Genomic DNA, 121,896 nt, shown 5'->3' with positions numbered 1-121,896 from the left:
TAGCTCCCGGTTTGTCAGGTCAAAACGGGCTTGGATGTTAATAGAAATTTTCAAGGTATAAACCCGTTGTTTGTTTGTTTTTTTGTTTTTGTTTTGTTTAGCGAACGCTAAGAGTTGTTCAGAGCTGTTTGTTACGTACATGGAAGATTTTCCTGAAGCACACGCCAACTGAATGATAGGTCTTTTTTCCTCTCGTGGATATGGAGTGATCTGTAACTTTTTGGGGGAATCTTGGCGCTCGTAAAGCTGTCAGTGGAAGGTGGATGATTTTTCGCTTAGCTCCACTTTGAAGCTCATTTTGAAGTCGCCCTTTAGTGAAAACGCGTTTTTTTTTAAGCCGGTCGTGTCCTCATCTCTTTGTAGAATGGCTCGGTTCGGAGACGAGTCCGCTCCCACCACGGTGGACTCCGGGGATGGGGACTTGGAGGGCGGCGGCGACGCTCAGGACACCGCTTCGGCGCAACTGACGGCTTCCTTGAAACAAGCCAAGGCGCAGCGGGCCCGGACCATGGCTATGTACAACCCCGTGCCCCACCGGCAGAACTGCCTCACCGTCAACAGGTCGCTCTTCATATTTGCAGAGGACAACATCATCAGGAAATACGCAAGGCGAATAATTGAATGGCCATATCCTTACATAAAAGCAGCACAATTAAATGTTTAAAGTTGTCTTAGCTTTCCTGATAGTTTGTTAAAGCTTTGTTAGGCTCTTAGTTCAGCACCATGGACAGCAACAGCTAGCATGTGAGCAGCTGCAACTAATAGATGCAACTCCCTTTTACTGCTGAGTGTTGCACCATGTCTAAAAAAAGTGCAATCTAGCGTGCCTAGTCTTGTCTATGTCTTTTGATTGGTTTCCTCTTTGTTCAGTCTCTTTGCTTATCTGCATAACCACCTCCATCTTTTCCAGCTGTCAGTTAAATGATCGGATTGAAAATTACCTTTTTTAATGAATTCCTCTGCATAGATGAATTTACCTACTTCGTAATCCTGCTGAGTAACATATATGTATTCATCTGTGGGCTCCATTTGCTCCAGTGCTGGCAGAAGACAGAAAGTTTAGCATGTGGTGATCATTAGAAGCAGCTCTGCTAACTGTGGGGGTGGCATGTAGGCACATCTCTGATGCCTTAGTGCTCATTGGAATATGAACCTGGCCATGAGTAGGTGTCAGTTCAAATCCATGCAGGCAGCATTTCTTTGCTTCCTGCTGTAGCGTTGGCCAACAGTTTCTTTCTCGTGAACTTCTGCAGGTCTAACAGAGCTCATCAGGGAAATGATTTCTCCTGTAACCTTAAAGCACAATCACGTTTAGTCATGGCAAGATGACTACGATGCTTGTTCAGTATTTATTCTTATTTATCTTGTTCATGTTGGAGTTGTTTTCCTGATCAGTTGTGTTCACGTTCAGATGTTTTGATAGAATAATCAGTTCAGCAGCATCTCTCAGCTGCCATATCTACCCACTGCTCCTCCTGTCTTACACCCCCTCCGGTGCAGCGTGCCAGTCTCCCACTGTTACCTAACCGCAGGCTCTGTGGGTGTGTGGGAGTGAGGCTAGTGGTCAAGACTAGCTGGCCACTGGCAGCACGGTACTGTGACTGTCGGTATCACAGAGGCAGAGTTACACTATGTGGGAGAGAGCTGGCCAGTAGTACTGCGGTGGATCGTGGGCTGTGAAAGCAGCACATGTCAGAGTGTTGACTGGGTGAGACCTGTAACGTCCAAGCTTTGAGATTGTTGGAGCGAAACAGATTCATGTGAATTTACAGGAAACGGTGGCACTGGTGCCTCTTTTGATTGTATGTTACTGCAGACATAGATCACGTTTCACACAAGATTAGTCGTTACTGGGACCTTTATTGCCCAAATTAGGCACCTTTTTTTCTTTTTAAGAAATTGCACCGTCACAGCGATCCTTATACTTACACTGACAAATTCTATGGCTATAGATTAGTCGGTAATTGTTTTGAATCATTAAAATAAAAGCTGAAATTCTCTGCTCGCAGCTTTGGTAATATGAGGATTTGCTGCTTTTTTCTGTTTTATAATGTAATAAACTGACTATATTTGGTTTTGGTGTATAAACAAAAGACTGCAGACCATTTTGAAAAGTATGCTGTGGAGTTTTAGATTATTAATGTATTTTTTTCTACCCTTCCACATCTACATTAGTCTCCATTCATATGCATATAACATTAACACCCACAAGCAGAATCCTAAAGCTCTATTTTGTTACGTAATCCATCACACTCCATTAATTACTGTCAAGCGTAACATTCTTAATGTGCCTTTCAGAAAAGAAACTGTAAATGAACTGCAATGCACTGCACATGTATGGATTTGAGGACATATTAAACGTACAGATGTTTAGAAAATCAATAACTTGATAGGGAAGAAGTTGATCTGCAAAAATTTTGAGAATCAGTTGATCGTTTGAGTCAAGCAACGGTGGCAACAGTTCTTTTGTGATTGTAAGCTGAACATATTTGGGTGGTGGACTTTTGGTCGTATAAAACACGTTATTTAAAGGTGTTACCTTGGACTTTATACAATAACGATTAAGGCATTTTTCCACAGTTATCAAGATTTTACAGACTTGGGGCAGAGTCGTCAGTATTGAAAATGGATGTTAGTTGCAGCCCTTTATTGATTAAGTTGTGGCTCAGTTTTAGATTATATTAAACCCAACCATACGTTATGAATGTGTCCACTGACATTCAATCAGTGATTGAAAAACATAACAAAATGAGAAGGAAATGCACAACAGAGCCTAGATAAATCAAGAGTCAACTGGTTTCATTTGATAAATCAAACGTAAGACAGTGGCTACTTGGAAGGTCAGAAAATATTTTTAATAAATCAAAAACAGCATAATGTATGTAACATAGCAGCAGTGAATGTGATTTGGTCTAAAAGGGCTAAAACTTGCGTAATGACTGGTATGCATGGTAACAGGTAATGGTTAGTAACAGAGTGGGCGAGATTATTAAGTATTTCCCACTTTAGCTATTTTCAACCACTTTCAATGGCAACAATGTGGACTTGTCAATGTGAGTCAGTGTGAGTCCCAGAGGCCCCCATCTCAACACTCCTCTGTGAGTCAGTGACCCCATTTCACTCAAGGCAGGAAAATTAATAATGAGCAGCGACGATCTCTTGGGAACACCGCGGGACTGAAAGTCACAAGTGTTGGGGCACATAGTCTCACCGTGCGTGCAGCTCTACACATGTACACAGGCTGTACCCGCACGGCCCAGGCATGTACACACATATACACACGTTTCGATTGCTAGAAAATCTATGATGGCCTATTTAGGTTTTCACTGACAGGAAAACATGAAGGCACAAAAGAAATGACAGAATTATCACACCTTGACGACTGCAAAAAGCATCACACAAGAAATTAAGCAAGAATTAATTTTCAACATTGAACACGACTAATCAGCAGCTTTAAGAGTTTGAGATCACTGATTTGTGATTGTCTTGAACGAAACAGAACTGTGTAAATATTTGAATGCTACATAAGGATTATTTTCATTGTCTATTCATTGATTAATCATTCGCTCCATAAAATTCAGAAAACATAAAAAAATTCCATTCCCAATTTCCCAAAGGCCTAAAGTGATGTCATCAAAATTCCTGTTTTGTCTGACCAAGACTCTAAAATCCAAACATATTAACTGTCACATAAGACAAAGAAAAGCAGCAAATCATCACAACTGAGAAACTGAAACTAACAATTTGCATTTTGGCTTGAAAAATTTCTGAAATGATTTATTAATTAGCAAATGAACTAGTGTTTACATTTTTTGTTAATCTACAAATTGACGAATTTCAGTTTAAAAATGTTTTATCGAAAGACGTCAGCTTTTGTTACATGTGTTTATTATTTATTTGCACATTCATCATGTTCTATTGAAATTTAAAATTCAGAGTAGCAGAGAATTAATGAAATTGAACTTACAAAATTCCATCACAGAGTCCAAGATGATATCTTTAAATATGATGTTTTGTCCTGAACTGATTTAGAATGAAATAAGCAACTGCACGTAAAATTTGAGAAGCACGAAGCAGAGAGTGGGTGACACATTTTCTTGAAAAATGACCTAAATGATTAATCGATTATGAAACTTGATGTTGAGTCACTTTCTGGTGACTAATTGTGTCAGCATTACATCATATATACATTCATAGAAACGCCTACCGTGTCTTGATTTTTTTTTTCTTCATGTTTGAACTGCAGTTGATTGTTGAACTGCTTCACAAATCTGTCATTTATGAAACATGAAACATTTATGAACCAACTAGTGAATTAACTCAAAATTGAACAGTTTTAGCTCTAACCTTGGCTGCTTCCCTTTCGTGAGAAGGACACGACATTTACTGATACAAGTTAGTCACGTAAAGACTCTGAGATGGATGTACACTGCAGGTTATACAGTCTGCTGTGGTGCAAGCTGCTGGCTTGCAAAGGGGCCATGAGAACTGCTTGCTGTAGTGAGTGCGGTTAGACCACTCGGGCCAAGGTGACTTCCCAGCGCTCTCCTTCCCTCCCTAACCTGCTCTCTTTCTCTCCATTAAAAGCACTTTTAAAAGCAGGTTTCCATGGATACTGCATTCTCTCTAACAGATTGCTTCCAATACCAGAGAATGTGAACCATGCCATAATTCATCTGTCACTTAATCATCCATCCATGTATTTTATTTTTTTTTACTTTCCACTCGACCACTTTGAAATATTTGTGGAGATTTTCCAAAAACTATGACAAAAAAACTGTTATTGCTGTCAGTGTTTTGGACATTTGAAGCTATAGACATGAGGAAATGTGTGACTGAGAATATTCTCAGCATTAAAACATAGGACTTATTTGTGTCATGTTATCGTGTATAGTATCTTGTTGTGCCTTCAAAAACAGAACAAATATGAAATACAGTCATGTCTGGTAATCTCCATCGGATGTTTTTCTGTTTTCTATTTGTCTGTTTTTATGTGCCAGTTTTGTCCTTGTATTGTGATGAAAGAACTTTTCCTTAACTTGACGGCCTTTACACCCTTTGAGTACATGATCCTGGCCACCATCACCGCTAACTGTGTTGTCCTGGCCTTGGAGCAGCACCTCCCTGGAGAGGATAAGACCCCCATGGCAAAGAGACTGGTGAGCACAAAAATCTGTTTTCTTATCCTCGACACAGATTTGTTTTTTAGACATGGACACGTGAGGGGGTAGAAAACAAACCTGAATGTGGGGTAAGTTGACAAGTTGTTTTTGTGTTCAGTCTACAGGTTTTGCAAAGTCCCCAAAAGATGTTTACTAGATTCAGTTTTAGGATATAGCATGTATATTTCACGAGTGGGTGTCTGAATTTGAGCTTTTTCAGTGTCCAGTCTTCTTTGTTTTTGAGATATTTCAAATGAGGATCCATTGAAGATCCTGTGTGTTAGCTTCTGGATATTGTCTTTAACAAATACTAACGTATCACCACCATAGTGTCTTATTTTTTTGCATTTATTTCAGTGTAGAGTGAAGTGGAAGTCAGAGCACGTTTTTTTTTTTTTGTAATGCGATGTAGGTATTTCTTGGTGAAGCAGAATGGGTGGATTTTGTTTGAAGAATGATTTAAATCCAATCTATTACATATAATTCAGAAAGTGGCTGCGGCTTCATTGTGCAACATTGAGCTGTAGAGCTGCTCATCTTGATCTACACCTCCCTCACTCAGATTGTTACATCAGGAAGAGGAGGAGGAGGAGGGAGAAATTAATAAATTTGACTTCAAATAATTTTTTGGAAATGTAAAAAAAATGTTTTACAGAATACACTATGATATTTCAGGGCTTTCTGAGGATTTTTTTTTTTGTGTTTGTGGGTTAGCTGGTCACATTCTTTTCAAGATGGGTCATTTTTGGTTTATAGGAAGAGAAAGAAGAGACATTTTGTCATAAAGATATTAAAAAAAATGATGTATATGGGACATAATTAGCAACACCAAGAGATAAATGTGCAATTAACATAGGGATGCAGGATTTGACCACTCATTGACACAGTGAAAACGTCCAAATATAAGCTCATTATATTGTGGCAATATGTGTTTTCTACCCCCCTGCTGTGCGTGCATCCATTGGTTGTAAACGGGAAAGCTGGCCGTGTAGATGAATGTATGCAATCAATATTTCAGACTTGCAGTCAGTATATATTCTTCAACCCCTACAGGTCATAGTTCAGACCTTGTTCAGCAGCTCACACCCTGCTGACCTCTATGTTTACATTGTTCCTACAGGAGAAAACAGAGCCATACTTTATTGGGATATTCTGCTTTGAGGCGGGGATCAAGCTGGTGGCGCTTGGTTTTGTTTTCCATAAAGGCTCCTATCTGAGGAACGGCTGGAACGTCATGGACTTCATAGTCGTGCTCAGTGGGTGAGTGACATCAGTTGGTCTCCTTGACGACCTGAATTTTCAACAGAGTGGGAAATTTTTGTTTGAAACATTGTCAAGTTATTACTTGCCAAACATACTGGTGAAATCTGTTTTCGGAGGAGGAACAGCTATCACCTCCCAACATCGCTGCATATTCTGACTGAGACAATCAAGTCTGAGCAAAGCAATGAAGTTGAGAAGCAGAAGTCTGTTTCTGTGTTCCCATTTCAGTTCGTTCTTTCTTTCAACAATGTTCAACACAGAAACACTGGACTCTCCTGGAGGATGTCAAAATCCCATAGGTTTATGTCATGGCCAATAGTTTTGATGATTTTAGATTTATTTCAGAGCAATCATTCCTTTCACTTTGGCATCCAAAGTTGAGGGGTAATCAAAAAGTTCTGAGTCTGCTCCTGTTGTGCATGAATGCAGCAGAGCACAGTGACATGCACGGAGCAGAGGGATGCTATACCCTTTGTGAAAAAGTATTCCAATTTAAGTTGCTTAATCAACACCAGCAGCTGAGTTATAAAATTTGTTGTGACCACTGGTAAGTACCATTTGGGATTTGACCATGGACGTGAGCGGAAAACGCACATAAAAATTTGGGGAACAGAAAGAAGTAGCAGGGAGCCATATCCGCCGAGCAGGGCTGGCTGGGTGCTACGATTGTGTTGTTGAAAGGGTGAAACTTGCAATGTGCTGTTAGCAGGTGCGTTGTGTTCGTGCCACAGCTGAGGGTGTTTGCGCAGAATGCTTTTCACTCAGACACCTCAGAACATCACATTAGAACCCAGCGTTGACGGTCTGATCCCGTGTTGACAAATTCGCGGCGCACCACCCCAACAATGTGAAAGAAAATCAAGCTGGTTGTGCTCCTGACCTGATGTGCCTTCTTCAATCCTGGACAGCGACGTTCTGCACCTCTTGAAACACGAACGCCACTTGAAACGCCTCGCCCAACTCAACGCTTCATTGCTGTCGGCTTTTTGAAGCATTTCAAGAGTCTCCGTTGCAGATTTCCTGAGTTTGACACTGAATGTGATGTGCGCTCTCTCCTAATGTCCATGGTGACGTCGCTGAGGCACCTGGACCACTGCTCACAAATGGTGTGTAACTCGGGTGCTGATGTTGATCAACTTGGAATACCTACCCATAAATGTTATAGCTTCCCCCTGCTTTGTGCACTTCACGCACAAAAGCAGCAGTCACAGTCTTGGAGTAGCAACTTCATTTATTTTTAGTTGAGAACAAACCATGAAACTATATCTGCTTTTCTGGACACAAAATTGACCTACAATTTAAACATTTAATAATTTAAGCTGCAGATTGTTCTTTAGTTTTATTCGCAGTGTCCCTCAACTTTAGCTTTCACCTGGTAGCTCACAAAATTTTAAGGTTACTGACCAGATGTTTCTTGATGAAATGCCACTTTGTAGTGTAGCTCATGTCTACCTCAGTTTTTGACATACACAGGCTTCTACTTTTTTTTTTTTTTTATAAAAGACCCAGATGTTTCAAGGTGTTAATCTCTTGTACCCATGATTTACCAGGTGCACTTTCAGTAAAAGCGTTCCAACTGTGAGTCACATAACACTGTCAATAGGAAAAATGGGACTTTCCACCCTGGAAACAGGGCTGCCTGAAATAATAGGTATTGCGCTTCCTGGAAAAACACATTAAAAGTGAAACATGAGTGGCGAATAAGTGCCACTAAAGCATTCAGTCCTTTCAAACCGCCCAGACTCTGACCTCCATTCAGCGTCTCTGTCTGTCAGCAGCAGAGATGCTAAAAGGACAGCAGCCACACTGGCTGTCTTCACCGGACTGACTGACACTTTAAATTTACTGGATAAAAATAGTTTCCATGTCTGCTCAATAGGAATAAATCTGCAGTGTTTTTGTGTATGCAGTCATTGATTTTCTATTGAAAGCAGAAAGGTCGCAGTGACACTGTCCTGATTCATCATTACATGAAAAAGTTGATAAGGTATAAATAGGAGGATATTTGTATATTTAAACGCCTGTTGTTCATTACACCTGGGCTTTTTTTTTTACTATTGCATGTGGAAATGTCTGCTGTGAAAAAGGATTTATGTTAAATTGGGACTAAAGTGTCCCTGAAATGTTCTTGTTGGAGGTGTTTTACAGCGCTGCTCTTTCTACATGATAGCTCCCGCTGTACTGGCTTCAGTAATGGACTTCCTCACAGAGAATGTCTTTTTTTTTTAGTAGTATTAGCACTGAGCGACAAAACCTTTTAAAACGAAAGCAAACTGTCGCACATAAGCGGAGCGGGAATTTTCTGCCCAAAAGTAAATGACTACAGTAATTTAATGCCGTGTAGGTATACGACCATTATTTCACAGTATTATATTGTCAAATGTTTGTGGATAAATGTCCGATGTCAGGTAGTGAATGCTCAGCTGTGCTAACACAATTGTAGAATTCCTGTTCCTCTCTGCACAAAGACCGACCACCATTCGTTTTTTGCATAGTCCTGAATATCTTACTCATTCTAACTATATATCATCAAAGTCATTTTTATATGCTTCAGGATGTGATGCCTCGTTAGCTGTAACTGCTAGTGAGCTCATGTCAACAAGGCGGAGGGACGTTTTCTCAGTTAGTTTGTTCTGTTGAAGGCAAGACGACTGAGATCGAGGTAAAATAGGTGTTACGTCACGTGGTAAAATACCTTTTATATAATGAGAGACAAATTAACAAGATGAATACATTTAGCCAAAAATGATAGTGGCCTAATCGTAACCATAATCATTTGTAATCTCCTACAAACTGAAATGATCGGTTTGTTAAAAAGAAAATCGCATGAATAAACATTTGTTAAATAAAATGTTTGTGGGACTCATGACAAATTAATGCTGTGCTAGACTTTTCCTAATGACAAGTTTCTGATTTGTAGATAGCATTCACATTAACTTCCAAGTAATAATTACAATTAACTGTTTTAAAAGCTCCAATCCAAACATAATAATATGGAAGAATATGAGAACCAAGCCAATGTGAAAGCCCTTTGTTCACTGTACTTAAACCTGAATTTAATATATTGCAAATTTGTCTGGGGAAAGTATTTTAATTTCCACACATGCAGCTCTCAGTTGAGTTAAAAATAGGGATTTTCACCATTTCGACCCTCTATCCCATATAATGTGAATCAGCCCTTAAAACATTGGTTTCTGAAGTCCCTAAATTGGTCACAAGTATGGAGTTTAGATTTTAAAGACAGTCTCAGTTTGTTCCAAAAACAGATGGACGTGATGTACACCACAGCGACCATGTTCATGATAATAAGGGAAGATGTCACCCAGTATAATGTTGTGGCTCACTAATGGGTTTTAGTTGCTTTGAATAATTTTGACTTTGGCTTCACAGACATGTCTTGTTATTTGGAGCAATTCTCTGTAGATTTTTGTGGCTTTCTATGAGATTTATTGACAATAAGAAAAATACATATGTAGGTTATTGCAGGCCTCCTCTTTTAATTCACCGAGATTCAAGATCACAGTTGGAAAAGCACGGTTTTAATAATAAAATGTAGACGGAACGAGTTTGTGTGTGTTTGGAGGTATGGCTCCAACCGCTCTCTTTTCATTTTGAATAACTCCATGGTGAATTAAAAGTTTTAAATTAATACTCAGCAACTGATTCTGCAATTAATGTTGACAGAATTCATTTTTAGTTTACCAGTCTGTGGCTGGTGAACCAAAAGATTAATTTCAAACGCTGATTGTCGAGTTATGTCGGTGCATTCATGCATGTGTCGCTGCGTGTGTCAACGTTTATCAATATTTTTCATATGCTTGCTTGTACTGCTGCTCAAAGGCTTCTAATTCCAACATACTGTACCTCGTGTCTGACATATGGTTAGCAATGCTCGGCCCTATGGGCTGGTCATGATTCTTGTAGATGTACTTGTTCTCTGTATGCGTATACATTTACTCACCTTATACATCCACAGGAAAACACAACACGTAAATGCAGGGAAATGTGTGTTTCCATGGCACAGTCAGGCTCTGCAGTCAGCGATAGGTGGGTGGATAAGTGGATTGGCAGTTGTGTCTAAAACCTGCTTTGGTTCGCCCCCAGGACCTCTGTGAATTAAATGTGAATGCAGCGCTGGAGATGTTATGCAAAAACGTAGAACGAGTGGATGGATGGAGAAGAAAGGAAGAGGGAAAACAAGGGGTAGAAAAAAGAAGATGGAAAGACAGACCCAAGGAAAAAAAACATGCTAAGAGACTTAATTTGTTCCCTATGAGACTGGCTTCAGTAAATAATCATGCAGTAGTTTAACCATCGTTACCACTGGACGGATGTTTATTGCTAAGTGTACAGGATCTAGCATTCAGGGAAGATTGCTACTGGCATGTTGACATCTCATTTCAATCTGACACCCACATCTTTCTTTTTCTCAGTATATCTTATTTCTCTTTCTGTCTCTCGTTCTCGCTCTCTGCCTCTTACATAAAAGGGACATCAGCATCACGTTTACAGACCAGTTAGTGCCGGCCTAAATGCTCAACAGCTGCGTCGTTGACAGATTTCAAGGTTAAGGTGATCAGTCGGTTTTAATAATCCTTTCTGAACAATACTGATTGCTTCAGTGGGACACTTTGAAAGTCTCTCATTAGGCAACCGTCAAAGTTTGCAACAAATCATTTTGCTTTTATTTTCTCATTAAATGGCTCACCAGCCAAAAGAAACAAAGCGCTATTTAATACAAAGGCTTGTTTGTGTCGAGCTCATTATTCAGACGCCTTCAACTTGTTGAGCTTTTTCATATGAAAACACAACGGGGCTAGAACGGCATGGCTGGGGCAACATAAGATCATCTTTTTAAAGAATTCATAGATATTCAGAAAAGCTTGAACCGTACAGTACCAGACTCCTCTGCTGACCTGACCGTTCAAGGGCAACAACGTAAAAAGATGTAATAATCTAATGTGAATTGTCAGCCAAGCTTTTTAATTGGTAGTACACTCTTTTTTTTTCTTTTTTAACAGAAAAAGCTAAAGTAGATTTCAAGTTTTTGTGACGCAAAATCTACTAAACATGGTCTTTTACAGAAACAGACTGTGCCTGCAGTATAATCCACTTCTGTCGACTCTCCATTATGTTCCAAATATAGTTTCAACAGAGCAAGACTTAATATGGTGCTTGTGTGTTTTAAAACTTTAATTCTGCTATGAAAACCTGTTAAAATGTGTTAATGTTCTCGAGCTGCAGCTCATAACTGGTTTTCTGCTAAATATCTTTACTGGCTTGCTCATAGCTGGAAACAAACTTTTACTGCCTGGACCAACTCTGTAGTAATGACGAGTGGTAGAGACACACGATCATAACTTTTATTTTCTCTTGGTCAGCAAACACAGTACAAAATGTTTTGTTAACTTCCATCCAGGAACTTGCATCTTTTTCTTCAATTAATGGCTAACAACAGTAGTTTCATTCCCTCTGTCGACATGCACTTCACTCAATGGCTGCTGCTACAACGTGCTGGTAAAGTTATTTCTGCCACCTGACTGTGTGAGAGCTGCCCATTTCCCACAAGGGCCCACCTCACACACAGGTTATAAAGGCCAGCTTGCATAACATAGAAGGCTCAGCTGGTAACGTGTTTGCATGTGTTGGAAACAACCACATAACAAACAATAGGACTGCAGTTTTACAAGGAAGAAAACTATTTACTGGCCAATCATGCCGACAGAAAGTAACTGTGTAATTGATAACACCTATTTTATCTCAAACGTCACTTGAAGGCTGGGAGTGCAAGTTGTGCAACAGCCAGATGGAGTTCAGGGAGTTTGTCACTAGCAGACCTAATTCCAGTCCTCTACTTTACAATATAATTCAAAACTATATTCGTTGGAACTCGAAAAGTTGGCTCTTAAACAGGGTTTCAACCAACAATTATTGATTCATTTTTAAGTTATTTTCTCAATTAAATTATTAACTTTGGTTTCAAAAACTGTGAAAAATACATACTTTTTTAAACGACCAATAGTTTATTTTCTTTTACTACTGTGATTCAATGACTATAGATCAGTCATTCAGATTGCCTTACTTTAGCTACACACCCAGCTCCCTAAACAATTGAATTTCAAAATTCCTACCAATTAATATTTGCTATATTAATTGACTAATCGTTTCAGTTCTAGCTCATAAAAGTGTCTGCAGTTGACAAGCGGTGCATGAATTTACGCAGAGAAAAACAATTTCATGTCACATGCAGCAAAAAATGCACAAAGCCGTCAGTGTACTCGGCATCTCAAATCTTCTTCTATGTTACCAGTTCCAGCTGTGGCCGTGGCTGGAATTGGTAACCGCCGACCTGATTTCCTGCCACCTATCTGACACATTTTCTAGTAGTACATATGCTGCTCCTTTCTTCTCACTCACTCAAACGCACACACTCGAACACACATGCTCCGACATTTTCACTCTGGTGGCACAGCACAAGTAAGTCAGACTTAAAAGAAAACACACATGTGTCATAGAGGCCGGCTGGGAATAAAATCGAGGCCACTGGGCCAGCGCTGGCGGCATTCATTCCATTTCATATTAATGAATTGCTAGAAGCTAATCTGCTGGGACGCTGAGCTCAATTAAAATCCTTAATCTGAGTGAAGAGTGTGTAGCAAAAAGGACTACAGCTAGAACAACTTACCCACAATCCAATTTAAATCACTGGGATTCCTAAAATGGTCAATTATACCCTGCGGCAAACAAGAGTAGCACAGGTGGACCTGATGCTTTGATTAGTAGTGAAATGTCTCCCAAATGATGTGTGTTTGTGTTTGTGTGTGTGTGTGTGTGTGTGTGTGTGTGTGTGTGTGTGTGTGTGTGTGTGTGAGAGAGAGAGAGAGAGAGAGTGCGCGTGTGCATGTATGCTTGTTACTCCATTTCTGAGGTTGCAGGTACCGATTGTTGCCAGTGAACCTGTTGCCTTCCTGTTGGTCGATTAGTTCTGATAACTCCCTCATCAGACCTGATGATACTGATCCCAGCTGTGCTTGCATGAGTCTATCTGTGTGTGTGTGTGTGTGTGTCAGCTTCCCACCATGTTTTATGAAGGATATCAGGTTTCCCTTGTTGGGCCGCTCTGCTGTCCCTCTCGCAGTGTGGCACTTTGCTAAAATTGTTGCTCTTTACACAGGATGAATAATACAACTGGGTGGGAGTTGGGAGTGATTCATTAGCCATCTGGCAGAAAGAGACATTCAGTCATACATGCATGGCTGGATTAACCAATTAGGGAACAAAAATGTAATGTCCTCACCCAAACGACCATCTTTTGTACATTGTGCATTTACCCAAGTCCTCATAAAGCACAGTGGGAACAGCAATATATCAAAATTTTATTTGATTTGAGACCCAAAAAACAACCGGTGTTTGATAACTGAGGCATGTTGAACGTGTTGTGTTCAGTTGTTGTAATTTAATTAATAGGACTTAATGTACAGACGTGCGACATAAGCAAATTATAAACAAAAATAAAACTGCAAGCAGTGATATGCGGGCCCTCGCAGCTTCACGTCGGGGATCCAGCGGGTCGGGGCCGCCGGCTCTCCGACGTGCAGCACGCGAGAGTCGGCATATTCCTGCTTGCAGTTTTATTTATTTTCTTGATCTTGTTCCTTATTCTTCTTTAAAAAAAAAAAAAAAAAAAAGGCTTTTTTTTTTTTTTGGCGGCTTTAACATCTTCAAAAACTCATGAAAGTTGATGCCTGACGCAAGTTTGATGATGTTTGGAGCATTGTTTGACCTTAAACATCAACTTCCTGGTTCACGGCGAAACATCAAACTTAGCTGTATCGCCCTGGCTATACTATATACTATATACTAAATTAATTTTGGGTCACTTTTTGGATGATGGTATGACTTTTCTTTGAATATTTTGGACAACATACTTTGGATATTTTGGATGACTTTTCATGACTTTTTGGAGTATGACCTTTTTCTGAAATGACATGCATGCCTCAAGTTACTTCTCACAACTGCTTTAACACCACTATATCATGTCAGAAATATGAAAAAAAAAGAATTCACTTTTGGACTTTTTTTTTTGTATTGTTGTTGACCTTTGGTTTCAGTATGACTGCACGTACAAACCTGTGTGGCTTACCCTTAGAGGGACTCGCTTTAGGAGGTGTCGCCCTCGGTGAATCACATGGCTTACCCTTACAGGGATTTGCTCTCCTGAACCGTGAGGCTTATTAAGGGGACTCTGCCCTCAGTAAACTGTGAATCTTGTGTGTTACCTCGGCGGGTAAACCGTGAACCATGTGTGTTACCTTGTGGGGGCTCGAACCCGTGTCTTCATGAGGTCGTTTCCAGCTCTGAGTCGGCGTTGTAGACCGCTGGACTATCTTCGGTGCCGGAGGAAGAGCTGCGGCAGGAGAAAAAGTTTCACAGAGTTCACTCAGAGCTTCCAGTGACTCAACCGACAGTCTGGTTAACTCAACAGGTAAAATATTCTACTTCACCAAGGTCGCTATTAATGGTTCAGATTCCACCTTGGCCTGTTGATGGTGATTCAACTTTTAGTGAAGTTGAAATGTTTGGAGAAATTGAAAAAGTTTTGCATACACTAGTTTTTTTTAAATCATACTATAGCATGTCATCCAAATTATGAAAAAAAAAGTCATACTACAGCAAAAAGTGACCTAAAAGTCACTTTTGGGTCACTTTTTGGCCGCCACGCCACGGGCACACCGATCGACGAAAACAAATTCTTATGATAACTTTTAATTCCAAACATGTAAAGAGGGCACAGACTCAATTTCAAGTCGGTCCGCCAAAATCTGAAGGAGGAGTTTGTTAAAGTAAAATGTGCGACTAAATTTAAAATGGCGGACTTCCTGTTGCGTTGACGTAATGGTGCAACGTAACTTTTTTGTTCATCTCGGTGTGATACACATGTCCACCGAATTTCATGCATGTAGCTAAATGGAGCCGCTGGGGCATCTGTTTAGGGGGCGCTAGCGAGCCATTTGGCCACGCCCACTCGCGACTCCACTAAAATACAAAAATTTTGCCGGGAGAGACGGGTGTACCAACTTTCATGAGTTTTTGAATATGATAAGGCCTCCAAAAATGCAGTTCTTTACAGAGAATCATAACAATCGCTTGGATAACAATAGGGCTTTCACACCATCGGTGCTCGGGCCCTAATAATATTTTTTTTTAAAATGGCTTTTGACACGAGGCACACAAATTTGCAAATCAGTCCAAAACCAGATAACCCTCAGTGGACGAGTGCCTTTTTCTTCCCCCAATAGCCAGCTGCACCAGCTGTTCATAAGTCCAAACATAGCCTACTTATGAAGCTATAAAGTGTTTACAAAATGGAGATTTACGCAGAACTCTGCCAAAATACCTCTTCTGCAGAGGTGAGTTGTTACTAAATGTTTACATTCACTAACTGCCAGGTACAACTGAATTAATTGGCACTGACCTGTTTACAGTGAACAGTACAATAAGTTATTGGATGCAGTCCACTCATCTAATGTGACCTGATCAAAATGCTGTTTAATAATAAAGTGGGAAGGGTTTAACCTACATTACCAATATATATTTACAATTTACCTTAATATTACATATTTACTAATTTACTTAGGTTGCCATAAAAAGATTTCCTGCTTATTCTAAACTGCATCAATACTAATAACTCTGAAACACATATTTCGCCTCCATATGAATAAAACAAAGTCATCGCCAATTAAGTTGAATATATTGTTTGTCTCCCTATATTTTGTATTTTGGGGAATTCACATTACAGCCTGTGATTTATGTTGACTGGATGGCGCTACAAATGTTTCCTAGCAACCAACTGACATAATACTGAATCATGTCATTACTGATGGTGGTTTGATGGTGCAATTGGATTTAGTAAATCAACTGTTTGGGGCAGAGCAGTGGTGCAGTGGTTAGCATTGTTGCCTCAGGTTCTGGGTTCAAATCCAGGCCTGGGCCTTTCTGTGCAGTGTTTACATGCTCTCCCTGTGCCTGAGTGGGTCCTCTCCCGGTACTCTGGCTTCTTCCCACCATACAAAAACATGCGTCTCTTGGTGATTCTACAAATTTCCCTTAGTTGTGAATGAAAGCCCTCTATGGTCTTTGTTTCTGTCTGTTGGAATATGTTGTCCCTGTGATGGACTGGCGACCTGTCCAGGGTGTACCCTGCCTTCGCCCTAAGTGAGCTGGGATGGGCTCCAGCCCCTCTGTGACCCTGTTCAGGATAAAGCAGGTATAGATCATGGATGGAAATCAACTGTTTGAAACCAGAAGACTTTCAACTTATAAATAGTAAAGTTACCAACATTACCCCAATCCTGGAGGTCTATTGGCCTGGTTGGTAATCCAAACTGTGTGTGTTTGTTTTAGTGAATTATTTCTGCAGGTTCATTAGAATATAAATCTAAACTGCCTGTATGTGGCACATGAATGGAGATGCATATAAACACACGAGTCCCATTTCATATCTTCACCCTCCAAATTTGCCTAAAGTGTTTCCAACCACTGCGATGATACCTAAAACTAATTCCCGAAATTGAAAAGCTCAATCAGCATCATGTGCCTTGTGGCATTTGGTTTAAAAGGACGCCTGCAGTGGTCTCCGCTCTAATTTTTGCTGTCATAATTAAGCTGAATAAACAAGAGCTCACAGTCCCAGGTGGGTTTTCTTTGGGAAAACATATGCCCAACCATTTATTCTATGACTAATAGAGAATAAATGCCTCTTTTTATGTAATCCCAGTTCAACAGAAGAATATTAATGTTTCCATTAGACGCATGGTTTATGTTTTAGCAGATTTAATTCAAAGCCATTAATTTGCTGATGCATTATGTTAATGTTGATTCAGCTGTGCATTACCATCTGCAGAGCTGTGCTGAAATGGTGAGCAACGTGATGCTGCTGATTACTGTAGTTTTTGGTGGTGTTCTGCGTGTAGGTGGAGGTGTGTGGGAGAGGCTGCATTCTGTGCATGTAATGAATTCAGCCTCTCCAGAGCCAGTTTGGCACAATACAGTGCAACAGTGCTTCACTTCAAGAGCCTATGAGGAAGAGATTAGCCTCTCGGTATGAACATGAACCCACTGATGGATTGTTAACAAAAGGGAATCTTTAGAGGAACATGTGTGGAGCTATCTGATGTGTTTTATTGTCTCACTATCTTACTGATAGCTTTGCCATGTGTGTTTGTACTATCAGATTTTACAATTTGTTCTTCTTTTAATTAGATCAAAATACTGACTTGTTTTTCTGTTTTCCACATTGATTGATTGATATCTCAATGAAGGGATGACATTCAGACCAATAGAGTCTGGTTTTGATTGACACAGATCTGTGATTAGCAGTGATCTTTAACTTTTCTCTGAGGGTACCAAAATCAATTACTCAATTTTGACGTTATTAATTTGGATACAGTTCTGGGACATCCTGTCATTAATCAGCTCAGTGCACTGAACCAGGACAAAATTTATCAGAATAAAGTAGTAAAATAGAGCGGCCTCTATGATTAGACATATTTACTACTTTGAATAATATGAACAAGGGGAAGAGATTCAATATCAAAGGACCTACAATTGAACCCGTGAAACCCCATCTGGAGTATTGAAACCACTTTGTGTGCATCTTGACGTAATACTCTATAAATATATGTATGATACTGAATACTAAAAAATCTTGCGTTGCATCAATACCGATTGTTTTAGTGATTTGTGGTTCTGCAAGAAAACGGTTTCTAAAATAAACATAAGAAAATGACCTCTGTGTATGTGCGGGGATGATTCACGAGCTACCACAAACAGAACGAATGTTTGCTTTAATTTTGAGTGAGCCTCCGCTGCATTGTTGTGCTCAAAGTGCAGCTTTGAAGAAGCTGTGCTGCTGCCTGCCTTTGTTTAGCGTGTTTGGTTTGAAGGCCATTTCCACACACTTCCACTCCAGTGCAGCCTCTCTGTCTCTCGCTGTGTCATCTCTTTGTCTGACACACTCACTCAGTACCGCAGAATAAGAGAAAGGAAATGGAAAGATTTCACTAATGTCTATTATTTGTCATGTTGATTAATTTAGTTCAATTTGGTGTTAAACGCTACCATTGACGGCTGCCCTGTTATTTCTGTGGTTGTATCAATGGCAGTACAGCTTTGTCTGTAGAAACCACACTTCTGACACATGCACACATGAATATAGACACTATGTCAGGCTATAGTGGATACTGTAGTCTGATACACATATAATTATGCGCTTATAGAGCCTTTAAAGATGACTGATGAAAGTGTTAATCTAAAAATGCTAATACAAAATTTTGTTTGCTACTTTTTGGTAAACCACCAAACACACACACACAAACACACAAACACACACACATGGGAATTTTTCCTGAATTATTGAACAATTTAGCTTATCTGTTCGTTTTACGTTGTTTTGATTTTACACATCAAGATCAGCTTTCTTGTCATAAGTAGTTGTGATGTTGTGCAAGGTATTCTGTGCATCTGGTGATTTCAGCATACTGGCATGTTAAAGCAGCTGTAATGTTTGCCACGCTAGTTTTAGCTCGTTACATGCTATCAATTGCTAATTAGCACGAAACACAAAGTGCTGCTGAGGCTGATGGGAATGTAGATTTGATTTATTTTGTAGGTAGGAGCTCAGAAATCAATATTGTGGATATTTTTTATATTTGTTAAACACTTAGTTAATCACTTTGCTGTAAAGACATGGGCTGTCAGCCAGAGGGGAGGACCTAACAGAAGATGATATCAAGTTGCATTATTGGAAATACACTGGTTTTGTTGGCTGACTTATTATACTCAGCTTCACCTGTTTTGAGTTTTATTTTTTGATGATTCACAAGTCCCCCAGCTTTGCAAGGGATCAGTGCTAAACTCCTGGTGTACCCCTGTAATACTGCCTGTTGCTGTTACTATATATTTGCAGTTCAGTGTACATTTTTAGTGATTAGTAACTTGGCAACTCCCCAGAGAAGCCAGCTTCGATTTTCTGTCTCCTTAAACTGTTTGTTGCTTTTAAAGGGGAAGAAGGAATTTTATGTGACTCGTCATTTATGAGCCCAACTTGACTGCATTGTTCCGTCGTTTAATATAACGATCCAGCTTCAGGCTCTTTTTCGGATTGAATCCAGGATTTGCTTGAGCTCTGGTCCCCAAAATTGTAAAAATAGCCCCATCCATGTGAACTTAAGCCTACACTCGAACATGCAGGTCACAATTAGTACATTTCAAATAATATAATACATTCAAAACACAATACTTTTTCACCATTTTCTTGTTTTTGTTCATGCTCAGTGGGCCTTTTTGTCTACATCAGGACTTGAATCACAACGATCATGAAATGTGTTCCAGTTTGTATAACGTAGATTGATTGTAATAGCAGCGGATAAATGCTGCTTTAGTCGTCCCGCGCAGCATACAGTACTGTTTGTTAACTTTGAGAAAAGGTTCTGAACATGAACAACAATTTGGACAGTGAGCTTTCAGCTCTTTGAAAAGTGTTTTCAGATTTATCTGCATTAGTGTGAACATGGCCTCACTCATTCACTCACTCACTTGGCCTCTCCCTCCCACTGCTTTCAGGAGAGAGTCTGCGTGGGTTTACACTTGAGTTTCTGCCATGTGCTTTCTACCCCCTGCTCTCACACACACACACACACACGCGCGCACACACATGTATACCCTCCCCCACACTTCCCAACACTGTCCAAAGATTTTATAAGTTTGTATATTTGTATCTGTGTATGAATGTGAGATAGAGAAAGATGGTCAAATTTGAAAAATAATTCTGATTTCTAGGATGATTTTCACAACTCTATCTTGCAAATCAGCAGGAAATATTCACCCTCTCATTAGTGAAAGCATCAATGTTTGAGCAAAGGTAAAATAATGTAGCTTCGATGAGAATTTTCAGGTTTTATGGCTTAATTATTGCAGCATTTTGTAGTTTTGGCTATAACATTATGCTTTCTTAAATGAAAATAACAAAAAATCTGCTATTGCTCTTCCAACAAGAAACATCCAGATGTGATTTCTGGTCTATGTTGGTAAGAAATTGCCTGGTGGTTGTTGTGATGCTGTTTTTCAGTGTTTGTGTGTAGGTGGAGGAACATCAATGTGTGCGTGGGCAGATGTGAGTAGAGATGCCTGCCAGGTGTATGTGGCTGTGCATTCTTTGTCTCTCACCATGCAAGTCTGGTACACTAAATAGATATACTGTACCACTCACTGGCTGTACAGTTGTCTGCGTGACATCAAATCAGTTTATTATCTGACTTTTTCCTTTAAAATGAAAGCCTCATTTCCAAAACTGTCCCTCAGTCCCATCCATTTGTTGCCTTTTATCATTAATCTCAACAAAGGAAAGAGGTTATGTACCAAATTTACTACTAAGCTACTAATGGATGTTTTTTTTTATATGTCCCTGTTGCATCATCTATATTTTAACCCAAATGTCTTTCTGCTTTTTAGGCCATCACAAATAATGATAGCTATTATTCTTTGAAAAAAAAAAACCTCTCAAAAAGGAATAAAAGAAAAAACGCAATGCGCTGTCAATCTACCATTTTTACCATAAAGATATCTTTTAAATGACATAAAATGTGTGTGTCCATCAGGATCCTGGCCACTGCCGGTGCTCACATGAACATCCCCGTCGACCTTCGGACCCTGAGGGCTGTGCGAGTGCTGAGACCTCTCAAACTCGTCTCTGGCATCCCCAGTGAGTCAGTTACTGACCTCTAACCCCCACACTGTAAGGTCAAACAAAGTGGTACACATCATGATCACAAGGGCTGTTGTTTCAGAACATGTGTGTCAGTAAAATGTAAGTTTCATGGAAGAGTTTCAAGAAAGATCCATTCAGATGAACACAAGCATTTTCTGTACATAACTGACATTTAGGATCTCTGCACGCTCTTTTCAATCGCTTATTTTTGAAGCCCTCTGAACTTGAAAATTAAAATGTAAACATAAATTTTGATTTCTTTAACATAATATTTGCCATGTTTAGATTTTCCTGCGTCTCACACTTCATAAGCACTATTCATAACAGTGTAGATATATGGTACATTTTCATCTTTATCTAATGTTGAAAGGCTTGTTTATTAATATTTTGTCCATTACTAACATCTAATTACTCAGTTTATGGGACCAGGACTGGATTCTGTTTAGAATATCTTGATACTTTTTGGATTATTGCAAAATTAGACTTTATTGAATATGAACTTGTTGATCTCATACTGTGTTTTGGTTGAATGGCAATACCTTTTATCTCTGCAACTGCCATCTTTGGGATGATTAAAAACCAAAATATAATTAATGTGCTATTTAAAATAATGCTTTTTTATATTCAAGCTACCAATAAGTCTTTGTGAGCTGAAATAACTGGGACGAAGGACAACCCGTGCAACATAGTCTTCATCATAGTTTGACTATTATGTTATTTTTGTGTCATGTTATTCTTTATCTACACTTTCAGGCCTGCAGATTGTGCTGAAGTCCATTATGAAGGCCATGATCCCGCTGCTCCAGATCGGCCTTCTCTTGTTCTTCGCCATCCTCATGTTTGCCATCATCGGTCTGGAGTTCTACAGCGGGAAGCTCCACCAAACATGCCTGCCATCGGACGACGTTTTCGGTAAGACCCATACAGACCAGCAACAGCTTCTCAACAGTGTGAAAGCTTTGGATTCAGTCAGAGTTTGTTTGAGTGTTTTATAAACAGAACATGTCTTAAAGCACCTATTAAAATGCTCTTTCACTGATGTCCTTGCTTTTCTGGATCCTTGCAGTCGTTCTGGTTAATAACTGATTCAAAGTAGATAACATAAAATCAAAAGATGTTCCAAGTTTGAAGGTGAAGGGAGACAAATGTTGTGATGCAACAGTGTCAACGGCCTGTTTTAGTATTAGTTTGATCTCGACCATCTCACCATAGATGGGGACCTGATATTGTGAAATGCACCAACCCTGTTAGATTCCACATACCACTGAGTGTGGAAGAATATTTTCAGGGTTTGTTTAAGGATTATTAAACTGTGACTTAATCACCAGCAGGTATACCAAATGTGTGGTTTAATCATTGTTCTCAAACATAGGGTGTGAACATTTTCGTCTGAGAAACTGAGACCTTCATAGATTACAGTTGCGGCTAGCTCAGAGCTGTTATTAGAGTTGTTGGTGGCTGATTTAGCTGCTGCTTAATTAGTCAACAACTACTCTGTAATCACACGCCACACCATAGCATTTACTGTCATCGCCCAACACAACTCGGGGATGGATTGAGGTTTAAAACTTGAGTAAGTTTACAGTATTCAGAGTAGGAAAAATAAACCCTTCCACCCCTTTCTTCTTGAGCAGTCTCTCAAGATTCAAAGTTTAAATCAGGTTCACACATGTTTTAAGATGTAAAAATCCTCCATTTGTTCACAAAAAATCTCTTAACTTTACATTTACTCTTTCTCTGCTAGAAAATTCTGACAAAAATTTAAATGCACATATATTATATTCTAAATGTTTAACCATTAGACACAATAGGGCTGTGTTCCAAATGACGTACCTCCCTTAGTACACTCACATGAAGTACTCTTACTTTTGTAGTACTTGAATTTTGTTTCAAATCGCACACTGCCGCACTCCACTTTACTGTAAATTACTGTAATATTTGAATGCCTCACCTGCTGGCTTTAAATATTTTATCCAGAAATGAACATTTTCATCCCTTCTGTTCAACGCATACAATAAACACACTGATGGCTTCTGTCCAACAGCAGTATTGTGCTACTTAATGAAAAATAAACACTTTTGTGCAGTGTTCTGCAACAGCTGCAGCATCCTCAGAGGCCGCAGTTTGAAACTACTTGAAGGTCGGTGGTCCCTCCCTTCAGCTGCATTGTCATTATGGCAACTGTTTAAGGAGAAAAGTGACCATTGTTTCATTCTCAATTTGTGGACAGTTTTGAGTACATAATCCGGGTACTTTTTGTGCACTGCATGTTTGCATACTTGACAGTGAGAACACACTTATGCACTTACAATAGTGAGTGCTAGTACATAAGTATGTGATTTGGGACATAGCATACATCTCCATAACTGCAAAGTCCATTGTCAGTGTGTGCTATTGAGGTTTAAAGTTTCCATGTTACACTTGTGAAAGTTTTAGTTGTTGTTTTTGTGGGCGGCTGTGGCTCATGTGGCTGTGGCTCACTAATTCTCAATCCCCGGCTCCTCCTGTCAACACGTCAAAGTGTCCTTGGACAAGACACTCAATCTTAAATTGCTCCAGATTGCAGGTGAGTTTAGCAGCTCTGTCACCATTAGTGTGTGAATGGGGGAATTTGAGGCAAAAATAGGAACTATATAAATGTAGTCCATTTACCATTTTAGTTGAAAATTAGATTGTCCTGTAATTTAATTAAATCCTGTTTTTAAACTGAGATTTAAACTAAGCACAGAGAATCATTCCACCTTCAGTTGAATTTCATCAGAGCCTTTTATTGTCAAAGTCTGCATAGTGAAGGTCAAACATTCATGTTAGGTAACAAGGAGGAGGTCAACAGGATAGTTCAGCGCTTAATCAGTTGTTGAACAAAAGTACCCTGAAATTAAAATACAGTCTCTCTCACAGCTGGTAATAGCACAGCAAAACACTGGAAACGACTCACCTGGCTCTTTTTGAAGGCGACAAAATCCTCCTGCCAACATTTCTAAAGCTCACAAATAAACACGTTATATTTCGTCTGCTGTGTAAAAGACAAGTTGTGGTTTTAAAAAAAGAAAGATATACATGTTATCAGTGAGCTTAAGAGGTGTTGGTAGGCCGATTCTTTTTTTCCCTGTTTCTAGTCTTCATGCTAAGCTAAGATGACCATCTGCTGGCTCCACCTTCAAATGCTGTGGACAGATATGAGACTAGTTATCAATCGTCTCTCAGGTCTCCACATGAAAGCAAATAAAAGTATTTCCCAAAATGTTGAAGTATGAGTATGAATAGGTAGCTACACATTTTCCCAGTTTCAATTGATTCACCAGATGGTAGGGAAACATCAACAGTGGCCACAGGGAGGTCAAGGTGTCAGCTGAAGTAGACAAATATACTGTATCTGTTAGTGTGGAATGTATGTGTTTATTTCTATAACCAGAAGACCATATCAGTTTCGTTTTATTTTGTAGACAATGAGACTATCGACTCTACCGAGCTGGCATTTGCATGTGGCGTGAGGAAGTGTCCAGAGAAGTACGACTGCAACGACACCTGGATCGGGCCCAATGATGGCATCACGCAGTTCGACAACATCCTGTTTGCTGTTCTCACCGTCTTCCAGTGTATTACTATGGAGGGATGGACCGCTGTTCTCTACAATGTGAGCTCAAGTATTCCGTCACCGTAAAGAAGCATCTCACTGATTGCTGTTGCTTGTTTAATAATACAAATGTTATGGATTTCAGACCAACGATGCCTTGGGTACTACATGGAACTGGATGTACTTCATTCCTCTCATCATTATTGGCTCGTTCTTCGTCTTGAACCTCGTACTGGGAGTCCTGTCCGGGTGAGTGTGTCTCTTCCAATGTGCACAACATTCATATTTCTGTCTTGGTGTCTGTATTATGTATGAAGAGAATTGTTTACGGGCTTTTGTCTTCAGAGAATTTGCCAAGGAGAGAGAGCGGGTGGAGAACCGGAGGGCTTTCATGAAGCTTCGTCGCCAGCAGCAGGTGGAAAGGGAACTGAACGGCTACCGAGCCTGGATAGACAGGGCAGGTACTGGGCAGCAGAACAACTTTACATCTTATAGTACAATGAGACAGCAGACAGGCCTAATTTACTCATGGGTATTTATTGATATGAGACATTGTGCAAACAGTGCAGACACATCTAAAAGTCTATTTTTGATAAGAATTTAGGAACTGTGGATGATAGTGGACGTTTCTCCTGTTATGTCTTTCACATCTTCCCATACTTCCAGTTTATGCTCTATATGTATGTAAATGAAGATCTACAGATAGGAGTCAGTCTCTCTGAGGTGCAATTGTTGTTGATTTTATGATTCAGTTTTGCACAGATTCAACAAATGATGAAGTACAATAAATTCAATGAACTTTAGAGGTGCTTACAGGCATATTTTTTAAATCGAGAGTTCGGCTTCTCGCTGTTGCTCTATATTTATCATACAGATGTGAGAGTGGTATTGGTCTTGTCAGAATGTTGAACTATTCCTTTAATTTTCACTGTTATTTTGTCATTCAGAATAAAACACAACCACACTATTTTTTACATATTTGGCCTATTTTCCGTTTGGTTTTGCAAAGCGATTGCTCTGCTACAGACACTTTCAGAGTTTAGGATCTACAGTAGAGTAGCTCAGTCAAGTTGCACAAACACACAGTGCTGTAATAGCAATCTTCATTGCTGGGCTCCCACGCAAGCAAAGGGTGAGAAAAAGGTGATACTGACTCACTGACTTCAATTTGTGTGCATGTATAGATGTGCACGCGCATGTGAGTGTATGTTTGTGTGAGAGAGCTGCTGTGCATATTTATGTGTGTGCATGGATGTGGGAGAGTGTAGGAAGAGGGGGAGAGAAGGAGAGAAGAAGAGAGAGATTTGTAATGTAATAGAGAAGAAGAGCTCTGTGTTTAAAGAAGGTCACACCGGCCTCTCAAAGCAGCGTTCACATCAGTTTAGCCTCTGTTCCAGCAAATGTTTACAGACATCCTAAACAATGCAACCCTGAAATGTATGTTTCTGTGTCTGATGGTTCAAATTGTGCTTTTATAAAAAAAAAAAAAAAATATGTCTGTGTGTAACCTCCAGTTTCACTGTATTACAGAGGAAGTAATGCTTGCGGAGGAGAATAAGAATTCAGGGAGATCACCTTTAGATGGTAAGTTCACACACCTTAGATTAGTCATCACACCTATAGCTGAAAACACCTGCCACCGTTATGACCATTTACACCTTAAACATCACTATTGTCATCATTTCACACACTTCAATAAATCTGTGTGCAAGAAATATTAAACTGCAGGTAACCATAGCAACAATGCTTACATTAATGTTTAACATTAGCAGTTGATTCTCACTTTCTGATCACATAAACACTTAAAAATGGCTTCTTTTCCTTGGTAAGCGGCCATGGATGTAAGCACATTCCTGTGAGGTTTTACTGTCAGTGATTGAATGTTTACTGTATATACTGTATGTCTATATGCATGTACAGTAACTGCACATTTGATGTTGTATCAACACTGAGTTGGCCACAAGTTAGACAGTGACTTGATGAAAAGCCGAGAGATGAGGACAGAATTAGATTTCCCTTTTGGTTTTCTTTATATGTTACCAGAAGATGTATTGTTGTATTTTTGGTGTCTGATTTGTAGCAGTCTCCTACTCCCTTGTGTTATGGACCCAACAACTGTCATGATATGCATATACAACCCAACTAGTTATGAGCAGTCATTACTTGTATTTAGTTTACTCCGACAGTATCGAGTCAGTGGGAGTTAGCAGTTCTCTTATTTTTATTTTCATTTCTAATTTAGTGAAATTCAAAAATTTGATGAAGTTGATTTTGGAAAATTTTTAGTGTTGAAGAGAGCGAGTAAGAAGACTGGTGCACGGAGAGGAGCACCGGGAGACGAAAAGTATACAGACATGTCCACTGCCAGTAAGTGAAGAATATTTCAGTCTTTACATTGGCTTCTTCCTGCTTTCTTTAGAGGATATCACCTGTCTCCGAGCTTTTTTGTTATTCACACACTGTATATTTCACCTACATATAACTAACTCTTCATCTCTCCACTGATTCTCTCTCTTTCTCCTTCAGGCATGTCACGATCAAGGATGAACTTCCGCAGCGGCCGTCGTGGCCCGGCTGCCTATCTGCGACGTAAAGAGCGCATGTTGCGGATCTCCATCCGCCGCATGGTGAAGACAGACACTTTCTACCTGATGGTGCTCAGTCTGGTGGCTCTCAACACCATCTGCGTGGCCATCGTCCACCACAACCAGCCCAACTGGCTGACAATCTTTCTCTGTGGGTTTCATCTGTGAAAGCCTGTGCTGTGGTTTTTTGATTTACTAGATAACAAGTAATTCAGGGGATGTTTGATAGATATTTTGTTTTTGGTAGTAAGCTGCCTCATTCTGCTTTTTGACATAATTGATTTTTGTTTTCTGATCTCCAGACTATGCAGAGTTTGTTTTCCTGGGGCTGTTTCTGGCAGAGATGTTTCTGAAAATGTATGGTCTGGGCTTTCGACTCTATTTCCATTCATCTTTCAACTGCTTTGACTGTGGGGTGAGATCCTTCTTCTCTTATTCTGACTCCATTTTACATTACAAAAAAAACAAAAGTACTTCTGTCATACATCACACACAATGAAAGTTGAGTTTCTGATGCACAATGAGGAATCCAGGATACCGAAACATAATGATAAAGCAGTGATAAAATGTCTTTTTTATCAGTTATTATATACAAAGATTAACAGAGAGACAGGTTCTCAGTATAGTTGTATAGTACTAGCTGTGTGTCCTCATGTCAAATCCATCTGTCGCTCTACTTGAGGCTTCAAAATGGCGGTTCACAGATGAGAGGATGAAGTCATAATGGGTCACCGCTTGGTTCGATTGCATTACTTTTAGCTAATGGTGTACCTAATAAACTGGCGTCTGAGCGTATATTTGAGAGGGCAATAAAAACACCTATGCAAAATATAAACATCCATACTCACGTGGTCCAGATATAAAAACGTTTTCCACATTGCTGCTGGTCAGATGAAGCCTATAGGGAATGATTTATTTTGTTGTGTCTGACATGTTTTGCAGGTCATTGTTGGCAGCATCTTTGAGGTGGTTTGGGGCTTCTTCAGGCCTGGCATGTCATTTGGCATCAGTGTACTGAGGGCGCTGAGACTTCTGAGAATTTTTAAGATCACCAAGTAAGTGGGACAGCGAGACTGCTCACATTAAAACGCATAACATGTCAGCCTGGGTTGTAGAAAGCTTGTTGAATTTTTACAGATCCCAGATGAAAAAGACCCAAAGGGTGTTTTATTTCTGTTTGCCAGATACTGGGCCTCTCTCAGGAACCTGGTTGTGTCCCTCATGAGCTCCATGAAGTCCATCATCAGCCTGCTTTTCCTTCTCTTCCTCTTCGTTGTGGTGTTTGCTCTGCTGGGGATGCAGCTTTTTGGAGGGAGGTAATTACTAACATCTGTAATTCTTAGATATTCAGGACAAATCTCTGCTCTGGTCTTGATTACGCTATATATTTTAACCTACACATCCAATTATGCCGCAGTTTTGAGGCGGAATCTACACCCTGCGAACTGAACTGCAGTTTCCTCAATGGTGTCTTTGAAGAGGAGAGGAAATGTTATGTCCGGATGAAAATAGCTCTGCATCGTCCTCCTCCTCCTCTCCTTCCCCCTCCTATGCTTCCTTGGTCATATCTGACCCTGCTTTCTATCTGCCTTCCCTCTAGGTTCATCTTTGAAGATTACACTCCCACCAACTTTGACACGTTTCCAGCTGCCATCATGACAGTGTTTCAGGTTTGGCTCCCACAGATCCCCTCATTTCTGCGTGCTCTCCATGACACATTGCACCCTGGGATATTTCTCACCCCAAGCGCAGATTAAACAACTCTGCTCACTCGCTCTCCACCCCCTGCCTCCGCTATCATCCCACACATCCATGCACACATATGCGCACATGACTATCAGAAAAGGGAAACGTGAACCAGTCCAAATCAGATCTGCTGCAATCCAACTGCACTGTAAAGAAGTGTTTGATCCAAACACATACTAATAATTATCTTGCTACCTATTTCAATACCATATAGTGACCTGGTGGGCAGACGGGATACTGTACGTGTCCTGTACAGTGTATTTTTAGGCCAATGTTTGCTTCAATCGAATATGAAAAACGCAAAAATTCATAGTAAGTATTCTGTGCATTTACCACCAGATTCTGACTGGTGAAGACTGGAACGAGGTGATGTATGATGGGATTCGCTCGCAGGGAGGCGTGCAGTATGGCATGTGGTCATCAATCTACTTCATTGTGCTCACGTTGTTTGGAAATTGTATCCTTGTTGACCTCACAAGTAGTCAGAGAGCTCTGATATAACCATGATGACTGCACATGCTCAGTGGTGGAAGTATAAAAAAAAACAGCGATTATACAGTGTGGAAACATTCCAACACAAGGGAAGGCCTGCAAGTAAAATTACAAAAGCATTATCATAGAAATGTCGTGTCAAAAAGAGCACTCATTATATAGCAGAGTGCCCTGTCAGTTGTGTTGCTGTATATTAATTAACTGGTTTATTAATCCTGATGCATACACTTAGTTGAAGAAGATGTAAATACTTTATAAACCACTGGGTAGTTTCATTATCTACTGATTATTTATTCTGTAAGTAAAATATGAATCTGAGAAGTACCATTACTGTTAAATAAATGTAATGGAGTATAATATTTGCCTCTGAAATGTAGTAGAGTAAAAGTATATGTCGAAAAATATTCAAAGAAGTAGATTAATTACCCCAAAATTGTACCTTTACTAGATGGAATGGAGGGGGGGGGGGGTCAAAGGTCATCACTTAGGAGTCAGAGAACGGCTGAAGAAAGATAGAGGAGAAAATTCACATTTGACACCAGAGAGTGCCCTTGAACAGAGGCGGCTAACTGGCGGTCAATGCTCGGGTGACATGCTGACACCTGAGCCTCTCTTTTAGCGAATGAGGACCATGAGATGTAATCAAACACCCTAGAAAGCAAGCAAATGGATCTTCAATTAAGATTTCATTGTCACATTAAGTTCAGCCAGTCCAGTGATTCCCAAACTGTGGTACGTGTACCACCTGTGGCACTCAAGAGTCTTGCTAAATGGCCCAACAATATCACTCTAACCCGCCAAAGTTAAAACATTTTTAAATCTAATTTCATTTTATTGCAAACAGTAATTGTTAAACATGTCACATTACAATGAGGTAAAAGTTTTTATTATTTGATGCGTGTTTAGCCACGGAGGATGACGTCATGTCCGACATAGCACAATGCTAACATTAGCTTGACCCAGTTGGAAATTGTGGGTATCTGCAGTGGGGAGTGGTTCATGGGAGTCTTGGTTCAGTTTCACAGTGGTACATGGTCTAAAGGATGGAAGATAGAAGTACCAATCCTGATGGTTTATGTATTTTGGGATATTTGTCCTTGACTGCCTCCATGACAGACACGCTGCTGAATGTCTTCTTGGCCATCGCTGTGGATAATCTGGCCAACGCACAGGAGCTGACAAAGGTTTGCACCGTGTTTGTATCTCTGTCTTGTTAGTTTACTGATAAAATGATTCATTTTTGTCGTGGATATTACATATGTTCAGGTGTTAAGTCTACATTATTTGTGTGTATTGTCTGTGCCAGGATGAAGAAGCAGAAGAGGAGTTCTTCAACCAGAGGTACGCCAGGGGAAGAGACGGCTTAATATCTGAGTAAGTTATTGGTTGACAGCTAACAAATTTGACCATTTTAGGGGTCGATACAGAGCATTAACAGCTCTGAAGTGATTCTCTTCAGATCAGAACTCCTCTTGCAAACATAAACTTGAAATTGGACCGAAACATTTCCACAATTGTTTTAACTATGTTGTTGTTTTGCAGCAAGTAGTAGAATGAAACACTTACTTAAAGATATGAATGCTGTGGGAAAGCTGGTGGTGATCCTGAATGCGATCATCGTGTTCCTTTTGTTTATTAGCGAGGAGATGTTGGAAAATCGTTAAGGATAAGCCTGTAAGATTTTCCACAGGATTATTGATTGTGGACAGTCAGAGAAGCAGTTGTAGGCGTAACTGATAAATGTTTGAAACAGTATGTTCTTCACTTCCTTCAGTTCACTTCCTTTATCAGCATGATAAATGCAAGCCAGAGGCATTTTTAATGCATTGACGACAAAGTTGTGAATGTAAATTGAATGTGCCTATTTCTAAAGCGTGACAGATAGTTTCAGATGCATTATTAAGACTTCTGTAACTGTATTTGCCTGTGGTTAGTTATGGGCAGCCTCTGTTATTAGTGAGAGAAGTAATTCTTCACTCCTGCTCCTCTCAGTGACCTGGCAGCCTTTCCACAGGTCCAATGATCCAGTAAGTCTGGAGGAAGAGGAGGGCAGGAGGTGTTTTTCAAAAGTTGTTAGGAACAGTAGGAAGTCTGAAAGTATCACTGGACTGGGAGGAGGCACACTTTGGGGTGTGTCAAGTTTTGGCCAAGTTTCCCTTCTCAGTGTGACTCTGGCTGATCAGATTCACTGGCATTTTTGCCAAGTGTAGAGCTGCTGGACTGCTCCTGAACGACACTCTGCCCAAGTGAGGAGCGAACATGTTCACAGTTCGCTTGATCCAGTTGAAATTCACTTAAATTTGATAAGTGTTTGAAGATCTAATCATCTCTGAACAGTTTGTTATGCAAGAGAGCCAATAATAACAAATGGAATGGTCAAAGTTGTTATATTGACATTTAAGCTGTATTGATTAATTCAAGATGTCAAATTGTAGCCTCATTTTGATACGCCACAGTTAGCTAAACTTCCTGTATCTTTCAAATTAAAAGCCCTCTGGTGTTTCAACAGACAGAAATCCTTCATTCCTTAACAAGGCATTTATTGTGAAACGCTGACAGGAACCTGTTGAGACTAAAATCGGACAATCACACTTTAGACGAGTAATCCAGAAAAATGTTTGAAATAGCATCATTATTTTTGTTGACTTTATTAAACTAAAGAGAGGACAATATACGTTATTGACTACTGCCTGAAAACTTGCCACCATACAGGTACAGTGGTTACACAACCTTAGGAACAGCAAAAACCTGTACTGTATGTGCACTTGTGCATGCACGTATTCTATGTGTGCTCTGGTACTTCAACAAATAGCACTTCACCCCGGGATAAAACTATTACATAAAATATCTGAATACCTGAGTTTCTCATTCTGAACGCTGACCTGGCTGGATTAGGACTGTACTTGTAATAAACTTTTTAAACCTTAAATCTTTTTCACAATTGACATTTTGACTATAATAGCAGGAAACACACAGTTGTATTCAATTACTTTAACAATAGCTAATTTCCACCTATGGGAAGAGACTGCTATTGTGCATACTGGTACACTTAATGTAACTGAGTGATCATTAATGTGTGTGCTATGACAAGTCAAATTGTCTGCTGTAAAAATTATTATTAGCTACAAACTCTAGGTGTTTACTGTACTTGCTTGGTTTTCCAAATCATACCATATGATAATCCTACCTAGAAAGGTCTTCCTTTATTTACCCATATTGGACATACCAGTACAATAGAATATCAACTTGCACAGCCTCAAAACTTGCTTGAGATAAGTGATCCATCCTAATAAGTGTTACATTTTATTCTTGTCAAAGTTAGAATATAAGAATATATTAAATGTAATATTGAGAAAATGATTGATTAAAAAAGACTCCATTGCTGATTTCTGCATTTGAAGGTTTTAAATGTTTTAGTTCTAAGATAAAACGCAGGAGACATCCTGTTGTATAATCCTAATGGTTATTGGTTGTTGAACCAACAACATTTTCTTTTCTGCAACTGACGCTCAAGTTCTGAATGTTGGGGGTTCTCCGAAAAATACTCGTGTTTTTCTTTCTTGTCATTTTTGGATTTTTTTTTTTTTTTTTTTTTTTTTTTTTTCCTAGTTTATAAAATAGAGACAGACAACAAACAAGGGAGGGAGAGCATCATCGCATGCAACACATCTAGAAACAAACAGGGAAAGGTACAATAACATGGTATGTGTCTTAACCAACCGCCCACTGAGACGCCTATGGGATGTGTCTCTATATACCATGTGATGCTTTTTCCATGAGAAATATAACAATGAAAAATGTGAAGAATTACTTGTGGCAGTCTCTGCAAGTTAATATTATACAAAATCTAAATGGAAAGGGGTCAGTAGCTGCCTGTATACCTGATCTGGTCCAGTCACTAGTGATAAACAAGTATTTTTTAGAAACAATATTTAAAGAATTCCTGAGGTGATACGATGGCTGGTCTTTCTAACCCACTAAAGTTGTGGACATCACTTAGTTTGACAGCAGCATGGACTCTTCTGCTGCTCTTTGACTCTCTAGTTGGGACACTGAATGTATCATTTGTCTGTTACATATTTGAATGTTAGTCCTGTAAATGTTGCAGCTATCAAGATGCCGGTTACAGTGTTTTTTATGGCTCCATCACGTTGTCTTGTTATTTACTTGTTATGTGGCACTGACCAAAACAATCTGTCAGGTTTAAGATCAGTTACAATTTAGACATTTGAAATTAAATTCAATATAAGGAGTTAAATCCCTTGAATTAAATTAAACATTATTAATAAATAAAGTGCTGAATTCAGCCTGTTTTGGATAAACCTCCCAGTTTTCATCCCCTAAACATATTTTGTTCTGTGCCACAACAACTGTTCTGTGTATGTTGTAAAACACTAATGTCTTGTTTTCAAATAATCACTCATTGATTACATGGACAACAAAAGAATCTGAATACCAGTAAGTATAACTGTATGCATTTCTGTCACACAGAATTTCTCTCTTGAGTTTCCCTACTCGATTAGTGAGATTATTTTTTAGACAATGTTTGCACTTTAATCCTGCACCTTCCCTTTTTGTCCTTGTGGTTTTTGTTATTCTCTTTTACTTTTAACCTGTCCTTACCTCTCAGGTATTTTTACTTTTGGATGTCTTTGTACTTCTTGCACATTTTTCCATGGGAATTTTTTGTGTTACTAATCAACTAACATGATAATTTCACAGAAAAGGCCTGTCTTTTTTTTGCAACTTTTATTTTATTTGTTTGAAGATTTTTTTTTTATATATACATATATATTTATATATATAACTGGTATGCTGAATGGACACTAGTGTTGATGTTTTTGTCACCAATTCCTTAAATATGGGTGTGTTTCTGCCTTATATTGATGTGTCATATATTGTGGTCCTTAGAGGGAGGAGAAGACCGTACCTATACAGGAAACGGGCGATCCACAGAGGACGACCAAATTTCCCGGAAGAGCTTGAGGGTCCAGGGTGTGCCGCAGACGAGCAGCCTCTCAGTGGCTCCAATGCCTTCTCCAACCGCCGCGAGAGGAGGAGAAAAGTTAACATGTCGGTGTGGGAGCAGAGAGCCAACCAGCTGCGCAAACGTCGTCAGATGGCGAGCAGAGAGGAGCTGTTTGCCAGCCCACCGGAGGACACCAACGAAACTCCCACCATCGCCCACCACGCCTCCACCCTTTCCCCGGAGGCCAGCCCGGCCCACCTGCCTGAGTCCCCCATGTCGGTGGGGATGCCGCTACCTGAGCCTCCAATGTCCGTCTCCATTCCTATCCCTGAGCCTCCGGCGGCCGAGCCTCTGGTAAACCTGGGTGACGAGAAAACTGCAGGAGCGAACCACCGGACAGCAGGCGGGGGCAGACACAGGATGGCCCGAAAGTTTAGGACCAGTCAGGGGCCCGAAGAAGTTGCCCGCCACAGACGCCACCGTCACCGCGATGCCCGCACTGAGGCCAAGAGTCTGGACTGTGTGCAGTCACCACATGAGGTGCTACATGTCAGACGGTCTCTCAGCCAGGAGAGGAAGATACTGGACGAAAGGGAAGAGAAGGAAGGAGGAGAGGAGGGGGAGAGAGCAGAGGGAGAAGGAGGGACAGCCCAAGATGACTGTGGAACGTGCATCGTCAACCCATATGCAGAAGTTGGAGAAGATTGTAGAAGGTAAGGCTGTTCTCATTTATTTCTTGACTGATTGATACTCTTATGAACTTATTTCTCACTGTATTTATTGCATTTACCTGATAGATATTCAGTTCATCTTAGACGACATGGACTTTTCCAGCTAAGAGTGTCTTTTAAAGTAGATTTACTTTTTTCCACATCTATCTCAGAACATTACTCAGCTGCTCATATATATACTAAAAACGTTTTTGGCTGCTGTAATCATTTGTTGATCATTAATCAATCATTGTACCTATGCATACTGAAGAAGATGTTTAATGTGTGTCTTTTGAAGGAGATGGAAACTAAATTAGTGCTGTCTTTGTACAAGAATTAAATCCAATTGGAGAAAATGTGAGGCTTTGGTAGTCTTCAATTAAACTTTGAAAGATGTTTTGTCAAAGAATGAGGATTTCGGAATTTGTCCCATCTCGCTTCTGTGTAATTGTATGAGGAAGGGATCTCTTCCTGGCCGAAATGGAGAAGGAAAAAAAAAATCACAGCAACCTTTGCCAGAAAAGTAGATATTTTATGGATATAGAAGTGTATGTCGTGTGTCAACATGTTGAGAATTGCTAATTAGCACTAAACATAAAGTACAGTTCAGTAAATGGATATGTTACACAGGTAAGAACAAAGGGAAATTTTGACCTCATGACGTCCTAAGATGAAAAGTCAGGGAGAGACAAATGTGTTTTTTTACATTTTATCTTGGTGGTGATTAATACATTTCATGGCTATTCTTCAGTATTCTTTTTAAGAGTCATGAGTCTGTATATAAGTGGCGTACTGACCAAAATTGGCCTATTTAGAGCCATTCTGCGAGCTTAGATAAAAACATGAAGAGATGTCAAGGTGTGATCCTTTTGCAGGGAGGAACATCTACTTTATCAGATAATTTAACAATAAGAACAGGATGTTACAAACAAACCAGAGCTTTTGCACAGTCTTTCCTTCAAGAAATATTTCCATGTCTTCTGTGCCCAGTGGCGACCATGCTCAGTGCGAAAAGCTGCTGGACTGTAGCTGGTCAGAGCAGGGTGAGGGCGGCCTAAACATCCCGGTGGAGGCTGCGTTAGAGGCCACGGAGTACACCGTGAGCGCCATGGAGTCTGAGAACCGTCCGGTCTCCCTCAAACGTGACAAATCCAACCTGGAGGGCAGCGTGGCCATCGAAATGTCTGCACAACCACTGCTGGAGCTCACGCCCATGACAGGTAGCACCGTGACCACTTCCCACTGAAGTCACACTGCTTTACACACTGCATCATAAAGCTGGATTTAATGTCAGTATCACTGTACCGCTGTGTGTAGGTGTTGCTGACATCTGATGAGAGAAGCCACTAATAGTTTTTTTGCTGAATCTATTGTGCTGGTGACTCATGTTTTTCTTTCTTTGTCATAGCTGTCCATGTACAGCTGAAACATTTGCTTTTATTCTTTCCCTCGCATTTCTGTCTGGGTTTTTAGTGAAGAGCAAAGAGTTGGAGGCATACCAGTCTGAGCCGAGCGACAGAGAGGAGGAGACAGAGGAGGAGGAGGAACCTCCGATTCCTCCTAAACCTGTAGCTCCAGACAGCATGTTCATCTTCAAGGCCTCCAACCCGTAAGATGCAACAGAATCACTGACTATCAGAAGCGATGAAGTCGTGTTTACTTGTTTATTCAGTTCTAAAAGTATTTCTATCTTTGTGTGCTTTTTTTTATGTTCACCATCATTAACCTACAACAAACATCTTCTCCTTTGCTGCACCACAGCATCAGGAGGATTTGTCACTATGTGGTCACTTTGCGCTATTTTGAGATGACCATCCTCCTTGTGATCGTGGCGAGCAGCATTGCTCTGGCGGCTGAGGACCCCGTGTGCACGAATTCAGACAGAAACAAGGTGAGCCCTAAACACACCTCTCCGGACGTGTTTGTAATTTTATTCAAAGAAAAGCGGGTCTTAATGTATCACTATGCCCATTATCATCAAGAAAACAAACATTTTAAATGGACTAAAAAAACCGGATAAAAACTCGAACCTACTTTTTGTAAAATGACGAGGTTTTAACTCAGAGTGACTCTTTCAGGTTTGATCTCCAGTTGACATAGCACTTGTGACAGCAACAATGTGTCATGACACATTTGGCTTCATGCACACACAAGGTTGGAATCAGCTGCTCTGCCTGGGAAAGAGCTGTGCAGTTTGTTTTTCACAGCTTTTCACTTTTCTCAGAATCATGGAGCGTGTCGAGAGTAACCAAGTAAGCACACGACTAAAATCTGCGCTGTATTTCGTAATAATGTGAGTGAGACAGAAAAAGTGACTTAACTCTGCCATTCATATTTCCCGTCTTTTAAATTACAAACATTTCCACAGACATCACTCCCTGTTTGAAGTCAGTTATTCAATTTTAAAATGTCTTTTTGTCACTGTGCTGCTTTTGAAGGAGAACAGAAGAACTTAAAGGGACACCACACCAGTCTTACACATTAATATAATGTTACTTGTAGCCCTGATCAGCCTGTTTGAACAGTTGTATGAAGTCGTCTGTGGCTCCGGCAGGCTTTGTCAAGTCTGAGACAATAATGATGTCATAATGACATTATCAGGGTTATCTCATCTGGGGCTTTTCAATTTTACAATTCAGTTATATTTATATTGTAACACATCACCACAAAAATGATCTCAGGGCACTGAACATAGTGTAGTCCTTACAACATAATTTAACAACATAATAGACATGAACCCACAAGAGTGACAGCTGGAAGGTAAAGCTCAATTTTAACTGGAAGAAAGCTCCAACAGAACCAGGCTCAGAGGTGGAAGACCATCTGCCTTGACCGGTCGGTGTGAGGGGAGTGCAGAAAGAGAGAGAGAGAAAAACAGCATGGATAAACAACAAACAATAAACATTGGGTAGCTTGGTGGGGCCAGTAACCGCAGATCAGATACCTGCTAAAAAAGCGCAGTCACACAACTTAATGGATGTGTAAGACTACATTACTGGAGCACCCGTTTAGGAAATATATGGTCTGGTTTCAGCACTAAACAGCATGTTTTATGGGCCAAATGATTCAAAGGACCCAGAGCCAGACAGAGAAACTAGAATTCCTCATTTGAGTCAGTAATTTCTTTCAGATTTGTAATAACATTGATTTGCCAGAGCTACTCTTTGACACCGCTTACAAATGTACTGATTCATCCTAATAATGTTTATTTGCAGGCATTAAGGTGTAGGAATTGTGCAAATTAGAAGGTAACAAGTTCATTGCCACCGGCTGGGTGGGATTTATGTAAATGTTATCTACTCCTGTGGCGCTGTAGTTGTGAGTGTGTCACAGTGATGCTAAATGAGAGAGGAGAGTCTGTAATTGTAGACAAAAGTTTTAAAAATGCATTTCCTCTTATTTTTAAATCATACAGGTCCTCCGATATTTCGATTACGTCTTCACAGGAGTGTTCACCTTTGAAATGATCATCAAGGTGGGTGATGGAAAGATATCTTACTTCTACTTTTAAAGGATTTAACTTTTCTCTAGAATTACTCAGAGGGGTTTTTGGTCCCTGTGTGTATTTAATCTGCTCTGTTTACATGTCCGTGTGGGTGTGTGTTTGTCCTCCAGATGATAGACCAGGGTCTCATTCTGCACGATGGCTCTTATTTCCGAGACATGTGGAACATCCTGGACTTCATTGTAGTGGTGGGGGCTCTGATCGCCTTTGCTCTAACGTGAGTCAGTATCGAGCTGCCTCCCGATGACTAATGACTGACTCACTGCAGTAAAATGATTTTCTGAGCATACAGTATTGTTCGAAACGACCCTCCCTCAAAGACTCTCAGCAAAATGGAGGCATGCATGGTCCTTTACAATGTGTAACTCCGATTTAACTACAACAGGGGTACAACAAGAGGAAAAGATGGATTTCTATGTAATTCTGAAGCTCAAACATGGGTGGAGATCGTCATGACTGATGTTTAAAGCCTCTACAGTAATTTTTTTTTTCTGTTGTCTTTCCCAGTATGAGTGTGACAGATAACTAACCAAAACTTTTGTTTATTTTGTTGTACAGATGACTGTACTGTATGTTGATTTCTCTGTTGTGAATATCGCTGTGATCCTTTGAGCTGTGCTCACGTTGTATCTCTCTTTATGCCTTGATTTTTTTTCTCTGTTGTTCCTGTGGATTTTGTCACTGTTGGGGCAACCAGGAATGTGATGGGGTAAAAATTTTAGTCACACTAAGTATAAACTCCTCTCATAAGCTTCTCATATTTCTTAATATTTATTTGTCTTTATTTTTCCTTATTTTTTATACTTAACACATTTTTGTTTGTCTTCATCAGCTCACAAAACTGCTGTCGAGCAGGTATCAGGGGTAAAAGCACTGATGATGTGGCAGCACTAAATAATAATAAAACAGTCATACTTTCTGCACTTTGATTAATAATTTGTGCCATATTTGTCTCCTTTTGTCATAAATTTATGCAGAGAAATCAGTGGAAAAAAAATATTCTGTAAAAGGGAATAACATTATCTTGGGGTCTTGGTTCATAATCAAAAGGAAACTTTATTACATGCATGCACAGATCAAGCTTTGCTTAATACAAGGACAAGAATAAATAGAATAGAATAGAATAGAACTTGATAGAAAGAATTTAGTTATTTGAGGGCAAAAACCACAGAAACTGCTTAACTAATTTGATGGAATAAAGTCATTTTAAGCCATAGCACAATATGAGAACACAAACTATTAATGGAAGTGAAATTATATAGATCATTAATTTAAGCATTGAAATTCTTCATATTATCAGAAATTTTCCCCTGACATCTGCCAGGCTCCAAACATACACACTCAAGTTGAAGTTCCATGTTTCATTGTTTTTTATTTTTGTTATATGCACTTGTGTTAACATTTTGATTTGACTTTGTTTTTGTTTTTTTGAATGTGTCTTTACCACATGTCTGTGTTCATATGTTTGAATGTACAACTTTGTTCCTCAGTGCTGTATTTCAATGTCAACAGAAACAACAAAGGGCGAGACATCAAGACAATAAAGTCCCTCCGGGTGCTGAGAGTTCTGCGGCCTCTTAAAACCATCAAGAGACTTCCTAAACTCAAGGTATGATGTAAACATTTGCAAACACTCCAGTATTTTGGCTTTTTGTGTTATTTCACAGATCACTGACAGATTATTTTCCTTTGCCTCCCTCTTGTCTTTCTCATCTTCAGGCAGTTTTTGACTGTGTGGTCACGTCTCTGAAGAATGTCTTCAACATCCTCATTGTGTACCAGCTCTTCATGTTCATCTTTGCAGTGATTGCGGTGCAGCTCTTTAAGGGGAAGTTCTTCTATTGCACTGACAGCTCCATGAATTCAGAGAAAGAATGCCAGTAAGCAAATATCTGAAACACTGTCCACATCTGTCTTATTATTTACTGTAAATATCAAAAACTCCTCCTACACATTGTCACTCATAATAGAAATGCACTGCTGGAAAAATAGTTAACATAAGAAACTTGAATATGGAGCGTCAAACTCTTCTGTTTCTATCATCTTTGTTCCCCAAGTGGAGGTTTAAAGCAATAGTTTTGACATTTTATTAAACATTCTCATTCACTTTCCTGCTGAGAATAACTGTAAATGAGATTGATACCACTCTAAACTCAACTTAAAGACTGAAGAGGAAACAACAAGTTTGGCTTTGTTCAAAGATAACAAAATCCACCTACCGCCTCATTCAAAAGTTCACAAATTAATAAAATATATCTTGTTGGATTAATCTGTACATTAATGTGGTAAAAAAACAACAACTACACATTGTCAATTTAATGGGGGATTCTGTGCTGAACTTTTTTTTTTGCATTTAAAGCTAACTTAAGGAAAATACAAGCCATGAAACCAAAAAACACAAACTACAAAAAATGTAAGTTACACTAACAAAGCTAACTACCCAGCAGAAAGTACAGAAGGAAACAAAATGCCACTGCTCCACTAGAGAGCTCTGTGGCAAACAGCTAAATACTTTAAATTACTACCTATTTAATTTAATAAATGTAACCACAACTCTTCTGACCTTTGTGACACACTGTCCATAATAAGGAAAAGCACAAATAGCTCCAAATACAAACACTACCCTCAGATAGGCTGTGATTGGCTGCGGAGCCTCACACTCACAAGTCAATAGTATGAGTAACATTTACTCGTAACAAAAGCTTTGGTACCTTTCTGTTCTTTGAAACTGCTGGTTTAATTGGTGAATTAAGTAAAATGATGACTTCTGGGATGTTCTATTCCCTTCAGAGGCTACTACATTGACTACACCAGAGACAAAAAAGAGGTGAAGAGGAGAGAGTGGAAGAGACACGAGTTTCACTACGACAACGTCTGCTGGGCTCTGCTCACACTTTTTACCGTCTCCACTGGAGAAGGATGGCCTCAGTAAGTGGGGAAATCATACACAGTTGAAAGGGTCATGCTCAGTTTTTGCAGTGTATAATTGCTTCACATTACTTACTGTACATGTTAGTGTATGACACAAACCGTTTTAAATGTATTGTCTCATCCAGGGTCCTCCAGCACTCTACTGATGTTACAGAGGAGAACATGGGGCCAAGTCGCGGGAACCGGATGGAGATGTCCGTTTTCTACGTGGTCTACTTCGTAGTCTTCCCATTTTTCTTCGTCAACATCTTTGTGGCTTTGATCATCATCACCTTCCAGGAGCAGGGTGACAAGATGATTCAGGAGTGCAGTCTGGAGAAGAACGAGGTGTGTAGCGGCGAAACGCATGTTAATCACACCTGTTCATGTAATTAAGAATCATCTTCAGCTTCGTGTGTCTGTTTTGTCAAATTTCTCCCCATCAGAGGGCCTGCATTGACTTCGCCATCAGTGCCAAGCCGATGACCCGCTACATGCCCCAGAACAGACAAACTGTCCAGTACAAGCTGTGGCACTTTGTGGCGTCGCCGTCTTTCGAGTACACGGTGCTCGTCATGATCGCCCTCAATACTGTTGTTCTCATGATGAAGGTAAATGATCCATTCACTAGTAATGAAAAAAGCCTAAAGGACCTTACTTTTGTTTTTCCATGCTGGAGTCTATTAGCTACAATTTTAGATTGATTTCCTAAAACCCAGGGTTTCATTTCATGCCAGATTTTAAACTGAACTAAATTTATCTTTGAGATCCATGACAGTAAAAGTCAATTAAACTTTATTGAATTGTAAAGTTAGATCAGGTTGTGTAGTTAAAAGCAGAGACTGTTTTGATGTTTAAAAAAAAAAACTCCCCACGCTTGACATTTGAAAGTTGGATGCTGGTAATTGTGAAAATGTATGAAAACTCTTCATTTAAACATCAGACATAATCTATTCTGCAGTTGGTGTGTGCTATATCGTATCATTCAGTTTAATGACGGTATAATTTTTATGATTAAAAGAAATTGATACTTTGGTAAATGCAATATTTTGACTTGTTGACGTAACAGTATGACGTACACTACGTGCTACCTAACACACAGCAACAAGTCTGGCTAAAAAGTTACTCCACGGTGGACAAGTTAGATCCAAAAAGGGAACGAGTTCATCAGTGTGGAAGTGATATAATTAGAAAAGATACAACAAACCACAGAAACATGTTCGTTTTTACTGAATATTTGAAGGTAAACTCCAATGTATGCCCACATATACAACTATAACACTCATTTTGTTGCAATTGTATGTTCTTAAAATTAAAAAATACTTATTTTGTCATATCGTCAAAAATATTGTTATTATTAGGGGACAGATACAATATATCCAAACTAAACCTTGTGGTCCACCTTTTGAAGAGTCAAGCAAAGCCTCACTTTTACTGAATGTTAAAATTGATCACAAACACTTGTCTCGCCAAATGCCAGATTCAATAATTACCAAGGTTTAGTCTTATTTGAGTTTGCTTTGAACTCCAAAAAATATAAAAATAAAAAACAAAAGAGAAACATTTTTAAAGCAATAACCCACCAGATTCACACACTACCTTTCACAATGGTCATGTTCTTTTATTGTTTATCCTTGAGGTTCGTTTCACACTCAATTTGTCGCGAAAGATGAATATTTCCAGACACCAACTCACAAATAAACAAATTCTGTTCTTCCAATATGTACATTTGTATTCTCTAAAGTTACTTTTCAGTTGCTGCACTTAAAGATAATAATGAAACTTTAACACAAATATGAATTATCAACCTGAGGCATGTTTTTGTCTACATACTTTGCTGAAATTAAAGCAAAGAACTATGGAAGATAAACAAACAATGGTTTAAAACATGCAAATCCATCATCATGGCCTTGGAAAGTATGTGTGGTGATGCTTGTAAATGGATCAATGACACTTTATTGATCATCAGATTTACTTGTTGGAGTGTTCTCTCTCTGTTTCTTCAGTACCACTCGGCTCCAGCAGCTTACGATACAGTGTTAAAACACCTAAACACAGCCTTCACCGTCCTCTTCTCCATGGAGTGTATACTCAAGATCATGGCATTTGGCTTAGTGGTGAGTCTTAAAGCAAGCAGGAAAACTGAAACAGCAAAAATCAAAGACAATTCAGAGCACATTTTTAGCTCCGCTCGTGAGGATTTTATCTGTGTTTACTGAGAAACGTTTCCTTTTCCGGGCAGAACTACTTTCGAGATACTTGGAATATTTTTGATTTCATCACCGTTCTTGGCAGCATCTCAGAGATAGTTGTGGATTTACAGGTAAGAAACTGCCAAGACACCATTCATCTTCACAATGTTGTGACCCTAAGATAAAAAGACAAGAATAGGCTGCTTTAAAAGCAGCATTCTTCCTGTCCAAGTTTCCGTGTGTGTGTGTGTGTGTGTGTGTGTGTGTGTGTGTGTGTGTGTGTGTGTGTGTGCGTGCGTGTTACGATCCCTGCCTCCAGACACAACTTAAGTCTTGTTGTGATGAATTTGGCCATCTGTGTTTTACGTCCTGTCTCTCTCTGCTGTCTGCCACTCTCTCCTCCTCCCTCTCTCTGTGTCACCCGCTCTCTAACCACTCATGCGTCTGTCCCAGTCGGTGAACACCATCAACATGAGTTTCCTGAAGCTTTTCCGAGCAGCCAGGTTGATCAAGCTGCTGAGACAGGGCTACACCATTCGGATTCTGCTGTGGACCTTTGTGCAATCTTTCAAGGTTTTACAATCAGCTTTGATCTTTCTTCTTATTTTAAAGAGAATATTTTAAGAGAATATAACAAACTATGATATGTTTTAATCCACTCTCTATGCTTTCTCTTCTCCGTCAGGCTCTTCCTTACGTCTGTCTTCTTATCGCCATGCTTTTCTTCATATACGCCATAATTGGAATGCAGGTTGGTGCTTTCACTAATAAAAACATTATTTCGTTTTTTACAAGATGTCTTTATGGCAATGGAGTAAGTTACCAAACAACATTATAGAATCACGTGCACATTTTTAAGAAACAGATAATGTGACTGAATACATACATTTAATGTTAACATTTTGATTCATTTTAAGTATTTTTGTGTGTTTGTATTGTGATTTGTATGAGCTTTTTCTGTGCACTCTTTCCTTTTGTTGTGTTTATGTTATGAGGTAATTTTAACCATTTATTGCTATTATTTTAAAGCAGCTGTTTTTTGTTATTTAAATGTTTAGTCCCAGCTTTTATGATTATATTTATGTTATTTGGACATTTTTATTTTATTTTCAAACCCTGGAAGATTAGCAGCAACTGCCTAATATAATATACAATAAACAAAAAAAATCTTAATTTACTGAAGCAATGTGTTTTTCCTGCAGGTGTTTGGAAACATCAAGCTGAATGACGAGAGTCACATCAATCAGCACAACAATTTCAAGACTTTTTTCAGCGCTCTGATGCTTCTGTTCAGGTGGGCAAAGATAAAGAAATATCTCCCCAGACTGATGAAAGTGCATATGGACAATACTTTATTTTAAGGTACAGTGTGTAGGATCTAAGGGTGACATGATTATGTTTTCATTAGTGTCTCTTTGCCTGAAATTTAGAATTATTGTGTTTTCATTACATTAGCGGAAGCCCTTTACATCTACATATAGGGCGGGTCCTCTTCCTGGGAGCCTGCCATGTTTCTACAGTAGCCCAGGAGGGACAAACCATATACTGGCTATAGAGAGACTTTTGATTTTTTTTTTTAGGAGTTTCTTTGCCATACTAGCTTCTATTAAACACTTGGAAGGGAGATGTCACGATTACCTACACACTGCTCCTTTAATTAAAGGACTTTTAAAGCTCGTTTTGTATGAAGGTGATCTCAGTTTGACGTCAGCTGCTTGTTTGTTTGTGTTTAAACCACCAGGAGTGCGACAGGGGAGTCCTGGCAGGAGATCATGCTCTCCTGTCTGTCTGGTCGGGAGTGTGAACCAGACCCTTCAATCTCCCCCCTCACCATCTCTCCCGACCACGAGGGCGGCTGTGGGACTGACTTCGCTTACTGCTACTTTGTCTCCTTCATCTTCTTCAGCTCTTTCCTGGTCAGAACTAACACACATAACATTTCTGCAGTAGCTCTCATCGTCCTCGGTTTGTCTTTTCAGCTGTCATGATTTGCTCCTCAGATCTTTATTTACATCTTGTTTTAGATGCTGAATCTGTTTGTGGCTGTGATTATGGATAACTTTGAGTACCTGACACGAGACTCCTCTATCCTTGGTCCCCATCACCTGGACGAGTTTGTGCGGATCTGGGGGGAGTATGATCGCTTGGCATGGTGAGACGTGATCTTTTTTATTCTGCTTATTTATTCATATTCTCAGTTTTTTAGTTTCAAGCAGACCTGATCAACGTTCTTGTTCTGTTTTTATCCAGCAGAGGGCAGCCAGAGAGAATGAAATGTTAATGCTTTAAAGTGCAATAAAATAGACATGTTACACACAAGTTGGTGGCATTTAGATTTCCCTGACTAAGTACATTTTGGAAGAAATAGAAACCGAACACAACAGAGTTTTATGCCTCTGTTCATTAATCCCTCCACCTTTTGTTTCTGTTTTCTGTGTCTGCACTTTCCCTCACTTGTCGTCACCTGTTTGTCCCCTGAAGTGGTCGCATTCATTACACGGCTATGTACGAGACGTTAATACACATGTCACCACCTCTGGGCCTCGGTAAAAAGTGTCCTGCTAAGATCGCCTATAAGGTACTGAAAACGTTCTTACTGTTTTATAAACATGATAAATGTTAAACGTTAAATAAATAAACTGTGCCTTAAAATGTTGTTAAAATGTATTGGCAGATCTTCTCTGGTGGACCACTTATGTTTGAGATAGATAATACAATTTTTCTTCCCTTTTGAGACCATTGAATATGTGTTGTTACATTTAGTGCAAAATGTTTCCTTCTCTCTTCTTTTCCTTTCTTCGTCTCTGTTAGAGGTTGGTGTTGATGAACATGCCTTTGGACGAGGACATGGCTGTCCACTTCACCTCCACTCTGATGTCGCTTATCCGCACAGCTTTGGAAATCAAAATAGCTCGAGGTCAGGGTCACCATCGTTTTGATTATCATTTATCTGTGTTTTTCATTCTATTTTTTAATACTACTTTATTAACAAGCCTGACACTACAGGTGACTTAGGTAAATATTTTAACTGATAGATTTAACTATGACTTTTGATTACTTATATTAAGACAATTATCTCTTGTATTACAAGTTCTAAAATTGTACGTTTGAATATACTAGCATTCTGTAACTAAATATACACAAATTTGCAAAAATTTCCAGAACAGAAATCTGAACATTGAACTGTTTGATTCAAAGGTTTTTGCAGACGGGATTTTGGGTATCACTCCATAAATCAAACATTCTGTCAACAGCCATGTTTTTATTGATAAAAGTTCATATAAATCAGGCAAAGAACGATATATGAAAAAACTAATTTTCCAATCATTTAAGACAAAAAAACAGCATCAGCTTTAATAGTATTAGTATAACGTATTGTATGTGGATGTTTGTCCCAGGCGGTGAGGACCGCATCGCTCTGGACGCTGAGCTGCAGAAGGAGATCAGTATCATTTGGCCTTATCTGCCCCAGAAGACCTTGGACCTACTGGTACCTATCAACAAAGGTCTGACTCCAACTATGTAGGCAATACTTACTGTAATGCTGAGAGATGAGCAGTGACGGTTAATGTAGAGCGTCTGCCCTCACAGATACTGACCTGACGGTGGGGAAGATCTACGCCTCGATGATGATAATGGACTACTTCAAACAAAGCAAAGCCAAGAAGCTCAGGCAGCAGCTGGAAGCTCAGGTCAGCTCAGCTCAGCACGCTCAACTGAAAAACAAACAACCTCGCAGCACAGTTTTAATCAATTATGCTCTTTGGCGAAAGTACTATGGCATAATTTGATCAGGAGGAAGAGGAGGTTATCTCACTTCATCTTTAGGACTGAATTTAAGAAAGTAAAGAAAAACATAGACAGGAAGAGGAAAACAATGAAACCTTTCAGCCTTGCAAAACAAGAATAAGGTTCCCTTCCAACTGACAATATTTCTGATGCATCCACTGTGTAGAAGTAGGATTATAAAAAAAATACTGAGCTCACTTTTTACCAGATATTTGTCTGCCTTTCATCTTTCAGATACTTAAACATGGCCTAAATTGCTTAAAAATGAAAGTAGCATCGAGCTGTCTGACCTGTATTTGATCCTTTGACTGTGCGTGTCTCATTTTAGAAGAGCAGCTTGATGTTCAAGAGTCTTGACGCCTCGACCCTCCCTGAGGACATCCTGTCCAACACCCAGCCTCTGCCGATGATGGCCCACAGTGCTGGTTCTGCCCTGTGAGTCCGCACATGTTTGCAAATGTGTCTGTACACCTATCCGTGCTTGTGTTTGCTTAATGTTGTTCTACATCCCAACACAGGACCAGAGGAGGCTTTGTAGCTCTGAGCCCCATCTCACCCCAGGAGCTGTTCCTGCAGCCCATGAGCTCAGACATCGATGATAGTCAGCAGCAGAATCTGGTAAGACAGACGGGATCATACAGCAGTAATACCACAGGCGTGCTTTAAGGCGGTGGTCCTCAGACCTTTTCATTTATGACCCTTAAAACATTTTATTCTTGAAAGCAGAGCTACACTGCAGTTCTTATTGTCATTTTCATTAAATGCCACTGCAGCCTCAGCGTGTTGTTTATCTCTAGTATGAAGGGGAACAAATAAACAAATATTGGATTGGATTTTATTGACAGAGATTAGTGTTTTTTTACTTTGAACTGAGCTCTTTCCAGCAAGAGAGGATGGAAGTCATTTCAAACAGAGGTACTGAACCAGGGGCCCCTTACTTTGGCTCATTCAGTAATAACTGACTGCAATTTTGTATTCATTTATTCATTTTACAACCTCTTATCTTGTTACTTCTACAGGGTCCACACCCCCAAGTTGGGAATCACTGTCTTACAGCGAAGATGTTTCACTCTAAAATATTAAAAAGCACAACTTATCTTAAGTGTTTAACACTACAAAGATTTTATAAACATGTTTTGACTGATGATGTTTTCTCAGTGCCTTGCAGAGTACCGCACCACTGCTCTCTGTGTTCCTGTCTTTTAGTCCTGTGGAGGTTGGAGTAGCGAGGGCAGATATCGTCAGACTGTTGATGTTTTGTTGTGTCTATACTGCCTGGTCTTACTGGTCTACACTGCTTGCCAGTTGATTGATATCAAATGATTCTGAACTACCCACATGCTAGTGTGCGGAGGAATGCGTTCGGCCCCTAGACAGACGTTGTCTGGCTCTGTTTGTGTAGCTATGGAGACCTGAACATGCATGACTGAATGCACTTCTAAGCTGAAATATAAAGTCTGTCTTTCCTTGTAAACTGTTGTGTTTATTGTCTATCCTTTCTCTTCACTCTTTTCCAACCTCACTCTGTTTCTACTCCTCCTTAAAGTCAGTTTTCCTGTTGCTAGTGGTCGATCCGTCTGTTTATGGCTGGAATGGCTTCTGATTGGATGGCATTGGAGATGGCTATGGTAGATGATAAATGGCTTGTCTGCCCTCCTCTCAGCTGATCTGGACCTCTGTGTGCACAGGCAGTCCTGGTGGGGTTTGAGCCTCATTGGTGCTCTGTGTTTCCCTGCCCTCCTTTCTTGTTTCTGTACTCACCTAGGTGGGCGAGTGCAGTAGGGTGATTGAAGCCCCACTGGAGCTTCCGCTAGGGAGGGGCCTGTGTGTGCGGGCCTCTTCCATGCCCCGTCTGGCCATAGAGTCGCAGGTACACACATCTTCCACGACACGGCTTCTGGGCTGGATCTTTTGAGGACTTCAGTGGCTGCATGGGTTCCTATGCCAAAGTTCCTTGTTCCCCACGTGCACACGATGCTGAGAGGGTTAAATCAGTTTGGACTTTTGCTACTTTGGGTGCCTGAGTAAGGTTCAGTGAATTGTTAGAACGAGGTGTGATCCTTGAATGCTGTTGCCTCGTCTTGTTACGTCCATCTCTTTCATCCCCAGACTACAGGAAACACTAAACCAAACCTCCCTTGTCTTTTTAGGATGCACTGCACTTTTGCACTTACTAAAGCATGAAAACAACTTTTATATTTCCCTCATCGTTTGAGTTATTATCTCTGATTATTTTCATTGTGTATGTACCTTGTGCTTGCATGTTTGTCTATTTTTGTTTGTGTGTTTCCACACAAAAGCAAGCAGAGCCCGCAAGTGGCTCAATGAAGCGTTCAGTCTCCACAGTTGCAGATCAGCGTGTAAACGGACTGTGGCAGGAGAAGAGTCCTGAGCGGCTGTATCGACCTCGTCACAAAAGCTACAAGGCTGCTGGTCAGTCCTCCTCAAAATGTATTGTAGTGTTTAGTATGAAAGCTTTATTTGCTCTGTAATTATTTATTTCCTTGTCCATCACTTTCTGCTTTATTTGTATTGTCTGATTTCCTAAACGTCCTCTAGTTTCTCGGTCTGAGCACCGTCAGCAGGGCGACAAGGAGCGCGGTCGGTCTAAGGAGCGCTGCCACCTGCTGTCTCCGGACACATCTCGTTGTAACTCAGAGGAGAGAAGCTTGCAGCCCTCAAGATCTTCCAGTGTAGAGCGAGCACATCCCCAAGATAAACAGGTAGGTCAGACATATATTTAACTCACTGATTAATGTGGAGCAGAGGGTTAGCCAACCACGTCCTGTAAAGAGCCAGCAGTCTGGAGGTTTAACTCCAACCAAAGATTCCACCTACTGATGAGAGAAGAACTCATCAGAGAAATCACCAGCTGTTTTCAACTGTTCAGTGGTTGCTTCAGTGGAACCAACAGTAGATGATCTTTTTTCCAGCTGATTTTGAGCTTTTTATCATGATGCATGATCTTCATCAACACATGGAGGCTTCTCTGTTGTCAGGAAATTATACATTTCGAGCACTTTTTTTTATCACTTTAAGGATTTGTTTTTCCATGTCGGCGTGAAACGTCACCTCGGTTTATCAATTTGAGCACAAGTAGGTTCTGCTAGATGGTTTGACAACTGAGCATATTTATCCACTGATGAAGACAATGTGATGTGACTGAAAAGTCTAAATGGACCTCGAGGTGAGACTGTTGTCATCTACCAGGTGATTATGTACTCCATCTTTTCTTTCTTCTTGTTTCCAGGGCAACAGCTCGGACAGTCCGGTGCCCTCCACCTCGGAGTCCAGCACGCCCAGCGGCCGTCGACCTCTATCACAGACTCCGACCCGCTCTCGTCCTCACATCTCCTACTCTCCGCTCGTGTGTCGCACACAAGCCGCCGTCGGTGAAGATGAAGATGAGCAGGGCAGCCCACAGACCATGAGGCGGGGCAAGCCTACATGGGAGACCCAAGAGGAAATAGAAGGGGACAGGCGAAGCGAGGCCGGCCTGCACCCGTCCCCACCTCGACGCTACCCCTCAGAGCCCTTCCTGGCTTCACAAGAGGACGACCACAGCCCAGACCCCTCTGGTCCCATGGAGACGTTGACCTTCGAGGCGGCTGTGGCCTGCAGCCTGGGACGCTCAAACACCATCAGCTCGGCCCGCCCACGCTTGCGGACTGGCTGGCAGGTCCCCAATGGACACTTTAGGAAGCGTCTGCCGCAGACGACCTCAGTCGCGGGCTGCGACCCTCTCAGCGACACAGAGGAGGACGACAGGTGCTAGGGACAGGAGGCACAGCTCGAGGGAGGAGGCAGAGTCCCAGAGAGGTGTCAAAGTGAAGGTTAACATGACTCTTTCTGCATCAGTGCTTCAAGGCCATGAGCTCTCTGGGTGTTTGGTGAAATGTGAACCCAAAATGATGAAGAACAATACTTCCTGAAACTGTAGTTGCCAATTCACACAGAACACTGACAATTAATAAGGTCTATTTCCTGACTCGTACTTGATGATAGAGAGTAATAATATATCTCAAATATTCGCAGGATACCGAAAAAAAACTGAAATGAATGGATCAAATTATGTCATTTGTGTCAATAGTTATTTTCATTCCTGAAGATGTTTCTAAATGAATTCAGTGTTGCTCTAAACAGTATTTATCTGTGGGGTGTGTGAATATGTAACTACATTTTCTTATAAATTAATTGTTTTTGTAAATACATTGTGACCATCACACCATTGCCATTTATTAGACCAGATAAATACAACAAGCCATCACGATGAGGCAATCTGATACTTCACCAGACAATGTGGATACTAATACACTCAATAATGCTGGATTTTTTTTACAGTATGAATGAATGTGCAGGGGAAAAACTGCCTGATTTCCCCCATCATTTCTCTTTTTGGTATTAACCATGATAAGTTGTGAGATATGAATACAGTTATAGAATAACATAGAAAAGATGCTTACTTGTTATTTCACCATACATTAATGTTGAATTATGCCTCCACCAAACTTCAGACCTTTATAATTTCTGAAGTTTGAAACAGTCTTTTACTTTTGTTTTTTACCAGTCTGAACCCTTTAAATGAGAACTTTTCCCAGCAATTATAATCCATATTTGATTTTGTCCATGAACTGACATGAAAACAAAATGATTTTTCATCTATTTTAATTTTTTCTTAATTATGAATATTGTACGAACCATTGTGGGCGATGACTGTAGAAACCCTGCAGGCACACCGTGACACATTTTGCTTCGAAACTCAACATTGCTCTATTACTTACTAATAATGTACAGAGAAATTATGCTGTTTGTAACATTTAGAGAGGAAAAACAATAAAAAAAAACAATAAAAAAAAGTATCAGCTGACGAGCTTTAAAGGTAAAGGCATCCTTGGAAATGTTATTTTAAGGTTTGTGTATTTGTTTTATTTGCCTGAAGAGGGCCAATTCTGTGAAACTCACTTAACCAAAAACATGGAGATTTGTTTAATAAGTTCCTGGAATGCAAATACTTTGTGGGTTTTTATGTGTACAATAGCTGTATATACAAATAAATGTGTCCTCCAGTTGCCTCTGTTATTGGATGTCTTTTTATTTCTCATTTTATCAAGGTGCAAAAACCTTTAAAAAAAAAAAAAAAAAAGCTTCATCAGTGAGGCCCTGAGGCCCTTAGAGCTGTGATGACAACGACCACAGAAATCTGCCCAGGTGCATTTGGAAACTGTCAGTCTTTACATTTACGATATGTGTTCGTGGTAAACACTCAACGATTCTCTGACAGCTGCAGATACTCATTGTGGTACAGACTCTCATATTGTCAAAGCTAGACAATGATTTCCTCTCGTGTGTCCGTCCCTAGCAATCTGATACACAATAATGAGGTTTGTATATTACAAACTTAGCAGTACAGTGCTGGTCAGGAGAGGGTTTAATGAAACACATTCTGTAAAGAGGTCAGTAGGTGGCGTAAGGGGTCAAATAAGTCATAGATCCTTACCTTTGGTAAAAGAACCAATACTTATGTAAGTAAAATCCTTCATTACAAATGTTACTTCAGTGGAAGTATAGAGCTTTGATGAACAAAATCGACTTAAAGAATCAAAAGTAAAAGTCTTTGTTCCTAAAAAGTTACAGTATTAACCTTCCTGCTGCGCTCGGGTCTTTCGTGACCCGTTTTCACAGCCATTTTGATGCAACGAAAGACCCGAGTACAGCAGGAAGGTTAAGATTGATGCCTCAAGATGTAAGTTGTAGCTGAAAGGTAGAGCGACTTCTAACTACTTTATTGGGTAGTCGAATTCAATGGTTCCCAACCTAGGGGTTAAACCTCTACAAGGGGCTACAAAATAAATGTGAGATGTCATTAGATAATTAACGGGAGAGAAAAGAGGGAAAAAAAAAACTTCGTAAGTTATTTTATTTTGTGGAGTCGTGATGCCTTTTTAAAATGAAATATCTAATAATTTAACTTATTCAGTCCTCAAACAGTTAAATACAACCAATTTATTGACATCTGAAATCTGACAAGGTGGCCCAAACCAGACATTATAGTAGTACAGTATATATAGTCCTTATAGGATAAGCACAGGTGTAAAAAAACAAAACAAATTAGCGAAGGCTGGATCTCATTCAGCTGCAATTTTGGTATGGTGTGTGTCCACTCTGTGTCATCCTGTAACTGTGATATTTAAATAGAACCGAGTCATTGTTGATGTTATTAGTAACACCTGTATCATATGAGTCCAAATGTCTGCTGTGAAAAAGGCCTACCACACATGTAAGCTATCGGTCTTATTTGTTTGTGTGGTTTGTGACTCCAATTTCAAGCTAAGCAGAAGTTTTACTGGTAAGAATAAGTTACAATATCTGAGTAGACTCAAGAGTTGAGAGTCAAGTTGTAAACATGTTCTGTAAAATCTAAATTGTGTTTAAAAAAATAGCTATCAAGATGATATGGTTTACAGTCAAATTCATGTTTGAGCCTTTCAAAATACATCATAATATTCACAGGACAGATTTAAATTTTGCTTATTTATTTTTTGCTCATTAATGCAAACAGTCTTACAAAAAACTGCCATCAATATTAGTGATGCAACAAATAAAACCATTAATAAAGTATATGCGGTTAAGGTTCATATACTGTATAAGATAAGACTAAGAAGAAAGAAGAAAATTCCCATGCAGCATTTTGAAAGAAATATTAAAATTTTGCTTTGAGTGATGGAAGTGATTAAGAAAGGATAAGAAAGAGATTCTGTTCATTATTTAAACTGTATACAGCTCATATCACTATCAACCGTTTCTGAAATGAAAACATTTGCAGGGTTTACGTATGTTACTCAGGATTCGAAAATCTACTTCTCCAAATCAGATATGAAGAACATCACATTTCCTATGACATTGCCATTTTATTGGTATATCCAACTAAGTCCACTTGTACACTTTTTGTTGGTTTGTTTGACATTGATATTTTAATGAGGTTGATCTTTGGTTAGTTTGCACCTTTTGTTTTAATATTTCCTACGTCTTACTGTTGTTTTTGTTTTGCCTTTGTAAAGTGTATCGGGTACATGTTCCATTATGATTGTGCACTATAGATAACACGTTTTATCACAATTTCTTCAATTAACTAAGATGTTTTTCATCTGACTAATGACATAAAACGATCGATACTTTTACACCTATTATTTATAATAATTAATTTAGGAAATTACTTCGTATTAATCATTCATATGATTTATCAATCATTCATAAATGATTAAATTAAATTATCATGATTATTTTATTTCTATCATTGAAAAGGGGCGGGACTTCGGCGCTCTCTCGGGACTACGCAAATGAAATGATCCAATCAGCGCTCAGACTGACACGCTGACGTCATATCCAACGGACCGATAACATGTCCTCCGGGTGAAGAAAGAGCTAGCAAGGAAGCAAAGTGTTTAATGTTACTCACGAAGTTTAAAGGCGGGGATGTCTCTGTATTTAAACACCCAGACAGCTCAGTGTTACGGCCGAAGCCGCTGCTGAGGTAGATATTTTTTTGCAGAAATTGTGGGTGTTGCAAAGGAATGAGTGACACTTAGCGAGGAAGTCGCCCAGCTGGCTAGGCTGCTAGCCGTCGTTAGCACGGGAGTTTCTTTTGTTTTGTTTGCCAGGTGTAAACATGCAGCGACGCTGAGAGTGGACATCGACATCCGACGTGCACGTAGGAGTTTTCAAACCATGTTAAGAGTGTCTTCGGTGGTAGGTAGCTGAACTGTAAATCGATAGTTTCTGGGATATCAGAAAGACTAAAAAAAAAAAAAAAAAACTAAAAAAAAAAAAACTAACATTAGCCACCGAAAAAAAAAGCAACTCGAGCAGCAGAGATCTGCCTTTTTGACGTCGACCAGGAAAAGAGCGGCGACACGAAGACATGGGCAACTGTCTCAAGTCTCCGACTTCAGACGACATTTCTCTGCTTCACGAATCCCAGTCGGACAGGGCGAGTTTCGGCGACGGGACCGACCCGGACCTGGAGCCGCCTCCTCCGTACCAGGTGAGAGGCTGCTGGACGTCCAGGTTCATAATCCAGGAAGAATTCATGCTGCTGTCAAATATGCGGATCAATCAGACACTTCTGGCATTACAGCTTCCATGTGTTTTCATTATTTGCTGTTCTTATTCGGTTAAGAGTTTCACACACGAACGACAGCTGGCTGTGAGATTATTGTTAGTTTAGAGACGCTAGATTTACTAGTTTGTACGCAATACGAAGTGTTACTACGGTTTTATGCCATCAGGTACTGCACTTGAGTACTTGGGAGGTACTTGTACTTTGAGTATTTCCGTCCTGTGTTACTTTATACTTCTACTCCACTAAATGTTGAAGACAAATGTTGCTCTTCTTACTTCTTTCCATTTGGATGACGGCTTCAGTTCCCAGTTTCTTTTAAGATGGTAGTTTTTCATACCTTTCCTGTCTGCTAAAAACCAAGGTGTACCTCCAAATTTGGTGAATGTGATTTTCAACATTTGTGATAAGCTGAAGTTTTAAATTTTCCCTTACGGGCTGAGAAAAGTATCCCACTTAATAAACCTCGATAAACTATTTTAAACCCCACTTCGACTGGCTGGAAAAAAGATCCCATCTGAAAACAGGTCTGTTTTACGGAGACTCGTGGTTCTCCGAGGACAGCGCAGCGACAAACATGAAATGATTTGACTAAATATGTTGTGTTACTGTAGAATGAAATAACCAACCACATGTAAAGTAAAGAAGTTAACATGAACTCAACCTTAAATAATTGCAGCAGCAAAATGCACATTAATGCAGCATTTAAAATTGTTCCAAAAGCACTGACAGGGAAGCATTTATAATGTAGTTTTACTACTTAAAGTAAATGTTTCTTGTAGTACTTACATACTTTTACTTGTGGGAAATGTTCACAGTGTATTATTACAGTACCTGGATACTTCTTCCAACACTCCTTGTAATTCATCTTCTAGTCAGGTATAATCACCTCTACACCTGAATAAACAAGAGACTTTCAGGTCGCTCTCACTACATGGTGTGTCCAAAATAACCAGACCAGCTGCTCCTTTTTTTTTTTTCCATCTTCTCCCTGCACACACAGCCTGAGCAGTCAGATCACTTTTTTTTTTTCTTTTTTTTTTCTTTCTGGACAAAGTGAGCTGATTTAGGAGGATATCTGCGTTGTTTCATCTTGTTGTTTCTGTTGCCAGGAGCAGGCTCACATGCCGATGTACCACCCCACGCCCAGTCAGGCCCGTCTGGCCACGCAGCTTACGGAGGAGGAGCAGATCCGCATAGCTCAGCGCATCGGCCTCATCCAGCACCTCCCTAAGGGCGTTTACGACGGAGGTCAAAGTGGCTCAGAGAAAAAGATCAGAGAGTGAGTGTTTTTCAGTTTTGCATATCAGATGTTTACACCAAGCAAGGCTGCAGCCATCAGGTTGCAAACAGACCACAAACTAATTCAGATTCAACACCTCAACGTTGTGACACGTTAAAGATGTGATTGCCACTGCTGTCTTTGATGTCCAGAGGGATTCATGATGTCATCTCTGAAAAACAAAGTATTAGTCATAAACTTACAATACGTACAGGTTAAGCAGAAACTGGATTATTTTACTGTTGCTGAAACGACTACAGATGACAGAATATTCGTGATCATTTTTCTAAACTATAAATTGTATGAACAGACTGTATTTAGAATTGAAGATGTCGCATGTTACAGACTTTGACTGAGAAAAAGTTGACTTTGGGCTAAATAAATTAAAGTGACTTGAAAGACTAAACAAAAAATAATTTGATTCTTTGATAATTGCTATATTGTAAGTTGTAGCCCCCATTATCAGTAAAATCATCTGTAAGGTAAATACATATGTAAATGTTAATTTAGACAAGACAGATAGAATACATCAGCACTTCATCAGTCTCAGCTTAGAAAATCAGCAAAAACTGTCATTAGAAAAGTTGTAATTGGAGAAAATGTGCCATTTTTATTTAATGAATAGTTGTATGATTATTGATGATCATAATTGTCAGTCCTCTACATCAACGGATTCATGATTTCAGTTCTACTTGGACTTACTGCGACTTAAGACCACAAAAACAGGACAAGTGAAAGTTATAGAAAAATGTTGTTCCATGATTTCTTTGTATTCAAGCTCTTTATTTCCTCTGTTTTCAGGTGCGTGATCTGTATGCTGGACTTTGTTTATGGAGACCCCATTCGGTTCTTGCCTTGTATGCACATCTACCATATGGACTGTATAGACGACTGGCTGATGAGATCCTTCACCTGCCCCTCCTGCATGGAGCCTGTTGATGCTGCCCTGCTCTCCACCTATGAGACCAACTGAACCCCTCCACCCCCCCACCCACATCCCCTCCCCCCACCCACATGCTTAGATAAAACCCGGTCCCCTCTCCCGTCCCCCAAACCCAACAGCAACCCTCTTGTAGAGTGAGAGGAGCTGTTAAAAAAAGAAAAGAAAAGAAAAAAAAATTGTCAGCTGTCGTCTTGCACTTTGAAAATTTAAATATTCACTCACCTAACGTTGGCCTTTCATGCCCCCAGGTCTGATGCTGAATAAGCTGGTCTTAAACATCACAATGATTGTGTTTGTACGTGTTGGTCATGCTGAGGCAGCGTCCAGTGTTGCTGCTTACGACGGACACGTAGGGTTTTTGTGTGCGTGCGCGCGTGTGAGCTGTTTTGGTGACTACATTTCCACTTGAGCTGGTCTCGGTGGCGTTTCTCCTCAGAAAATCCCGGTTCACCTTCATTTGCAGTCGATCATGATTAAAACGGACAACTCGGTTAACAAATTATTGACCAGCAAGGCAGAGAGGTCTTGCTGTATTCGTTGAATTCAATTTGAGGTTTCCTGCGGCCACAGTAATCGAAGCATTTGATCTCTCAAGCATGCTCTCACATTACAATGGCCCGACACTTTGGAAATATGGGAACACTCAACTGAAGCTGTTGGTGTAGAAGAAACTGAAGGTTAGGAGTACAAAAAAAAAAATACACACACACTTTCCAGAAATCACCCAAAAGTGTAAAAGTAAACAGTGTTCTACTTTATGGAAATAATAGCTACATGATATTTGTCTTTTAAAACAATGTTATTAGTTGAAGGGAAGAAAAAAAAAAAACAACAACCAGATGTTTGCAATGTGAATGTTTGACCAGACGATGTGTAAAGTAGCTGACAGCCAATGTAAAGGGCTCATTTGTGCATGGGCAGGTGGACGAGTCCGTCAAAAATTAGAAATGCTTGCACACACTTTTCATCTGATCCAGAGATTTGCACTTTACCTATAGGACATTATCTAAAACAATATATTAATATATGTACCTTATAACCTTGCACTATCAAGACTTCATTCCTTTATCTCCTCAGATGCAAAAGTTATATAGCTGATAAAGATATTTTCAGAGTTGCCAGTCAGTAGTCACATACCACGTTGAAGTAAGCCTGAAAATGCATTTCATGAAATCTGTGATTCAGTAGTGTGAGCTTTTGTTTTTGTTTTTTGGATTCTTGTGTGAAGTGAAGGGACAGAGGCTTGCTCGAGTTTAAAGGAATAGTTTGACATTTTGGTACATTTGATACAAACTCGTTCAGTTTCTTGTCAAAATTTGGCTGAAAAGAATGATGATGTCACCTTTGTGCATTAAATACAGAGGTGACGGTTAGTTTAGCATAAAGGCTGGAAACAGGGAAACCGCTAGCGAGGCTATACAGGGGGAGTTACGTGCTGTTCAACAACAAATCGTACGTGTACACATTAACAAATAAGTTATTTAGTACATTTAAAGGTGCTGGTTGGCCAGCTTTGAAACTTTGCACAGAGCCAGGTTAGCTGTTTCCCCCTGATTCCAGTCTGTATGCTAAGCTAAGCTAAGCTAAGGGCTTCCACGATCCAGCTTGAAACTTACATGGAGACCTGACACTTATATCACATCCTTTATCTCTTGGCCAGAAAATAAATAATGTTGAACTATTCCTTTAATCAAAAAGGAAGAAAGAGGCTCATTTGTGGTGAAGCTGTTTTAATTTGAATCCACTTTAGTGCAGTTTTGCTCTGTATATGTCATGTTTATTGTTTTCTTATGATATAATTTATGTCCCTGTTTTATTTCTGTAGCAGTAGTTACAATCATTGCTTTCTTTTGGGTTTGGTGGTGGTGTTTTTTTTTGTTGTCTTTTTCAGTTACTTTGACATGTTTTTGTTACATTTGTGTGAAACCTGCTGGTATTTAGGACATAGTAGCTGTTACACTGGTCTCAGTCTGACTGCAAACCTCTGTCCCAGCTGAACTTCAGAGTGTGAGAGACATCTCTTGTGGCGAGTTAAAAAAAAAAACAGAGATATCATGGTTTCCACTGAGCTTTTCCTTTTGCGTGTTTTTCAATTTGAGTTTATTCTGAAAATTAATATTTCCTGTAATCTTGTTTTATTTCTTTATTTCTCTATATTTTTTTGGAAGGCTAAGAAGCCTTCATGTAAAAAAATAAAGAGGAGAAAAACTGCATTTGGTTTTGTTTTGATTAAAATACAGGCAGTCAACCTCCTTCTTGTATGAAAAAGTCTGCTCCATCAACCAGTGAAAGCCAGTAAAGCGTGCACAGCGGCAGATTAGTGGCCCTGTGATTACCAAAATAAGAGATTACAGAATACACAAATGCAAAATTGGGCCTTTCATTAATGCAATCCTAAAATCTGGCAGTGGAGTGGAAAACGTGACTACATAATCTGGCTCATTCGATTGACTGATGAAGCAAGAAAGCCAAAACCACACTGGCAATGGTTAATGTTTTGTTTCTTCAGCTTGCATCAGCTGTGAAGGAAACATGTGAGTCTAATTGCCTGTACCAGATGTTGTTTTGGTTGTTTTATTTATGTGACGCATAAATATCTTGAGATTATACCTACAAAAATAGGAGGTAAATCCTCAATTTATATAAAGTAACATGTGGCTTCCATCGGGTCATGACATTTTATATAAAGGGCCACACATCCATCTTTATCTTGGCTGATCTTTAAAAAGACTAACTGATTGCAACATGCTCTTTCTTTGGTTCTTCCGATTAAGCACTAGAACTAATCAGCTTTGCAGTGCTGCAAGATCTGCATGCTTTTGCTTTTTAGATTAGCTTCGGACAACTTTGAGCAACACGATACGGACAGACAGGGGAAGGTCATTTGTTCGAAACGTGGTCACAATGCGATTTTTTTGTGGCGACATTTTAAATTTCTGCAAATATCTTAAGAATTTAGTCCGAAGGATTAATTTGACTACTTGTGTTTGCTGTAAAGTCAGCTGATGCGTCATATATCGAGAAATATTTTTGTTTTAAGAAAACATTACAAATGTAGACAGGATCCCCCTTTATAAAACTTGTTTTTGTCTCAGAGGGCAGCATTACAGAGGATTGCACCTCAAATGAAGGACAGGATCACTCGTCATGTCGTTACCCTGCTACTTATTTGGTAGCAAATACATTTCATACATACATCCATACATTTAATCTTGGTACGATGAAACATTTACATGTGAACATCCATATTGGGTTTTTTTTTACCAATAATGTAAATTCAGGTTTAGACATTCTAGTTGGGACATGGCATCATGGCTTAGGAAGCATTCATCAACCTACACTGACAGCAAATAAGGACATACAGTCATTTTCTCCAAAAAAAACTTTATTTTTTCTGACAGTGATACTTTTTGTCTTTATCATTGTTCTAATTCTAAGTGGCAATCGATAACCCAGTTATGGTTGACTACTGACGATACCCCGAGCAGTGCATCATTAGGGTTTGTACATCCCGTGGAAGGTGACAGGAATGCTGCAATCCACCTCTGCCCTGGCCACCTCAGACAGATCTTTGGAGTTGAGGATGAGAAGGTATGCTGGTCTCTGGGAGCCGGGAGCCGCCACGATCGTAAGCAGCACTCCTGTAGGGATCAGCACACACCAGACTTGCTTAACAAAACCCATTGAATTAGCAAGAATTGACCTCAAAACAGTTGGTAAATTTGACTTACCATCATCCTCATCTACCGCATCAGGAGTCTGAACAAACAGGGGCTCCGAGGGGTAGGAGTCAGGCTCTTGCCATACCCAGGTCTCCCTGGTCTTCACATTCAACTTGCAGATCTACACACAAGTTGGAAAAAAAAATCAACAAAACAGCCTGTTTTCTAGTTTTCTGAATCTAAAAACTGCTATTTTACTCTCTTACCCTGTCTGGTATGAAATGGTTGAGGCCCAGGCCGTAGGCGTATGAGTAGTTCTTCCCTCCGAACCTCTGGTAGTTAATCTGAGGAAACTCAAAGGCTACAAAGCCCCAAAAATATTAAATGAGTACACAATGCAGATACTTCAAGTGGCTATTAAAAAAACTTGTGTCCTTGTGGGTGTGTTGGTACCTTGACGGGGTCCAGAGAACAGCACCTCAGGTTCCAGCCAGATTGTCCCATCAGCGTGCATCGTAGCTGTAGCTGTGGTGTAGGGCAGGCTCACGAGGTTCTTCCCCTGCTCCTCCTACATCGTCCACAACATGGTGAGAACAAATAAAATTAGGCTTTGCATTTATAGGAGGAAGTTTGTGTCCCTGTGATGCGGAAAACTGAAGGCTCACCTTGTTGACGTCCAGGGGAATTACATATCTGCGCACCTCCGGCTGGGGCGCCATCATGGCCGCCTTCTTCACCTCGTCCCAGTTGGCTCTCAGGTTGGCCAACCAGAGGTAGTTGTAAACAAACTCAAAACTGTGAGAAAGAAAGGATAATGAACAACAATATCTCTATCAAGCCAATATTCAAACGTTATATGGAAAGGGGTAAATATGAGCGCAAAATTGATTCAGTTACCCTTTCCATGAACAAATGTCGAAAACAATGAATCCTTGGTCCTCATAGGTGTTGATGTGATGGAACATGCCAATGGCTGCTCCTTTAAACTTGAGATCAATGTACTCTCCTGGTTCTTTCTTGGCAATATGGAACAAGGTCTAAAAGAAATTACATCAAAAGAGATATCATGAGATTTTGGGAGGAGAACTGTTGATCACGTGTGTTTGGTGCATTTAAAACCACCAAAGATATCAATCTACTCAGAGTTCTTACTCCTTGGCTCTCGTTGGACTCAAAGCAGTCCATGTAGTTGGAGCCACGGATGCTCCAGGCACCCAGGAACTTCAGCAGGTTGATTTTCACCGGAGTCTCCACAAAGACAAAGTAGTTTTCTGACATGCCAAAGCTGAGATTGGTAAAAAAAAAAAAAAGAAAAAGAAATAAAAGACAATATATAAACAGGGACTTAATGCTGTAAGACTGATGGCCTATTAACACAAACAAAAAACACACCTGTGCACATAAGAGGGTTTGAACCTCTCAGCGCTGGGGATCTGCACCACCACCTTAGACTTCTCAACAGGATCAGATTTATCTAAGAATGAAAATGTTGTGATATTTGAAAGGGATCGCTGTGATTTCTTAAAAAAAAACAAAAACTAAACATGCACGTTTCTCATTTTGTTTCTCTCTGTCTGACAGTATCATCTTTTTCCAACTCTTCCTTAAATCAATATGATGTTTACACTAAGAGAAATGCTTAAACACTAGAACAGCTTTTTTTTTTTTCTGTTTTGATGCAGACATGTTAGGAAATCTGCACTAGAAATCAATTGCAGATTTACAACTTTTGGACGCCGGACCAGACATTTTAACCCCGAATTAATCATTTACCAGGTTATATTTGGTATAAATGGAGCTGAGTTTAATGAAAGGCCACTGTTGTTCCAGAGTCTATTTGTGCGACATGCAGCAATGGTCTGAACCTTTCTGTGTGGGTGGGGTCCTGACAATGTTGTAGGCCAGTGATGCTCCTTTTCCCATGCAGTTTCCAATGTTGTACACAGTACCATCTTTCTCAATGTGAGGGTGGGCTGTCACTCCATTGATGTTGACATAGTTGCACATATCAACCTGCACAGAAAATAAAAGGTTTTTATTATTCCAAGTAGGCAAATTCAGAAGTTAAAAGTGCTCTATGAGCTTATTGTGTTCATGTACCTTCTTCAGTGTCTCCAAGGTTTCAGTGTTTACTTTAGTGAGGTAGTTGGTTTCTGTTACAGCATAGAAATCCTCACCGATAGGGTAGACATTCACCAAGGCGTTGTCTGTGACCTCAACACCTTTGAAGTAAGAGAAAAACCTGCAAAAACAAAGAATTTGTGGCTTAATAGACAACTACAATTGGCAAACAAATAGAAACTTTGATGCAATTTTAATTTGCATTCGACAGTAAAAAGAATCCAGATGACAAGAAAATTTTGCATGGTCAACTAACCTGGAGAAAATATTTTTGCAGGGATCAGGGTACGCAAATGTACCAAACTCAGTGATCACCACACGCTTCTCTGTAATGGCTCGCACATAAGCATCTGTCCTGATGAACCTGAGTGGAGAAAAGAGTCAAAAATAATTTCAGCCTAAAAATCTGTATACCTGAACACAGCCATGTGTTTGCAGCTGTGTTTCATTCACAAGTGTTTATTCTCTATCTTATAAATCTAAATCCAACAGTCAGCCTAAACATGAGAAATCAATTTGCAGGGAAACTTTTTTTTAATGCAGATGTGAAATGTCCTGTTAATGTAAATCATCCAAATAGCCTGAAAAGAGTGACTGAGCCGGGGCCCTTGTCCTTTAAGTCTTACTTTCGAAAGTAGGTGACCTCGCCATTCTTGAAGTCAAATTTGTGCATGAGTGCCTGTCCATCAAAGAGGTGATAGAAGGGCTCATCTCCAATCTCAAAGAGCCCTGGTCCCAAACGGAGAAGACTTCCCTTCAGAAATGAAGGAATCCTTCCTGTAAGAGCAATCAGAGTTGATCAGGTTGTAAAGAAACATTTAAAAAGATTTAAGTAGTACTTTAAGTAATTTCACACACAGTGCAATCAGTGCAATGTGAAACAAATATTTGCTTGTTGTCTATTTCTGTCTGAAAGATGCAAACAAACCTGTGACTGTTGCCGGAAGAGGCTCAGAGAGCTCTTCGCATGTCTCAAAAATCTTCTTGTAGGTGCCAGCTGGGTGTTCAAATCTGTTATCACAGAGTAAAGACATCAACATATGATGCAGCCCAGTAAATTAAAGTTGATGAATTTTCAGCAAGGGAAATGTACGTGTGTGGAAGTTTAATTGAAAACAGTATTTCTGACGGTTTGTGCAGTTCAAGGTCTCAGATTTCAGCATGAGATTTGAAGTCTCACAGGAGCTTAAAATACTGCAGACACTCAAACTATTCAAGTCACCGTGTAAAAGTCCCATGATCACGTTAAAGAAATGTCTATATATAAACAGCTGAATAACAGGTTATGAGATACATAACAGTTGATTGTAAACTCACCGGCTGACCATGTTTCTTCCTTGTTGTGACAACTCACAAAGCAAACTCTTGAGAAAACCTCTGGTCACTTCTGAACTGGAAGCCTCTGAATTCCTTGTGGATTTGGGGTATTTATTCGTCTGGTCCTCCTCATAGTCACCGCAATCTGGGCTTTAAACCTTTCTCCTGGCCAATCATGTCACACCGTGAACAAGAATCCCATTGTGTCAATATCCTCTGTTGGATGACTCAGTGGCTGCCCCTCTGAAACCGGATTTATTGCAGAGAATATGCATTGCACAGAATGATGATGGCTCAAGTGTTGCAATTGTACATGTGATTTTTTTTTTTCAATTGAATCTACTGTTCAGATTTTTCCTTAAGATATAATAATTCTGAGTCACACAATGTGCAGGATATTTGACAGAAAACACACACTGACATCTTTGTTTGAAGAGTGTAAATTTGACAAGATGTAAATGTATTTAAAGAACCATTGGTATTTAGACTAAATTGGACAAAATAACCTTTAGCATTGAAGGAGAATACTTCTACCACTCTACTTTTGATTTCATCTATTGTGAAACCACAACAACAGTGAACCTTTGCTGCTACAGGTGATGTTGTACAATAATGGTTACACATGATGCTGATGAGAAGAAATGTGGCCATTTGTCCTTTGGTTTGAACACACAAAAAGCCCCAACCTGCTTCTTTCAGTGCCACTTTAATCCAGGTGCAGGGATTATGATCGACGTAGCCTCAAGACAAATGCTGCATTGTTTCTCCTGGGGGGAAAACACTATTAGGAAAGAGAGTTTTGCCAGAAATAGTTGTGTCACTGTCACGCAATGTTGTGAAGTGGCTGCTCCCAGCAACACATGTGGACCGACTAAATGAGCAACATAAAACAGTGTTGTGATGTGATTAAAGAAAATAAGGATCAGTGGTGAGTGACAAAGTTCACGTCCACCTCGGGTACAAACACAAGTGCAGGAAGAATCTGAGTTTTAAATCTCATTTTTTAACTAGTTGTAACCTATGGTGGAACAAACATGTTAGATTTACATTCTTTAGATTTTAAATTTGACTAAAAGCATCAATCAGTAAAATGTACTTTAAGTATCAAAAATACTCACCATCCAGAGTGGCTCTCATCGTTTTATGATCGGATCATTGCTTGCTTTAATGCATCAACATGTAGTCATTACTTTAAAGTTGTAGTTGATTGAAACAAAAATAATTGTATTTGTTTTCAATAGACCTATCGGTGGATGGTTTATCCTTTAAAGCACATATAGTGATATCTGCTGTGTGTCTGAAATCTTAACTTGAAAAGTAATAAGTTACTACAGTTGTCAAATAAATGTTGTGACATAAAATGGAGATGCTTGCATAAAATACAAGTGCTGACAGATTGTAGTAAATAGTCCCTTGTGTAGCCTACATATTTGCCAATAAACAGATTAAGCCAAAGCAGTCAGTGATGGGGAAAAAAGAGATCCACAGAGGGGATGCACCATGGAAGTTGTTGTTGATGATGATGATGATGATGATGATGATGATGATACAGTTATGGCACAGCCATAGACTCTTCTCCCATCTATGGCCACGTGCATGTCATATCATCCACGAAATGAGAGGGCGACCTCTGTTGGATATTGAGTGCAAAAACCTTTTCTGCACAATTTTGATCTTGCGTGCGCCATGGGTGGGCAAGACCAGTGTTATATCGATTGATTAGATGAAACGAAAAAAATAAACTAACAAACCCAATAACCTGTGATGTTTTTATTTTTTTTTTTCATTATTTTCACCGTAGCGAAAAAAAAAAAAAAAAAAAAAAAAAAAAAAAAATATAAAAAAAAAAAAAAAAAAAAAAAAAAAAAAAAACGCGCATGCGCACTTCGTTTAGAATTTACCCAACATGGCGACGAAATGCCACAGTCTGTTGTTGTAGTCGGTAGCTCAACACCAAATAGCTAGCTCTCTCAAAAACAAACCGGTTTAATAACCAGCTGATAACTGCGAGTGTAATCTAGGAGCGGTCAGCCGGCGGTTGTGTTGTCGCGTAAAACGGTTGTTAGTCGGGAAAATGAATTATACGACGAAGGTGGTCCAGGTGACCAACGTGTCGCCGAGCACATCGTCGGAGCAGATGAGGACGCTGTTCGGGTTTCTGGGAACGATCGAAGAGCTGAAGTTATTCCCACCAGAGTGAGTCGACTCACCGCCAACTGCTCATTTGCCAAGTCAACATCGCGATAATGTACTGGTTTAAATAGCTGTGTGTTTTATTTATATTTATATATATAAACGGACGGTCTTTGTAGAAAGTAAACGGAGGCCCACATGCTAACCAGTTAGCACGGTGGCTAACAGCAATTCAAATAAACCAAACGACAGTCGGGCGAAAACAAACGTGTCTTCATAGTTGTCTTTATGTGGAGCTACAAATTAAATGTCGGTTGAAAAAAAACAACATCTATGGCTTAAATGAGGTATCAGATATATGCTCAATAATGTTAATTTGGGTTTGTATTTTGTTTTTTTACAATTAGTGAAATCTGCGTAACTTTTCATTAAGAGAGGAAACGTAATCAATATTTTACTCTGCTTCTTATTTTCCACTTGCTGTCATGATTTTACTTTTATAACTTTACGTTTTTTCCACCGTTGATTCATGTATTAATTATCTGAGAAACAGTTAAAACAAAAATAATGGCTGTTACACCTTACAAGGGCCAGAGTGAGTGATTACATGTTTTACCTCATCAATAGTCCAAATATATATATATATATATATATATATATGTGTATATATATAGATATGTGTATGTATGTGTACAAAATACAGAATAGGAGCAAAATCTTTCACTTAAGATGCAGGAATCTGGGAATGTTTAACTTTTTGTTTAATTATCACTTTCATTTATCAATCGAATATTATATGCAGACACATTTTCTGTTGATCAATTAATTACACAGATATATACCTTTTTGATCCTTACAGAAAATGACTTTGATACGGAAAGCTACAGATAACACAACCACAAGAGACACCGACATTAGACGTACACATCTAAAAGTGGAAACACAAAAAGCTTCAAATAATTTACTACAAAATACCTCAAATTGCATTAATATAGTAAGTAAAGTTCATAAAAAAAGTGAATTGACTAATCATTCTAGGTAACATGTCATGCTTCTCAAAATTCTGATTTCCTCTTTTATGGTATTACTGACTTTACCCTAACTTTTAGTAACCATAATTATGTCGTAGGAACCAGCAATTTTACTTCATAATTTCGGCTGATTTACAAAGTAAATGTTGATAGAGATTTTGGCATTTATAATTCTTCTCCATTTCCGCTATATATCTGTTACCGTTTTAAAAATCTCAGCAGGAAATGACAACAACCCCTGAGCAGCAACCCACATGCTTAAACAAAACGTGGCAAGTTTTCATCATGCAATAAGGCAGACCTGCTTGTTTTTTTTTTTTTTTTTGTCTTTTGTGGGGATTTAGTTATTTTAATGCCAGGGCTGGCCTCCTCACTTGCAAATATTCCACCAAAATAAACTCCCCCCTGACACTTTTTCTGCCGGGTCACATAAGCCGCATCCCGGCGTAGCGCTGCCCAAGGCGATTGTGATTGGTTTGAAGAAATACAAACAAATTTGATTGTATTTTTAACCTATATTAGAAGGATATATGCCTGACCATTCACCAGCACGGTGTGGTCTAGATAGGTCTGGCTAAGTAAAACTAAACCCTGGTTAATGTGGGTGTAATTGGTTCACATCAGGTTGTCAAACAGGACAAAAAAAAAAACCCTCCAATCTTGAGATTACTGTTATTTGCATCATTACTTTGTGCAATTTTGTGTCATTCAACGTCATATATTTTTGACCTTCTTCCATAGTGATTCTCCGATGCCGGTGACGTCGCGGGTTTGCTTTGTGAAGTTCCAGGAGCCAGAGTCTGTGGGAGTGTCTCAACATCTGACTAACACCGTGTTTGTGGACAGGGCATTGATCGTGGTTCCGTTTGCTGAAGGTTTGTCTCGTCATTATTCCCTCGTATGAGTGCTCCTTGTTGATTGAAAGGCATGACTCCTGACTTGTTACTGTGAAGATGAGGAAAAAAACAGATTTTATCTGTCCCATTTGTGAATCGCACAAATCAACTCACCTTGGTCTGTTTATAGGAGCTTTTAAAGATCATTTGAATGAAACTGGTAATGCCATTCTCTCCCATTGCCTGTAAGAAGTGTTTAAAGCAGACTTATGCTGTCAGATTTTTGGTATACTGAAGTAGCACATTGTGTTTTGAGTTTTAGCACAACAATGCTTTTTAACGATCCCTCTATTATCTGGATTTTGACTTCACTGGGAAATTACATACCAAGCTGTTCATCTCTACCTAAAACAATAATTTGATCCGCATTTAGAAGGTGCAGTATACCAAAATCTGCTTTACACACCAGGAACATTCCCCAGCGGTGGCCGCCGCAGACACCTCAAAGTTCAGAAGTGAAGTAGTTCAAACACTTAACCATTTGTATTTAATTTCCTCCCCCATATTGCACTATCCTCTGTTAAACTTCTCTTTGTTATTTGTGCGTGTGTGTGTGTGTGTGTGATTTTTGTAGTGAAGAAGGCAAAAGCAGCCCCCTCGTTGATGCTGAAAGTGGTCCTCTGCCTGCCAACAGGGGATTGTAGACATTTGCAAAGGCCAGCAAGCATTCAAGCCCCACCCCTCTCTCTTTTTGTGTCCTCTATTCTTTCTCTGCCTTATCTTTCCCTTCCGTTCTGTTTAATTTGTCTTTCCTAGGTGGTTTAGTTTAGAATATAAAGGTCAGATATCAACGACATAACCTGAAAAAGTGCTTATTCGGCACTATTTTGCAAAACTTTTGAGCGCTGCTTGGTCTTTCATGGTATGGCTAAAATAATGTTTTTTGACAGATAAGGCTGGCTGTTCTTTTTCTTTCTTTCTTTTTTTTTTTTTTTTAAATGTCAACATGAAGTCCCATGAAGACAGAAAGACCATTGAAGTCCAAAATCTATGAAATGCACGTTATTTCATTGCAGTGAATGGAGGCAGGCAATAGTTTATTTGGCGTCACTACCACAGGTACCATCCTGCTGTTGTAAATACTTTCTTGCATATCAAATATGCATGAATTCACAACTACTGAAAATAGTCCCGAACAAATCCATTCGCTCCTGTTTGCATAACTGTTGTTGAAAACTACAGTGCCCATGAGTTGTTTAAGGAAATTACTTTGGCTTCTATAAAAATGAGATAATAATTTGCGACCTGAAGATTTCAGTGGTCGTAAGCCACAGACAGGGTATAGCAGTCCAAGTATTAAACAATGGATTAACACATTGTTTTGTTTTTTTGTCAGTTCATGGGATTTGTGGACGGTAACATGAAAAAGAATATACCCAGCTTCACCCTTTTAAAAATGGTTAAAAAAAACTTGAAAATGCTGTCAGTTATTTGGGTCTGGTGACAAAATGTTACAGATAAAGACTGAATACTGTCAGTTGTGCAAAAACCACAATGTTCTGGTTTCTTAAACTGCACAGACTTGCTTTACAAAAAAAAAAAAAAAAAAAAAGCACTTTATTTCTTAGTTGTTAATTTTTGATGAGCTAAGTTCGGACTAAACAAGGGCAGCACTAGCCAGTGATGGGTTGTCTGATATATTAAATATATTGATATAAACCTCCATCTCATAATAATTTGTAAAAGATAGCAGGTACAGTATTCTCTTTAACAGTGGTCTTCTTTTGTTGTTGTGTTTTACAGTTCTTTTTCCTGGCTCAGCCAGTCCTGTATTCCAGGCCCTGCTGAAAATACCATCCAACAGTTTTGTCTCCTGCAGCAATTTCTCTCTCCAGTGTGCTCTTGTATTTAAATGTTGTCACTGTTGTGTGTCCATATTAAGGTCATGTGTTTTTGTGGAAAAACTTGTTTTTGGGAGTGGATTAAGTGTGAGATGATTTTGAGGTGTGTATTAATTTGCGACATTTTGAAAATGAAATTAGAGGTGTATTGCAAACTAAAGATAATGAGTCTTTTAAACGGACTGTGGTAGCATTAATTAAACAGCCCATCGTCCTCTGTCCAGGTTTGTTTAATTGATGCAGTGACAGGTAAGGATACTGAGATAATGATGTACAGAGGCACGCTACCTTTTTTTTTTTTTTTTTTTTTTGCAACGTAGCATTTGAACCACTTAATCCTCTGAAATGTGTTTTGGTAAGTAGACACTGATAGCTTTGTATAGTGTTCTTGCCAAATCCCTAAAATTCTCTCTGTTGTGTGTATCTCGATTTTTCTCTGTGTGCTTTTAGTAGCGAAGCCGCCAACGTGAGTCGCTTGTTTCAGTAAACATCTAAATGAAAATTGAGGGCACACCCAACTGGAGAGGCAGCTGTGCTTGCTAACGTTTGGTTCATGACTTAAAAAAACACATTCAGGTGATATACCCTTGGCAGTGTTCATTGGAGTGTGATTTATTCCAGCAATAGTTATGTCACTGCAATGATTATGTTGAATTCAGGGAACTCTTCTGTGAACTGTAAGGTAACCATTTTGTTGAACCTAATTTGAAGAAATGCAGTGTGAAGACTTTTTGTTTCTGTCTTTTCCAACATGTCTTCTCTGTATTTGCTGTGTGTGTGTGTGTGTGTGTGTGTGTGTGTGTGAAAACGTTCTGCGCTCCTAATGCCTGTTTCATATTTTCGTAGGATCGATTCCAGATGAGGCGAAAGCTTTGTCACTGTTGGCGCCAGCAAATGCTGTTGCAGGAATGCTGCCAGGAGGAGGTCTTCTTCCAACGCCTAATCCCATCCCCAATCCATCTGTAAGTGTTCACGCTCGCTGTTTTGCACAAGTTCTCTCGACTGTGGGGAAATATACCGCATCAGCTAAAAGCACATAATGCCAAGAGTTCTACAAATATGAATGCCCTTTTTGTCACATTGCGCAACGCATTTACCCAAAGCACAAATCGTGCAGAACAGAATGACTTGAAGCGGTTGTACTTTCCGTTCTGATCACGATGATGGGCTGCAGGCACGCATCGATTCCCGAAACCACCGGCTGTCAGTCCGACGACGATTTAGCCTCTGCTGACGGCAGCCAGTATTTCCTGGCTTCCATTGTGGCCGATGAACATCCAGGCCGGGGACACGGTTGCCAAGACATTGTCTCCCGGTCCTGATGGCCCCGTGACCAGATTGTTTCACAGTAAGCCAGGCTGCACTCACTTAACAGTAATGAACCATCACAAGTAAGCTGATGAAAAGCCAAGTCGTCATCAGATGACGGCCGATGGGTTCTGAGATTCCAGTGTGCTCCGCTTCTTTTGCTCTCAGCATGGACTGTTTACCTGCACGCAACCCAAAGGTGCTCGTACCTGATTGGTCAATACTACCGGGACAACAAAAACAAACGGTGTCTCCCTTCTCATGCAGATATCTGCTCAGAGATCAGGCACACCAAAAGCAGGGGGTTTGGCTACGTAAAGGAACAACCCACAGATACGATGGGGTTTGTTTTTGTTGACAAACGGATCGCAGCTCCAAGTCAATCTGGAAGCAGTTTTCTTCTTAATCAGCAGGTGGAGTTCGCAGCGCTGTTGCAGAAATTGTAGCTGTTCAAAGTGTTATTTTTCTTGGCACTGAGGATTTCTCGTCCATGTTGCCTCGCGAGTTTCAAAGTTGATTACAGCAGTAAATCAAATCGAACTTACCATTGCCTTGTTTTTCCAAAATGCTAGAAGTGGGTCAGCTCCACAGCTCCATCCGTCAACATGTGTATACAACACCCGACACCAATATGATGACATGATCACCTGTAAGATGTCGGTGTCCGGGTGTGTTAGGCTCTCAAAAGGAGTTTGTTTATTCCAGCTCGGCATGAACCCCTTCGGAGGTCCGAACATGGATGCAATGGCTGCATTTGGATTCCCCGGACCAAATATGAATCCCCAGGTGAGAGATTTTCTCGAACGAAAGTGAATACAGTTGCCGTTTTCCCAAGTCTGCGCGGGCGAATTTGCGGCATATTTGAGCAGACCACCTTCTTCCCGTCTCCCGTCTCTTTACAGGCAGCTGATCAGCTGTTAAAGTTCATGACGGATCCAAAGTAAGTCTGTATACAGAAGCTCTGCAGTTTCACTATCGATTTTAATACTGGGAGTAGTGAAGAGTTAACTAACTGCCGTTTCTTTGTTTAGACTGAATCCCCTGGCTGCCAGCATGAACCTGCACGCAGGCCTGAAAGCTGAAACATCCAATAAAGAGATCGAGGAGGCCATGAAGAGAGTGCGAGAGGCCCAGTCGCTCATTTCTGCTGCTATTGAACCTGGACGTGAGTGCACAGAAGTTCGGAGGACGTTTCTGCCGGGATGTTGACTTTACCGTCTAAAATAATGTCTGGTTTCTCACGGTGTCAGAATAGACATTTTCACCGGTTTTTTTTTTAGTTGTTTAGTTCTTTAAGTTAAGACATTTGTTATACGATATCGCTCCTCGAAAATACAAAGAAGTCTGGTTTTTGATGTCCTGCAGATAAGGACGGCAAAAAGAAGCAGTCTCGGTCCCGGTCCAGGTCCAAGTCCAGAAGAAGGAGGTCCACTTCACGTTCGAGGCACCGGTAATTACCACAATATATTACATGAACGGCAAAAAAAAAAAAAAAAAAGTTGGCGAGGATTTTTGTGTCTGTCGATAATGAAGTTAAATGTTGTGACGGTTGCGGTCGCAGGCGAACCAGGAGCCGATCGAGGCGCAGATCAAACTCCAGGAGCAGAAGGCGCTCTAAAAGCCTGCGCAGGAAATGCACCCAGTCCAGAGACAGAGGCAGGCGATCTCCAAGCAGATCCAGGTGGGTAAAATGTTTTAAAAGCCGGACCCCCGCGAGCCTGCTCTCTCTCTCTCTCTCTCTCTCTCTCTCTCTCGATTAACCTGTCTGAGATCTTCTCGTTTATCCACAGAGAGAGAAAGAAAGAGGATTCTGGGAGAAGACGATCCAAAACGCCACCCAAAAGCTACAACACAGCCAGGAGGTCGCACAGTGTGAGCCGGTGAGTACAGGGCAGTTCTTTTTTTTAAATTTTTTTTTATAACCGCGTAGAATCTAATGCTCATAATGGCTGAGCATGAAAGTCAGAGGAGACAATGAGATCCAGAACGGGTGTTTTGTCATATCACCTTGCGAGTATGGTACTTACTTTAATAAAGTAATTCATTGGGACATGCAAAAGTATCAGCAAATAGGTTGATTTTGCAACAAACAAAAAAAATTGTGGACGCGCCGACATCAGATGACGACCTGCTCGGCCAGTGTTGCTACGGGGCGGACGGTGTTCACGGAAACTCCACAAAACCAATAAAGCAGCGCTTTTGCTGCGCAATCCACTTTTAGGATATATATAAATCATCCACGGAAACATTTCCGAAGTAATGTCACAGGCTACGGAAGGCAAGACAAAATATTTGAAACCCTTGTTACTGAAATTGGAGACCGTTACAACGCCTTCTGAGGCCTTTTTGGTGAAACTTTATTCCATGCTTCTCAAGACATTTCGAGACGTGCCAATAACCCGTGTGAGTACAAACGGATCAGGGTAAGCAGCATGTCAGCTCTTTGTCCCGCTGTGCTACACAGGAGATGCAGGAAAAGTCGCAGCACCAGCCGATCTCCCAAGAAGTCGCTTAAAAGGAGAAGCTCCCGATCCCCATCCCCTCGAAGGTCGGTGCGGTGATGCGTTGAAAACCCTCGGGTTGCAGCGCACGCCTACCTTTTTAAGTTTCCGCGGTGAGACCTTTTTCCGAAATGCATCAAATATCCCGTGTCGGCGTTATTAAAGCCCTCCCCCCCCCCCCCCCCTCTCCCCCCCCCCTCTCCCCTTGAGCAGACACAAGAAGGAGAAGAAGAGGGACAAGGAAAGGGACAGAGACCGCAGGAGCGACAAGGAGCGCGGCCGCGAGGAGCGAGAGGCCTCCACCAGCAAGAAGAAGAAGAGCAAAGACAAAGAGAGGGAGTGCGAGAGGAAGTCGGACGGAGAGAAAGGAGACGTCAAGGTCGGTGGATCTTATTTGTGGCAGCGTCGTCATTCTTGAGACGCCGCCGGGTGTTGCTGTTGTGGTGTCGGGAGCTGCAGTTCATCCCGTTTTAAAAAGGTGACGTCCGTTGGGTCCCTCTCGCAGATCACCAGGGATTACGATGAAGAAGAGCAAGGCTACGACAGCGAGAAAGAGAGGGAGGACAGGAAGGGCTCCGACGACTCGGCTTTGTCCCCCCGGTCGGTCGAAGGGAACGGCACGGCGCGGCCCGCGAAGCAGGCCAAAGTCAACGGCGCCGACGACCACCGCGAGGAGGACATGGACGTCAGTGACTGACCGGCCCGTCTCGCTTCTGTCCCACATTATCCCTCCGTTTTAAGTTGTGAATACGCGACGACTATTCCCCGCCGGGGGCAAATCTAAAATGTGAAATGTTTGAAAAATATCGCTTTATCTCTCAGAAAACACGTCTGCAAATGTTTATCACGGTGACATTTCTCGTGGTCTTGTCACATTAAGTACTCGTTTGCTCTTTGCCGCTAAAACCGGGCGTAGCTTTGCTTTGAATTTCTTGAGTTTGCGTTTTCGGATTTTGTCAGCACTCGACATATTTTTTTAATAATTTTGTTTGTTTTCGTGTTGTGGTGTGACACTCAGGCTTCTTTCCCCACCTCCTCAAAAAAATTATTCTCGTTTGCTTCTTGTTATCTGAAAGTGTTGGTTGTTTTATCAAGGACTTATTTTATATAATAAAGCCTATTTGGAGAACTAAGACTTTGAATCATCCTCTGCGTTCCTGCTGACAAACGGATAAAATAACAAGACTGCAATCACAACCGTCACGTTAATGCAAAGTCATGAATCCAATATTGCCGCGATGCAGTCAATGGCCAAAGAGATGCTGAAAGGGTCAGTAGAAAGTTTGGCAAAACGTATTGTAGAAGACGCATGTCTACGGCCCGAACCCCTCAGGCATCTGGAAGGAGGGGCATAATCACACTGGATTAAATCTTTAATCATGTTATGTAATTATACTGTGATGATAATTGAGAATTTAAAATCACCGTCGATGAGTTTTCCAGGAAAACGCAATTGTTCATGGGCACAATAACAGGACCAGAGATGAAACGGTTTGTTGATTATTTAAGTTGTCATTAAAAAAAACAACAACTATTATAACTTGAAATAAATTGCTAGATTTAACTGTAGCACAATTAAAACCATCTAACGGCAGGTTCGTTTTCTACATTAAACATTAAACCCGAGTAAACTCAAGTTCTTTATCACACTGGTGCAAAAATGATCCAAAAATAATTCAATATTGCCACAGAGCTGTCCTGCTTATTGCTTTGAAACATTGCCAACAATAACCTAATACACCCAAATAAATGAAAACGATAAGATACCCCAGTAAAGCAAAAAATATTGGTCCAATTGAGAAATTAGCCCGCCCCTCTGGAAGCCTCATACAGAAGTCTTTTTTTTTTTTTTTTATTAAAGGTGCGCACAGTCGTTTGAAACGTGATGCTGGTGCTTTATTTAAAGGGACGTGAAGTAGGTATGGTTGCGGTACATATCAGCTCAAGCCAGACACAACTCAGTGGATCAGATCTGGACAGTTGGGACATTCAGCAGTTATCAACTTCACAGCTTAGCTTCCTCTCCTTGGATTCATGTGTGTATATATATATATATATTTTTTTTTTTTTTAAAAGAGAAGAGAATTGTATGCAGACTTTCATCACGGACAGAATTAAGAAGCACTAAAAGGTGTTTCAAAGTGTTAGTGTTATCATTTTCGGTTTTCCCTAAATCTAAATACCGGTGTGTCTGCAGGTAAAAATAATGAATATAGCTTAAAAGATGCACGAGATCCAGGAGGCCAACGCAGCCTTAGCATGCCTTAAATATACTTCATATCAGCGCAGTAATAAACTTAAGAACAGTTTACCTGATATCCCATCTGGGTTCTCCCACACACAGACGTACGTACAACAATCTTTTGAGACAGTACAGTTGTCCTCTCACACCGAGCACAGAGTTCATACTACCACGACAAACATGAAGACAGCCGAGAGGTAACGTGAGCTAACCTGAAGTTGCAGGAGGCGTCCTGCACAGGGGGGGGGGGGGGGGGGCGGGGGGGGGGGAGGGAAGGCTTTCAAACTGTTCACAATGTGGTTTTTATGCTAAACCTTATCCCAGCTGGTTAAAAACATTCTTAAGTACTGGAAATGTATTGCTACACAGTGTTACTCCTTTGAGTTTATATATGTATATATATATATATATATAGTACATAATATATATATAAATGAATATTAAGCTCAGTTTGAGGATATAGCTATATATGTGATTCTTTTTGTTGTGAATTACAGCCGAGGCGTGAGTTATTTACAGATGACCGTGTCAGTGCAGTTTTCAAGGACGAGTTATTCGGTTGTCAGTCCTCGGAGATGAAGAGATAAGATATTACAAATAATGAGGATGAGGAGTCCGGGCTGCGTCGTCTTGACAGCTTTTCACGGTGGGGAACAGCAGCACAGAGCAGCGCGTCCAACCGCTCCCGTTTGTGAGCGGCGAGTACAACGAAAGCTATCACTCATATTTCACACACACAAAAAAAAAAAATAAAAAAAAAAAAAAAAAAAAAGACTGCCGATGCACATCTATATGTGAGATGGCGCTCTGGAACATCTGTTTGCATTGATTTGCTTTGGATCCTTCAGCAAAATGAACAATAACTGATCAATAAGACTATCCCCCCCTCCTCCTCCCACCATCCTCACCCACACACACCACCTTTTTCTTTTTTTCTTTTCTTTTCTTTTTTTTTCTTTTTTTTTAACAGCTAATATATACAGGAAGAAAACAAGACGGCATTCCTCATTTTTGCTCGCACCCTTCCAAACTCGCCGGGCATTTCCTGTTTGTATCAGAAGTGTTTACAGGTCAGAGGTCGGGGAAGCGGCTGGGATCTTCTTTGTACTCGGAAGGGATGAAGAAAGTGGACTCTTCAAATTCGTCGTAGCGGAATTCCTGAAAGGTGACAGTCGCTGTGATCGTGGGGAAGACGGGGATGTCTGTGACGGAGGGAAACAAAAAGAGAGAAGTCTTTTCGTCACGTGATTTTTTTTTTTTTTGCGAACGGGCGCTCGAAGCTCGGGAAGGAAGGTCAACAAACATACCGAGTTTGACTGGAAACCCGGGCGGAAGCTTCATCTGAACAAACTCTCTGAGCTTGTTGAAGTGCTTGAACGGGGCGACGACCTCCAACACGTTCAGTAACCTGGACGCAGAGGAGAGAGCGAGTCAGCAGCTTTCTCTCACAGTCTTTACGTTGCCAATGTTTTTTGTCGGAACGGACAACCTTACAAAACCTCAAAAAAAAAGACCAAACGGGAGATTAAATATAATTGGGGATCTTTAGTGGGAAAAAAATACATAATAATAAAAAAATCTTAGCACAGGCTCCAATCCCTTTTTCTTATTGACTTTGAACATGACTATGAACACATGTCATAAATCAGGGATTAAAGTGGCGGCTTCAGACCTTTTTCGGCTTGTGATCCTTTAAATATATAATTCTTCAAGGGATAGGTTCACATTTTGTCTTGAGTAACATTCAGGTGCCACATGAACACTGCTGTTCTGGCCTTTTTTGACATTTGATTTCAAAGTTACAAAGATTCATTCAGCAGAAGAGATAAAGCAATTTACTTACTTTACTGTGTCCCAGTAATATTTTACAGCCCTGTCTGAAATCCATATTCAGCAAAACCCATCACGCCTAAATACTACCTTCTCATCTACTTGGTGTAACATTTATATTTTAAAATGATTTATTTGTTCCCCGTGAACTCTTTCATACATTTTAGGCTGCAATTAAAATCATAACTCGGATTTAAAAAGGGAATTTAGTTTTGTTTTTATTACAACAGAAAACTATACAGTTATACTTCAATTAGTGCTTGTTACCGTTAAAAATGTATTTTTTTTTTAAGCAAAAGTTTCAAATATCCACTGATTTCAACTTTATAAATGCAAGAAACGGATTTGTTTTTCTTATCTGATAGTTGAAAAAAATATCTGTGATTTTGACAATATTATATGACAAATATAAGACAAAATGATTAAGTAAGACAATAACCTTTTGTATGATACATTAAAGCACGAATTAAAGGTCATTCAAGTCTAGCTTGATGTCATTTTAACTTTATGCGTTCATATTTTACCAAATCCATTTTCAACACCAGGCAAAAGGAAAACTCCCACAAATGTCTTGCGCAGTACATACATAGTTGCCACCATTAATAAACAAATAAAAGGGGTCCTTTTTTTATTTATGTTTTGCTTCAATGTAAAAAAAAAAAAAAAAAAAACCTAACTCTGAAATACTTATATTTGAGCTAAACGATATCAGCCTTAAAAACTCTTATCAGCCAGGCTATAATATCTACATTTTAATTTATTCATCGGCCCCAAGCCACTAATGAGGTACAATTCAATGCACGGTGCATCAAGGAGAAACCACAGAGAGAAAGAGCCATTTAAATTTCACGTAGAAATGCCTTTAAGGTTAAAAGGTGCATGCAGCGAGGTTTCCTTCAAAACAGCCCAAACCCAGATAACACGGTAACCTAGCCGAGTGAAAAAAACAAACAAACAATGAAACGCACTGAAATGTTATCGTCACACGGTGGAGCAGTTGATCCTAAAATCTTCTCGTCGGTGGCTTCGCCCACGCAGACCGGTGAAGCCCTTTTTTTTTTTGTCTTACCTTGGCCCAATTATCTGATGCGAATTTATTTCATCTCTTCACTCCCCTCTCCGGACGTCCCGAGTGTCTTCGCGTGTGTTCGCCGAGGATCAGTCTGCACGCGGCGCTTTGTAAACGGATCTGAGGAGGGAGGGATGTACTTACGACTCGATGCCCAGAGGGAAATCCTGGCTCATGGCTACGGTGGCTTTGAAGTTCTTCTTGCTCTCCTTGCAAACGAGCTCTCTGCCCAGATCAGGTGGCCTGAAGGCGGGAAGGCAGACAAACAAAGATGTACTTCGCACTCAGCAGGCCTGCGTATTTTCTTGTCGCTGCCCTGCATAAATCGCTAACGACGGGAGAGGACTGATGAAATTGGGAGAAAATAGGAGACGCTTACTTTCCGTGCTCCGCGGTTATGTACTCTTCCCAAGAAATTGTGTTGGGGGCCGGAGCTGTGAGGGACGGCCTCCTTACCGGCTTGGAGGAGGGGGGGGGGGGGGGGGAGGACAGGAAAGTATCACGTCAGTAGGCTAATCACAATCATCAGGTGTCGCCGCTATTCGCTGCCGAGGACTGGATTCTTTCTCCCTCACCTCAAAGTTCTGCTCGCTGATGCTGCCTCCTTTACTCAAGCTCTCCATGATGGCTTTGTTCCTCAAGATGTCTTCTTCACTCAGGTGCTCTCGCCGTTTCCTCGACTCCAGCACCAGACCGTTCACCGCGTAGAAGTCAGCCAGGAAGTTTCCAACCCTCTCCTGTGCAGAAAACAAGCGAGGAGGCGCGGTGACGTTTTCCAGACCTCTGAAAATGTGCCCAGGAGCCTCCACGGAGGTGGGACTGCGCACACTTTACGGGAGGCTGAAAACGTTCTATTTCTTTGTGCTTCCTTATCAGCGGTCGGAGAAAAAAAACAACAACACTTAAGCACACACTGACTCACGGTGCAACGAACTAAAAACTTGAAACGTCGAGAAGGTGCTGCACACCAGGGAGACCAAATCGTTGATCACGTGTCCTCAGGATGCCAAAAATAATTCAAACGAGTCAATCTGAGGTGAAAAAAAAAAAACCCAATCAAACTGGGGGAGGAGGTGGGGATGAAAGTACGCAGCGGTATTAAGTTGTCTGAATCTGGTTTATTAAGGCAAAAACGAGCAAACGCGCCGACATAAATCATTAACTATTTCAATAAACTTCTGCTTCTTTATTGGCTGCTCCTTTTTTTTCTTTTTATTGCACACAATAAACACACCGATAGCTTCTGTCCGACAGCAGTGTAGCGGTACATTGTGAAAAAGAAACACTTTTGTACGGTGCTCTGCAACAGCTGCAGTTCCCTCGGCTGACGCAGTTTGAAACCTACTTTCCGTAGGTGGTCCTTCCTTCCTTCTTTCCTTCCTTCCTTCCTTCCTTCCTTCCTTCCTTCCTTCCTTCCTTCCTTTTTTTTTTTTTTTTTTTGCTACGTATAATGGCGACTGTTGGGGGTGAAAAGTGTCCCATCGTTTCACACTGATTTTACGGACCACTACGAGCACACCTTCCGGGTGCTTGTGTTGCGCTGGATGTCTCCGTACTTGACAGCGTGAACGCACTTATGCACTCAATGTAGTAAATGTTAAGTGTGTAACTAAGCGATTTGGACAACAACGTCGCTGCAGTCGAACAACCGGTGCGATTAATATCAGTATCGGGGTTTTTTTTTTTTTTTTTTTTTTCCAGGCTTCTGCTGTTGTGCCTGCCGCCCTCACTGGGACAGTTTATAAGGGGCACAAACATGAAACAGAAGCATGATTCCTATTTGATACACCGATGTGTCTCCTGCTATGAAACGATATGCCGTGTGAGCCTGTACAGACTGTGTTTAACTCCCTGTCCGCTGCGTCAGAGCAGGACAAGGACCACTTATATTCTTCTGGTTAGTACGCGGCTTCGAGCTTCAGAATCAGTTTTGCCTTCGTGAATTGGTCATATGGTGTTCGCTTTCCCGCTCATCACAATGTCCCGTAAAGACTTACTGTTTTGTCCTCTCTGAAGAGCCAGCCGATCTGACTTCGGGAGAAACTGATGGACTTGGTAGACAGAGTTGCCGAGTAGACGTCGCTGCTCATCAGGATGTCCACCTCCTCCTCCGTCTCCATCTCTGACTCCTTGGGGTGAAACAGGGAAAGTCCGGATCTCGCTGTTAATATTAAACAGCTGATGACACCGTGGGAAACAGCGGCCTAGTCGTACCGCTCGCTCGCCCGCTCACCTCGTGGTGGATTCTTTGGTACACTTTAGCTTCGTTGTCCAGAACCACGAAGGACTCGGAGGGTGCGGCGTCGCCTTTAAAAATGAAGCTGAGATCTCCGCGCTGACATTTCATATCGGTGAAGTCTATGAGAGTGGTGTCAAGTCTAAATAAAGAGGGGGGGGGGGGGGGGGGGGGGATATGAGTGTGCGTGAAGATTGTTACGTCCTACTTTTTAGACCTAAAAGAAGTTCTCGACCTGAATTCCAACCATTTGCTGCACTGAACGCTACAGGTGCAGAAACAGCATTGATCGGACGTCCCACCTGATATTGATACCCTGCTTGTAGATTTTACAGGCATCAGATGGCAGCATGCGGGACAGCAAAGGCACTACAACAGACAGGAGTAGAACAAATTCAACCGTCACGGGTGAACAATCACTTCACACTGTGTTTCGCAGCGACAGCGGAAAGACACACCGATTTATCTAAGATGGAAGTTTTTAGGGTAAAGCAACAGTTTCCAGTTAGCTACAAATTTAGAGATTAAAAACTGAAGCTGGTCTTACCAACTATCACCTGTTTTTTTTTTTTAATTATTTTATCAGTGTTTGAAAATAGGGAATAAAAACTACTTTAACGTTCGGGTGAAAAATGAAAACTCACCCCAGCTCTGAAAGTCCCAATGCAGCTCCAGGTAAAAGTCGCCGAGCTGCACACAAACATAAAAACTTTTCTCACTGAAGGATTCAAGTGAAGTACAGCGCAGTGGAGATATCTGCAGATAATATGCCTCCTCAAGGACGGGCGGTAGTCATTTATGCAAATGAACGCCTGCGGAGACGTTCAAAATACAAAGGACCTGACGTGCAGTGATGCAGAGTGACAGCAGAGAGTTTGGTGTGACAGTGACGTCCGTGAAGGTGAAGCCGTTTTGTGATCCTCACCTCCCTGAGAGCCTTCAGTAATTTTGGCCTCTTGTCCTCCACACTCTCCCTCGACTGCTGCTTCAGCTTCCGCAGTATTGCTGTGACTGGGGAGAGAGAATAAGTGTGAATCACCTCGGCAGCACACGTGAGCACGGGGGAGATGCCGAGTACATCCACTGTTGTAACGCAATTTTGTTGCAGCACTTTACGGGACTTTAAAAAAATAAAAATAAAAAAAGTCTACAGCTCGCTGCTCGATTAGAGCCCGACCAATACATGGACGCAGTTATTGGCTGCTTTCAGCTTCTCGCAGATGAACAAGTTTCAGCTTGTTTGGAGGCAGATAAGTAGCAAGAAAGTGCAGAACTGTAATGTCAAGATATGGTTGAGGTGATTTAAAAACATTTAGTGGATTTTTCAACTGTAAAATGTCCTGCCAAGTACATAACCAAATCTCCGTTTTGCCTTTGTGATGGGCTTGTTCACGGTCAATACTGCCCGATACACTCAGTGGCTACCGTTTTCAGTAAGTCTTAACAATCGATTCCAATTAAATTCCACGGTTGTGCTTCACACCGTGCTTGTCCAGACGTTCTAATGTGCTGTTTTCGATGACATTAATCCAGTCAAAATGATTACATAATTGCCCGATCGCGATTATTTGAGCCGACTGCAATCACTTTGCTTAAACTAACAGAAATGCCATATTTTGATCAATATTTTTGCGTTGTTTTCCGCTGTTTGAGATTTTATTGCCACTTGTTCAGTGATGTCATCTTATTACACCCCCTTCTGCTGTAGTTTAACGGCATGAGTGGACACGTAGCTCCACCAACTGTTTATCTCTCATGAGCTACTAATATTTAACTGACCGTATTTTTGATGAGCGTCTATTGACGTTAAGATCGTCTATTTAAAGGCAAAAAGCCAAACACCACAGCACGGCTGTCGGCCAATTAGATTTTGAAGCTCAGTGAAAAAGATGAGCCCAGTAAAATGGAGGCCTTTAATTGGATTCACAAAAGATGTGGCGGATTTTTCCAACGTTCCAATTTTCACTGCCTGACATGTTTTTTTTCTCCATGACGTGTATGTGTGTGATGTTAAGTTGAGCAGTAGTGTTCTTCATTAGTATGTTCTGCAGAGTGTATTTGGTTGGTAGTGGGCGGGGCTTATTAATTAACCTGCTGGCGTAGGTGTGAAATGGCTGCTGGGTTGGTTGACATCCCCAGTGGCTTTGATTCAGAGCAGCTGTGTGCAGACAGAGATCTGTGACCACGGCAAACTTGGCTGGGTCTTGAAAATTGAACGTCGACCGCCTCCAGCTTTAAGTCATTTTCTTCTTTTACACACCACCTCCAACCACAAAAAAAAAAAAAAAAAAATAACCTGGACAAACACTGTTTTGGACACAGCCTGGCCGCTAGTGGGGGAAGTTGGTCTGGAGCCGAGCTACAGGTAAGCCCCGCACAACCCACTGCCAACCAAACCTTAATGTTAGAGAGCGAACTTGTCCTGCACACAACGATTTGCCCTGCCGGTCATTGTCGCAACAATTATCACACTACGAGTGAGCTTATACTTTTAATGGTGGCATAAATGAACAGAAAAATACAATTGAATTGTTAACTGAAATTTGATGATCCTGACAGCCCTAGTTGCCAGTGTGAAAACTGCAAATTCAATAATATGTTTATCGCAGCCGTCAAAGGAAAATATAACTGAACTGACATCTGTACGACTGAACATTTATAGGCCTTAATAAAGTAGACTTCATGGCAGTTACATTACATTAAGACTGCAGGGGTGTGCCTAATAGTCACCACTGAGGGTATATTAAAGTTAAATCTAGGCACGTTATTATTTGATGTACAGTTAAATGCCTCTGGTTTATAGTGTTTAAACACGAACCCGAGGAAGAATTGCCACTCTGCCCCAACTGGGTCAGAAGCAACGTATTTCTTATTACTGCACATGCACCAGGACGTAGCAATTGGTGCATGTCTCTCTCACAAAAAGGAGGAGAAAAGTGCTGACTAGGCACTCGCCCAGCTTGTCATTGCACATCCATACAACTGGAGCGAGCTGCTCACACAGAGTGCACATGTGTAAAAGTGAAAGCTGATGGTCGATGACAAGACTGCAGTGTTTCACAAAAAGCTGTAACACACACACACACACAGTTTCAAAGCAAATCTGAAATACTTTTTGTTGCACTCGCTAAGTGATACCAGCTGTGTGCTGCATGTTATTTAAGCAAAGATCTAAATCTAACCCTCCCTCCCCTCCCCCCCGTGCTACTGCAGTGTGACTTCCTTTGTATGTCCTTGCTGATGGTGTGAATGTACCCCCCCCCCCCCCCCCCCCCACACACACACACAGACACACAGACACAACCCCCACAACCCCCACCGCCCTTCACCCTTGTGAGTGATGTGACCTTCTTAAAGCTCCTGGTCCCAGTCCCAAGCCAGCCGGCACAGAGAGCCAGGATGCATACTAACAAGGCTGGGGGTCATTTCTCAAACTACCAGTCTTCACTACCGCCGGTCGCAGGCTGTGTAAGAATAGGAGGCTGATAATTCACTTATCTGTACAACAACTAAAAAGTGTCAGCTCAGCACAGCTCCAAAAACTGATTGAAATGATTCTGTATTCAGTCCCTTTACTGGAATCCCAACCTTTACACTAAATTAAGACCCAACCTAAAGCAAGGGCAGAGCAGTGAATTCATCCCCAAAGCATTAGCTGCCACCTTTCACATGTAATTTGACTCATTTTACTGGATGTCAGATCTAAGAGCAGGATAGTGACCAGGCTGTCAGCTCGGGGCTTCCTAACACTAAGCCAACGCTCCGGCTGCGTTCCAGCACATCTGGATGACTAGCGCTCAGAGAAAATCCCCACATTTATCTTTTTAGCTGCAGTGATCCAACAGCAGTTGCTGTTTAAACAATTAGGTGATTCATAAAAGATCCCTCCGACTCTAACACTTATCTCATGACCTCCAACCGTAGTCAGACTCTCTGACTTTTACAACATTGTTGTGAAAACGTATATGATGAAATTAGAAACCATCAGCAATGTTAGATATTAATAACTACAATAGTAGTTCTGTTTAGGGTTTGTTGGTTAAAAATATGTTCTCCGCAATTTGATTGGATTTCAGCTGATCCGTAAAATTGATTTGGTGCCCAACATGATAGCAGAAAGTATGTGGGGGAAATAAACGCCCAAAACCAGAGATGCCAAGCTTGTACAACTGTATCAAAGATTTTAAAACTGATGTTTTGGCAAAGCAGACTATGGGAAATGAAATACTGATATATGACAAAGAATAACAATTTTAGAAGGAAAATATATTTCATCATTCAGATGGGAAGCCAAATACAATCCTTCCTGAATACGCTACAACCACCCATCTGACATTTAGAAACACTGCTACAACATGAGCATTCAAATAACGCCCGTTCCAGATGTCAGAATAACTGACTGACTCACAAATAGTGACTAAAACCTTCATAAATCTGTATAACCATCGGACAGGCAGCCTAAATGTCAAAACATTGAGGGGTGTATGATTGCAGGTGAAGTCACTGAAATTACTATATACACATCCTTATATAACAAAAACTCAGGACGGCATGCAGCTACTCTGTGAAGAGCTGTTGTTGACAGAACTTACTCATTTGCCTGTCACCGTAGCTGATGGCTTCGGCCAGAGGACTCCATCCCAGCGCATTCTTGATCTTTACAGGTGCATTGTGGGCAAGCAGAAGGAGTGCACACTCTGACAGAAAAACAAAACAAAAGAAAGGCACACAAATGTGATTAAGTCTCAATTAATGCTCATTCAGTGTGCAGTTTGTTGTTGTTGTTTTGAGAAAACATCCATTACAAATAGAGAGAATGTTGAGATTTGAACTGTCGAAACGTGGACATTTTTTTTTTAATCTTCAATCATTTTACAGACTACTAAACGTCAGGTATTGACAAACCCCGCAGTTATGTGCTGTTCAATTCTCCATACATTTAAACCATTCATTGCAGCCAGCATCAGCTACTGGCCATTACAAACTCTGTCCTTGAAGAAGGATTCCTCCTCTAAAGCTCTACTTGAGATTTCCTTCTTCTCCTTCCTAATCAAATTAAGCTTTGAAGAATAGCGGGTTTTGTATGGTGTGTACAGATTGTGAAGACCTTTGATGCAAATGAGTGATTTTGTAATATGAATCAAATTCACATCACAACCCAATTAAAAATAATTCTGCACGGTAAAACCAGACACTTCTGGGCTCATAAATTGGCTTTTTTGAGTGTAATCAGTGATCTGTGTGGATTTGCCTGAGCCTAACGACAATGTTATACCCCAGTTGTGTTCTCCCAACTCTGCAGAGGTCAGATAAAACATGGTAAACGCAGCAGTACAGAGGCTATTCCAAAACAGGAAGGAGAACGGTCTTTTAACGAGGACACTAATACTCTCTTAATAAATCCACATTATGGCAGATGCAAGGCCATGGCAGATTTTGCCTAATTTCCTGGGTTTAAACAGATACCGGCAGGAGGAGCTTTTTGTTCATTTTGGTTAATCCCTCTGTAAAACAGTAGGCTGTTGAGATTAAAAACCAGGTTCCATACATATTATTACTCTTCGTGGTGGAAGAAGTGCTATACTTAAATACAAGTACTAATATAACACTGTAAATACTCTACTACAAGTGAAAGTCCTACATTCAAAACATTATGAATGAAAGCATGAATTATCAGCAAAAATATACTTAAGTTTTAAAAGTGAAAGTACTCCTTGTGTAGTGAAAGGCCCCCTATCAGTGTTTTACTAATAAATATGACCGTTTTAAATTAATATTACTGCGTTAACATGTATGTTGCATTTTAATACTGTGTGTATTTGCTTAATACACTGTTGGTTAGTTTAATTTACAGTAATGTGTCATGTTGTATGAGATCATCATATGTTTGTATCATTTCTGTTCTGTAAGAACCATGTATAAAGACTACAAGCTCAGAAAAACACTTTAGTTTTCAGATTTATGATGTATTTTCCAGCTCATCTTGAGCGTTTTAAATGGTACATTTAGCTTAAAAAGTAGGCAAAATTTCTCAGTCATTTAAAAAGACGCGATATACTTTGGTTCGTCATAGATTCTAATTCAAAATCACAAAATTTGGAGATAGCTTGATTTTCGCTGGACAGGAAGAGTAGGGAAAAACAGTCATGTTAAAAGTAACTACACGTAGTGGAGTAAAAAAAAAAATCACAACATTTACCTCCGTGGTGTAGTGGAGTGAAAGTGTGGTGTTAAGTTATATAAAATGGAAATACTGAAGTAAATGTAATTACACCCCGCCACTGATTATTATATTGTTCAGCTTTACCTTTGTGGCCCAGCATCACAGCCAGGTGAAGAGGTGTGTTTCCTGTAAAGAGAAACACATCAGACAATATCGTGACTACAGACAGATTATTTACATCAATATTAGAACAGATTCACATCTGGGATCGTTTCAGTTAAATCCAGATTAGTTTGCAGCCTGCTCCTTTGATGATGATGGAGAGAGAAAAAGGCCAAATTTTCTCCACAACCTTATTATGGTTTTTTTCTTTTAGAGACACTCCTGACTTGAAACGGAGAGAGCTTACCGTGTACATCTTTCTGAGAGATGCTGTGGGTCCTGATGAGAGAGGAGAGCCGACGCACATCTCCCTTGAACACGCATTCATGTACCGGAAACTCCAAATCCTCACTTGTGAGGATTATTGGGTTCTTGTTGTTGTCATTGACGACGGTGCCAACCGCTGGGTTGCCGTTGATGTTGTTTGCGTTGAGCTGTTGTTGTTGTTGTTGTTGTTGTTGCTGCTGCTGCAGCACCGAGGTTTTGGCTGATTTCTGAAAAGCTTTGTTGGACTTGAAATGGTTACCGGTACCGTTGGGGATAGTCCCGTTGGAGGACTCGTCGTACGCGTCCAGTATCTCGTCGTTTTTGTTCGGTTTGTTGTGGTCCTTTCGCATGGTGCGTATCTTCTCACCCGTCATGATGACCGCCGTACGTTAAACAAGACACACACACAAAAAAACAAACAAAAAAAACGATCACTGCTGGAGACGTGGCAGCATGAGCAAAAATCCGCAAATATAATTTCAGTCGAGCTTCTTGAGAATGTTTAAACCGATGACTCCTCGGAGCTGGCTGCTTTCTGATATTAACGGTACACCTGCTGCCCGGCTCAGCGCCAACATTAGCTACCAGCGAACGTTAGCTGCTAGCACACAATACAAAAAAAAAAAAAAAAAAAAAAAAAAAAAATGAATACGGTGGGTGCGGCGATGAAAACGGACATTAATGGTAAACATAACAGAACACAGACGCACTAAATCAACATACAGCTAAAGGATGAGAAGGAACAGCGAGCGGCTACATAGTTGTCTCTTCCGCCGCCCGTTTTAAAATGGTCGCGAGTCAACTCGCTTTGCGGCAAAATTCAGGCTGACGGGATGGCACGAGCCGAGATGACATCTCCGCTACCGCCGCGAGCGAGCGGGTCACAAATCTCGCGAGATTACTCGACACCCCGTTCTTTAGTGTACAATTTGAGGATACGGAGAACAATTAAACGAAAAGTCATAATTACGAGATGTATTCAAGCGATAGAAATCAATTTTTTTACATCATAAACACAACAATATGAACAGAGCAGAATGCCAGGTGACATACATTTTGAAAAGGCATAAAATATGGACAAATTAAAGTCTTTAAAGCCTTCTTATATTAGAGGAAATGTTGATTATATTTAGCCTATTCCTAAGTTTCATTCTCAAATATAGTGAATAGTTGCTTAGATTTATTACATTTGTAGATGGACTAGATTGTATAATATCTTGGATTTTATTGCCATTACATTTAATAAAACCAAACCGAACATTCTGGAGGAAATAAAGTGAAACAAGACTCACTGTAATCAACAAGAAATCTACTTAACTTCCTCCATAGTCTTTTACTATGGGTAAATTGCCAAAACAAATGAAGCAGTGTTTCTGGGAGTAGGTTAGGTTAGGTAGTTACTTTATTAATCCTCGAGGGGAATTTTTTTTCGCTACAGCAGCATACAGAAGCAACAAGATAATAATAGAACAATAGTACATCACACAATGAACAATTTATAATGATATCCAGTTTCAACTTAGTGAGGTAATGATTTGCTGGGTAGAATCTGTGTATGGTTTTAAAGGACACTTCCGTAACTTTATTAGTCAATAAATACCTATAGTTATAGAGAAGGTCCATATATTTTTCCAATCAGGATATTTTGTGTAGCTGTTCCAGTAAGTAACAACAAAGGGAATAGTAACCCTTTCTCTTTAAAATAAACTAATTATTATGCAAACTACTATTAAACAGCATATTATATATATATATATGTGTGGTTTTTTTGTGTTTTAATTGATTGAACTACAACCACCGCGTTTGAACCAAGTTTACGTAAAGTTACGTAAACAGCCTACGTCATATTTGTGAGACGCACTTTTACTTCATCGGAAGCAAGTCGCGAGTAGGCTAAGAAGCTGCGTTGTTTTCAAGAATGGCGACCTCCAAGAAAGGGAAGAAAGTTGTAAATCAAGACGAACTTCGGCGATTGATGAGGGAAAAACAGAGGCAAGCAACGGACAAGAAGCGAGTCGAGTCTCCTTTAGCCAAATACAACAGTCTCGGGCACCTCAGCTGTGTCCTGTGCAATGTGCAGGTGAAGTCCGAACTGCTTTGGCCAGCTCATGTTCTCGGAAAACAGCACAAAGAAAAAGTTGCTGAGCTGAAGGGAGCAAAGAGTCAACCAGCGCTGCCACAGAGTCAGTCGTTGAAGAGGAAAGCACCGGACAGCGACGACGTTAACGAGAAAAAAGCTGCAGCAGCGTCGGTCACAGGCGAGTCTGCGTCGGGGCTGACAGGAAATGTCTTTAAGAAACCCAGCGGAAAGGCACCGGTTTCTGTCCACAAGTCTGCCGGGCTGAGCCTGTTGGCTGGAGTTTATAATGAGGATGATGGTAATGATCCTAAGGAGGCAGGAACCACAAATCCCCCTCCTCAGCAGGCTGAAGCTACAGGACTGCCAGCGGACTTCTTTGACTGCGCCATCCCGTCCACGCCTGCCATCTCCCACTCGGGGTCCATCCTCAAAGCAGAAGTGCAGGAGAAGGGCACTGAAAAGAAAGACAACACCGCTGAGGCCCTACCTGAGGGGTTCTTCGACGATCCGGTCAGAGATGCCAAAGTGCGCAACGTCGACGCACCCAAGGATCACATGGACAGGGAGTGGGAAGAGTTTCAAAAGGAGATTCGGCAGGTGAACACAAAGTCAGAGGCCATTGTGGCAGAGGACGACGAGGAGGGGCGCCTTGACCGTCAGATCGATGAAATCGATGAACAAATTGAGTGTTACAAGAGGGTTGAACTCCTGAGAGACAAGCGGGATGTGGCGAAAACTAAGCCTCTGCCCAGAAAGGAGGAAGACATGGAGACTGATGGCAGCTTTGAGGGGGAAGACGAAGATGAAGAGGAGTTGCTGGGGCTTTTGTCCGGGGACTGGAGGGCCAAAGGGGCCCTGGCCTAGAACGAAGCCATGTGTGACTGACTTTTTTTTTTTTTTTTTTTTTTGTCCAGAATAGTGATAAAACATAAAGAGGGATTCTTTTGTACGAATATGTCCAGAATTGTAAATACGTTTGTTAAAAGATCTTCATCACTTGTCTTTGTGTATTTCAGACTGGATTAAACACAATCGCAACAGGAAAATGAGACTTTTTAGTTCATGACCTAAAACACAAGACAAGCACATCTGACCTTTAACTGTGTGTTTATTCATTGGTGCTCAAACAAAAAGCCATTCATAAAATCTCCCATGTACAGTAGCAGCAGGGACCCAAATATCTACGTCATGGTGGGCAAGGCCGTTACGTTCTGAGCTCAACTAACTATTGTCCTGCAAAAAAACAGTACTCGACCGTGTTGAATTTATAAATAATTTGTTCATGTTACATGATCAGCAACATGCAAAGCAAAACAGAATTTTTTTTTTTTTAAATGTAAAATGCTGAGATTAAGACCGTAATGCAAATTTTACCAACCTGTCCCCCTTCACAAGATAATTGGTTGCAAATACATTTAAACCATTTTTCACAGAACACAACAAAGTCTGAATATGACAAATTTGTTATGTAAATACATCATTCGACCATTTAAATGGAATAAAATGAATCAAGTAAAGAGTGATGGTCAGTGCTTCTTCTACTACCTGTTACATATAGTGAGCTAGGTGTGCCTTCTTTTCACTGCAATTCTGAACAAGCAATATCTAAGTCATTTTGTTATTGCTACATATGCCTCATGAGTTACCACTTTAAAAGTCTTTGAGGGATTCAAAGTGTTCGTAGCCCTTCAAATCTGCAAAACATCACGAAAACAGAAAATGCAAAAACAACAAGCAAAGAAACTACTGATAAATGTACAGATGGACTAAATACAAGACCCCAAAATTGCAAGATAAATGAGGAAAAGCATTGAACAGAAAGAGAAATCAGAGGTTTAGATTTTGTTTAGAAAAGAGCTTACAAAAGTCTTTAACTCCTACACTCACGTGTGTGTTTTAGAGAAGTTAGGAAACGGTCTAAAAACAAAACCTGACAAAAAAAACTATTTCTAGTAGTCATTTGTAAACATTCATAAAATTCTATGTCCAGTTGTATGAATAAGGTTTAGGTGCGTTGAACCAGGTGTTTGTTTAGGCGGGCGGGAATGTCTGCAATAGACTGACAGTTACAGCCTCAACAGAAGCTAAATATACAAATATGATAAGTCAAGATGAGATAGGTGTTCAACAAAATGAAACAAAAACACAGATACATGAACACAGCAAGTCCAAGATCGAAGGTGGAGAATGGGATTCAAAATAATTCACAACACTTATTTTTCACGGTTTATTAGTATAAACCGAGGAACTGTCTAAAATAAGAGCTGAATATTCTACGTCCAGATACTCGTATGGATAACTGTTTAAACTGAAGCGATGCCATGAGGTTGAGGTTATGTTGACATGGACCGAGGGGAGGGTGGAGTGAGTAGGGGCATGCCAGCGCCATTTTTTTTCCCACAATCGGTATGATAAATATTCAGTTCACAAAAGTGCAGCAATTACAGAAAAGGGTTGTGAACCCCGACCCGACAGACCCGGCTGGGTATTCAATATTGTTCACTGCTGTCAGCGATGACGTGCTCACAAACCCAAAGCAGCTCTCAGCTCTATCAGGGAGTACCGCTGGTCCCCGTCATTGTCAAAGCACTCCAGGGCACGAACACTGGGGGTCGACGTTCCAAATACTCTCCCCAGATCTTGATAGGCCAAGCCGAGTGAATTGCGTCCAACACCTGCCTGCTCGAAGACGTCTTCCAAGTCTGTGAAAGGAATCATTTTAAATCAGGAAAAAAAGTTTTTTTTATGCAATTTTTGGAGATGGACTTATTTGTTTTCAGCGGAGTTAGTCTGTCTGGTGAATGTAAAGACTACAACCACTGGAGTTGAATATTGCAATACAAAGCTTGATATTCCGCCAGGCGAGCTGTGGCGCGTGTCCGCAGAAGCACTTTGGAGCTCCGCTTCGCAAAAAATGTGTGCCGACTCTATTTTTGCTCAACGCCGGTGTCTAAATCGTGTCAAGCTACACAGAGCAGATCGGCCAGACATGAAGTCAGACACAGGAGAGCATAAGGCATCTATTTTCAGTCTATTTTCAAAATAAAATCCCCTGTGAAGACCCCCGATCACCTATCGGATCACAATTAAAACACCGTAAACTGTATTAACTTTGTAGGCTACAGCACAAAGTAGGTAATGACAACAATGAACGCAAAACTGACAAATAAATAAATGGTAAAAAAAATTTGGCAGGCAAATTGCTGTGGAAAAAGCTGGTAAGGCTACAACCAGCGGCCGGTCGGCTTAGTTTAGGATAAAAACACGTGGCTCTGTCCAAAGGCACCAAAATTCTGAATCGATGCAAAAACACAAGTCTAAAAATAAAAATAGGGGATACTGTGCCAGACGGGAAGAATTAACTTTCTCAAGTCTTATTGTCATCGAGAGGTTGCCAGGCAACAAGCAGAGACTTTTATCATAGACTAGAATCAGACTTCACGTTAAACTCTGCTAGAAAGCGAATGTTTATTTCCCAAAATGTCAAACTATTACTTTAAATGAATGCTAACATCTAAAACTTTGTAGAAGTTGTGTGCACCTTTTACAGAACTGACACCAGGCAGGGACACCCTCCTTAGACACTTTGTCTCAGCGCGTCTCTTGGTGCGGTTTGGAGTTAAGAAGCGAGGACGTCTGCTTGCCTGCTGCTCTGTCAGCGGTGTGGATATCTCTGGCGAAAACAAAGGAGAAATAGATGTGAAAATTTGACACGAAGCAACGAAACGCACAGTGACAAACTGCTTCATGCTACACTACCGTGCACATCCTCTGGTGACGCTTTGGTTGTGGTAGCTTCTTTCACCGCCTCAGTTGCAGGACTTTCACTGCTGATTGCCAGTTGAGCTGCTGCTTCATTGTTCTTTGACTGTAAAGCAGAAAGCAGGAGATAAAATGTAAAAAATGCCTTATGTGTATTTGTTTTCCCTGGGCTTAACACACAAAAACTCAACTGTTGCGGCAACCTGATGCGTATGTGTCCCCAGTTCAATTCCCAACCAGCCAGATCTGAACTGCGTGTCATTCCACAGCTCTATTTCCCCACATTTCCTGCCTGTTTATATTTCACTATCCGAATAAACGTTAAACTGCCGGAAAAAAAGAAATCCCCAAACTCTTCATATTACTTACACTTTGTTTTGACCCGTTCTCTAATGAGGCCACTCTCTGATGAAGATCTGCGACCGTAGAGAGGAGGATGTGGATCTGCTCATCAGTCCATGTGTGGTGCTGCTCCTCTGTCTTGTTAACCTCACTCATGGCTTTTCTCAGGTCTGTTATGTCCTGTAACAATAGAATGAGTAGATGTAAAGAAACTTGCTGTTAACTGTTAGATGAGATGTCTTGAGTTTCTTATACATGTGTATTAAACAAATAAGAGGATTAAGTGTCCTGGCAGATTGACAATGTACCTGATAAGAATATGGAGATCTCAGCCGGCTAACAATTCATCTCAGACCACATAATTACTGAGGTCACAGTAAAAGAAATACACACAAGTGTATACTATTTGGAGATCCTCTCTTCCCGTCCTGTTGTGCTTATGAAAACCAAAGCGGAGGAAACATTCTGCAGTTGTCTCAGATATTTGACCTAGTTTTACTCTGCAAACTGAAGCATCTCAGTGCCAAAAATAGATTGGCACTTGTTTCATGTATTATGAATGAAAGCTCAAGGCATAGATCCAAGAAATGACAGGACCTTCTTAACCTGGCAACTCCTTAAATGCAAACCTGACAAGAACTGCAGAAGGGTGCACAGATAAACAAATAAACAAATTAATCTGCGAATGGCAAAGTGCCCCGTAGCTTCTGGCTTGGATTCATGCCGCAGTTAAGTAGATCAACTGACACTTTATTAACAGCATCATCTTGGCCATTTGGAAGTATTTTGCCTCAATTTTGGGGGAGTTAAACGTGCAAAAACACCAACATAGCTAGGAATGGAGAAAAAGTGTGCCCAAGCTATTTAACTACATTTAAACACAATGCGCTGTTAACTTGTTTTCCATTGGTCTCCATACAGTACACCCAATCATCAATAATAAATAACAACGCAGCCTCCAGCAATATTTGGTGTGAGCATAGAGATGTCCAGTGTGTGAATGTACTCTACAAGAGCAGAAAAAAAAAATTGAAGATTCAAATTCTGTAAACTGATAAATGTATAGATCCGTCCCTGCAGTCGTTTTTTTTTTTTTTATGATGCTTGATTTTGCAGCTTTTCTCAAAAATGTAGTTGCAATTTGAAGTTTTGTGTTGTTGTAAAAATTTAGATTAAAAAAATAGACAAACATAACCTTGTTATCGCCTCTTATAACAATAGGAATACTGCACATCACAGAGGAAGCTGGAGATATTTTAGTTCTCATATTTTTTTTTTTGTAAATTTAAAGAACTATGGACTGAAAGTTACAAACAAATTTATGAGTCATAAAAGTGATGTAGCTTTTGAAAACAGTCTGTGACTGCAAGATAAAATACAAAGGCTAAATCTGCTGTAGAAATAAGTGGATTAAATGCTTTTTAAATAATAAGAATTTGACGCCGCCAATTTTAAGAGTGTATAAAACTCATGTGATTTAACACTATGTATGATTAGACTGATGAGGGAAGTTTGACTATTTGTAGCCTAATTCTCATGAAAGACTACATTTCCCAATAACCTCGTCACTTCCAGGTTTTGTCCTTTTTTTTTTTTTTTTTTTTTTTTAGGTCGACAGGCATCCAGTTTGTTTTAATGATGAGATGTTGAAGAGCTTTGCTGACTGTAAACGAGAAGTTAGTTTTGTTGATGTAGCAGGTGTTGTATGGAAAGGCTTATTTTATGCTGCAATGCCTTCCCCAGAGATATTTAGTACTTTTATTGCGGAGAAATTGCGGGAATTTGCAAAGTCTTATGTGGATGGCAAAACTGAGGACTCGCCAAATTTTCATTTATTATTGAGATCTCAAGAACAGTATTTCCTGCATAATGAAGAACCTAAACAGAAGGAAATATGAAAGGTCTGCAAGCAAAAGTATAGACAGTAGCACGAATATGTGAAAGATATCATTAGGTTTGCAGGCACTCGTATGCTTTTTAATCTCCGTGTTATCGTACCAACTGTCAGCTGTTCAGGGTTTAAGAGTGTTACGGGCTTTAACCTACCGTGGTCTTTTTCAAGTCCTCATCTTTCTTCTGATTTTCAAGAGCGCCCTGCATCGTCTTCACATCATGTTGTACACTGGTTAGTGTGCTGCCAATTGTAGCTACACTCTGTAAATAAAAATAGGTGCAAGGTCAGTCATGAGAATCAGTCCAAGCCATCCTTTTATTCCATTATGTTTTGATTTTACCTTTTGTAGCTCTTCGACTGTATTGGGAAGGCTGATTAGATCAGCGGCTGATTTCAAGTTAGCCTTTAAATGGTTTACAGCAGAGTCCAGCAAACTGATCTGCGGGAGCAAAATGACACAAACTGCTCAGTTACACCTGTAAGATGCAGTTTCACATCTATACTCCAATTGAGGGACACCTTACAAAAAGGAATTTAGTTTGATACAATAGTCCAGTCATAAACCTACTTTCATGAAGGTTGTTATGTTCAGGTTCGATACAACTGTATGTGGTGCTGTTGAACTGTATTGCGTTATATTAACGTTAGTGTCTTCATCATTTTTTTCTCCATCATTTGTATCATTGAGGGGGACTAGACTAAATGACAGAAACATGTTTCCGAGCCAATCACTACATCTCAACAGCACCACAAACTACACCCTCCAAACTGATCGATTTGAATCAAGGCATCTTAAGTTTCAATAAAATCTTCAGATTACAACAGTCATGATGACAGAATTAATGTTAGAGCTGTTGTATCAACCTGATTAGGTTTTAACAGGGTGTTTCTAATAAAATGGACTCTAATTTCATTGTTTAATTTAGTAAACCCAAAGTAAAAACTAAAGGAGGTAGTTGAGTAAAAATACTGATTTATTTTACTCCAGGGTGAAACCTTTCTCAAATGGAAAAATGTATATGACTCCAAACCTGATCTTTTGTCATCTCACTAACACTCAGTCATTGTTAATCAGCTGCATTTCAGTATTAATAGATACCATTTTTAATAAATAAGTGCAATTACATGCTAAACAACAAACTATTATTTGATATTGAAGAAGTCTAGTTTTGTAGTAATACAAAGAGAGATGATGAAAGCAGCACTCTAGTCTCAGGAAAGTCAGAAGGCTTTGTTCTCATTGGTAAATGTTTATTATGCTGATAGTTTGTCTTGTAAAGGCATTGTACTGTTTGCCTCTTAGTTTGAAACCAAAGAAAAGTCAGACAGTTTATGTTCTCAAGTTAATACCAAAAGTAAAAATGTTGAATATATTACTACTGTTGGCATAATTTCTGCTCTGCACATTACATATGTGTGGTATTATTTATTGAACAGGAATTCTCATCTGTAAAGTATCAAGAGTGCATGTACTGTTATCAGCCTTACTTGTATATAACAAACACTGACTGTCTAGTTATTCTCCAACAGCTGATAAAAAGGAGCTCTTGTCAGTACGGCTGTGTGAATGTTAAGATGGCTTCAAAACCTCCAGACATGACAACTGACCTTGCGGTTCATTTCTGTGAGGTTAGACCAGAGTTTGCTCAACCCCTTGCCCCCGTTCTCAATGTCGTCAAGCGTTCTCTCCTGTTTTTTTAGGTCCTCGCTTAATTTTGGTATTTCACTCGATGACACCTTCTGGCTGGATTCCACTGTAACAAAAACATCACTATATGTTAATAGCAGTGTCAAAAACAAAAGTGCGCGATTGTTTAGCCGGTATCTAACAGTTGTAAGTGTCCAAAGGGCAGCGTGTTCACAAGGTTCAATGCTGGCGTCTGAAACTCACTGCTGTGCAGCTTTTCTTTCAGCGAGTCCAGATCTTCTTTCAGAGCAATCTGCATCCAGATGAGCCCAGCACAGGCCATAACACAGGCGGCTAGTATGATGAACAGAAACAGGGGGTAGCACACATTGCAGCACTGCGCGTAGCTTCTTCTGTAGAGAGAAGAAACATGGTAACGTTAGACATTGCAACTGCACAGCCTCTTTCATTATTAATGAAGGAGATATTTTTAGGGGGCCGCATGCCATGTCATGGAAATTATGAACTGGTGCCTCAAAATATGGGCAGTTTACATACAACATTATCATATCATGCTGAATATTTTCCCGGTGTCAAGCTTCAGAAACAAGCCTAACCGTCTTCTTGGTGTGTAGAAGAAGAGCAAGTAAACTGATCTGGCAACACTGATCTTTTTTCTTTAACCTCTGCACTGTTGGTGTATTACAGGTGATGCGCTCTAAGGCTGAGGAAATTGTTCCCAGTCTCAAAGCACAATTGTTATTGAAAAACAATCTTTGATTCAAAATGTAAAGATTTTCACATATTTTTCAACACATCTGTATATACTCTGCTTCTACGGTGCTAATAGATGAATAATCTATACGATTAAAATAGTAACAAGTTAACCTAAGAATAATTAAATCACAAGTACACACATTATTAAAACAGAATTTACAAAGTTGGTGCGTAGTAAAAAAAATAAAATAATAAAAAAATGTTCTTCTTTTAACCACATCACATTTTCTCTCTGGGAAACAATTGACACGCCACAGCAACATGTTAATGAAGTGCTCACTCACTTGCCAAAGTTGGCTCCACTGTTCAGGTTGTTGAAGTCGTCGTCGTCCGAGCTCGAGTCGGACTCCGAGTCGGGCGGCTCGGTGCGGAGGAGCCGGTGACCGGACCCCTTCTTCGTCTTCTTCCTCTTGCTGTCCCCGAGTCCGATCAAAGCGTTCAGCTCCTTCCTCTTCTTCATTTTCTTCTGGGGGGTCAGCGAACCCGCCGAGCCCGATTTAAACCCGACTAAATCTAATGTTTTGTCCAGTTTGGTGGATGTTGATGTTGTTGTTGTTGTTGTTTGTGTAACACCTAAGCTAACTTCACGTTCCTTTGCTAGCTTGAATTTCAACCAAGCGGATGTGAACACATCGGACTTTGCCGGTTGGTTGCTTTGTTAAACATTCACACACACACACACACACAAAAACCGTTCAACAGATGATTCGCATTACGTTACACCTCCAAAACAGCTTCTCTAAAATAACTTTTTTTTTTTTTTTTTTTTTACTAGCTGCCAGGTTATCACGTACGGTAGCTAACTCAGCTAACGTTTGCTAACAGTAGCCGAGAGCCGTTTTCTGTAATCTCACTTAATCCCAGCAAGGTTTAAAATTACCTGCTCTGACGTCACTCATTTTGGGAACGAAGCCAAATATACACGAACAGATCAATAAAAGCAATCTATCATATAATTTTAAACAAAAATAAATAAATAAATGCGGCACTCTGTTTCAAGGGATTTGTCCTGCTGCCTTGTTTTGTTTGGGATGGGCGTCCGAGTAACCTCGCAGCTGATTGGTGGAACGAGCAGCTACAACTTCCGGTGTTGGTTTTTTTTTTTGACAGTGAAGCGACACAGCGCGCTGCACCGCTAGAGAGAGAGAGAGAGAGAGAGAGAGAGAGAGCCTGCAGCGCTGCCATGGAAATTCATGCACAAAGTAAGTACAATTAGCAAAATCAGGAAATGGGATGGAGATATCGTGGAAAAACACGTTAGATGTTACTTGCTAATGACAACCACCCCCGGCGTGCAGCTGGACAACATGTGTTGCATTTGAAACACTTGGGGGGTGGGGGGGGGGGGGGGGGGGGAAACAAAATCCTGTACTAGTTTAAATAAGTCCCCCTAGTAAGTAAAGACAATCTAGCCTATAATATATAATATAGGCCGACAGTATGTTATATTAGTGCAATGAGAGCCGACTGATCCTAATTTCCGATATTGATACATCGGTCGATAATCTCCTCAAAAACACCCTTTTTTTTTTTTTTTTTGCAATGATCCCTTAAATGTGGTTATCAAACTCTTGTGACAAAGATATGCAATATATAACATTCAACTTCACGGTCTATAATGATATCAGTGCATTGGAACAGTATATTTCACTGGGAATTTCTTTCTTATAAATAAGTATTACGGAAAAAGAAACACAATTAAAGCTATTTCTCAATAACCATGTTTTCATATAGGGGCATGGTGGACGTAATAATGCTGATACAAATATTTCTGTGTATGCATCAGTACAAGCCGATCAATTGGTCAGGTTTTAATTACAACAGTGTTTTTACTTCATTACACCAGCCTCCAGGTATTGTTTTCTACAGGAGGAGTTATAGTAAATATCTTAATAAACACTTCTAACTGTTTTCAAATACATCATAGTATTTTTTAAAGAATTTCTTAAATATTCATACAGGCTACTCCTTACATGCTAAATCGAGGGACTTGAAGTGTTAATTGTGTTAATAAAAAAAAAAAAAAAGCATGTTTTTAGTTATATCTTTTTAGTTTTTTCTTTGTACAGCATTTGTTTTTTGAGGTCAACTATAAGTTAAACAAAGTAAACTTATTGTTTTGCAGTTTTCTGTTCACATTTAATGATGGGTGGAAAAAAGTATGATACAAAACACGAGCTCAAACATACATGATGTCCCCTCTCAACACAACTTTGATGTGATGTAGCAAACATTTGCCTTTCTGTAATATGAATTGACTTAAGAACATATCCAGGTTAACATAATGATGAGGCTGACAATGACCACATTGTCAGCCTTAATCAGAGACATTTTTTATGAAAGCTTCAACAAAGTATTTTTCCTGTCACTCACTGTGGTTTATTTGTCAGTGTGTTTGGCGTTTACATAATATTTTCATGAATTCAACACATTATATACAGGATTTCATTTTTTTGTTTCAATTTGTCAATTCCAGCACGGGGTCTGCCAGGATTCCAGCTGACCTGGAGCGCTATTGGGCTGACCCAGCAAGACACATGGGCTGAGTAGTGTCAGGGTAGCTGCAGACTGGCCTTTGGCTCTTTTTCATTGAAAACAGACTCCCACTGGCCTTCTCTTGGCTTTGAAATATGTTCTTTTATGTGCCTGGGCCCCCATACTACCTCAGTACAATGCTAATAATAATGACACTGAATGAAAATCCCCACACTGGACGAATTTACAAACACACAAAGGCACTGAGATGCTCCTCGGCATCTCAGTAGGAGTTTGATTATTGAGTTGCAAAGGATGAGGCCTACTGCTGATGCTTTATTATCCCCAGAAGAGAGTTTCTTCAGGCAATGCTTGTCAGTTCACAATAATAGTATGATGCCACCCACAGAAATACAAAGCTAATATTATCATAGCTCAGCCAGACTGATGTGCCTCCCCTGTTATTTAAGTGCAATAAACTGGGGGGCACTTACTGTATTGTTTTGAATGTACTTGCTGAGTCCAACAGTGTCATGTAGTAGCAAAGCAAAATTCAATCAGCGGCTCGTCTCCACTAAGAACACCTGGTGAGAGGACAAGCATCACGCTGTGGACCTGCGCAGAGCCCTGCCAGTATGATGCTCCAAATCAAAGCATCAGAGGTGTTTCATCTCTTTGCTGGAGTCTCAGTTTTTCATCCGAGGTTAAGACTGAAAGGATGACACTTCAACTTCTGGCTCCTCACATCTACAGCCACGAGGTAGGGAGCACCAGGCATTAGATGCCCACGTCTCTGATTATTACAAAACACTTGTTTTTTTGCGCTTTGTTCACAGCAGGGTTGCTCATACTCTCACCAGGAGTGGTTCTTGCAACTGTCGGGCAAGGAGCTGCCTTGCTGACAGAGAATGTAAATAGTGGTGGTATGATAGAAAATACTGAATAGAATTGACTGCTAATTGAAAGCTTTCATCTGACATGGCAGACTGTGTGAATACAGATTATCATCAGTTTGAAGCAGGGCTGCTGTTAGAATACCGATTTCTCTCACCAGGCATTTTTAATGTTTATTTAGAGTATTTCAGTCATTATTTTGAATGACTCAACAAGTGTGCATACAAATTTCATCAGGAAAAATATGCATTCCTGTCTGACAGTTGAAATGGGGACCTGCATGGTATTTGGAACTGTGAATTTATGAACTTTATTTCTGCCAGTTCCAGTCTGATGCCATATCAGGAAACATAATATAATAGTACAAGCTTTATTTTTAATTTGCACAATATGCAAGGCTCCTTCTCAAACAATTTTTGTATTATTGAAAGAACAAAAACCGTAATATTTTTTAAATTTTTAGGAGTTGAGTTTTTTTTAATCTGTAGCCTGGACCATTGAATCACTATTCAACTATAACTTGTGTTGTGCTTCTCGACCACTATATGCCCTTGTTAGAGAGACGGTCAACCATTCAGAGCTTTGCAAAAGAGAGTAGGACTGTGGACATCATCTTTATAGCCAGTTTGCTAGACAACTGCAATCATGAAAAATAGTAAAAGAAATATGGCAACAAGGATGGATGATACCAATGCAGCTGTTAAAGGTGTTGTAACTACATGTACAGGAATAACAACTTCTAAATTGGCATATTGTTTCGGACATTGTGAATCAACACCAGGTCACCTGGTAATGTTGTCGGTGCAACAGATAGACATAATGTCCGGCTGCAGGAATATTTTGACTGTGACTCTCTCACTTATTTGACACAGCAGGAAACCAGCTTGAAAAAAGATGTTATCACGTCCTTATTTTAGTAAATCAGGATTTGGCAACATTTGGAGTCAAAACGTGATGACAAGTCGGGATAACACCTCACCCATACAGTCAAGGAGAATATTAGCTGGCTTTAAAGTTTTGAACTATAAATAACACTCAAGGATGTTTTATCCCTTTTCCCCTGAAGTTTAACTTTGATTGTTCCTTATTTAGTCATAAATATTTATTGTAATATAGACATTTTTAAGATTTAAATTCAAGTTTTTAGGTGGCTTTAATGATGCAGTGAGAATAAGTGTTACCTGCAATGCACTAACTCAATTAGCTGGCTTTTCTTATGTTATAAATATTTATTTAGAGTATGAGTAAATTATTTAGACCACTCAGATTTTATTCTGAGTGGGGTTTTTTTTCCCGCCCAACTACTTTAGCTTGTGAATACCAAACAAATATCGACAACATATCCAGAACATGATACACTTACTGCTTCAGATGAAACTCACAAGCAGATGACACCAGTGTTGGAACACAAGAGTAGACGGAGACACACGCAAAAAAGTTGTCAGAGCTAAGAGTGATAGTTCTGCAGAATTTCAGTGACCTCATCCCACATGTCATCTGTCAGTGCTTGGCTTGGCTTGTAAAGGCCTCTGATAGAGTACAAAAGGGAATCAGCAGGGGGCAATGTTCTCACATCAAAGAATAACTGGTATGCAGCAGGAAGGCAACACTTGAGTCAAGGACAAGATGAGCTCAGAATCACTGGCTTGGCTCAATCGAATGGCAGCAATGACACATATTGTTCATATCCATCACAGTGGTTATCATGGATCATTTTAATGCCGTGTATATTGACTGCAGTATCGTGTGCAAACAGTCCTACGATCATAAAGGGCTTGTCCGCCTAAATATTTTACACACTGCCAGACTATGCAATGGCAGCATTAGCCACATACACACACAGTCCGCTATGTTTAGGAAGCAAAAAGCATTTGAGATCATGTAATTATGAATAATTAATGCAATTGTAACATTCGCCATTGTGAGTACAGCCTGGAAACATTTTCAGTGTGAAAGCAAAGACGGAGAGGGAGATGACAGTTTAATGACTGTTTGCTGCTTTCATTGTAACTCCCTCCGTGTTGGAGAGTCAGTAAAATCCCTTAAATATGAAAGGAAATGCATCAGACAGGAACATTATGATTTAGCGGTTAATTCTGTCTTTGGCTCAAAATCACGTTGTGGCGACACTGAACTGTATGGGCTGCCTCTGTAGTGATGCAGCAAAGGTCTGATATCATCTGAAATGGATAAAAGGGAATAGATTAATATATTAAGCAAATGAAAGGGGTGAGAGAGGGAATAAAGTCAGACAGGGAGAGTGCTCTTTGATTGAATTCGGTGGAAAGTCCAAACCTAACATGCAGTAAATTCAAGAGCTATTGGAGTTTATTGTTTAACGTGAATCATAAATCGCATTATCACTCGTAAACACGTTTATGTAAATCAACATGGCAGCCTATATGACCCAGCTCTTTGCTGTTAATGAAGTAGTTTTTCCTGAGAGGTCTCCCATACTGTGTTATACAGCAAATAAAACTATCATACATTTCAAATTCAATGAGATTTAAGGATTGGTTTCACAGACAGACAGCCAAAGTTCTCTTTTTCACTGTATTAGACCAGGATTACTTTAATCCATGCGTGTGAAATAGGCCCTCCATTTTCCTACTAATGTCTCCAGCGCACTAGGTATCTTCTTCTTTGGTTTTCTGTTATTTACTGAGGTGAAACACAAAAAAAAAAGGAAAAAAAAGAGACTTTTCAAATCCATATAGTCTCTTTTTTTTTTTGAAAGTGGTTAGAATAGACAAGAAAGGACAGAGATAGAATGGCAGCAGAAGAAGAATAAAAGAGGGTGGCGGATGAAGACGAACAGAGAGACACAGCTGACATGTAAAGGAAATAAAAAAACAGAAAATAGAGGTGAGAGAGGCCACATGTAGCATCTAAAGGGAAAAATTCATTGAAGTTCAGCAGATTTGATTAAAACTGTTTACGTGAGTGATTAAAGCGTGACAGGGGGGAATTGATTTTATTGATGGAAGTGTATTTGGAGCGAAGAGAAGAACAATGCTTATCTTCCACAACTGTTTTCATAAGGTGGAACAGGATTTCGCAGCTATTGCACCTGTTTTTCTTCTTTTTTTGTTTTTGAGAAATCCCTCTGAGTGCACACTGGGGGTAAATAGTGGTAAACAGAAATACTGCTCTGGCCTAGATTCCTCTCACACAGCGACTATTTTATTAAGTACATCCTGCTTGCAGCAGACCGACTCCCTTTATTGTAGCTCATCTGTGATGAGGGCTGATGAGTTTTGTGCTATAAAATTCAGCTACAAATTAGCTGTAGCTGTTCTTATCAGAAATTAAGATTTAGTGTTTGTACTTACTGAGGTTTCATTATTACCTTTCATATGTCTTCGCATATCCTCCTTCTTATTTAAGTCTTTTTTCTTGAGCTTTCAACAAAATCTATTGTTGGTGGTAATTAGAGGCAGTTATTTTTTTTTTTCTCAAAGGCAGGGAGTCAAATGTGACATCCTTTCCCACACACTGTAATTTGTGAGTTGTATTTACGGTTGTAAAAACTAGATTGTGTGAGTGTGTGTGTGTGGGTGTGGGTGTGGGTGTGGGTGTGTGTGGGGGGGGTTGCTCAGTTACTCAGATCTTTTCCTCAAGTAAAAGTAACAATACAACAGTGTAGAAATGTTGTTACAAATTAAATTTAAAGTGTAAAAGTAAGTTTTACTTAAAAAAAAAAGTTTGCATTGCAGTACAGTATTAGCATGAGAATATGCATAAAAGCACATAGGTACTTCTTGTGCATAATGACCCCTTACCACTATCATATGGTGTATATTCATTGGACAGGGCTCATAATGATGCACATTCCATCCTAGGTTTCACCGATTTCTTACACAGTTTAATAAAACCGTGTCCATGTGAGTGTGAGTTTAACAAAAGAATGAAAGCATAGTTGAAAACACGTGCATGTTTTAAGTGGTTTATTCTGCCAGTATCACCTAATTGCATGATTTCCCCCTCTAAATTCTAATTATCCTGCTCTAACTTTAATAATTCTTCTAACTGCAACACAAAAAGTGTGAAAATTAAAAATATTAAACTCATTATTCTTGCGATTTGAAATCTGGCAGCTGTCTGTTTCATTCACAAAGACTTTACACGTGTAGGGTTTGAACTAACAGAAACATCTGCTTGGTGTTAATGCAGCCTGTCCCTGATTGGAGAAACTGAGAGTGTTGCTGCTACACAGTACTAATAGTCTAATCACATCCATGCACATGGTCATGGAATAATTTCAGCCTTATTACAGTATTTACTCATCATTTACCAGAAAATTGAGTCTGAAATTATAAAACAAAACACGCAAACATGTGGTGTAAACGCACATGATATTTTGGGATTTTATAAAAAGTTAAAAGGTTACCCAATAGCATTTAAGCTTCAATTGTGGAAATTGTTTTGGATGGTGTATGAGGAACAAAGTAGGACGTTACTTCCTGTGTAAGCAAACGTGAAGTGAAAAAATAGTTTTATTGTCCTTGTGCAAGTCGTTGCAGAAACTGACACAGCTGGGTTTGTGGAAGGAAAAAAAATATCACACAGCCATTTTAAGCATGTGTGCAACATCATGCGGTTCCTCTAGCTAAATGCCGCCGCACTGTGCTGTTTTTCTGCTTGTTCACTTGCTCGATTCCGGCTAGCCTCCCGCAATCTCAACCATTAATGAGCTGTTTTCTTTTCCCTGAGAGCTTTTGCTGAATGGAGGGTTGTGGGTTGTCTGGTGCTTGAAAGGTGCTGGAGGGGCGTGTGTTTATGAGATACTGGAACCATATCGCCTGGCAAGGACAATCACAGCAGCACCCTCAGTGTCGCTTAATTCTGTGAAGCCTCGTCTGTCTGCTTTGTCCTGCAAACGGCAGCCATGTGCCTCTGGTTCACTGTCTGGAGATTCACTTTTATGAATTATGTAATATATCTGCTAATATTTTCATAATACTTTCTGAATCTTACAAGTAACAAGTATGTGTCCCAGTTAAGAAACAGTAAGGTATTATTATTATGTTTTTGAGATAATGACAAGAAAACAAAATATTTTGCAAATAGTCCTCGTGCAAACATTATTTCCTTTCTGCACATCGCACACTAAATTAAATGTTCCTCCTACTTATGTTGAGGTGCAGGCAAAGCTGTTTAGGCTCTTTGTGCTTGGCTGTATTCATCTACTGTCAAGCTGAAGTTGATCTGCAATTCTCTTTGTACCAGATCCTCTTCCAGCATCTACGATTCAGACGCACAAGGGAGAAATCTTGACGAGGCGCATGAGAAGAAAAACAGCACATTTGGGTATGACTAAAACCTTCAAAGCGTTCCCCACCAGCCAGATCTTTTTTGTGATTCAGCCTATAGTACAAACGACCAGCACATGGAAAAATATATTTTATATTTTCGGCAGCATGTGTTATTTGTGTTTCTCTGGACCTTGAGGTTCATGGAGCCCCCGCAAAATGAAGTGTGAGCTTGCAGCAGCTGCCAGACGACATGTTGTATAGAAATACAACCTCCTCTGATGAGGTCGAGAGGAAAGACAAATTTTTTAAAAGGAGAAAGGAAATAAGAGGATTATGGCTGATAATGTGTGTGCAGCCTCCCACTAGGATAAATGTGCTCTGTTACAGAATACCTGTGGATCATGTAAGGACTGTGTACAATGGATTCATAGACGTTCACGAGACAAAGGAGGAAGGCTTTGATTGGTTGGTTGATGTAGTTCTAGTAGCAGCTGTGATCTAAAATTTTATAAAATATACACAAATTCTAATATATCCTTACATTTTTTTTTCCTCAAGCACATACTTTTAGTGGTAACATTTTCAAAAACACTGTCACTCAAACTGACAAAAAAAAAAGCTCAAGGTAACCCTGGAAAACCTTTTGCTATTACTACCTAATGTGTTGTTATTCATTTGAAATTGAAAGTAAATGTGGCCAAATGCGTTGGCAGCAGATGGGCTTCTAAAACATCCCGAAAATAATTAAGACAGAATTTGATGACCTTAATAAATCGCCTGTGAGTGTGAAAAATGATCTGCAAAATGCTGGAATCAAAGAAGACTTTGGGAAGTTGTAAATCACTGGCTTGCGTTGTTCACCATATGCAAAGGATTTACTTGCAACCAAGTGTTTGGAGTACGTTCCAGCAAAAAAATGTGTGTTATTCTCAAGGTTAACTCGGTCCAAATTTTGCAATTGAAATAATTAGTCAACTCAGTGGAGCACATGTTTATTTACTTAAAGAGCCCAGACAGAGTAACCAAATCTAATGGAAAAATGCCAGAAACAAAACCATTCCCACATTTGCCCTATTATCAAATCCAGGTAATAAATGGTTTGATTGATGAAGACGTTGGCAGAGCAGCGAAAATGGCTCCCTTGCCATGTTTACATTTACGTAAATCACTGCCGGCGGAGTGATTTGGCATTTGTGCCATCCGCAAACATTAATAAGACATAAATAAATAAAATGAGGGAAACGTGATTATATATGTCTGTGGAGATTTCTGTAGCTATGACAAAAAAGGGTTCCAGCATGTTGTAGCTCCCTCGCCAAGCCTCTATCAGCTTCCTAAGTCAAATCAGATGTTTGGGCTTTATTGGGACTTGAAATAGTTATTAGCCTGAGCACCCACCCTGCTGGATTTATCTCCTGCTAAATACAGAGCCACACAATAATGAGCTCTGCTTAGTGTGACATCAACTTCTTCCATTCACTACTTTTCTTCCTTTTAATCAAAAACGACCCCGTTTAGAAATATGACAGCAGGTGACATGGAAGTTACTAGAGGGTGTAATATCGTAGTAATATCTTGAAAAGAGTAGTATCCTTGGAATTTCACTTGAGAGGCATGAAATAAAACCATGCACAGAGACAGCCTTATTACAACGGAGCTGCTAAAATTCCTTCTTCAGTGCATTTAACGGAAAAGCAGCCACAGTGTCTCTGAATAGAAAACCTCACTGCTGCGTACGGGTGCAGACGGTTTGCACTGGAACTCTTCAGCAGTGGGGGATTACGAGGGAAGGTGGAGCATTTATACCGTCTACTGCATGTTTCCCAAATTACTCCTATGTGGGTCATTTCCATCGGGGGGGAAAAGTAGGCCTGCAGCGTGTCTAATTTGTCTATAATACCAGCAGAAATAGAGAATGTCCTGCTAAGCACCATCCCAACTTCTGTCTTTGTCTGACATCCTGTTCCCGGAATTGGAACCTCTGCCAATCTTTTGCCAACCCTCCATGAAATTCAATATATGAAATCCAAAACAAGTTGCAGCTCTAATTTAATTGATAAATTAATTACGATAAGGAAACACCTCAAACATGATCGCTTTTTACTGTTTTTGTGCCATTTCTATGATTTGCAGTAAATATATAATTCAGTAATGACCTTTTTGTAAACAAACTGTTCGAAATGTAGACTCTTTTTAAGCTTTTTTACATCGACTCTTATGACAACAAGAAAATTAAATATTGAATGGCAGTCAGCCGGCTTGAGCCTGCTGAATGAAGGTAAAGTTGGAACATGCTGGGGAGATCATGCAGTACATGTTCATGTGCTCGACTAATACAAATTGATTACAGGGTGAAGGATGGCCGCCAGTCCTAAATTTAGGACAGCTTTCACATGTGAGATCAGAGATTTGGGACTTTTTTTCATCGAGGCTGCAGTCAGACTGCCTCCTGTCGCTCAGGGTTACAAGCTGCTCCTCTGCTCCTGGAGAGTTTGGCGCCGAGCACAGATCACACCTAACGCAAAATGACAGGGAGGCCAAAAGAGTGTCAGACATTTCTTCTCAATGTCAGATTTTTAAGTTTGATAATTTTCTAATTTTAATTGTCTCTTCTTTAATAATCAGTGATGCTGCATATTTCTGCTACCACATCCTTTAGCCACACATGAAGATTAACCTTTGCTTGATTAGTTGGAAAAAACCCAATAAGAAGACAGTTAATTTTTTTCTTCAGTGCCTGCTTTCTCTGTGCCCTAGTTAACATTTATATTATAAATAAAACCTTCCAAAAATAGACAAAGTAACCTTTTGTTCTCTCACAGGTAAAACAGTTTAAGACTTGAAGCCCTCTGACAGACTATTTTTTATTTTATTTTATTTTTTTAGGTCTGAGGGCTCTGAATTCTCCAGAGTCTACTATCTCCTGTAGCCTTCACTGTTGCACAATCCATACAAATATAGTTGTGATATTAATAGCACTAGTAGTTTTGTTTGTTAGAGAATAATGATTGCCATCTGAAAATCTTAATTAGAGCAAGAATCTTATTGAGTTATATAAGACTCAAATATCCAACATTAAAGGAACAAAAACAGTCTTTTTAATGTACAATAAAATGTAAAACTTTGATATTAAAATTTGCTAAATTTTCCACATCACACTTCAGCTCATGTACTTAATTCTGTATACATACACTAAACTGCCAATTCATTAGGTATATCTAACCTTACCACCAAACCTTACTTTGTGAATGTTATTTATTTATTACATTTTTTGTTGAATCTATTTCGGAGATATTTTATTTAAATATAATTGCATTTTGTGGTGGTTTTAAATTTTTCAATTGCATTGAATCATGCACAAGAGTATAAATGTTGTTGATATCCTGATATAAGAGTCTGTATATATTTGTCTTTCCCTTGTCCTTAAAAGCTGCATTATAGGTGCTTTATTTGTTTAAAAAAAAAAAAAAAAAGTACTATATCACCAACATTCAAACATCTATTTTACTTGTTTTTTCCCGTTGGGCTTACATGCTGGTTACAGTGGGGGCCGTGCAGTTGTTTGACTAAAAGCTCTGCATTTTCTTTACATCATTTTGGACTAGTACCATGACACTATTTATTTAAAAAATGCAGTGTGCCATGAAATAACATATAAATAGAAAATAATGGGAGAAGGCATATAGTGCATGGATTTAAACTACAATTTCCTTATCCTACCATCGTCAGTCTGTATTCAGCAACCAGCTGCAGGGGGAGAAATGGTTCAACTTTTATGTTTTATCTAATCTAGTCTGAATGGTCTAGTTCTTTATCAATACCCTTATCAGTTATTTTTCATTACTAAAGAATTGGGTTTTTAAAATATAATAATAATAATAATAAAAAAAAAAAAAGGAAATCATTCAGAACAGGATTGATATTTCAAATATGACAAAATATTGTTTCTACAGCAGCAATTGTCATGTTAACAACAGTAAAGTCACAGAAAATTAAATAATATCTCACTGGAAAGAAATCTAAAAATGTCAACAAAGCAAATAATATTCTTGACATCAAAATACTGAGTGACGTTTAAAAAAAAAAAAAAATGAAGAACACATTCGTTCCTCCTGTCTCAAGGCGGGCCTGCTTTGGGAGGACGGCTGCTGTCTCGGCCAGCAGCTGAGTTTACAACAGTTTGGCTAGTTTTAATATATGTTACAAACTAAGCAGCAGACAGCAGCAGCTTATGCTCAATCAGGTTAGGCTAACGCATTGTCGCTAACTTAGGAGCTAACCCCTTTTACTTTAATAAGCAGCGGGCAACACATGGGGACTTGGCTTGATCCTTGAGGAGTTGTAACATGTATTCAGTAAAAAATTGCAATTCTGCTCTGGGGTCCAGTTGTTAAGTTGTAGGACTCATCATCATCACACACACACACACATATATATATATATATATATATATATACTCTCTCCCTTGACCACATACTTGTTATGTACACAACCTACGCACTCAGCAAACGTTTAGTTGTTGTTGTTGTTGTTGTTGTTCATCAGATTTAGGCGCTGTGAGAAAACACTTGGAAAACAGTGGTAGGAAAAAACCCTGCTTAATATTCAAGTTGTTACATTTATTACAGATAGTCTTACACATGATATGTCATATTAGTGATGTTAATGTGTTATGTAAAAAATAATATGAATCATAATTCATTTTGTCATAATTGATTTGAACTTGTATTATCTTTACAGAGGTTCTCCAGTGTATTAAAATGGTGGAAATTCTTAAAAAAAAAATCTTACACTCTAGGATTACGTCAATCATCTTGAATGAGACTGACATGATACATTTTTAACAGTGGTAACAAAAACACAATAATTGTGATTAAAATATGTTTTGACACGTTTCAGCCGACCCTGTACACTGCTCCATAATCACTGCTTGTGTTCTTAAATGTCTTGCTGCTGTATAATTCACACTGCACCGTGCCCCTGCTCTGTTACATGCCATGCTGATAATGACACAACAGATTTGCCAGTTCACACCCTTTATTGTGTCCCTCCCATCATCCTGCGTTTGGATAAACATTTGGGCAGTGTCAGCACTGCAAACTGTGTTGGGAGACTCAATTGGAATGTGCACAACACTACTTAACATCATTTAGCAAGTCAAGGGGTGCACTTCAGCCACTAGGAGCTGGCACAGGATCAGTGTTACACAATACAGCACTGTGTAATTGACTGATATTAGTGTCAGGTCTCTTGTTAAGACCACTGTGGTGGTCTGTTTAACTGCTGTGAGCACAGACCCCAACATAAAAATCCATATCGCTGCATTTTGTCACCACATGTCTTTTTCACACCAACATAATTCCTGTAATAGGTGTCATGTAACTCCCGGTGTGTACTGTATAATCAGTGTCCAAACAGCCCAATATGTGCTCAGTTTATTGTATACAGTGAAACTCATATTGATGGGTCAGTTTCAAAAAGTAAAATCGGCCAGTGTTGTTAAACTGTAGAGCTGTGCTGCTGTTGTACTCGCTCAGTTTCTAAAGATAACTCAGAGGTTTTTCTCGGGAATTTTGTCACACTGTATGGTGCCTAAAAACAAGAGGTTAGGAAAACATGACCTGCCTGTCTGGTGCAATGTGCTCTGGAAACACCTGCTGCTTCTACGAATTCCCAGTGCAAGAAAATCCAAACAAATGGAAAATGTCAGCAGAAAAAGTCTGTGCCAGCGAGAGAAAATAACATATTGGTGGATCTAATTCCATACTGCGCTCAATAGAGTCAGACAAGAAAACATAATGCCTAATCAGATAATTGGGTCCAGAAATTGACAAAACGAATTACCCATCTGTTTGTGTCACAGCCGGTGGTAACCATGCAATTTTGATTTTGAAAACATAATAATATTTTGATAAGGGTCTGCAAAGCTCTGTCAAATGAGTGCAGGTTAGCCAGCCAGTGTGGTGCATTGTGGGTGGCAGTAGCATAATAGATAACCCATGGAGAAAATATTCTGCGGAAGTGGCCACTCGGCTAATCTTAATACTTATATTTGTGAGTATGAATTTAAAAAAGGTTTCTATGGAGTTCCCAAACTGACAAAATATAATTTTATTCCGAAAATTTAAAAAAATAAACACATTCCAAAAAAAATTCTGTACCAATAAATATAAATATTATTATTAATGTGTTATTATTAAGAAGGAAATATAGCTTTTTGATATCAATTTATCCCCCAGTTAGTTGGTAAATAGTAAAATAATAAAAATTAAATAAAGTAAACATTTTTATTGAAACCTTTCATTTTACACTAACTAGTTGATTTACTTAGCTCTATATTTTTCCTAGTTTTTGCCAAACATTTCATTATTTATCTGTTCCCTGTATTCTCCACACAACACCATTTCCTCACCACATTCACAAATTTGCATTTTGGTTAATTAGATGGGTGTAGCCAAGTTAGTTCAGAGCCGTGTGTGTGTGTGTGTGTGTGTGTGTGTGTGTGTGTGTGTGTGTGTGTGTGTGTGTGTGTGTGTGTGTGTGTGTATAACATCAGTGGAGCAATTCAGAGGACTGCTAGCAAGCTGGCGTTACTGTAACCACATGTCACTTAAATCCCCCTATTTATCATTTATAAGCAGCATATAAACACTACAGGAATGGTTTATAACACATTATACTATTGTACAGCAACATACTTGTATATGAATATAACATTATAAAAAATGTTGTCTGTGAACTTCAAAGTCGTGCTCTCTCTAGTTGTATTTTTGACTTATCAGATAAGCTTTTGCTACATATTTCATAGAGTCCATAGTATCAGGACCTAAAGCTACAATTGTGTTGAATAAAATGTACTTTTTAATCAAGCTTGAACTTGCCCACTTTTCACCCTGCAATTTCTCTCTTATATATTCTCTTATCTTAATGTGAAATTACATTTTATTTTAATGCAGAAACTGCTCACGCTGTTCGCTTGAAGCAGAAACCTCAGAAAAAAAAAAGGAAATGGCATCCTGACGCTGTTTTGTTAGAATGCATGCGATGCTTCTGAACAGTAATGTTTTATGCTCTGTGGAAATCTAATTTTGGAATGAAACTCTTCACTTGATACAGATTCATCCAATTATTTTTATTTTTATTTGCCTGTCTGTTAATGAATACAATTCTATGCAGTATTGATTGAAGTGGATGTAAAAGAGGGCTCCATCTGGCTGTGTCATTAGCTCTGGCAGTGAGGATTGCTCGCAGACTGAAAAGTTGCATCTCTGTAGAAACCGCTGGGCTTTACTATGGGAAAGATTAACCCTGTCCTCCGTTGTTTGATGTGGTCAGCTGATGTAAAGCGGCACAGTCAACACAAACCAGCCTCCATGCTAATGCTCAGAGTTGTGTGTGTGAGGCATGTGAAGATGGTATATGAAGCATGCACTGTGCTATAGCCCTCTGCCTAACAGCTTCCAGCCAAAGATGATGTCACTTCTTGCCCTACAGAGGAGTAATCAGTCTCCTGCATGCCTGAAGGGCCCCTTAGGAGTTATCAGTCTTTTGATAGTTGTCTCTATTACAGCTGATTCAATCTGTAACACCACTTCAGGCCCTGTGTGAGCATATAACAAACATACTTAATCATTTCTGTTGTTAGAAGTGGAGAAAATCCTCTGCGAGCCCAACTATGTTCTACTGGCACAGTAATAATATCAGAGTAGATGAAGTGCGACGCCTTGCAAGAGGTATGATTACATACATACGCATGACAGACGGAGATCGACAGAGAGCACGCATAGATATAAATGCACACACCCGCAGGCTGATACAAGAGCAGAGACACACACACACACACACACACACACACACACACACACACACACACACACACATACACACACACAGACACAGCTCAGTGTGCCACTTCCTCATCTCCTGCTGCTCTGTCCTTAAACCTCTTCACCCTCCATGCAGGGAGTAGACACTGTGCTCTTTTCTCTTTGTCATGGTAATAACACTAAGCCTAACTGTCCCCCATTTTGCCTGTCAACTTGCATTTATTTTGTTTTCCTTTTTTCTTTTCTTTCTTCGGCATGTACTGTCAGGTTTCTTGGGGTATGTTTAAGTCCCTCCCAGCATCATTCACCTCTCCTGGAACCAATTATATTATCCGGCCAGCCTATTCAATTCCTACAGAGGGAAGGACAGAGAAAAATCTAGATCTATTCTCTATGCCAGCAGCATCGTACCTTTACTAACCTATTCTTAAGATCCCACTCAAGAGATTTTCATTCCTCTATCTGCTTTCTCTTCTCCTCTCTGACGCTCCACTCTGTAGTCTCTCATTCTTTCCATGTTGCTGACAGTGTGAATGAGGGTCTTGTTGTTGGCGACACCAACACACTGCTGTGTGACACATTATCTGGTGTAGTCTGCCATTGCAGCAGGATGCTTGCCTCAGAGTCGAACCGTATTGTCTGAGCTTTCACCTCACCCCTGGCTATCTGCTGTGCTCTGGCTTAAGGCTTATCCTCAGGCCTCTGCAGAGCTGCCGGGCCAATGAACACTAACAACTTTCCCTTTGTATGCTATGAGAACCTCTGCACACCAGCGCTGGCACATTTACAACTTCTATGTCCCTCTTCTACTGATATTTTTCTGTCTATTAGCGGTGTAACAATAAGTAGCATGATGCTGGATTGATGAGTACAAGCCTCTCGGTCCAATATATGTGTTCTTAAAAACAAACACCACGCATTTTGTTCTGAATCTCTTGAATAAGGCAAGGCTGTTCTTTTTTTTTTTCTTTTTTTTTTTAGATTAGATCACATCTCTTGTTTTTGACACCACATTTGGTGTTTTTGTTACACTGCAGACAACTGTTATCTATCTATCTATCTATCTATCTATCTATCTATCTATCTATCTATCTATCTATCTATCTATCTATCTATCTATCTATCTATCTATCTATCTATCTATCTATCTATCTATCTATCTATCTATCTATCTATCTCTCTATCGATCTCTCTATTGATCTCTCTCTCCATACCTCAACCTCTCCATAGATATCTCTATATTTCTCTCTCTAGCTTTATATCTCTCTCTCTGTCTCTCTATTTCTATGTCTCTCTCTCTCTCTATATCGTTTAGAAACAGTAACAATAGTCAGACATGCAAAACAGTAAAACTCGCTCACAACTAACAGTTAATATAAAAAGACAAATTGCCTAGTAAATGGAAACATGTCTTCGATCCAGTTAACAGAAAACACAACGGGAGTTTTACAGCATGGCAACAGAAAATAGATATGAATTCATCTGTCCAGCTATCCATATATGTTCAGCCAACCTAGCTTACTCTCCAGCAGTGATAATGAATAATGGTGGTCACGTCTGATGTTTTGCAGCCTAGTAGGATTTAACACAAGGTGTGTTGCGACCTGAATGACATCGCAATGTCCAACTGACTCCCAGAGGCCTCTTCCACACTTTTTGACACCACTTAAAGGTGAAAGCAGTCTGTCCCCTATAGCACATGCCTTTCTGTTTCAAAGGCCCAGAGGTGGACATCACATATTCTTTCATCTCCCCACTAGCTGCTATTGCAATCAGACAAGGCTTTGCCCATATAATCATTGACTTTGAAGGATGCAGCTCCATTGAGATTTGTGTGTCATCAATTCTTTTTATGTTGTATTTCTCTGCTGCCTGACACTGGTTTACTGCGACTGTAAAGTGATGCTTAACTTCAGACAAATTTCATATGAAAGTACTTATTTTTTCTCTCTACAGAGTTTCTGACTGACTCTGGGTTTGCAGAGCAGTAAGATCTAGCGGGAGAGCCTGATTGAAATTCCAGTGCTGCTTTCAAAGTTGTCCTCAGTTTCAGCTGAAAATTGGTCCTATGTAATTATCCTAATCGCAGTTTTAAAAGCGGTGGAGCTGTCAAATACTCCCATGCAGGATAATGCACATATTGGCTAGAAATGAGCTGTTCGGACAAACGCAACAATGTGTCAGAAATGTCACTAGCTGAACAAAATGCTTTCTATTGTTGTTCTCTGACACCTGTTGCTACCTTGTTACAGAAAAGCTATAATTAAGTACTCAAAGAAAGATCTAGATGGGAAATATTAATGCTAATTTATCTACTTTTGTATTTTTTTTATTAAGGCTTATTATCTGTTATTATTGTTGTTGTTGTTGTTGGTTGTTGTGCTTTTCTGCCAGCATTGTGGCCCTGAAGTGGCTTTTTGCCTTTGTTAGAAATCTTTAAATAAATACAATTACAAAATGAACATATAAATGTATTCAGTTGGGGAAAAACAACCACAAAAATGCGAAATTAAACTTGTCGAGCATGAATAAAAATAGTTCTGAATGCTGGAGGAATCCGGTTCTTCATAACACCTCAGATCAAAAGCAGGTAGCAAACAAGCACCCCTGTTGGAGGCTCTGTAGTGACCTGGAAACTGACTGTACTCAGTTGTACTCTGGAGTTGCACTCAACTAAGGGCTTTCTGGAACAGTGTAAATGCAATGTGAGAGACATTACAAGATACCAACTGTACTGTGATGTACACGGGAACATTGAGAAGAGATCCTGGCAAAATGTTTGCTTGTAAAGCTATAGAGCTTCTCTTGGCTGCGTGCAGGCAAACATTACCGGGGGTGGCTCGTATAGATTTTCACTTAGCAACTTCTTATACATTTGCATGTAGTACGGTAGGGTTAGTTTGCGTTTCCATTTCAAACTGACAGAAATTAAATTGGCCAGTCGACTTACTTAACGTGCAGGTCGAGAAAATATGTAGTTGAAATTTGGCACATCAACTTCACTGCGAACATCCACCGCCCACGATCTTACCACAGCACCTTTCTCTGTGTAGGTTCACAGAGATGTTTGCAAGTATGTTTGGAGAAGCGTAAATCTAGCTTCACTAGAAAATAGTGTAAAGCTGACCTACCAGGGAAAGAGGAATGATTAATGTGATTCAGGAAATATATTAAATAGAAAAACTGACCTAGCAGGTGAGAGTCAGAGGTAATATTTTTTAACATAGCCGTTTGAATTTGGATAAATACAGAAAAATGGAACTAGTTGTTCAGTCTTATATGTGTGCTCATGGCATTCTTTCAGATCAGAAACCTAAAAGAAATTTGGTAGATAGATAGATGGATATGGTAAATGTTTAATATCGGACTGAGGCTGCTGCTGGACCCACGGCACCCAATCAAGTATTCATTGGAAGGTGAAAAGCTTGTGGTAGTACTAAGGATCAGCCTTTTGAGCAAAAATACTATTCAATATTTGCCGGTAACTATTATTCAGACACCCCAGGTAGTAACGTGTTCTGCTTCTCCTGCTTTTTATGCCCAGTGGCGATTGCTAAACAGCTTTGTAAGTGCATTACCACCACCTTCTGGCGTTAGTAATGCGTTATTACCAGGCACTGATAAAAACGTGAAAATATATTTTTAAGACAAGATGATAGTCGCAGAAACTATTGTTTTTTATGATTTAATTGACCATTCGAAAATATTTAAATCATGACCCATTCCTAGATAATATGTGATTATGTGTGTTGACAAGTCTAGAATCAGCTGCCTTGACAGTATAGGGCAAAACAGGCTCCTGGTGAACCATACAAGCCCCCTGTATATAACACACACACACACACACACACACACACACACACACACACACACACACACACACACTGGGCAGATTCAGGAGGAGCTCCTGACTGCTTGTTCGCTCAGGTTACTCAGTTCAGGCTCCTAGATTTCTGGTCCTGCAAAATGTGGAGAGTCTGCTACCGCTGAGAGAGGAGGCGCACATGGAGACTACAGAGCTCTGCAGGCACAATCTTATTTATATTCATTATATAGATTTACCCTGACTCATCATGGTGCAGGAAGACGTATTAAGACAGCTGCTGCTGCATATCACTCGAAGAAAAGAACAAGAAATCCGCTCATACACTTTGTCGGTGATATCAACACACAAAAAGCAAATCAATCATTCACGTATGACAGCTGAGAAACAGACGCCCCTGTGTTTGAAAACTGACTTCACACATTGCTTACATTTGTATTAATCCCATTTATTTTCCAGAAGTGCCCATGTAAAATGGCAATCAAATGTCAACATTTCTTCATATTTATACAATATACTACACAAAATATTGCAAGATCAACAGCTCCCATCAAAGCCCCCTCAGATGAATCTGATTATTTGATTGAGTTTGCATTCAGTGCTGCCCGTCCGCTGACTCGTTCTCTGAGATGAAACGATGCAACTATACCATACTGTCGGGGGATGTTTCATCATATCAGAATAACAACTGTTATTGCTGATGCCACAAGCCCCACTATAGAGAATTTGCAGCTGCCTGTGTTTAAGGGTCTATTAATTCCAGCCATGACTGCAGAAAGATGAAACAGCTGGCCATAAACTATCCTGACAAACTTGTGTGTTGTGTAAAAAAAAAAAGAAGAAAAAAGAACAGAAAGGACAGCAGTGTTTAGACAGTCTTTGTGTCCGAGATTTTTGTTTCCTCTGTCATCGCTTGTGCTACGTTTCCCCTACTCTGCCAGGAACAGCACATCAGGAGAGGAAGAACAGAGAGAATATTTCATTTCCTAACTGTTCACTTAGGACTGTTTCTTTGGATTCCTCAAGGACTTTACAGGTAGCCTTTTTTCTGGGTTTTAGTGCTCACTGTACTTGCACTGACATGAAAAATTCAATGAGTGGGCCCTGTATGAAACAGTTGGGACTTACAGTATGCTGAATTTCCAGTCGAGATCGTTTGTTTGCAGTAAATCATGCTGTTAAACTACTTCTGTATGGATTCGATTGCACTCCTCAGCCAAAGTGGAGTTTATGTAACATGTGAGCTATTAGTGATGTATTTGAAGATCAGCCTTGAAGATGCTTTCCCTTCCTGCCTGTGAAGCCAGCACCTCTGGGGGGCAGTAGAGGCATCAACACTTCCTTTCATCTCATCCTGGCTCCATGAAAAGGGCAAGGTCAGAGGGGATTTGAGCTTGGCCCACCACCACGTGTTTCTTTGCTTGCCCAGTCTTGCTTTAGGCACAGATTAACACCAAATACCAGCTACTGTTACAGTCTACCTTTGTGGCTTGGGTGCTTTGCCAGATCCTGATTGATGTATCAGGAGACTCTCTCTTTCCACATTTATGCAACCAAAGCCCTTTCTTTACTTCACTGATAAAATAATATATACAAATATCAAGGCATTTAAAGACCTCCTTAACGGATTTCCAGCCAAAATATACATCCACAGAGCAGAGCCAATGGCCATTTCAAGAGCTTAACTTGAAATACTTCACCTGTGATGACTGCATGTTAAGATCCAACATTACCTCTTATTTGTGTGCTAAACCAATTGAAAAAAAAAATGACATTCTGCTCTTGTACATTTTTGCTCCATCACATGCTATTTGGATAATATCATTTCAGCTTTTGGAAACCATTTTTGTGGCATGGCTCTGCCTGCGTATTGCTCACAGCTTAAGTCTTTCCTGTGATTATTGTCTGGAAACCCTGTTTGCATAAAGGTTTACTCAGTTGCTCTGAAGGGCAGACTATTTTGAGTCCGATGATGTTGAAGCCAAGTGTTTGTTTCTAAATATACTTCCATTGATAACGGTGGTGATAGAGTTTTGGTGCACAACATGTGAAATATTGTGGTCAATGCCAATTGGTTCAAAGCTGCTCCAACACTTTTAAGATTAAGGTCTACTCCCATTAGGATGTAACAACTGGAAACAATTCCCAATGAAGCGTGCCCATCTATTCACACAGTGAACATGGTTCTGGTAATACCTGGCTACCATTTTTCTCACGATTTATTAGATTATTTCTACCCAGACGTTTAGCCGGATGCCCCTTTAAGGATCCTGTGTGTGATAAAAGATTGATAAAGCTTTGGGTGTACTTGCAGTCTGCTTTAATGCATGCTCCATATGTGGCCTAAATTTGTT

The 121,896-nt window shown here is 40.0% G+C and overlaps 7 protein-coding genes across 17 annotated transcripts; 4 read left to right on the top strand and 3 right to left on the bottom strand.

Annotated features, from left to right (window-relative positions):
- Positions 1–548: 548 nt before the first annotated feature.
- LOC138203021 (voltage-dependent R-type calcium channel subunit alpha-1E-like) lies at positions 549–52,738 on the top strand. 4 transcript variants are annotated; one of them, XM_069157506.1, is made up of 47 exons: positions 549–627; positions 5,056–5,159; positions 6,283–6,422; positions 21,083–21,186; positions 21,946–22,104; positions 24,639–24,829; positions 24,915–25,018; positions 25,115–25,230; positions 26,300–26,353; positions 27,056–27,136; positions 27,296–27,505; positions 27,657–27,769; positions 28,297–28,409; positions 28,539–28,670; positions 28,955–29,024; positions 29,440–29,557; positions 30,709–30,776; positions 30,899–30,933; positions 34,504–35,274; positions 36,262–36,491; positions 36,745–36,880; positions 37,033–37,162; positions 38,687–38,746; positions 38,887–38,993; positions 39,474–39,485; positions 40,289–40,385; positions 40,496–40,656; positions 41,567–41,704; positions 41,833–42,034; positions 42,133–42,297; positions 43,693–43,803; positions 43,929–44,009; positions 44,332–44,451; positions 44,564–44,629; positions 45,081–45,172; positions 45,620–45,794; positions 45,903–46,030; positions 46,360–46,456; positions 46,690–46,795; positions 47,277–47,384; positions 47,470–47,570; positions 47,996–48,102; positions 48,186–48,285; positions 49,433–49,537; positions 49,968–50,100; positions 50,227–50,390; positions 50,918–52,738. In XM_069157506.1, the coding sequence occupies exons 2-47, from the start codon at positions 5,067–5,069 to the stop codon at positions 51,440–51,442; spliced, it is 6,429 nt and encodes a 2,142-aa protein (XP_069013607.1). In that variant the 5' UTR covers positions 549–627; positions 5,056–5,066; the 3' UTR covers positions 51,443–52,738. The 4 variants fall into 4 exon arrangements, with proteins under 4 accessions (XP_069013607.1, XP_069013605.1, XP_069013606.1 ...); XM_069157504.1 differs by having other exon boundaries at positions 30,899–30,966; XM_069157505.1 differs by lacking the exon at positions 39,474–39,485 and having other exon boundaries at positions 30,899–30,966.
- A 2,306-nt stretch (positions 52,739–55,044) lies between these two features.
- On the top strand, positions 55,045–60,221 carry LOC138203020 (RING finger protein 11-like). The gene is made up of 3 exons (XM_069157503.1): positions 55,045–55,708; positions 56,896–57,065; positions 57,867–60,221. The coding sequence occupies exons 1-3, from the start codon at positions 55,586–55,588 to the stop codon at positions 58,036–58,038; spliced, it is 465 nt and encodes a 154-aa protein (XP_069013604.1). The 5' UTR covers positions 55,045–55,585; the 3' UTR covers positions 58,039–60,221.
- Positions 60,222–61,420: 1,199 nt separating this feature from the next.
- Positions 61,421–65,119, bottom strand: rpe65a (retinoid isomerohydrolase RPE65 a). 4 transcript variants are annotated; one of them, XM_069158036.1, is made up of 14 exons: positions 65,109–65,119; positions 64,716–64,802; positions 64,418–64,564; positions 64,048–64,155; positions 63,771–63,912; positions 63,536–63,683; positions 63,063–63,144; positions 62,823–62,955; positions 62,568–62,707; positions 62,336–62,465; positions 62,124–62,238; positions 61,937–62,031; positions 61,740–61,851; positions 61,421–61,649 (listed from the first exon to the last, which is right to left on the bottom strand). In XM_069158036.1, the coding sequence occupies exons 1-14, from the start codon at positions 65,117–65,119 to the stop codon at positions 61,504–61,506; spliced, it is 1,596 nt and encodes a 531-aa protein (XP_069014137.1). In that variant the 3' UTR covers positions 61,421–61,503. The 4 variants fall into 4 exon arrangements, with proteins under 4 accessions (XP_069014137.1, XP_069014136.1, XP_069014135.1 ...); XM_069158035.1 differs by having other exon boundaries at positions 64,418–64,568; positions 64,720–64,802; XM_069158034.1 differs by lacking the exon at positions 65,109–65,119 and having other exon boundaries at positions 64,418–64,568; positions 64,720–64,825.
- A 1,879-nt stretch (positions 65,120–66,998) lies between these two features.
- Positions 66,999–75,951, top strand: LOC138203019 (serine/arginine-rich splicing factor 11-like). Of its 5 annotated transcripts, XM_069157497.1 has the most exons (12): positions 67,000–67,304; positions 69,014–69,147; positions 71,856–71,971; positions 73,023–73,103; positions 73,220–73,257; positions 73,349–73,482; positions 73,683–73,767; positions 73,879–73,998; positions 74,108–74,197; positions 74,782–74,865; positions 75,032–75,197; positions 75,324–75,951. In XM_069157497.1, the coding sequence occupies exons 1-12, from the start codon at positions 67,183–67,185 to the stop codon at positions 75,513–75,515; spliced, it is 1,362 nt and encodes a 453-aa protein (XP_069013598.1). In that variant the 5' UTR covers positions 67,000–67,182; the 3' UTR covers positions 75,516–75,951. The 5 variants fall into 5 exon arrangements, with proteins under 5 accessions (XP_069013599.1, XP_069013598.1, XP_069013600.1 ...); XM_069157498.1 differs by lacking the exon at positions 74,782–74,865 and having other exon boundaries at positions 66,999–67,304; XM_069157499.1 differs by lacking the exon at positions 67,000–67,304 and having other exon boundaries at positions 69,054–71,585.
- A 741-nt stretch (positions 75,952–76,692) lies between these two features.
- On the bottom strand, positions 76,693–89,649 carry LOC138203018 (ankyrin repeat domain-containing protein 13C-like). The gene is made up of 13 exons (XM_069157496.1): positions 88,768–89,649; positions 88,503–88,544; positions 86,788–86,892; positions 83,121–83,206; positions 82,840–82,885; positions 82,498–82,564; positions 82,193–82,337; positions 81,957–82,088; positions 80,535–80,696; positions 80,339–80,418; positions 80,104–80,202; positions 78,368–78,468; positions 76,693–78,262 (listed from the first exon to the last, which is right to left on the bottom strand). Exons 1-13 carry the CDS (start codon positions 89,159–89,161, stop codon positions 78,132–78,134), a joined length of 1,590 nt encoding a protein of 529 aa, XP_069013597.1. The 5' UTR covers positions 89,162–89,649; the 3' UTR covers positions 76,693–78,131.
- A 978-nt stretch (positions 89,650–90,627) lies between these two features.
- Positions 90,628–92,384, top strand: znf830 (zinc finger protein 830). The gene has a single exon (XM_069157494.1). It carries the CDS (start codon positions 90,706–90,708, stop codon positions 91,729–91,731), a length of 1,026 nt encoding a protein of 341 aa, XP_069013595.1. The 5' UTR covers positions 90,628–90,705; the 3' UTR covers positions 91,732–92,384.
- Positions 91,958–99,908, bottom strand: efcab14 (EF-hand calcium binding domain 14). Its single transcript, XM_069157495.1, has 9 exons — positions 99,554–99,908; positions 98,757–98,905; positions 98,474–98,619; positions 97,206–97,304; positions 97,018–97,125; positions 94,999–95,151; positions 94,627–94,735; positions 94,409–94,540; positions 91,958–93,569 (listed from the first exon to the last, which is right to left on the bottom strand). The coding sequence occupies exons 1-9, from the start codon at positions 99,727–99,729 to the stop codon at positions 93,391–93,393; spliced, it is 1,251 nt and encodes a 416-aa protein (XP_069013596.1). The 5' UTR covers positions 99,730–99,908; the 3' UTR covers positions 91,958–93,390.
- Between the last annotated feature and the right edge of the window lie 21,988 nt (positions 99,909–121,896).

This window comes from Embiotoca jacksoni, unplaced genomic scaffold, assembly GCF_022577435.1.
Source record: "Embiotoca jacksoni isolate LCO1_2020_lvr unplaced genomic scaffold, fEmbJac1.0.p SCAF_22, whole genome shotgun sequence".
In the NCBI taxonomy this organism is placed as follows: Eukaryota; Metazoa; Chordata; class Actinopteri; family Embiotocidae; genus Embiotoca; species Embiotoca jacksoni.
This window is presented reverse-complemented; position numbering and strand designations above follow the sequence as displayed.

Coding starts and splice junctions, on each gene's coding strand:
- LOC138203021 (XM_069157504.1), top strand. CDS start 5,067: ATGATCCTGGCCACCATCACCGCTAACTGTGTTGTCCTGGCCTTGGAG. Junction 27,770..28,296: donor TCAACTGCTTTGACTGTGGG/GTGAGATCCTTC, acceptor CATGTTTTGCAG/GTCATTGTTGGCAGCATCTT. Junction 46,031..46,359: donor GAGTATGATCGCTTGGCATG/GTGAGACGTGAT, acceptor TGTCCCCTGAAG/TGGTCGCATTCATTACACGG.
- znf830 (XM_069157494.1), top strand. CDS start 90,706: ATGGCGACCTCCAAGAAAGGGAAGAAAGTTGTAAATCAAGACGAACTT.
- LOC138203019 (XM_069157497.1), top strand. CDS start 67,183: ATGAATTATACGACGAAGGTGGTCCAGGTGACCAACGTGTCGCCGAGC. Junction 67,305..69,013: donor CTGAAGTTATTCCCACCAGA/GTGAGTCGACTC, acceptor CTTCTTCCATAG/TGATTCTCCGATGCCGGTGA. Junction 73,999..74,107: donor CGATCTCCAAGCAGATCCAG/GTGGGTAAAATG, acceptor GTTTATCCACAG/AGAGAGAAAGAAAGAGGATT.
- LOC138203020 (XM_069157503.1), top strand. CDS start 55,586: ATGGGCAACTGTCTCAAGTCTCCGACTTCAGACGACATTTCTCTGCTT. Junction 55,709..56,895: donor AGCCGCCTCCTCCGTACCAG/GTGAGAGGCTGC, acceptor TTCTGTTGCCAG/GAGCAGGCTCACATGCCGAT. Junction 57,066..57,866: donor TCAGAGAAAAAGATCAGAGA/GTGAGTGTTTTT, acceptor CTCTGTTTTCAG/GTGCGTGATCTGTATGCTGG.
- LOC138203018 (XM_069157496.1), bottom strand. CDS start 89,161: ATGACGGGTGAGAAGATACGCACCATGCGAAAGGACCACAACAAACCG. Junction 82,338..82,497: donor AAGCAGGGTATCAATATCAG/GTGGGACGTCCG, acceptor CTCTTTATTTAG/ACTTGACACCACTCTCATAG. Junction 82,089..82,192: donor ACCAAAGAATCCACCACGAG/GTGAGCGGGCGA, acceptor TTTCACCCCAAG/GAGTCAGAGATGGAGACGGA.
- rpe65a (XM_069158034.1), bottom strand. CDS start 64,825: ATGTCTTTACTCTGTGATAACAGATTTGAACACCCAGCTGGCACCTAC. Junction 62,239..62,335: donor TTCCCCTGGACGTCAACAAG/GTGAGCCTTCAG, acceptor TGGACGATGTAG/GAGGAGCAGGGGAAGAACCT. Junction 62,032..62,123: donor GTTCTCTGGACCCCGTCAAG/GTACCAACACAC, acceptor GGGGCTTTGTAG/CCTTTGAGTTTCCTCAGATT.
- efcab14 (XM_069157495.1), bottom strand. CDS start 99,729: ATGAAGAAGAGGAAGGAGCTGAACGCTTTGATCGGACTCGGGGACAGC. Junction 98,906..99,553: donor AGTGGAGCCAACTTTGGCAA/GTGAGTGAGCAC, acceptor TTCTCTCTACAG/AAGAAGCTACGCGCAGTGCT. Junction 97,126..97,205: donor CAGTCGAAGAGCTACAAAAG/GTAAAATCAAAA, acceptor TTTTATTTACAG/AGTGTAGCTACAATTGGCAG.